Source organism: Abramis brama (genome assembly GCF_963993115.1).
Source record: "Abramis brama genome assembly, chromosome: 24".
In the NCBI taxonomy this organism is placed as follows: Eukaryota; Metazoa; Chordata; class Actinopteri; order Cypriniformes; family Leuciscidae; genus Abramis; species Abramis brama.
Window position 1 is genome coordinate 21,403,836 of NC_139986.1, and position 124,822 is coordinate 21,528,657.

General features: G+C 38.5%; 2 protein-coding genes across 3 annotated transcripts; both read right to left on the minus strand.

The window, feature by feature from the left end:
• Positions 1-61,543: 61,543 nt before the first annotated feature.
• bcl2a (BCL2 apoptosis regulator a) lies at positions 61,544-113,439 on the minus strand. Its single transcript, XM_084103485.1, has 2 exons — positions 112,195-113,439; positions 61,544-66,637 (listed from the first exon to the last, which is right to left on the minus strand). The coding sequence occupies exons 1-2, from the start codon at positions 112,747-112,749 to the stop codon at positions 66,506-66,508; spliced, it is 687 nt and encodes a 228-aa protein (XP_083959611.1). The 5' UTR covers positions 112,750-113,439; the 3' UTR covers positions 61,544-66,505.
• An 824-nt stretch (positions 113,440-114,263) lies between these two features.
• cox4i1l (cytochrome c oxidase subunit 4I1, like) lies at positions 114,264-121,649 on the minus strand. 2 transcript variants are annotated; one of them, XM_084102624.1, is made up of 5 exons: positions 121,515-121,649; positions 119,480-119,573; positions 119,097-119,258; positions 117,478-117,609; positions 114,264-114,522 (listed from the first exon to the last, which is right to left on the minus strand). In XM_084102624.1, the coding sequence occupies exons 2-5, from the start codon at positions 119,571-119,573 to the stop codon at positions 114,389-114,391; spliced, it is 522 nt and encodes a 173-aa protein (XP_083958750.1). In that variant the 5' UTR covers positions 121,515-121,649; the 3' UTR covers positions 114,264-114,388. The 2 variants fall into 2 exon arrangements, with proteins under 2 accessions (XP_083958750.1, XP_083958751.1); XM_084102625.1 differs by lacking the exon at positions 121,515-121,649 and adding an exon at positions 120,654-120,736.
• Positions 121,650-124,822: the final 3,173 nt, after the last annotated feature.

Below are 124,822 nucleotides of genomic sequence, written 5' to 3' on the forward strand. Positions count from 1 at the left end.
ACCATACATTATTACAAGGAAAAATATTAACACATGAGGGAAATCATTGTTGTGTCCATGAAGATGTGAAAAAATAGGCATAAATCTAGCTTACACATTTACCCAAATTATTATACACCTGTTTAACCGAAGCTAATTTGGGTGTGTTTCCCCATCCCCAACGTCACTTCTCTGTGTTTCATCTAACTCCATTTTAGATTTGCGTTGGGCGCAAGAGTCATTTATCCCGCCGGTATAATAGCAACAGCGCCCGAGATCCGCCCACAAAGTTACTTGCGCTTTGCGCTTGACACTTGCGTTTCAGATCGTTAAAATAGGGCCCCGAGACAGTGAAACTTGTGCCCCTTAATCTTCTTCCCTTTAGCTTCCATAAATCCAGCTGGGTCAGAAACGTGAGTTCTGGTCACATTGAGATTAATTACACATGAAATATTCTCCAGATCAAGGCTCATCATCATTTGTATGTCAAATCCCAATGACATGCATATAGGGTAAAAGATTATCAAACAGACTTTTATTGTATTTGTCCTAAGCACTGATGTGGCAGGTCACTAGAGAAAAGAGTTTTCCAGAAGCAGATCACCAGTGCATTTCTGGCTTAAGACATCACCCTTTTCCTGTCAATAGTGTGTGTTCCACTGGCACTGGATTTAAAAAATAAAAAAAAATAAAAAATGCACTGAAAAAAATAAATAAAACCTCAAGCTGCTGAAATGTACAGTAGAGATAGATCAAAGCAGATTGATTCCTAGTTATGGGTTTCTAGATGAAGACACCAACATATAACAGATGCTGAGAAGCATGTTTGTTTGGCTGAGCTGATACAGACTGTCAATCTATCTGTCAGAAATTTAGATCTGTTTGTACAGCTCTTCCCACATGATTGCATGAGAGTCGTCTTGAGGCTCTGCTATCTGTAGGCTTCAGACACTCTTGTCTTCATCTTGTCTCTGTCTCTCTCATTGACTATCTGTCTCTCAGCAACTTACAAAACAGTGCACAAGTCATATTACTGGTAAGAACCAGGCTAGACAGCTGGCAATAGATGACGCCTGCTAAACTAGGCCTCAAACACAGACAGGAAAACATCAGGTTGCTTGTGTCAATGTTTTAAAAATAACCTGATTACCAGAAAATGAATCCAAGTTCACTCAATACATAATGCACCACTGTGCATGGCATACAACCAAGAAGACTATTACTGTCCAATTAGCCAAATCAACATCAATTAGAGTCTTTGAATCATTTTAAATTCGTCTAATGCCTCTGTACAATTCCTTTGTGCTGCTCTGGGTGTGTATTTGCCCATATCCTGTGAATCTGGCATCTTAATCAAAGAATGAATATTTATAGGCATCTAGCTAATGGAAAATCATCTATGCAGCTCAGTAGCCAGCAGTGCAACTCAATTAGAGGATTAGCAAATGAAGACAGATTATTTTGGTAATTATCATTATAGAATCTGAATCCCCTAATGCCTTATTATCAAGTTGCTGTTTGTGTAACCTTGCTCGATATCAACACAGGTTGTAATGTGCTGATAGCAAAAAAATAGCAGCTACTCATCTACAATAAACACTAATGAACACATGTTTTTACTGTATAGCACATTTCCTCAAGGTCGCTCCTCTAATTGTATATTAGTCAAAGAAGAACAGTGTACATTCAAACAGACCCTGTAGGAGGAATAAATGTACTGTCTCCCTCTCTTTCACTCTCACACACCATTAACCTTGAGAAGTCCATTATAACACAAATCCTAATGCTTTATTTATTAAAAATAAGAAAAAAAAAGTTCCATGTATTAAGTCACATATAGGAAGACCATTATGTGTGGGTACTGATGCTTGTACGCTTGAGTGTGTTAAGCGCTAGAGTAGTGGGTGGAGTAACAAGAGCGATATTGCTGATATAAATAAAGTCTTCGTTACATTATTCCTATGCGGTTTGTTTCGCAAAAGGCAGATCCAAAATGCAATAATTTTGTGTGCTCTCACCTCAGTGGAAAATACCTGTCAAAAAGGGACACGGTGGCAGAAGAACGCCAAAAGACACTCTGTTGGGACTTGGAGATGAATAAAACATGATCTACACACCACCTGAGAGAAAACCAAACCACATGCACACACAGAGGCGTATGAAACTAAATGCAAATTTTGAAAAAGCAAGGATGTGACAGCCTGTGCTGCTGGTAAATATTCAGAGCTTTGGGCCTATAATCTACTGCCTAGTTCTGTTAAGGCAGCTGGTACTGAAATGCAGCCTGATATCCAGTTTTTAATGCTCAGTAATTATGAAAACATTAGCTCTAATGGTGTCCAACAGTACGCATAAACCGCAAACCAACAAACCTCATTTAAATTAGATACCACCACCATCCAATTTACATTTGCTGTATATCCAAATGGGCATGCTGAGAAAGGAATCACAATTGATGTCTGTTTTTAATGATCTCCATGTTTATGGCAGAAATAAACAAGAACCTAAACACTATTATGAATGTTCTTGTGCAGATTCTCATATTGTTTTTTTGAAAAATCAATGGTGCTCTGAGCAACACAAGGTCAACAGATGAAAGGAAACAGAACAGTAGCTCTCCTGTGATGATGTTTCCATTGATTTTAGTTGATTTTACATTTGCAACATGAGGATACTGTTAAGTAAATCCAAACAGCATATTGGATATATGGTGAGGTCAGGCCCCCAGGGGCCCACTTACAGTTTTTCTCAGTCGCTTTGGTGCATTTCTCAAAACATCCTTAATATTTCCAAAGAAGTATGTGCATTCTCAAAACAATTCGTACAAACAGCACCACACATTGGATTATCTGCAAAAGCCTGTAACTTACTCAAAATCTTTAGTTCATCTCTCAAAAGTATAAAGTTATGTCAATAAACATATCAGTGACATCAGAATGAAAAGTCCTTGAGTCATTGTTCACAAACAAGATAGTCAAAATGCTTAGTCATGTTGTCAATAAAACACAGCACTCTGTTAGTATCACCTGATGGAAACTATATGGCAACAGTTTGGATGACAGTTACTGTATTGAAATGTACAAAGCTGCGCTTCTTCTCTATGCCATATCCATTTCAAAAGTACAAATTTACACACTACTGTACGTGAGTTATGGTCTTAAAAAAAAAAAAAAAAACCTTACAATATTATTGTGATATAGAAAAGAAAAAAGAAATAGGGGCACAACGGCGAAAATCCAACATTAGAAAGGCAAACACAGGAAAGACAGACCAATTGGCAAGCACTGTATATATGCTTGCCAATTGAAGGTTCATGAGATGCAACTTTGAGCTATTTCAGAGAACTGGTTTCTCATTGGTTGATCTACATTCTCTTCATTGAAAGTCAAGATTCACCTCCACAATTCATCAATTCATGGCACATTTACAAAAAGTCTATTAGAAATGTGTAGAAAAAATGCTTGACAGTTTATGACAACTAGATCAACCATTTTGCATTTAATGACTTATACGATGAACTAATGACTAGATGTTTTGAGGGGTAAGACTATTGCACAGAGAATTATTTAATACATTTTGAGCAACATGGCATTAGCAACTGATAATGTAGGAAACCGCAGACAATTGTACATAATCAATTGCATGAATGTACCAAAGCAATCGCAACTTGTTCAAAAGAATGAGAAACTGCTTTTATGATGTGCACAAGTGACTAGATGATGTGGAGGTTGAACAATAGTTTTGAGAATTTCATTTCTGATCTGAGAAATGCAGCAAAGCGACTGAGAAAAACTGTAAATCAGTTTTCTGAGAAGGAAAGGAAAGGTCTGCAGGCAGCCTAGTGGAGAAAAAGATCTCCCAAAGGAAGTTGAGAAGGGTTGCTTGACCCCTCCGTTTCCTGGCCTCCAAAACACACATGAAGGTAAGTGCAAACATGCATTAGTTCACATGCATGGATATGCACACATTTCAGTGTTTTTCATCAGACGTTTTAATCAAGAAGATTTAGTTTTGCAATATTTCACAGGCCTGACATTTAGATCAATGCCATATTTACTCTTGGATCTCGGGCTGTTTAAGTGAATGAGCTTTGACTGGGTGACATTGGCTCAGACCTGTATGCACTGAAATGCACCTGGTCCAAACCCAGACGAATGTTTTATTGAGCTGTTGGAATCCATTATTCACTGAGTCATCAACAGCTTGGGAAAAAGCTGCCAATGACCGGCATACCAATGAATAAGAATGTTTAGAAAAGCGCATTCAAAAAAATGTCCTCTACAAAATGACGCTCTCTGTTTGTTTCTCTTTCTCCTACGAAGTCACCCTGCTCTGTCATTGCTTTCATTGCAGGTCAGGCTTTCATCCTGCCAAAACATGTTGGCATCATGGATTTTGATCTTGAATTTCCCACGGCGTCCTTAAGATGAGCCGATAGGAACCGTGTTGAGCGGATCTCAGTGTCCTCTTAGATACAGGGCACACCTGCTAGATTCTATTTTTGAATTCATAAAGAAGGTGATAATGAGAATCTGTGGTCATTTCTTCAGGTGTGAGCTGACCGAAGAGCTGCCCTGTAACACGATCTCATCTGCCCACCATGCTACTGAACTGAAGATTGAGTTGATTTTCAGCTAGACAAAGAGCACCTGATGATCAGAGGAGAAGAATATGAAAGGGATCATAAAGAAGACCTGGAAAGGCTTTCATTAGGATCAGCGTATTGTCCAGGCCCTCCGTCTACATCTAGTACCCCCTAATGGGGGAACGGTGGCTTGAGGTTTTGAAATGTTGAAACTGCAGGCAATGACGCAAACAGAAAACCATGCTATTAGTCCCGAGGAGCCAAGAAAGTAGTGAATGAGACAGGCTGAGGTAGAGTAAGTGGTGTACATGCATTTTCCATCCTGAGTGCAGTTGACTATCCAGCCATTGACTGTTTTTGCACTTGGTTCAAATGCTTGGCCTGAACTTTAGTTCAGTTCCATTATGTTGCTCCAATAGGTCTAATTTCACATTATAAACCTTGGCACATTTGCACCATAAACATGAAAAGCTATACCAAGACTTCTACCAGTTTACTAATGCAGCTAGGTAATGACTTACAAAAGGAAAGCTTTGTGCACATGGTCCAAAATTAACAAACATTATAATGCAGTACAAATTGGTATACGCTACCAAACTGATACTTTTTTACAGGATTCAGAAAGTTAAAAGATATCTTTTGTAACATTTTAAAGACCATGTGTTGAATACGTGTTGATTTCTTTAAAACTAACCTCAGACTTTTAAAAAATATTGTATATAGTGAAAAAAAGTAACGAGTTGCCAAAATATCTTTATTTCAACTGCAAAATTATTTTAATCTTTGAACCAACACTAAAGTTTTTACAATTGGACTGAAACTAAGCAAGGCATACAAACCTCTGAGCAAAATTTTATCAGCAAAATTTTATCACTGAACTATTATCAAGTACGTTTTTTATTATTCTTCACATTAACAACAACATCAATATTCTTCACATTACCAAATAAAATGTATATGTAAGGAACAGTAATATATTGTCTTGATGTTTTTGTGACAGGTGCAAATTCATATGATGCTGCTAGTGACTCTATTGGACTCTATAGTGACTCCATTCTCAAAAAGAAATTAAATTATTTTGTTGTCATAGAGACAATAAAAAACAAAAAACAAAGACAAATGCAAAGTCTACCATTTCATGGCCGATAAAAATATTTATAACCAGTAAGATTTCTCAAGTCATCTATTTTGGCAGATATGGCAAGCTAATTGTGGACACAGATTTTACATTTGTCTTATTAAACTCATGTTTTGTCTTTTCAAGTGGACTCAGGAGCAAGGGAAACAACAGTGACCCATGCTCTGACGTCAAATGGACTTTGCACTGAAAGATCTATTGTAAAAAACGCCCTTAATTTCAGGCAATCAATCGACATTCAGAACACTGCACTTCAAATTCCTGTTTAGCAATTGAGAGCAATTTGGCTGTGCATTATGAGCTGGTGGAGTGATAGAATGAGATGCAGTTTTATTACTCACATCTCTCTCTCTCTCATTCTTATTCTCTTTTTCCATCTCAGTCTTTTCTTCAGTACGGCTTTTATACTGCAGTGAGTGACGAAAATAATTTAGCCTGAGTGTCTGACCGACCGGTTTCAATGGCTAGTGTGATTACTGACCCTGCCAGCAGCCAGGCCCAATTTCCAGAAGTCCACAGGCTTTATGGCTCTTCTGTCTAATCCACAGCCATCCACCCTGGCCTAAAATACAGAGAAGGCTAAAATAAACCAACGTCAATCCATGGCTGTTTGTCAGGGCCAGGGTTCTGAATTATACACATCACTGAATCCAATTTCTAAGTTAAGGACTTTTTGGAGGCCAGACGTTGTTGTAGTGCTGCCCGCAAGAAAAATAGAAATTTTGAGTTACTCTCCTAAAATCAAAAGAGGAACAGACAAGCCACTGCAAATAAAAACGTGATCTGTGGCACTTTGTCTGATGAGGCAAGAGGTCCAAAATATTCCGATGAAAGAATATTGAGTACAATGTGTGTGTGTGTGTGTGTGTGTGTGTGGGTGTGTGTGGGTGTGGGTGTGGGTGTGATCTAACAGCATTTAATTCTTCCAACTGTTACTGTTTCAAAATAAGTGTCTCTTTTGCCTCCAGTGCCCTTGTGAATGTGAGAATAAATACAGCGAAATACTGTACAGGTGTAAATTCAGAAGAGGAAAAGCGTTAATACGCTATGATTGGGCCGCCTTTCAGATGCATGTATCTGTCAAACTGGTGGAAATGAGCCGGCTAATCATAACATCCAACAATTCACTCACTTTGACATAACCCATTTTGATCAAATCTAAATGAAAACTAACATTCAGAAGTTTGGTGTCAGTAATAAAAGTTTTTGAAAAAACTCAATGCTACATTTGTTTGATCAAAATACAGTAAAAAGTTCAATGAACAGTGTATATTTGAAATATCATTTGTATAAATATAAATGTCTTTACAGTCACTTTTAGTCAGTTTAATGCATCCTTGCTAAATAAAAGTATTGATTTCTTTTAAAAATCAAATCAAATCACCCTGACCCAAAATTTTGAACGGTTTTGTACATTTACAAACTGACCTGAGAGAAGTGCATTTGAAATGTGCTGGGGACTGAAATATATTAAAGTCCCTGAATTGCAGTTTGAAACTGCGTTTTCAATGACTCATTTGACATTGTTAAGCTAGCCCTCAGTGTGGAGAATCACACGAAACAACCATACCATTATCCTGTTTAGAGCAGGCGACTGCGCACAGAGCCTCAGTCTAGCGGGACGCCCCATCTGGCCCTGTCGAGTGAAAGTGCCACAGTAAGGCCGAAGCATCACAAGCAGGCAGGTGCCCATAGGTGCCACCCTCATTGTCTCACCCGTCCATCTCTCCACCGCTCCCTTCATGGCTCTGGCATCTGACATGACAGCCTGGGGCAAAGAGGCAGACAGCAAAGGGGACAGAGTGACAGAAGGGTAGAACAACACAGCTTCCTCCTCTCAGACCAAACGCAGCTCATGCGTCACCTCCACTCTGAGACTTCTGGAGAGAGAGATTTAAGTGAGCAAAGATCTTCCGGGTGACCTGTCTTCAAAGTACTTTTGACAGAGGGAAAAGCCATGAATCTAGGGGGCCAAGGAGAGAGAGAGAGAGAAATGGCAGCCCACAGGATGGAGGAGGAAATTAAGCAGAAAATGAGAGTGAAATAAGACAACATTTCCTATTCGCAAGGTCTGGAAGAATGCATTTGCACTCATGAGCAGTTAATGAGATAGTTCACCCCCAAAAACTTTTTGTCTGTGTGCCCTCATTCACACAATGAAAGTGAATGAGGACCGATAACTGTCAAGTGCTAAAAAAGGACAAAAAGCATCTTAGGGTGTGTTGTGTTCACAATTGGGAATTTTCGTTCGATTTAAACAAACCCTGGTGCGATTGCTCTGACTTTTAGTGTGGTTCATTTGAATAATTGTGAATGCTGCCATCTGAACCCTGGTGTTCACCGAACAAGCGGACAGAGACCGCTAAAAAGATGGACTCGGTCCACTTCCAAACAAACTCTGGTGCAGTTCGAATAAAATATGAACGCAACACGGACCAAAGACATGTACAGTAAACTAACCAAAAATGCAACGCATTCTCATCCTAGGGCGTCATATACTGACGCTTTTGAAATTTCTTCAATATCCGACACAAAGGGCACCCTTTAGCGTCAATATGAGACGCCGGTTATGGGTAGGTTTAGGTCTGGGGTAGGTTTAGGGTTAGACCGCTAGGAGGTGCCTCCTAGACTCATATTTATCTGCGTCTCATATTGACGCCTAAGGGTGCCCTGTGCGTCGGATATTGAAGAAATTTCAAAAGCGTCAGTATATGACGCCTTGGGATGAGAACGGGCTGAAAAATGGGACATGATGTCACAAGATGCAACCCTAAAAAGGACAGAATGCTCAAGCATACCTGTTTTTTTCTCATTAGTCGTGATTTTGCCCAGCACAGTTAGGTACAGGCGTCAGAACCACGTCTTCGTTTGTGTGTGTGACGGAAGGATTCCTGCCGCAGTTTTGACTTCTTTACATTTTTTATAAGCTCTTCATGAGTTCTCAGCTGGTCAAAGTACCATCCTATGTAAACGAGTGCATTTAGCCCAGCACACGGCATTGTTTTGGATGTACGGTAAGTTCTGTCACAAAATATTCATAATAAAACCGACCAATCAGGTTGTGAACATATCCCTACGCCTTTAGGTTCAGTATTTTAGGTTCTGTGTTAAAATGATAATGTGAACGCTAAGCGGACTTGGACTAAATGTTTGTTTTTGGACCAAATGAATCAAAAGAACCAAACCATTAAGTGTGTTCACCATTAAAATATATGTACACCATTAAAGTATATCGTTTTTTTTAGGCACTGGTGAATTTTGTCTTCTTTCTGACTAAACAAATCATTCAACAAGCATCAAAACATCCAGGCGGATCAGCCGAATTGTGTTACAACATTCAGATCTTATTCAAATGTACCACCACTTGAAAACTACCTGCATAATATACAATTGAAAAACACATTAAATGTGCCATTGGACTTTCCCAAATCTCAACTTTCACCACATCAAACTCCGCGACAGAGTGAGAGGAAGATTAAAACTGAGATTTAAAAAGATCTATGTGCCAATTCCTCTTTTTCCTCAGTTGGACTGTCATTAGAAATGTAATTGTTCTCTGTAATTATGTTCCCTGCTATTCAAGAGGGTGTCTCTTATAATCCACACTTACGAAGCTGAAAGTCCATAATCTGCTCATTAAATTTTTCATTTGTAGATAACACAAAGGACAGACATCTACATTTTCGCTCACTGGAACATTTCCCATCAGTTTGTCCACTGAGCAAACTACTGAATGACTCTGGGAAATATATCTTTAGCACAAAAGGAGTCAAAGTGAATACATGCTGAATTTAATTTTCAAGTTTTAATATCAAACTTGCATACTACATTCAATTTTTTAAATTATTTTCTGGTTTACATTTCAGTTTTGACTAAGAAATGAGCAAATAAACATATTACAGACATGATTTTGACAAGTTGTTTTTTTGAATAAAAGTCTCTTATGCTCATCAAGGCTGCATTTATTTGATGAAAAATATAGTAAGATTGTGACAATATGAATAATTTATTTTAATATTAATGTTTATTATTAATTTAATATTAATATTGTGAGATATTGCAATTCAAAAGAACTGATTTCTATTTGAATATATTTTAAAATGTAATTTATTCTTGTGATGGCAAAGCTGAATTTCCAGCATCATTACTCCAGTGATCAGTGTCACATGATTCTTCAGAAATCATGTAATATGCTGACTGGTGCTCAAGAAACATTTCCTATTATTATCAATGTGTAAACAGTTGGGCTGCTTAATATTTTGTGGAAACCGCGATACAGTTTTTCAGTATTTTTTATACAGTTCAAAAGAATATTTTGTATCATGATAAATGTCATAATTGATCAATTTAATGTCATTGTTGAATAAAAGTAAAATCTTACTGTCCTCAAACTTTTGAACGGTAGACTATTTAAGCATTTATTAAAACAGTTAAAAATGATGAAAATATGTGCATAACCTATAGCTAAAAAAATAAATAAAAAATTATGTTGTTTTAAAAAATGGTGAATAATTTTGGTAGTATGAGCCACATATTTGCACATATTTTCATCATCTTTAACTGTTTTAATAAATGCTTAAATAGTCTACTATTCAAAAGTTTGAGGACAGTAAGTTTATTTAAAGAAATTATTACTTTTATTCAACAATGACATTAAATGTATCAATTGTGACATTTATCATGGTACAAAATATATTTATATCAAATAAATGCTCTTCTTTTGAACTTGCCGTTTTTTTAAAACAACATTTTTTTTAGCCCATTGATAAAATACAGGTAATATTTTCACATTTGGATGTAGTTTTCATTTTTAAATTGGGCCCAGACAAATAAAAGAAACATCCATGCGATTTTCTGTCAGCTTCAGAAGAGCGAAGCAAATAGCCACCGGTCGCCTAAAAGAGGGCTTTTTGTTCATTTCTAATCACACCCTGCTGTTCGCATGTCCTTATCCTGTCTGTTCCTTTAGATCAAACTGTATTCACCCCTGCATTGCCTCTCTGGACTTTATAACTGACAATGAAGCCTTTCAGTCCGTCAATCATCCAGTCCAGGCTAATGATGATCGTGCCTCTGTGTCTGATTTAACGGATTCCATTCACAGTATGTTTCTAAAGAGATATTTTATCAGAACAATTCAAGCAATAAACGACATGGGGTGTGCTATACAACTGAGATGAATCTCAATGTTATTTATAGCACTGTCAGACTCTCTCACAACACTGTCTCACATTCAAAGTACCAAATTTGTACTAAAACATTAAACTGTTTTTACCAGTTATGATTGTTTGAATGAATGCATCACAAATGCAGTTCTTCACAACATTTATAGTGAAACTGCATCCCTTTCATACAGTATGGTCACATGTATAGTTTATAACACAACAAAACCATCAGGTTATTCCCTCATTTCTTCTGTCGAGTACCAGACTACGTCCGCAGACTTTATAGCTGTATTCCAAAACTGAGTGAGCTGCACTTTTAGCTGTCATGGAAATTTAAAACACTCAAATAGAGTTTCACAACTGACAAATTAGCATGTTGCTCAGCTAACAGTGGAAAAATGTTGCCAGCATAGGCAGCTCGCTAGTTTTTGGAACACTGCATTATATGAGAGCAAAACTATCCACCAGGAGATGTGAAGAAAGTATGGGAAGTCGAAATGGACTGAAAGGTAACTGCTGTCACTATGTGTGTTCGTCCTTGATAGATTCTGGCACACACACACAGTACAGGCTGAATGCCCTGTGTTCACTCTCTTCCCTTTAACAAAGGCCTCGTCCACCCCTCTCAGAACAGGACTGAGACATGGGGAGGGCTAATTGAAAGAGCAGAAGATCTTGCATGAGGTCATCTTCCACCACTGCTTTTAACCAGGTCCAATCGTCTCCATGGCAACCCCAGTTGCTTGAATGGTGACCATGGCCTGGAAAAAGGTTGGGGAGAGACAAAAGAAACCCTTGATGGTTTTGCGGCTTGATACGAAATACAGCAAAATCGCTGTTATTTTTAGGGGCTATGAGGATGTATTTGCTACTTTTTTATGTATAGCCTACCATTCAAAATGTTGGGGTCGGGAAGATTTTTTTAAAGGGGTCATATGATGCTGATTACAAAACTAATAGTCTCTCACAAAGAGATTTATTCCATCTAACAGAGAACACTGTTCCAGACCTGACTAAAATGGCTCAATCCAGATATTACTTCCTCAAACGTCTACATCACAATGGGACATATTAGCATAATATCTTACCAAAGGCTTGCGCAAAGATAGAAGAAGAGGTTTCAGTGAATTGTAGTGTTGTCGTCATGTCGTGGAAACGCTGTGTTTTTGGCTGCGAGAGTAAAACAGCTTTGTTTGGCCTTCTGAAAACCGATGAAATTAGGAATCAAAGGTTAAGATGTATTTATAAAGCTGTTTCTGAACAGTACAACCCAAAAGTTTACTTGTCCACAGTGCATTTTACAGAGGACAGCTTCATGAACCTGGGAGAATACAAAGCCAGCTATTTACAAAGACTACTTACCACATTGAAAAGTTCTGCTTAAGTTCAGCCATTTTCAGATGAATCCAACAAAATTAACTTTGTGTTTACAAAGCCTTTAAAACTGAAGCTTGTGCATTCTATTACACCCAATAAACAAAATAATGAACTTTTAAAATAGCATCATATGACCCCTTTAATGTTTTTGAAAGAAGTCTCTTATATTCTTACAGCAACAAAGGAAATACTGTGAAATATTATAATTTAAAATAACTATGTTCCAAGTTAGTATATAATGTAATTATATAATATGCTCTTAAACATATCCTGGCCTGGAGAACTGGGTTAGTGATTTCATGGAGTCTTAATTTCTGAAATATAGGTACATTTATTCATCGTGATTTGGATTGTTATATAAACAGTATATACATGATGGGTTAATACTGTATAATTTTCCTCTTCCCATGCAGCCTGGGTGACATCAGCAGAAGTAAAACCTTATTCCAAAGGCGGAGAAAGTTTTCTGCCTTTGGAACATTGAGTCAAATATATTTTGATGAAATATTGTTAAAAAACAAGTTTTTCATTTCAAATAACCTGCACTGATGAATCATGCACCATAAGACAGGAATCATTTATTATGAAAATAGTCTTTTTTGATTTCACAGCTTTAATTTACAGGTGAAAACCCACCATAATTGTATTTTTTTCTGCTTCACTGTCTCAGAGTCAGTGGCAGGGAGATAATATGCACTGCACAAGGTGTTGAACTATAAATTTAAAACATGATTAACCCTGACAGCGGAGGTAGTGCTACATTCCTTAATGTAATGATTCTTTCCCAAGGGCACCGGAGAACAGGCTGTCCAGAGGTACAGATGCATGACCTGTGGGCTCGAACTAAATCCACTGCCCCAAGCATGACTCTACAGCCTCAGCCTGGCTGACAAAGCATTGGCTTGCCTCTAAAAGCCAACAAAGTTGCTGAGGCAAGGCAAAATAAGTGAACCAAGAAATGCTTATTTTAAGGACAAATCTTTACGAATTTGCGAGGTGCAGAGGTTAGTCTGGAACAGAACCCAAACAGATTTGCTCCCTGCACCCACTGCCAACTTCAGCATTTTTTATCATTTGGAACGTGGCGTAAACCATAGATATATATAGATGCCTCATTAGCGGCTGTTTCTATGGGCCGCTATACGTCCGCCATATTGGAACGGTCAAAGCCGGTCCGTGAACATTCCAGATCAAGTTGACTGAGTGCCTGAAGCCATAATTAGATGCATGTATGAATATCAGATGATTTTGCTAAACTAACAGAATACAACAAGATGAAGATGTCAGATAACACAACATTAAAAAGTTACCATAGTAAAAGTACGATAGTAAAAACCTGTTATATTGAGTAAATAAAAACACAAACCAACACACTCTCACCTGTGAAAGGTTATCCCATTTCTTCGGGAATTAAAATCTCGGCGGTTTCACAACCTGTCCGTAAAACCTCATAACTCCATCCCGCCTCTATCCTGAATGAAGTGCTGCACACATTTTGGATAATCTCTGCTTGTTTGAAATGTAAGGGTAAATTAAGAACTGGTTGTCTGAATAAGTACAGTGTTTTCTAACAAACTCTATGTATATATATAAAGGCTAATGTTTTATGTATTTGCAGGGTGGAGAAGAGTGTCCTAGTCTAACATTTGTCGCCGAGTCATAGCCAATAATTGCCCATGTACAATCATATTATAATAGAAATATAATAATTGCCCAAAATGAGCACTTCTTTAATAAAATGATATATGGGCAAATGACAGAAAAAAAAAACTGTGAAAAAACAATGATATTTATTTTATTCTGTAAGGGGCTAATGATTTTGATGAACTGAGACAAACTGAGCCGAGAAAATCCCCCCCCCCCCCACCCCCTAAAAAGTCTCTTTCTCCAATTGTTTCGACAGATAAATGGACTTTAGAAAAGTCCCCTGGTTTGTGACCCACTTCCTGTCCATTTGATCAGCTCAATTGAGCACTTTCAGGGATTTTCTATGCTGTTCCCAGACAAATTGGACGGTAAACTGCCAGGATTGCTGTGATGGACGACTGTAATATTGTCCTTTCTTTCTCATTGGTGTGTTGGAGATAAGCAAGATCCTCCGAGCGCTTCTCAGTTAAAGCTCTGCCAAAGGCGTATCGTCTAACTGTGAAGCAACAATAACACACGGCAGGAAAGAGGCACAGGGCAGTACAACAAAAGAACATTAAGCTGAACATCACAATCCCTACTACACGGCTCGAACACATCCAAGTATCGTTTAGTAAGCTGGCAATATCCAAAGCTGTGGACTGACATGTCCTGAGACGCTCTATGAGAGAACCAAATATCCCATTACCTGCTGTCATCTAGTCTATTGATTTGATCTATACAACCGTTCAAAAGTTTAAGGTCAGTTCTTTTAAAAAAAAAAAATTTATACTTTTTTCAACAAGGATGCACTAAACAGATCAAATGTGACAGTAAAGACTTTGTTACAAAAGATATCTATTTAAAAACAACAACAGCAACTGAGTCAGATAGTTCCTTTCTGTTTATTTGGGTGATTAACCAGCAATGAGCTTACAGGTACAACATTAATTTCACACTATTTATGATCACTTCGGGCCTTTAGAGCATTTCTGTCCGGTCCATGCTCATTATTAATCTTTTCACATATTCCTTGTGCATAATAGCAGAATCAATACAAAGGTGCATTCTGATAAGACACAAAAAAGCATAAAAAATGTGCAGAATCACCCTCTTTCATTGGGACCAGGCAGCCAGGATGTGGTGATTGCCTTTAAATGCCACAGTCAGGCAAAGATCTGCAATCATTCAGGCAGTATTGATCAGCCCTCAGAGCTCTGAGAATTAATTCAACAGGAATAACAGGAGTTTTATAAACTGACAGCACGCCACAAGCACCAGCCATCTCGCTCATAATAAACAGTGCAAGTGAGCAAAAGGTACGATTTTAATTAGGCCGAAGCTAAAGCACGTGCTTTTCTTTAATGCTCTGGTGGGGAATGTTCATGCTTTGAAAATCTGAAAGAACCGAATGCAATTACAGCATGTAAACACAGGTTGCCCAGTTCAGGGAGTCATAGATTACAGGCTGCAGAGCGCTTCATTTTAACATTCATGAGATATTGACATGCAACCCAAGTCGACATAAAACACGTCACGTCCAATGAAAGTTATTTTGCATGACGTATCTCCTGCTACTGTACGGTACGTGGTCTTTCTCCAAATTATAGTGCAAGTGCAACACTTACCAAACAAAACTCAATATTTCAGCCATATCTGAGCACTCCATCTCGATGGATTATCGATCAATGGGATTTTCCCAGCAGACAGCTGGACACGCACTGAGCCGAAAGGTGCATTAATGGAATAAGCAAGTTATTTGGCATTATTTCTAAGCACCCTTGATGTGATAATCGTCAATCATTGAATGTAGTATGCAGTATCGATCACCAAAAATAAAAATAAAAACACTCGATGTGCAACAGCTCCTGTGTTTCAGGTTTATCTGTCCGTCATCTGCCAGATGTTTAAAACGTATTGAAATGATCAATTGCACTTCATTCCTCAAACATTTTACTTGACATCTCAAATGCAATTACACCTACAAATGCAATGTATACATAAATAAATAAAAATAGATAATGATGAAGCTCATGAAGCTGGTGTCTTGCTATGCATCTCGTTTGCAGCAGGTCATAACAGCAAAAGGGTGTTCTACTAAGTACTAAAGATGCTTGCCATGAAGGGGTTGAATAATTTTGAGACTGCAGAAGTCATTAAAAGTGGCATTTTCAGTTGAACTTTAGGGAAACCACTTGAAACATTTGTTGTGTTGAGCTATTATAATTACTTTGAAAGTCTGTAAATTTTGCCAATAAACCTGATTTGCAATGTGGGTTGAATAATTTCGATTACAACTTTATGTGATATAATATGCTTAAAATAAATAAAATGTTATTGAATAGCTTGGGGGGGAAAGCTGTTGCTTTGATGATGTTGTCTCACACTCAACGTAAAGAGCTATAGGTTTTCACATTAGTTCCACTTCCTGTCTGTTACCATGGAGATCAGCATACATCAAATGCTCTTGAAAGTCACTTGAAGCTACAAGTGGGCAGAAAGAGACAGATTTGACCCACAGACATGACAAGAAATTGTCTGACCATAAAACTCCAAAGAAGAATGTCAAACTTTCACCAGCATCAAAACATGAAAATTGTTGGTGAGTTGGTATCATTAAGGTTTTCTTTCTTTGAGGACTACAGTGGGCTATTTTGCGGTAACCTTGTAGTGGGCGCCTGCTGTGATGGCCACACCATGATGTCGTCTTTCAACTTATAAGGACAAATAAATACAGCAACCTAATTAGACAGGAACACATGAAAGCCACAAATCGAATCCTTCGTTCTGATCCTTGGGCCAGGAATATACGTGCATTCCTCACCTCATTGAATCATCAGCTGCCAACTCGCCTTAATGCAAAAATGTTTTTCAATGGCAATTCATTCGAGTTTTCAAGGTGGTACGTCAAAGAAAAAGAAAGTCATGTCTTCCTGTGAGGGGACCATAGATCTTTTTAACAAGAGCGAGAGCCCGTCTTGCTCTAACGAAGCTGTTTCAGCTAAAAGCGGTTCAAATTTAGCTCTGAAATGCTCCGAGGGCGGTTTTGAAAGCGGCCTCCATGACCGAATTTAATTGCGGCAGTAAAAAGTGTTATCGCATTAATGTGATTGTACATGGGCAATTGGTCATTTTATGAATCATTTCCCTGTGTAATTCGATTTGGAAATGTAATTGCTTAATTGCACGCTTGACATGCAGCCCAGATGTTTTTGTTCTCTGATACTGGGTAGCGATGCAGAGAAACGTAGAAAGATGTTAGCAAATGAGTTTTAGCTATAGACCCGCGGTAACCTGGCACAGAGATATAGAGACGAGCTTTAATCTTCAAGGGTAATTTCAGCCTCAATATAGTCCACCAGAGTGAAGATGTCCTGAGGGGCGATTTAGCCTGGTTTTGGCTGAACATAGATTTTCTCACCTGACAAGGAACTCAGGATGTTCCATATTGCTGAGATAAGCAAAAAGACAAATGAGGCAGTCCAGAGCAAGCCTGAGAAACTGTTGCACTGTATAAATTCTGCTGTGGTTGTTGCTTCTGGAAGAGTTTAAACTGCTAAAAGTAACACAGGTTGTAAAGGACTTATTTTGGTCCAGTTTATTCTGAGTGAAATGGCATGTAATGTAAACATTTAGGTGCAGAATGATGAAAATGTACATCAAAATGACTTATCAAAATGAAATATGACATTCTACAGTGTTATTCATGCTTTCATAAATTTTTCGTGCTCTAGAATCTGTTAGGATATTGCATAGCATAGTGTGTCATTACGACAAAAACGGATTCACTACGCAAGTTACTTGTTCTGACAGCAATTCACCTGTGCTTTCACTTCACTGTCTGTACAAATAATGTAAATTTAAGTTGTAATATAATGTTTATGTTTTGGATATAGCTAGGGTAACAGGATGTAGTCACATGATTTTATTCTCAGAGTTAAGCACAAACCCCTCGTAGGCAATTTTTGGTCAACTCAATCACAGTCACCTTTCAAGAAAAGTTTAGACATCTTAGATTTGGTTCAGAGTTTGGAAAAGTCAGATGGATCAAGGCTACACTTTTAGGTTTGGGGGGGGGGGAGATCATGTGATGCTTTTAGAGTGAGCTAATTAAACTGTTAGCAAACCAGGGCCCGGTTTCCCAAAGCGTTCTTATCTCTAAGTAGTTCTTAACCTGTTCCTTAACCTCTCTCTTAACCTTATGGCACGATTCCCGAAACGTTCGTTCGCTAACTATATCTTCTGTAAGTCACACTTTCGTAAGGTTGGTCTGGACCACTCTTAGCTTTACCTTATCACTGTTGCAGGTCTATATGAATATAATTCTGAAGTTTTAATACACCCAGACAGTATTAAATTAGGCTTATTCAAGTGTTTTCATGCAAAGAATAAAATTGTCATTACACTGATTGTTGTTAGATTTTTAATTATATTATTATACAATATTATTAATTTAATTAAAACGCTCTTTTAAAGGCCACTGAAAGCATAGGCTACTGTCAGTTAAGTCCTATTCGGACGCTAATTTTGTTTCTTTTTAGGGCCTACTGGTGTTCAATATTTTTCAGAGTTAATATTTCACAGTTATATTGCAGAGTTGTGAGATGTTTTAATTTGTTAATGATTACGAAAAACAAAAAGATGCAACACTGTGATAATTAAGTAAAAAAAGCAATCAGTAAACCTTTTTATCTGAAAGTTAATATCTTCTATTTTTCTTGTCAGTTTTTTTCTAGTTATTTTTTTAAATTTGTTTATGAAATGCGAAAAATAAAATCAATAAAACGTGCCAGTTAACTTTTTTCTGTAGTTGTTTCAGATCGTAAAACCCCATTAAATATATTTTACTGAATGGCACTGAATAAAAATGCGTATTATGGTTTTTATTTGTACAAAATTGGCCTTGGGGAAAAAAAAGCGATAATGTTTTCTTGTTTTTCACACATTCACGTTCTCCAATACCGGATCTGTATGGGTATTATGCCAGAATGAGTCTGTTCCCTCTTCACAAATCCAGACATGGTGGTTTCCTAGACAACACGAACAGATTCTTACTCTATAACGTCTGTACAAAGGAAAGAACATTAAAGCAGTTTTTGTCCTGATTCTGGTGAAATACTAAAACACTGCTTCCTCTGGCAGGTTGCTTTTGGTTTCTCATTAAACCATGGAGGAGTGCAGTGGGCTGAGACAGGAACATTAAATGCATGATCGGCACACACCAAAGTTAATGAGGAAGAGCACAGTCACCCTGCAGCGTTCCTTTGGGAGGCAAAAAGAGAACGTCTGCATGCCCACGCTTTACCACAAGCTCCATTCAAGGTCATTACTGTTCTAAATTTGATCACTGATAGGATCCTTTACAGTACCTTTAGGTCACTTTTAGTTTACTTTCAGTGATTAATACTGGTAGCTTTGCTCTGTCCTTACTGCAATCCCACAGTCCAGTACATCAAAGAGTCAACTTATGTAAAGCTAATGACTCATCTGCAGAAAAATAAGTTTCTAACACAATTTTAAAAACATGCCACTGTCGGCTGCAAACCCACTTATTCACCCGGAGAAGTTCGGAGAAGTCTCGGGAGTCTCAACTCTCTGTGTGCTATGGATTTCTTTAGTTCTACTAAGAGCAGTCATTTTTACTGTCTCTGGTATCTCGGGGTTGTTACTGGGCCGTATCGACTGTTATGGAGCGTTAAATCAGTCTAGCCTCAGTCCAATGCAAGGAAGGAACCTATACAGATGTCATGTTAATAGATCACCTAGAAAACTCATGAAGTGTTAATAGAACTGCCAAACAATGTCGATGATGTTCAGTGACAAATAAAACAACAGTGTTGGTGAAGTCTTCCTAACCAAGGGCCTTCTCTCAACAGATTACAGGTGAATCTCACAAAAAAAAAGTTATGAGGTCATATTTCACAAAGAAATAAAAAAATAAAAAAAAATAAAAAATAATTATTTATATATATATATATATATATATTTTTTTTTTTTTTTTTTTTTTTTTTTTTTTCATACAGAAATGTAATCATAATTTAGATTGTGAGCATTGTGAATAGAGCATTGTGATTGTTTTCATGACAACTAAATGTAAGTCCAATTAGCCTAGTATATAATGTAAAAAAAACACACACACCAAAAAACAGATAAAATAATGACTCTACCATTCAACATTTTTGGGTCAGTAATCTTTGAATACTTAAACTAGGACTGCACGATAATGGTTAAACTGATAATCATGATTATCTATATATACATATATAGGATAATATATATATACATGATATTCTATGAGAAGCAATTCAGTTGAGACAAACCACTGATCGCTCCACAAATACAAATTCGTACAGATAGACTGCAAAGAACGATATTGTCATGAGTTGTGTGGTGCAAGACAAACACACAACAAAGAATATGAAGTATACCAGGCTTTAATAATACACAAGGCAAATTCCAATTCAGACAAGCAGTCCAACACAACATACACACAGAGGAGATCCAACAAAGAAACTCAAACAGAATTGAACTTAAGTAGTGGAGATAACGAGACACACACACCTGAACATAACTATGAGTTTCCAATAATTATAAACATAATTGTATGAAATGTGCATAAACATAATTATGATTAAATTGCTAAAAATGTAAAGGAAAGATATTTATATATTTTTTTAATTACCCAAACTCAAGCTACAATCTTTGTTTGAAAATATAAACCAACTTTATTCCAAGAATTCAGTCCATTTTGTATGAAATCCTTGTACTTTATCCCTGGTTTATAGTTTGCTGTGCGCTATTTAAGACACTGGCCAGTTTAACTAGATACAGTATCAATCACAAACCCTTGAGATGAACCATTTAAAATCTTGAAACATGTGGAGCATCTGTCTTGAATTATTTCAGGAGGGGTCTTTGCCCTCAAGTTGCCTGAAATACAGCAGTGGCGATTTTACAGCCAAAAGGAAGAACTGCAGCAAGAAAGAAGATCATTAAATAATGTAGCTATAACACTAGGGTTGAAGTAAATCTCTGAGAAAGGGGATGCAAACAGAAAAAAAGGAGACAGATGGAAGAAAAAGATTAGAAGGACTTTCACACAAGCCTCTATGATTAGCAGCAAAGCAGATACCGAACTCTTTAAAGATTTAAGCTGACTCTCAGACCCATGACAACGATCACGGAGGTCATCCACTTGAAATCTCATGAAAGGCTTTTTGGCAAATGTCAAGAGCTTCATTTCCTGCATCATAATTTAGTGATAGCCTGACTGAACCGTAGAAAGTAAGAGGGCAACTATACGGATGTGATGAAAACAAATACAGATAAAAGGGTATTAATAGAGCAGCTTGAGTATTTGTTTCGGCGATATATGTTCCCCTCACTGACATCAGTGCCTCTACAGTTTATGAAATGTCTAAACAATACGTGTGCAGAGTTTTCTGCAAACTAAGTAACTTCATCTGAAGGTCACCTCTTCATTCTTGTTTGAGGGAGGATTTAAATGAACACTATTATAATCGTTATAATGTTATAATCGCTGTAATTTCTTCCCTTCAAAACAAAATACGACAAGAAATATTTCTAATCCTAATCCATTTTTCTTCACTGTCTAATCCTCTTTATTGCTAAATGGCCCTGGCCCTGGTTATGCTCCCTTAGGCTACAAGTACTTTACATAATGTCACAAAGTGTTCTTTAAGACATTTGAAGGTCTTTTTCCAGCATGGTGACCTAATCAACAGATACAATAGTCAACAATTAGTACTCAGTTGTACTCTTTTGTTTTACTTCTTACTGCAAAAAAACCTCTTTATACTCTTAAAAATGCCGCAGACGCTTGACGCCACAGAAGAACCTTTTAAAGTCCCACAAATTCTCTAGTTAATTAGTTTTCACCAATCTGATGATTTAAAGTCAGCATGCAATGGAAGCTGCGATAGTCTTTTCTTCTCCATTCGGGCATATATCCAAGTTAAACAGCTTCTCATTCAAGATAAAATGTGGGCGGGACTTGATTTTGTCCATTGGGAATTGATTGGATGGTTGTGGTTTGATACTGCTGTGATCTCATGTGACAGGTTATCCTGCCCTCGATCCAAAAGAAGAGAAGAGATGTCGTCACAAGAGTGAGGTGAAGTTATTTTGATTAAAGATTACAAGGGCATTTAAACAAAACTATGTGAACGGATGAATCATTTATAATAAATACTGCAATATTCCATTGAAAACAAGAATTGTCCATTTTGATTTCATGGTGACTTTAAAGAATCTAAAAACCAGTATGCAGATCTAAATAACCTTGATGTAACATCAAGACCTTTTATAATAACTAAAATTACATAGCTCTCACACAGTGCCAATTTTTTCTCCCAGGTAATCAATAAATATGAGAAGAAAAAAAAAATCTGGCCAACTAATGTAGTAGTAAAAAAATATTTAGAAAATGTAATGATTTAAGAATAAAAATATTTTGAAATTGTAATGATTTTAGAATTTAGGAAAAGTCTATGTGTTTTATGTATTTTCTAAACTGTCTGCAGAGCCCTGGTTGAAAATTCTGGAGTTAGCGTGCATGTATAATTTATGAACACACTCAACTGAGGTATTTTGTAGTGTTCTTCTGCATAGAAATACAGTTCTCAAATGAAAAACAGACAAATAATTATGTAGGACGAAATACAGTGAAGTGAGAAAAAGGCTGAAAGATGAAGGGTGTGGTGGAAAACATTCTCAGAGTCCTTCATCAAAGTTGTTCCATTACACAGAAAGGTCAAAAGCTTCCGAGTATACTTGTGCAAACGCTGCCTGAGTACCGGAAACATAGGTTACAAGTTAGCGGTTGACCTTTCTTTGCTTCCTCTAGGGATCAGGAACCTGTGTTCAAACAGAAAGAGCATGTCTAAAGACATGTGCACTGCAGGGGAAGCAGGAGGTCCTCAGTGACATCACAATGAGTGTCCAAGAACTGTCATCGGTACAGGAATTATACTGGTTCTGTCGAACTCATGTGCACACTAAGGAAAAGCTGTTTTTCAAACATGAAATATTTTGTACTAAACATGTTCAAACAGTGTTGGAGTGTTTTTTATCGATTTCCAGAGAGAAAGGATGAGCACTTTTTCTAAAGGAAACAAGTGAGAGATTCAAATCTGAGATGGGCCGCATTACATTTTTCTTATTAAGGTTAAAAAAAACTGCATATTGAAAGAACAGATAGACCTCCAGTGTAGCTAAGGTCAAATCGGTACAAAGAATCCAAGCAAAAGGTCAAATACTTACAGTACAACCCTCAGCGATATTCAATTCATGTATTACCATTATAAATGTCTTTACTGTCACCTTTAATCAAGTTAACGCATCCTTGCTGAGTAAAAATAATAATTTCTTCCAAAAAAATCTTTAATCACCCCAAACTTTTGAACTTTAGGGGCCATTTAAATTACACAATTTTCAAATAAAAACAGACAAATTTGTATAATAATAATGAATTCATAATTATAATTTGTTACATTTATATAGCATTTTTCTGGGTACTCAAAGCGCTTTACATAGAAGGAGGAATCTCCTCAACCATCCACCTGGATGATGCGACGGCAGCCATATTGCTCCAGAACGCCCACCACACAGCAGCTTATTGGTGGAGAGGAGACAGTGATGAAGCCATTTAGTATAAGGGGATGATTAGGAGGCCATCATGGAGAGGCCAAGGGGCAAATTTGGTCAGGATGCCGGGGTTACACCCCTATTCTTTTTCGAAGGACATCCAGGGATTTTTAATGATCACAGAGAGTCAGGACCTCGGTTTAACGTCTCACCCGAAGGATGTATGCGTTTTTGCCGTTCATTTACATGACAATGGCGTTTTGGGGGCCTGAAAACGTTTGTGAAACGGTGACATCCTGCGCATGCGTATTACTTGTTCAGTCTGTAGGGGTGTAGTGTTTCTTTAGAAAGTGACATCGCCAACTACTGGCCTTACATACATACTACAGCGTTTTTAGTCTTTAGTTTAAAAAAAAAACTTCTTAGTTCTTAGTGCATTTACGTTTATTTATACATTGTTTGTACATCAACTATTTCAGACAAACCTGTATCAAAAGGAATGTAAAAAATTCAAAAGTAATTGGGAAAAGTAATTAAAGGAAACTTCAGTATTCATATATTTATCCTTTTGTGTTCCACAGAAGAAAGTCATTCAAGTTTTTACAAATATTGACAGCATTTTACTTTTTAGATGAACTAGCCCTTCAAGTAGAGGTCTGTTATATTCTTATTTTGAGTCCTAATCAAAAACATATTGCAATTGTGATGGATGGAGCGTAAACAGACGAGAACAGAAATGTGTGATCATTTCCTGGCTTTAACAGCCGTGAAAGGAAGTGCACAGAGAGATGATTTATTCATCAAATAAAAACGGAGCTCATCTGAATTGACAGTGACAAACACAGATTTCACATGCATAGCACAGGCACAAACACACACACACAAGGGAACACAAACTCCACACACATACACAAATGCTTCTAATATCAGCCCAAATAATAGGGCTTCAGGGACCTTGTTATCCTGTGCTTTTCTTATCCGCAGCGCATAAGCAGGCGTCTCCATAGCTCAGCTCTGAGGCATCTCCCTGATGAAGAGGATGACACCTGTCTGATGCCACATCAACACAAACACACACTGTTATAAACTGCAGAGATATCCCAGTAATTGGCAGGTGATATAATAAGGCACCATAACTAACATTTCTCCTTCCATAATCACTTTTGCCTGTTGAAACTTTTATTACCTATTGCACAGCACTGTAATGGAGGAAGATCATGTGCTGATCCATCCTGGGTGGACAATTAAGTATATGACAAATATTTATTTATTTATTTATTTTGCCATTTTAAAACTCAAAACACTTTTGTTCTTTGTAGCAGCCTGGTGATTTCTTAACACATACTTATCTGATAATTATTTTAAGCCAATCAGATTGGAGCTTGCTGTTTTCTTGTCATTTGCATGTGCAATATGTATTTGTATAATAACTTCACAAAGGTATACATATTTTCCTCCTCCCTTATGAGGCAGAAGACTATAGACAGGTGCATAGAAAAAGACAGAAGATGAGTTCATGGAGGCAATTTGAAGCGCACAGATCGTTTAAAAGCACATTCTCTTATTTAAAGCTCATTAACCAACTCAGCGTGCCTCTTAAAAAGACACAAATCTTTCAAAGAGCTTCAAGTCAAACTGAATGTTGTCGTCTGCCAGCTTGTGCTGTACATGACGTTTGTGTAACAGAGATGGAATTGCACCACTGAGAACAGACTGAAGGACTTTGGGTGGTAAAAGCTTTTCTGCAGACTGTCAGAGTGACCTTCAAAATCATTTGCCACTGACAACTAAGACAAAGGACTTAAAAAAGGCAAAAGCTTCACTTGTGAACATTTGAGCACATACTGTAAATAATATTACATATATATATATATATATATATATATATATATATATATATATATATATATATATACACACTCACCTAAAGGATTATTAGGAACACCTGTTCAATTTCTCATTAATGCAATTATGTAATCAACCAATCACATGGCAGTTGCTTCAATGCATTTAGGGGTGTGGTCCTGGTCAAGACAATCTCCTGAACTCCAAACTGAATGTCAGAATGGGAAAGAAAGGTGATTTAAGCAATTTTGAGCGTGGCATGGTTGTTGGTGCCAGACGGGCTGGTCTGAGTATTTCACAATCTGCTCAGTTACTGGGATTTTCACGCACAACCATTTCTAGGGTTTACAAAGAATGGTGTGAAAAGGGAAAAACATCCAGTATGCGGCAGTCCTGTGGGCGAAAATGCCTTGTTGATGCTAGAGGTCAGAGGAGAATGGGCCGACTGATTCAAGCTGATAGAAGAGCAACTTTGACTGAAATAACCACTCGTTACAACCAAGGTATGCAGCAAAGCATTTGTGAAGCCACAACACGCACAACCTTGAGGCGGATGGGCTACAACAGCAGAAGACCCCACCGGGTACCACTCATCTCCACTACAAATAGGAAAAAGAGGCTACAATTTGCACAAGCTCACCAAAATTGGACAGTTGAAGACTGGAAAAATGTTGACTGGTCTGATGAGTCTCGATTTCTGTTGAGACATTCAGATGGTAGAGTCAGTATTTGGCGTAAACAGAATGAGAACATGGATCCATCATGCCTTGTTGCCACTGTGCAGGCTGGTGGTGGTGGTGTAATGGTGTGGAGGATGTTTTCTTGGCACACTTTAGGCCCCTTAGTGCCAATTGGGCATCGTTTAAATGCCACGGCCTACCTGAGCATTGTTTCTGACCATGTCCATCCATTTATGACCACCATGTACCCATCCTCTGATGGCTACTTCCAGCCGGATAATGCCCCATGTCACAAAGCTCAAATCATTTCAAATTGGTTTCTTGAACATGACAATGAGTTCACTGTACTAAAATGGCCCCCACAGTCACCAGATCTCAACCCAATAGAGCATCTTTGGGATGTGGTGGAACGGGAGCTTTGTGCCCTGGATGTGCATCCCACAAATCTCCATCAACTGCAAGATGCTATCCTATCAATATGGGCCAACATTTCTAAAGAATGCTTTCAGCACCTTGTTGAATCAATGCCACGTAGAATTAAGGCAGTTCTGAAGGCGAAAGGGGGTCAAACACAGTATTAGTATGGTGTTCCTAATAATCCTTTAGGTGAGTATATATATATATATTATGAAATGTATTAAAATATATTAGTTATTCATTGATAATACTATATTTTTTATTAATGAATTTATAATGTATTTAAGACAATAACATTGAATTTTTATTTATTTATTTTTGTGGGAAAATATGATCCAGCCATTATCTTGACCTGTTTTGTAAGATTCAGCCATAATTTCATATAACATTCCATTAAAAGAACATAAAATGTTGACCAACACAATGAAAAATTAAGATGATCAGAATTCAGGGGCTTTCTGAGTTTAACTCAACATGCAGATTGTCCTAATCTGCCCTTTCACACAGACTAATTAAGAATGCAAATCTAAAATACAATCCAGGACATAAAAGAAATCCTAGATAACCTACAGGCAAGCCCCAAACCATAATCTCACACAAATGTTCTCTTATACAGACATCAACACAACTCTCAGTAATGCCTATGGATGGGGTCTGCATTGCAGTGGTACAAACGCAAACGAAGGTGCTTATTCATGCACAGTGATGTATTTTATAATGTTCTTCTGCTAAGATCACAGTAGGATCACATTACTGTAATTTTGCTCCTTAAACTACCCTTACATAACTAGGCTATGTACTAAATTGGAGCATTTATTAATCTACAATATAATCAGCTTGTTGCTGCTGAACTAATCTTTTTATAGCTAATTTTATTACATTTAATAAAGTTTTCGGATCGTGTGGCTTTAATTGAAGTGCAAACTGAACTTTAATTGACTTTTAGCCATGTTTTTATTACAAAAACAGCCAATTACTTCAAGTTTCTCTCAATTTTCCTCAAACAAAAATGGAGAACTATGTTAATTGAGATTTTCTTTCAGCACACTAAACCATACACCTAATTAATGACCCACTGACTGTACTGGTGTGGAGAGCATAGCCGGTAACAGTAATATCATGCTATTTTAAAAGTTTCTTATTTTGTTTTAGAGGTCTCCTACTCAATTTGCATGCATCAAGGTCAAAAAACCCTTTAATTTTCCCATAATATACACCGCAGCTTCACCTCTTTTCTTACAGAGTCTGAAACTGTTCGATACAGGATTCAGTCTTTCTAAACCCCTCCTTTCTGAGAGCCTACTCTACTCTGATTGGTCAGATGGCCCAGTCTGTGTGATTGTTCAACCGCTTACAGCACATGTTCAGAAACCAAATGGCCATTACAATATCTGAATTTCAGCTCTGGAGACTTCCTCAGCACTTGATACATTACACAGTGATACCAACATTAACGAAGATATCAGTTTTATCTTATCAATTCGAGCCACATCCTTTTGATGTGAATGCAAATTTGATTTTCTTTCACAGGGCAAACAGCGTCTTCTCGACATGTCAACAACACAAACTAAACTCTTCCAGCCCTCAGCTACAACTGCAGTGTTTGAGGGCGGGTCAAAGTAGACGTTGTTCGTGGGCAGCCAATGAAGATCATAGGCTGGCATAATGCAAATTTGTTACAAATCTACGTATGTTCGAGCAGGAAGTAAGACTGAAATTGCTGACGACTCGTTTCAGGCAGTACAGAATCAGTTCTTTCTTTATTGTTCTAACTTTATTTGTTGTGCTTTTTGATCTTTAAAAGTTTGCAGACCTTTTGCATTCACAAACAGCTATATTACACACTACATGATAATATCCAAAAAGGCAAAATAGGGGCACTTTAAATTTTAGTTATTACTGTTGATATATTTCTTTACACCATGAAGGTGTCCACCTCCTAACATAAATGACACTTTAAATGAGGTGTGGTTGCGTAGCCTCCACCCTCTCAGCCTGATTATGGAGATAACTAGGGGGGCTATGACTGGAATTAAGGGATTTCAATCCCCTCTAGCCCCCCAAACACTGGTCAGGATATTAGCTGCGTCTCTGATTGTGGTTTTATCTCTTTCTGCAGCTTTGTCCTCCAAATTTGGATTGGGAAACTGATAACCTGCAGATCAGGCCTCACTGGACCTTCTGGATTGTAAGAACCCTGTATGAAAAGCCACTAATCACAGATCCCCACACCTATACGTATATAACCAGGGCCTAAAATTAATACTCGCCAAGCGCCAAAAGCGAGTGAAAATCAGCGATGGCGAGTATATGAAACAGTGTCAATCTCCAGTTGGCCGCTAACATTTTTATGAATGCTAACAATGCAATGTTGTGAGAACATTAATGTGAACAAACATGAACGGTGCTCGGGACAGTTGACAGGCCACAGCTATATCATCACGAAAGTTAAGCCAATTTAAAGCAGGGCTATGCAGTTTCGGGAATTTCTTCGCTGTATTCTCGCTTTTTGCTCGCTGGTTTCTCTATAGAGCTCCCCCTATAGCTTCGGAATAGATATTTGACAACACTGTCGAAAAACTCGTTGGCGACTCTCAGATACCAGAGGCTATAGATCAATGACATCAAAGCAGATGGGACATTCTTTAAAACGTCTTCTTCATTCGGGTTTGAACAGCGTGAGTGAGCGCAATAATTTTTTTGCCGTAAAGCAATTCGTTACATCGCGAGACCTGATATCACGCGATACTTCCTGACGCTGAGGCCGGCGGCCCGCTGGCCCAAAGTTGAAAGGGTGGTTTTTCGGCTCACAGGCGCTTGGGGGGTGCGAGACGACCACCATTCAACCCGAAAAAAGTCATATAACTATTCCAATGACTCCGAAGCTGTTCGGTTAAGGTAAAAAAGTTACTTAGTTCACCTTTAAATATTCAAGTGCAAGAAGATGACAAAGGGAACTCAATTCATTATATTAGTTTAAACAACCAAAGCATGCGCCCAGAAAGCCGTGTCTCAGACAGAGCACGGATACTAAATTAAGCTATATTTCACATTTTAGGCCCTGTATATAACAGTAAATACAGGTAAATACAGGAATTTTTAATGTAACTTACAGCATCTCATTTTGATTTTACCAAAACAAGTTAAGAAAATAATTGGAGAGGAAGGAGAAAAATGGGCCAAACACGCAGAGATCATTTTCAAGAGACAAACCTCTCCACACTAGAAGCAGATCTGTGCCAGCATAGCTTTAATGGATCAGCTAAACGCAGAGCTCAGAGCATCTGGCCAATTTTAGGCAGCTCATTATTCAGAAATCAATAGCGGAGAAGAGAGAAAAATCTACAAGTTTTATCAGTCAACCTTATATCCGCTTGTTTTCAGAACAAGCAGAATTTACAAAAAGAAAAAAAGAAAACTGCTGAGGCATCACAAAGCATGACATAATTTCCTGAAATTACTGTCCTCTTTTAAAAAATGAGCTTTTTAAAACGGAGCCTAACAGCGTGTGAGTAATGAGCACTTTGATTTCCATTTGCCGAAGAGGAAGTGGGTGCCGTATTTCTCTAATCAGCAGATGATTTTAATTTGTCTCAGCTCTCCTGCCATCTTCAGGACTAATACTTTGTTCCCCTGTCATGCAAGAATAATCACTGCAGATTTAGCCATGGAGGTCTACAATACCTGGTGAAAGCTATCTGTTAGCATTCCCATTCTCAACGGCACTTCCTCGGCGGATGCAGGAGCTCCCAAAAAGTATATTTTTCAATGAGAGATGAGACATTGCTTATTAACATTAAAGCAAACGAGATAAAACAAATTACACAGTACATCATCCATCTGTGGAGAAACCGCACTGTACATTGCTTTGTGACTTTGAAAGAGAAAAGCACAAAAGAAGAGTGTGTTTGCAAGTCAGGCACATCAATGTGAAACATTTCTGACAGTGAGTTGTCTCCTTTGGGACGAACATCCTGAAGAAGATACGTACAACTCATTAAAAACAGCTCACAGGTGTAAGCCATAGTCTTTGCAACATATCTGCTTTGGATGTCATACTTGTTATTTGTGGAAGACTCCACCTCAAATGACTCACAGACCTGAGTTTGAGTGACAGCACGGCTTCCTAAATGGGTAGACACGGATTTTCACAGATGGCTCTTTGGAAGCAGCCAGCATCCGCACATTTCCCCCACTGATGCTCATCTGCTTTAGGAAGACCCTGAGAAAGAGACAGTTAAAGGGATAGTTCACCCAATTTTTTTTTACTTATTTCATTAATTACCCTCATGTTGTTCCAAACCCATCTTCAGAACATAAATTAAGATCTTTTTGATGAAATCTGAGAGCTTTCTTGCCCTCCATTGACAGCCTCCGCAACTACCACTTTAACCCTTCAAAAAGTTCAACAAGAACCAATGAGGTTCCTTCTCGTGTGTTACGCAGCATGTTTTTTGTTCTCGCATGTCAAGCAGGTTCAATTGAGCTTCTGTTTATGTTCGCTGATCAATGTTTATATGCGGATAAAAGCCTACATTTAATCTGTTCATCATTTACAGCATTTGTGTCTCTTCAAAAAATTTGGACTAAACGGCTCAATTCATATGGATTATTTTTACAATCTCTCTTTATGAATTTTTTGAAGCGTCGAAGTAGTAGTTGCGTAGTTGTCTATGGAGGGACAGAAAGCTCTCTGATTTCATACAAAATATCTTCATTTGTGTTCCGAAGATGAACGAAAGTCTTACGGGTTTGGAACGACATTAGAGTGAGTAATTAATGACAGAATTTTAATTTTTGGGTGAACTATCCCTTTAAATAATAAAGGTAGCCTACTGTATAAGCCTAAATAGCTACAGCAAAAATACCGTAGCTGCAAGCAGAAAGCTTCAGCAATTTAGGCAATATTAACAAGACAGTTATCTCAACATTTAATTCTGGGTCATTTATAATACTTTTGGCTGTCATATTAAGATCAGAGAGCACCACAGCAACAAAACACTCTTCACCTAGAATATTATGCAGCCAGCACACTTGGTAGATGTATTTGAGTTGAGAGCCCACTAAATGGCAATGCTTTGTGCTAATGTTGGTAAACAGACTTTAAACTACAGACAGACAGGCTCTACCAATATTGGAAAGTGTACTGGATTTAGGCTGACAGAGAAGCAGAAAGAAAGTAGACAGACGCTAATATGGCTGTCTGCCAAGAATATTTAAGTTAAATACATGTGTGTGTGTATATATATATATATATATATATATATATATATATATATATATATATATAATTACTATATATGTAAAATTACTATTATACAGCAAGAACACATTAAACTGATCACAGGTGACAGTAAATAAATATATTAAAATAGAAAACATTTATTTTAAAATTTAAATATTACTGTTTTTACTGTATTGATTGCAATACTGATCAAAGAAATGCAGTCTTGGTGAGCATAAGTCATTTCAAAATCATTTTACAATTCTTACTGACTCCAAACATTTGAAAAGTATTGTATATGCTCAATAAAAATAACTGAACCAACAATTAGCTGCACACACACACACACACACACACACACACACACACAAATGCAGTTCCATACATTTGCTTTATATATAATCAAAGAATCTCTTTGTGGCCAAGAAACTTTGGAGTTTTGCTTGCAGAAGATTCTTTAAATGGTAGGCTAATGGTTCTACCAGGAACCATTTGTCATCCAGAAAGTGCTAGAAGAACCATTTGTTAAAAGTGTACAACAGCAGGAGTAAAACACCTGGCTTATTTTTTCCACTCAAGCTTCACAGTTAAGCTTATTGAAAAGACAAACACTGATTGTAAATATGCCAAAACCGCATTATACATCTACAATTGCATACATACAGTTAATCACGGCCAATATAAACAGAAATCCAAAGCACTGCTGACATTTTCTCAATTCATGTTTTATTTGACTCCCCAAACACAGTAATGATTTAAAGGTGCAGTAAGCGATTTCTGGGAAACACACCCCTCCCTTCATTGCTCCACCCCAAAATGCACAAGGACAAAATGAGTGGATGTCTCTTTATCATAGCTGAAGCGAAGCAAAATAGTGCTTCACAAAAAATAAAGTGATGACGAAGGAATGACAAGGAAGAACAAAAAATGAACATTTAAGAGTATATACAAGCAAGAATTTTTTTGTTAGCCGCGGGCAGCACACCAGCTGCAGACAAAAAAATGACACTCAAAACTGTACTGTTACTATAGCTAACATTACAACAACAGCATGTCTTGGTTCTGCGAAACATAGCAATGTTTGGAGCAAAAACAACACAATCTCGGCTCTGTTTTCAGGCCTTTCTGCTGAGTTCCTTCCAGCGCTGGAAAGCTTTTCTAATATTAAGCTCTTGCCTGATCGTAAACCTTCTTTTTCCAGTGATACTCCTCTTTCTTTTCTCCTTTTCTCTTTTGTAATATCTCTCAGCCAACTCTCTTTCTACAGTCATTCTTAAAATCTCCCTCTTGCTCACTCTCTCTTCTCCCCCATCATGAGTGTATACACTCCCTAATACTGTGTATTGTGGTGTTCAGTTCGATCCACTTTCAACAGCGTTTCTTAGAAATTGCTTACTGCACCTTTAAGAGCATCCAATTTGAAGTCTTTTCTAGGCATTGTGCTGCCTGCAGAGACAAGAGTCTCAAGAAAGACACTTACTATAATGTTCTCCCATGAAAAGACACACACAAACTTCCTCAATACAGATAGATGCTGAGGATACAGATAGAAATGTTTTTGGCATCAGAACTGGCCTGCATTGCTGGCTGGCTATAGAAACTAATGTTGACTGTGATGTAGGAACAGTAACAAAGCAATCTTAGTTAACGCAATGATAATTTGCTCTGAAGTGGCCTTGGGAATCTCTGATATTGTTATTCTACATAAATGCATTTGGTTCACATTGCAATTGACTTAATGTACACATCAAACCACCAAAACAAACAATGCGATTACAAGAGCGTGTGTGCAGCATCTTCAGCAATGCAAGCAACATTTAATCAAAATTTCATTAATGTCTAACTAATCATATAGAATGCAGCAAGAACATGTCTTGGTAGATTCAATATTAATTATGAGTAAAAACCTTGAAAAAGCATTTCAAGCTGCTTTCCTTGACGTCATCGGGTACTAGAATAAAGTTTAATGGGGTATTAATTTGCCGAATGTAACTATTTATATCCAAACTATGCTTTAATACACAATCAAAAAATAAGTTTAATGACTTTAAAGCAGGAATTCATTTAAAATATGAATCTGCTTTCCTTTTACCACTAATTACCTAACACAGTTTGACTTACCTCCAGCAAAACACTCCACAAACATGGAAAGATGTTGCATTGAACTTCATGATCTCATGCCACTAAACTTTTGAAAGCAATTTATTACAACCCATTCTCTAACACAACATGACCCACTTTCCTCGGTAAACACACGCAGAGAATAATACACAGGGGAATGAGCTGCTTTCATATAATAATTTTGATTACTTCAAGGCCAGGCAGCTCTGTAATTGGTCCCATCTCTCTTCCGTCCTTCGGGGGTTTGACTGCAGTTAACAAAACCGTGTAAAAACTGTCTTGACAATTATCCAAAATCAATCGGGAAGTGATAATGAAACATTTACCAAAATAAAGCAGTCTAGTCTTATTAATTATGTCAAGGAGTGAGTGTGGGGTGTTAGATAGGTTGGGGGGCGTTTGAGTTTCTGTTCTTTTATTGTAACTTTCACAAAACCTCATCATCTCTTTTGTTGTCCCACACACATCTTTGCAGCTTTCAATTTATGCTTGCAAAGGCTTCTCCAACAGAGAGAATGACTAAAAACATCATCTTACTAAAAGAGACAACAATAGAGACACATGCAGAGAGTGAGCATGCAGGTAGAAAAACTCTAGATAATTAGTAACGAAAATATTTTTAAATGTGACCGCTGTACCACCTGACCGCTGCAGATTCATTTAGGAGTTGATAGTGATGCCAAAGAAACGCAGAGACCTTGGCTGAATCCGAAATCACCCCATACCCTCAAATAGAGGGGTGCAGGTATGACATTACTTTGTAGGCCAAAACGTGAGTTAAAGTGAAGTTTGCATTTTAGCACTTCCGGTTCCATCATCCCGAAGTCAATGGTTTTTTAAATGGGGCTTTGGTTAAATGGCTGAAATAAGGTATGTGGTGAACACAAGCTCAAGATACTTTCACATTTTATTCTACGACATAAAATACATCAATAATACCCCACTCGTGATTTTTTGAAGCTTTTCCGTGTCTTGAAAACGGCGGTTGTTAACAAGAGGCTAAATGGGACTAAAGAGGCTGTCAAGATTAAACGTCATCACAGCGAATAGGTAGTCTGCTTTTACAGCCTCGTTATGCTTATAATTGTGCTCTCATAAATGATTTTAATTCAAATGTTCTGGGAAAATATTTTTAGATAAAAACTGAAAGAGTTGTCGGAAGCTTAGTGATGGCGACATTGAATTCGTGGGACCGTGGTGTTGTTAGTTTATAGCCTACCTTTAGCTTTTACTTCTGCCGATTACATTTAGGCTTCAAAATTCAAGAAAGTTGTGTTCATCTGTGTTAATTATCTTGATGGACAAAACGTGCAAGTATCATGAACTTTTGTTGATCACAGAGCTTCTTTTTAGCGATAATCCAAAAGCCTATGGGAAAATCCTATTGGGTTTTTCTCGAGGGAACCAGCATGATGTGACGTCATACCTGCATTAGGGCATTATTTGAGGGGACAGACAAACTATTGTGGATGTTATTGAGTGCACTCATTCTATCTCTGCAATAACGAGTGTCTCCGATGTACACTCAACGGCTGTCTCAATTCGCTCAATCATTTTCAGTCACTCCTTCAAGTGAACTGTAGGCTTATTAGTGGACAGGAGTGTATAGGGAAATAGTGATTAAGGGTTTAGGAGGCGATTTCAGATTCAGCCCTTATTCACAGCAGAGCACATAAACATGTATCTCGAGTTGTACTGTTATTTAATGTTTTTGAATTGTTCTGCTGATGAAACAGAGCAAAAAAATATCTTTCCTATAAAAAAAAGCTTCAGTAGAAAAAAAATCGTTATCAGGGAGCTTTATACAGCCTCACAGCCTCACTTTCATACCTGTCATTGCACTGCTCTGAATAAAGTCTATAATTCCCAGTCTGAGGACAGCTCCGAACATAATGTCACGTGTTGACATTATGAGACTAGGCTACTGTATTTACAACATGGCGTGAATGCAGCATTAATCGGTAAAAAAATAAACAAAAAAACATTGCAGAGTATATTTTCTATTGCGACTATGCCTGTTTCTTGACCTTTTGAGACTCAGCTGCTGAATCTTAGCCTGACAAGCCAGACCCACATCAAGATGTTGGGTCTGGGAACACACCATTGGCAGGGCTCAATCCGAGGGGCGGAATAAACGGTTCCCTCTGCACGCAATAGGATAGCGCTACAACCAGAGCGTTTTCCCACCAGCGGAGCTAGTTGATAGATTAAACTTTTGCTGTATCCGGTCGGCAAAACTCTGAACACATCTTCCTTTTTTAAGAATACTTCAGTGTCGTTCTTTGTTCTTTTCAAAGAAAAGCTTAACTCCAATTCTTCCAGAGTCGCGTCCAAAGCCGATTCGAAAGACAGCTGTTCGCCAGCAGCAGCAGCCATCTCCTTTGTTTTCAAGTAGCAGAGAATTCACGCAGAACTGCCGCAACTCTGCCGTCATTATGTTAAGCCCGCCAAACAACTCTATACACGATGTGATTGGCCTGACTAGAGTTTGGTTTTTCCAGCTCGCAAGCCAACGGAGAGTTGCTAGATGACCCTGGCTGCAAATTACATTTGTTGCCGCTAGGGTGCGTCTAGATTTCTATAGCTGAATCTACGGTGCCACGGTAAAATTAATCATATGACCTACTAATCATTTGTAATCTGAGATAAATGTGATAATATAAAAATGACAGTTTACCGCAAAATAATGGCAAGAATGCATTAACTGTAGCCTACTCGTGAAAAACACATAAAAAATACATAAAAATTAACTTACGTGTTAAGTGTAGCTCTATTCACTAACAAATGAAACATGACTCGGTTCTTTTGATTAAGCGTTCAATAAAAATCATAAACCCAGGTTACTAGTATGAATCTGATTAATTGTTCACTCGATGAACTGACTGTATCAGTCAGAGCGGTAATTGAATCAACATAACTGAATTAAAAGTGCCATATTAAAAGCCTACTTGCTTGCAGTGAAAAACGATGTCAAGCAAATAGATAAAATAGTATTATAACAATTATTTATGATATATTATTGTTTATTGATTTATAAAGCTGTTTGATTGAAATGTCCATAACTGTTCAAATAAAAAAAATATTTGTCATGAAATCCATCCTTATAAGGATCATGCTATTACTTCCACGTGTAGCCTATATATATATATGAAAAAAAAAAGAAGCATGTAATAGTCACTCCAAACTACAAAAATTCCGGTGAATTTTTTTCCTGTGAAAACGGACGTGCAACAAATGCTGTTGAGTTTTAAATATATTGAACCCGGAACATTCCTTTAAAATAAATACCTAGCTTAATTCAGTTTATTTCCACACAATCACACATGCACGCTGAGTTGCAAAAAGTGGCAGGCGAAGAGGTAGGTGAGAGCTGATAGAGATGAATGGATGTCATAATGGCTGCTGGCATGACCACTGCACACTGAACCATGGCATTTTACGAAAAGGAAAGACAACCTGCGCCACACACACACACACAAAATAAAATACCACTTCTACTGAGGAGTGTATGAATCTGTTTGAGATTTGCCTGCATTCACACACCGGATTGTTTGTCCTCTTGCTTTCAGTTCACCACCACAATCAGCAATCATTCTCACAGTTTGATTGTTTTCGGAGATACACAGCCACAAGTGAAACAGTGCGCCCTACAGCGCTTTGAAAGTACTGCATGCCTGTTTCCATCTATCTGTCCGGTCTCTACCCTTTGGCTTAGTGGTCCAGCAGGCATTATAGATCACCCTTCTACACACTATCACACAGAATGGAGGTCACATTCATCATATGAGACCCAGGATGACCCTGAGCACAGGATTTCTGTTCTGGGATTAATCAGCTGTCCTACTGTTCAACAGCGAGGTTTCTGCACATTCCATTGTTTGCTATCTACAGATGAGGACGCTCATCCAGTGAAAAAAAAAGCTCTATGATGCACGGCCAATGACCCCATCCGTTCCCATTTTTCACTCGCTTGGAATTTTACAGAGCCAGGAAGTGGAAGGATAGACGTACACAGGGGAATCCATGCAAATACTGCCACCGTGACATGGAGAGTGTTAGTGTTTTGCTGCAGTGCTGATAACAACAGTTTTCGCCAGAGAGAGATTAATAAATCTGCTGGAAAGCAAAGGAATGTCGCAATGCGAGTTAGATGATTGGGATGAGACTCAGGTTTAGCAGGTGTGCGGCGTTCGCGATAAGGCTTTCCATCTAAATCCGACAGTCCACTACAGGGTCAGCACAGAGTTTGGATAGGAGATGAGTTCAGGTCTGTGGATGGGTGCATTCAGTTCAGCGAATCAGGATTTTTTGGGAGGAAGTCAATCGGAGATGAGACAAACAGACTCATAATGAACAGAACAGGAAAAAATGGATTTGTGGGATATTGAACCCTGGAGAGATAAAAGGTGGTTTGGCCAGAATTGAGGCCTCCTGAACTGAAAGTCTGAAGCAAAGCCATAGGACAAAGGCATTGCCAAATATAAAATTCCTTTTGCTGCAGCTGTTAATCGCTTATTATTTCTGGATCTAGCTGTGATTTGTATACAGTGTATAACCAGAATTAAAGTTGTTGAACAACTAGATTTTAATTTTTTATTTTTAAACAATGGGCATTGTCATGCAGTTGCTAAGGTGTTCTTATTAGTTGCTTAATGGTTGGGGTCAAAAGAGTATAAAGTCTCTATGATGTTTTAATTAGTAGCAACAGGGTTCTCAAGTTTTATCAAAAGCTTGGAGTGAGATCACATGCGGTTAGGGGAGGAGCCATAATGGAGCCCCGCCCCCCAATTTTACCCATTGTTCATAATTAACCAGCACAAATTGAAATTATAACAATTGGTAAATCTGATAAATGACAGAGTAATTCATCACATCAAATATACTATTTAATGTTATATTTCAAATTACAAATATACAAAAATTACAAAAATATAACAAATTGCTCCAAACAGTTTGGAAAAACAAATCTTTTTGCATTTTGAATGTGTCTAGTCGAAATGGTATAATGATTTATTGTGTGGTGGGACATTGTGAACAAATTACATATTAGAGTATTAAGGTGTGTGTTTGTGTTTGTGTGTGTGTGTACACAAGAGCAGGGCTGGACTGGGACAAAAAAATCGGCCCTGGCATTTTGGCCCAGACTGGCCCACTATATGATCATAAACACCACCCATCTTTGCACGCCCTTAAATATATGCATACCAACTCCTATTCCTTAAAACCACTAATGCCATGTAATGAGTGAGTATATGAACGAGTGAGAGTTAACAGATGAAATAAGTAAAAATTTGACATTTATTAATACAGTTGAACTATACTCCACAGTGATGAATCCAAAAAACAAGCTATAATCTGCATTGGCATAGCAATACCAGTGTTTCCCACAGGATTTTTGGTAAAACTGTGGTGGGTGAACCTCTGTCCTTCTTTGTGCATTTTAATGTTAAATTCATCAATCTGGTGCACTTTGAGAGTTCAAAATTAAAAGCTCCAACCCATATTCAGTGTGAAAATTAAACAGAAAAATGTAAACCTCTTTTACAGTGTCTATTTACATTACACCTACTACATAATAATGTTATAATATTAATCCAATGACACTAATAGCCATATTTTGTAAAAACAAATGCACTAAAAACATTAAGGGGGAACGTTCTAAAATAACAGTCGCCTTGAAAAAACACACTATGGGGAGTCAGTTAGAATATTAAAATTAAGCGTGAAAGGGTTAATATATGCATAATAAATGACGCTGGCTTATCTTTTTTACTAAGCAAGTTATCAGTGTGTATTGTTCATTGATGGTATAAAGTTAAGCCCCCTTAACAATTTCACATGCCCCCTCAGTCATTTCATCCTGCAGCCGGGCCTGATGCAGCGACTGTGAAAGACACGGAATATGCTACTCAAGTCGATGTCAGAGTTGCCTGAGGCCCTGGGACCTTGAAAATGGGAACATGGGTGAAAAATAAACGTTAACGACACAGATCATGCTATTTCATATCCTGCACTGATCTGAGTTTTCATCAATATAAAAGTTGTGTATGTGTACGTGCTTTGGAAAGAAAATGCTGTAGAGTTGCATGCCGTGGCCAGAAAACTGCAGGCGTCTGTATAGATTTTAGATGGTCCACAAACTTTCAGCTGATATTAATGCAATATCCATATCTGTCTGTTAGTTAGTAGGGGTCTCCGAACAATTCTGTGCTATTATAATTCATCCAATAAATATTAAAAGTTCCACAACTAATGTGTTCCCCATTGATATTATTGCATTGCATTGAGTTTTTTGTGTATAGTTTGAGGTGAAACACACTGTAGACCAAACTTTGTATGAAAGGAACTGTGTCCTCGCTCTATCAGGGAGAACGAGACGAGTCCTATCTGTCCTTGTAGAAGAAAGCGAGCAGGGAACAAGAGATAGCAGCAGGTGGGAATGGAGAGCAGGAATATTTAAAGAATGAGGGATCAGGCCAGAACAGCAGGAAAGCCTCTGGCGATATGCTATTCCTGAGTTATGGCAGCCACTTTATTGATCATCAAGGGGAAGATACCGACTTTCCAGGGTATCAGCGCTCACTTCCGTCTCCTTTGGTCTGAAATGCAGCACCATGCAGAGCACTGCTCATTTTTTCTTGAGTGATAGGCCTTCATACATACAGTATATGTACTGTTAACACAGTCTGTAGTACCAGCTCATTACCAGCTTATTTAATTTAATTATTTATTCCCTCATTCATTCATTATTTGGTGTTTAATTGAAAATTAAACTTAGTTCTGAAATTTAGTACAAATTGCTTAATTGTTGGATTTATTGTAACACTTTAAGATTACTTTATTTAGTAAATCATAAACATAACAATGCATAAAATTTCCAAATATAAATATTAATGTAGTTATTTATCATAACTGCATATTACTTTTAATAAAAAATATATATACAAGATATTATACCCAATCTTCTATACCGTTCTCAGCTTTTTGTTTTCTTTCTTTAAAAATGATCTTTGGCTACATAATATCAGAGGCTTTTATCTTACTAAGCTTAAATAACAGCAGTCATGTGCGCATTGGGATTCCATCACTGTGCCTTTCTCATCTGTTAGAACCTACAGGCTGAATAAAAAATGGAAACGTTGTGCATTTGCAGGGACAGAGAAGCATTCCATAGCTTTAGGCTAATAGTTTTTGGAGGCAGACAACTGAAGAATCATTTTATTGGTCTCTCGAAATGCTTTAAAAACATATACATTTACTAAAGCACGCCATCAGCGCCTTTATCATCACAATTGTCTTTACAAAGTTGACCTCGTCCTGTGATTAATAAAATGAGTTATTTGCAGCATGCTAAATAAGAGCTGGTCAATAGCTCGCTGTAAACTGACTTCCTGTATGAATTTGACCCATGAGACTGTGAAAAGATTTAAAAAAGCATTGTTTCAATCAGCAGCATGGCAGATGGATGGATTTTTTTTTTTTTTTTTGCAGATTACACATCTACTTTTGTATGGCTGTCAATGGAAAAAAGATTTTTTTGCCACACTAATGGCACATTATCCATATAGTCACATTCATTATGATTTGCAATCATCTTGTGATGATAATTTAATGGTGGATCAAATGTAGTTATTATGCCTAAAGCAACCATGTGCACACACACACATTTTATCTTTCTTTTTCTCTTTTACACATAAACGACATCTGAAGTCACTCAGAGCATTTGCTATGTCTATACTGTTATATGTTATATGTTATATAAATATACTGTGTTCCATAGGAAAGAAAAGAAACTTCAAAAGAGTAAGACATTTGCTTCAAGATGACAGAACTGAACAGGGCAAGTAAGGAAAGAATAAGACTTAAAGTATAACAAATCTGGATGACTCAGAGGCTAAACCTGGTGGTGGTAAGAGAGGGATAGATCAAATATGTATTTGATATACCTGAGGCGATGTATAAACTTCAGGGTAGCATGCGGTGTGAAGTGGAGGATGCATCAACGCAAATAACTCTTCAAATCTGAGCTGTGGTCCGTGGCCTCTCTCTCCCAGGCCCAAAACTGTCTGTTACTGTTAATGCAAACAGCCAAGTCAGTTAAATCTTCCTGTTCTAAAATAAACAGCACTGGCATCACAACACATCTCAAAATGTAGACACAACATCACTCAGCCTGCCCTCATCATTGGGGTATACAGACATACCCACACAAACACATTAAATATTAATGACAAACACACTTAATGGACAATACAGGGCAGTTTGAATTATTCATAAGGTATGTTCTTGCGCACAGGAATACATGCAGACAAACTATTTTTCTACCTCTTTGTCTCTGGTTTTGTAAGTGGACTTGTTACCTGGAGCCGCTAGCACACCCTTGGGCTCATATAAGAAAGTTTGGTGGTGCACTTACAAAGGTTTATCACAAAAAGATCAGTTTCAATATGCAATATGAATGAAATTCAACACGAGTTTGAGAGTCAGAACACATGAAAGTGCTGCCAGCAAGCAGCACCTCTCTATGGGAGCGTTATTCTGAGGTCTCTATCTAAGGGACCTTGAGAAGACCTCCAGAAAAACAGAAGGAGAAGAAAAAGCGAGGTTCTTCTGCATTCTCTTCATGTCCACGGACCAAACCCTAGGGGAGCTGTGCAATCCCGTTGTCTAATGTAGCACATCAAATTCAAGCCATTACTGCAAGCTAAGCAGAAAGCACTGATCCCACAAGTCTGTTCTTTTCCTTTTCAATGTCAATGAGGTAGAATTAAAAATGCACGGGAAAAAAGACAAAAAATGATTTTTTAAAAAAGCAAATGTAATGATTTTATTGAGGCTTTAACTGGTCAACATGTAAATCAGTGAGATGTTTGGATTCAAAACGACAAATTAAGATGCTCAGAATATTTTTTAATTATGCTCTGATCAAGTTCAGGCACTTAAACTTTATGAATTTGAAATTGATAGTTCCGAGATGTAACTAAGTTAGACTTAAAGGAATAGTTCTCCCACTTGGTAGTAGCCATTGACTTCCATAGTAGGGAAAAAAACTATGTAAATCAATGGCTTGTCAACTGTGATTACCAACATTCCTTAAAACATCTTATTTTCGGTTCAACAAAAGAAAGTAACTCATAGAGTTTTGGAACAAATTTAGGGGGAGTAAGTGAAGACAACATTTTCCTTTTTGGGTGAACTATCCCTTTAAGCTTACTTCCATACTATATAATAGGTGAAAAACAGTATGTGAGCTAAGTAGTATACCCAAATTCATAGTATTTATAAAAGTGTAAAACAAAGGGCAAAGTTCATACAGCAGTCTGAGCATATTTAAAATTCACTCTTATATTCATGAGATTGTGATAATAGAAAACATCTGATTTCTATGATTAAAATTGTGAGTTCGATATTTAAGACAACATATTAATATGAAAATAAAGTAATATATAGTAATACAGCATCTAATCTCTCATGTTTTCTGGCAAACCTTGTGTTGGACAGATACATCACTGTATATTACAACTGAATGTTACTGTTAGCCTGTCACTGTCACATGTCTGTCCTGTCTTGTTTTGCACTTGGGTGTTGGTTATGTTAAGTCAGGTGCTCATGTTCATTGTTAGCCCCGCCCGTCTTGTTAGCTAGTTATTGGTTAATTTGCCCCACCTGTTGTGTTCGTTACCCTCCTTTGTTTGCTCCCCTATTTAGTCTCCTTGTGTCTGTAGTCTTGTGTGGTTACGTTGTCTATGTTTCCCCTGTGTTATGTTTTTGATTATGCCTGCCTTGTTTTCCCCCACGGGGAGTTTTTGTTTGTAGTTTTATTTTGTTTATTATTTAATAAATTCCTTACCTGCACTTGGATCCTTGCTTCACTTTTTGACATACCGTGACAGAACGATCGACCATGAAGAGGATTCAGCGGAAGGATTCACTCCAGCCTCTTATTTCCTGCCCTCATTTTGAACGCATCGAGAGATTTTGTGTGTTGAGTTCCCTTCGTCAGAAGGGGACTGACATCCGAGAGTTTTCATTGAGGTTCTGCGCTGCTGCAGAGGGACTGGGGCTTGGGGTTATGGCTATGAAGGATTTGTTTAATTACGCCCTTGATGAACCCATCGACTTTATGGTCATGAGAGCCCTGAGCCATCTGACGTTTGAGGAATTAGTTAATTCCTTGGAGCGTCACTGTAAACCCCCTGCTAAGAAGGTTCCAGTGCCTGAGCCGGTGGTGCCAGTTCCAGTGCCTGAGCCGGTGGTGCCAGTTCCAGTGCCTGAGCCGGTGGTGCCAGTTCCAGTGCCTGAGCCGGTGGTGCCAGTTCCAGTGCCTGAGCCGGTGGTGCCAGTTCCAGTGCCTGAGCCGGTGGTGCCAGTTCCAGTCCCTGAGCCGGTGGTCCCTGTTCCTGAGCCTGAGCCGGTGGTGTCTTTTCCTGAGCCGGTGGTATCTGAGCCGGTGGCGTCTGTTCCTGGGCCGCTGATATCTGTGTCTGAGCCGGTGGTGTCTCTTCCTGAGCCGGTGGTATCTGTTCCTGAGCCGGTGGCGTCTCTTCCTGAGCCGGTGGTATCTGTTCCTGAGCCGGTGGCGTCTGTTCCTGGGCCGCTGGTATCTGTTCCTGAACTGGTGGTGTCTGAGCCGGTGGTGTCTGTTCCTGAGCCGGAGCCAGTGTCTGTTCCTGAGCCCTCAGTGACCGCGACACTGGCCATTATGGCCACAGCCATGTGGTGTGTGTGGGCTACACACACACTTGAGCCGGTGGTGTCTGTTCCTGAGCCGGAGCCAGTGTCTGTTCCTGAGCCGGAGCCAGTGTCTGTTCCTGAGCCGGAGCCGGTGGTGCCAGTTCCAGTGCCTGACCCTGAGCCGGTGGTCCCTGTTCCTGAGCCTGAGCCGGTGGTGTCTTTTCCTGAGCCGGTGGTATCTGAGCCGGTGGCGTCTGTTCCTGGGCCGCTGATATCTGTGTCTGAGCCGGTGGTGTCTCTTCCTGAGCCGGTGGTATCTGTTCCTGAGCCGGTGGCGTCTCTTCCTGAGCCGGTGGTATCTGTTCCTGAGCCGGTGGCGTCTGTTCCTGGGCCGCTGGTATCTGTTCCTGAACTGGTGGTGTCTGAGCCGGTGGTGTCTGTTCCTGAGCCGGAGCCAGTGTCTGTTCCTGAGCCCTCAGTGACCGCGACACTGGCCATTATGGCCACAGCCATGTGGTGTGTGTGGGCTACACACACACTTGAGCCGGAGCCAGTGTCTGTTCCTGAGCCGGAGCCAGGGTCTGTTCCTGAGCCGGAGCCAGGGTCTGTTCCTGAGCCGGAGCCAGGGTCTGTTCCTGAGCCGGAGCCAGGGTCTGTTCCTGAGCCGGAGCCAGGGTCTGTTCCTGAGCCGGAGCCAGGGTCTGTTCCTGAGCCGGAGCCAGGGTCTGTTCCTGAGCCGGAGCCAGGGTCTGTTCCTGAGCCGGAGCCAGGGTCTGTTCCTGAGCCGGAGCCAGGGTCTGTTCCTGAGCCGGAGCCAGGGTCTGTTCCTGAGCCGGAGCCAGGGTCTGTTCCTGAGCCGGAGCCAGGGTCTGTTCCTGAGCCGGAGCCAGGGTCTGTTCCTGAGCCGGAGCCAGGGTCTGTTCCTGAGCCGGAGCCAGGGTCTGTTCCTGAGCCGGAGCCAGGGTCTGTTCCTGAGCCGGAGCCAGGGTCTGTTCCAGATCTAGTGCCTGAGTTGGTGGTGCCAGTTCCAGTGCCTGAGCCGCCGTGGCCGCCCGAGGGGTCTTCGCCGCCGTGGCCGCCCGAGGGGTCTTCGCCGCCGTGGCCGCCCGAGGGGTCTTCGCCGCCGTGGCCGCCCGAAGGGTCTTCGCCGCCCTGGCCGCCCGAGGGAAAGTCTCCACCCTGGCCCTCCCATGGACAGTTTGTTCCTCTTGTCTCACCCTGGTCTGTCCCTCCCGTCCCGCCGCCCTGGTCTGTCCCTCCCGTCCCGCCGCCCTGGTCTGTCCCTCCCGTCCCGCCGCCCTGGTCTGTCCCCCCCGTCCCGCCGCCCTGGTCTGTCCCCCCCGTCCCGCCCTGGTCTGTCCCCCCCGTCCCGCCCTGGTCTGTCCCCCCCGTTCTAGTGGAGTGTCTGGAAGCCACTCCTTAAGGAGGGGGTTATGTCACATGTCTGTCCTGTCTTGTTTTGCACTTGGGTGTTGGTTATGTTAAGTCAGGTGCTCATGTTCATTGTTAGCCCCGCCCGTCTTGTTAGCTAGTTATTGGTTAATTTGCCCCACCTGTTGTGTTCGTTACCCTCCTTTGTTTGCTCCCCTATTTAGTCTCCTTGTGTCTGTAGTCTTGTGTGGTTACGTTGTCTATGTTTCCCCTGTGTTATGTTTTTGATTATGCCTGCCTTGTTTTCCCCCACGGGGAGTTTTTGTTTGTAGTTTTATTTTGTTTATTATTTAATAAATTCCTTACCTGCACTTGGATCCTTGCTTCACTTTTTGACATACCGTGACAGTCACAGCCGCCTGCAGGCACTAAACTCCATTATAACATAGTTATAAACTATAAATAGTTTTGAGCTTTCCATGATTCTTTCTATCCATTTCACAACACAGGCCTCACATACGTAGATCCCTTTCCTTTGACTCTCTCACAAGCAAATAGACAAAGTGATTCATTCAAAAGACTGTTCAATAATGGTTTGGCCTTAAATGAAGCACTGTTCGGTCTCGATGAGATTCCAGTCCTCTATCTAAAACATCCCTTTGACTTGTTATTTGCCAGTTTCGACTGTGGTATTTTCCCACGCAGGTCAGAGACACAGATTTAAGATCAACTTTGATGCTGAAAATATTTCAGGGACTTTGCACTGCATTCATCTGAGGAAAAGTTTTACCAGAAGCCAAACCAGTTCCAATGTCATCTGTACGTTTAGATTGTGGTTCTCAACTGGAGAACGAGCTCAAAATGGGCAACTTTTTCTTTTGCTATTCCATCCTTGTCACTTAATCCTACTTCTGCAATGGTTTGTTTGCACATGAGTCTCATCATCAGCCAGAAGCCTGACGTGGTGGGTGGATAGATGTTACATTAATAGCACTAGTGTACAGGTCAAGTTTATCAAGTCTGTAAAATCACAAAATAAATGCAATCAAATTCGCCCCCGCTGCTTTAATCCAGTCTAATCAGCTGAGAGTTGAACTCGGGTCTGTGTGACCTAAGACACTTGACCATGTGAATATGTAAATGGTAAATATGTAAAATGGCTATTTCAGATACATTAATAAAAAGACTGAACACATATATATTACAGCAAGCATAGTATGTTTATTGCATGTACAAAATGCTACAATATACTTTTAAAAGTGAGGACAAAATGCTTCACATAACTACTCTTGATTTGAGACCATGGGCCCTATTTTAACGATCTAAGCGCATGGTCTAAAGTGCAGGGCGCAATTGCACTTAGGGCGTATCCGAATCCACTTCGCGCCAGGGGGGTGCGAGAAGACCACCATTCAACCTGAAAAAAGTCATATAACCATTCCAATGACTCCGAAGCTGTTCAGTTAAGATAATAAATTAAGCTAAAAAAAAACTGCATAGTTCACCTTTAAAGGTAATGGGAGATTACACTCTGATTGTTTTTTTGCACATTACGCCCAAAACACACCCTTTTAGACCATGCGCTGGCCGCGGCGACCATTTTTCCAGACATTAAACTAGCAAAAGTGGATTCGGACACGCCCTAAGTGCACTTGCGCCGTGCGCTTTAGACCATGCGCTTAGATAGTTAAAATAGGGCCCTTGGTTTCTGTGCCGCTTTCTTCGGTGTAAAGATGCCTTTTTGCCAGCAGACTCCTCTATTCGGCGTACTACAACAACAGGTTACTCCCATTATGTTCAAGATTTTGCATGGACCATGACAACCTTTCTCACTCGTTGTGACAACTAACCGATGATGACACTCCCAAACCATACATGCATCAAAGTAACCGGAACAACGTGTCTCTATATATTCACGGACATGACGAAAAACGCATGGGTGAGTGACATATGTATGCCATTTTCCCAAAACCAACACGACAGGTCTAAAATAATTGGCTTACCATAGTGAATCAGTGTAAGACAAAAACACATTTTGGAAGAAGGATTGATAATGTATTGACTCATCATTTAGATCTGTTAATTTTGAAAAAAAAAAAAAAGTTATAGTGTACTTTCAATGTGACGTGTATTACCTGCAAAATATTATCAAAGAGGCATCCGATCAACGTTCCCAGTGAACAGGGCTTTACAATCATTCCTTTTCCTTTTCCTGGAGGTTTTAGATCATTACACTAGCTAACCCATATCGGCCAAAATTATGTAGGACAGCGAGCGATAGCTGCTATTATGGTTTATAATTGTGAATGCTAATTTATAAGCATCTCTTCCTAACCCCAAACCAGAGGAAACTCAGGACTGTGGAATACTAGAAAGACAGCGCTGACACCGTGATAATGTTGTGCAGTACTGTTGTGCTTTGGGTGACCCGAGTTCAAATCCCAGCTCATGGACTTTTCCTTGTCCTGCCCCCCTCTCTCTCTCCCACTTCGCTTCCTATCATAATAAAAGGAAAACATTTAAACAGGAAATATTTAAACGGATGCTAGTTAAGCTCCATCCATTCGAGTCCAGGCTCATTGACTTTTCTGGATCCCTTACAGTCCTATCATATTAAAAAGCAAAGTAGCCAAAAAGTTATTCTTTCTAATATTTATCAAACTGATGATGGTTAGTTGGAACTTTTCTTGATCCCATACTGTCCTATCCTAATAAAAGCCAAAAAATAAATCTTTAAACTAATCTTTATCTCATGGTTAAAAAATAGCGTATGGAATGCAACCAATCAGAGCAGTGAGCTGAACTCGGCTGTGTGTAAATCTTGTCATTAACTAGACAGCATGTTCTGCCAAACTGATATGTGCCATTAATCAGAATTTCATTACATAGATCATAAAACCAAGCCCCGATACTAAAGAAAGCTTCATAAAAACGAATAATGAGCTCCTTTTTCTCTCTGATAGGTCAATTACCTCCTCTTTCCAGTAGACAGTATAGCATAGCATAAATAAGTGTTAATATTCAGACATGCATCTCAATAATACAACATTTTCATTGCTCTGTAAATGATGTTGCCAAAGTTTCCATTTACACTGTCTGACACTCAATGTTCTGAAAGACACCTTTTTTCTTTCTTTGTCAATTACACTACATTTTTTCAACCTCAGCTCTGTGAACAGAGAAGGCTGAATCAGCCTTCTGTCTTGCATTATAATGCTTTTGATATTTTAGTAGTTATTCTGGCACACAGTTAAAGTATTTTTCCCCCCAATGTGGTAACACTTTACAAAAAGGTTTAAGGTAACACTTTATTTTACAGTGTCCTTGTTAGATGTGTTACATACTTACCATAATAAAAGTAAATTATGCATAATTACATGCAACTAACCCTCAACCAAATCCTAATCCTATCATAACCCTATAGTAAGTACATTAAGTAAGTTGCTTGATATTACTCAGTACTTAAATATATAATTACACTGTAACAATGACACCTTACAATAAAGTGTAACCAGGTTTAATTAGTTAACATTAGCTAATGCATTGGTATTGTGAACCAAAAATGAACTACCATTTTTATAGTGTTTAGTAGGTGTGAAGTAAAACAACCAGTTTTCGGTTCCCCAAAGAACCTTTCAGTAAAAAGTTGCTATAAAGAATGGAATGGTGTTTAAAGTGTTTAAAGAGGTGGTTCAGTGTTTAAAGATTCTTCATGGTACCATAAAAGCAAATAAAGAAACTTTATTTTTTTAAAGAGTAAATGCTGTAAAAGTAGTGTTCATTGTTATTGCAATATACCCAATAGGAATCTATTTTGCAGTTTCTCTCAGCATTAACTGTCTGCTTCGATTGATGAACCAGAAGAGATAAAACAGTGTCATCTACTGACCAAACATTGCAATTACACTTGACAACGTTCCTTCCTGAACTTACAGTAAAACTTGCTATGCTGATTTATTTAGCCACCATATACAGACAGCTGAGCTATCCTACTACTTTTCACTGATGAGGGTTTGTAATGGCCTGAGATCTTTTTTGCTTGTAGTCACCTCAACCTGCTCAGATCATAAACCGTTTCCCCCCTAAGTGGTGGAGCTGAAAGTCTATTCCAAAAAGAATACATTTTCGATTCCTAGCATTAGGCGGTTTCGGATTTAGCCGAAGATTTAAATCATTATTCTAAAATGATTCACTGTTTCGAAAGGGACATTCTAAAACGCTTACTGTGAAAAATGCTTAATGTGGCTTAATGTACTCAGACAGTGGTATTAAAAGACCAAACTCAGTAAACATCATATTAATAAACCATACTATGTACAAAAAATCAGATGAGCCCAGAATATGAACGCAACGCGTTTAATTACACGTTAAGCATTTTCCTACCATAGAAAACCGTTATAAGAAAAGGCTTAACGTGGCTTAATGTACTAAGACAGTGATATTAAAAGACCAAACTCAGTAAACATCATATTAATAAACCATAGGCTACTACAAAAAAAATCATATGAGCCCAGAATATTATGCAGCGTATGCTGTTTGACTTTCATAAACACAACAAACTATCTCTTGCAACTTAAGTGAAACCCTGATAATAAAAAAATTGCTTTCTTTCGTCATGATGATGTTTTGACAAGCCTGAAATTTTATTTTCTGTACACATATTCCATAATTATTTTACTAAAAAGAAAACTTTTCCTTTTCAACTCCCTTTTGTGAACACGCCCCTTTTTAGAGCACATGGTTGCCTACAACCAATCACAAATCTTTGTTTTTGAATCGTCCAATCAACACACAATGTAATCTTTTGAAATGCATGTTACTGTCATCTGTAGGTATATATAAGACCGTCAGTGGCGTCACAAAAAACTGTCATTTGTGCAGTCGCCTTGCTAGAGTCGCTGTAAAGGTCTTGCTGTCATTCAGTTGGATTCAGATTATTGGAATCGAAATTTCTTTATAAAAAGCCTTTTTAAAGGCTACAAATCATTTTCACTGGTGTCATGCTGATTACCAGGGTATTCTTAATATACACTATTATATTATATTTCGTTGCATTACATTGTATTGTCTTTTTTTCCCTTTGTTGTATATTCACATCGACACAGGTGAATATATATATATATATATATATATATATATATATATATATATATATATATATATATATATAAATGACTTTAATGCAAAAACAGTCAGTTTACACTTAAAGAAGCAGAAGCAACTCTAGATGATGTTGAAAAATACATTGAGTTTATTTCAAGCGAACCACCATTACATCCAAAGGGTGATGATGTGTTCCTATACAAAAGTTCACAGTCAGATAAACCTAACATGGACTTTAGATCTGATCAAATGATGTGGAAGCAGAAAGGTTCAAATTATCACAACATTAGAAAGTATGGGGGAAGAGTTTTGAAACGCTACTATCACATTAGAGCTGGTGAATGTGAAAAAGGCTCCTCCTCAGAATTCAGGAAGTGCATTTACTCTCTGGTTAATGATGACAAAAAATTTGGCAACAAATGACTGTTTGATTCATTACCTAGGAAATGAGACCGTATATACCACAAAAGCATGGAAATGCCAAGTGTTTATTCCCTCCAAAAAACAAGTTTTATCTGACATACTTCTAAATGACCACGGTCAAACCCCTTCAAACATCTACAAAACTGTCCTTGCTAAAACATGCAATGGTAATCAGGAGCACATACCAGTAAACACCCTACGAAACCTTAAACAAGTCCAGAACAGTATATGCACAACGATGCAACCACAGAATCTCACGAGGTGAACTGTTTAGTTTGCATGAATTGGCATACCAATTACCCGGTTTCATATGGCATATTACGACATTCCCGGACCTTCTTGTTTATGCCGGCATGTCAGACATTGTTGATTTGGCATGTGAAAACTTAGAGGAATCAGTGAGGTTTGAGTAGCCTACCCACAAATGATTAGTTATGACACAACATTTCAAATGGGGGATTTTTGTGTCTGTGCTGGCTATGAGAAACACTGCACTGGTCAATGACCCAGTGAATCCAGTTGGCTTCATGTTACATGAACATATTCATGCAACACCATGAGAAATTTCTGACTGAGATTTTTGGAAAGCTGGGAATGGACTCAAAAAAATACCAAAAGATGCCAGTGACAGTTGACAGGGAGAAAGGAATTGTAGGTGCTTTGAAAAAAAAAAAAAAAAAGATTTTTATTTGATTCAATATCAACTTTTATTCAAACTTTTATTTGAATTATACTCAGAATAATAAAAAACACGTTGTATAAGGCCTTGCTTTATCCAGCATTATAATGTTCTGCACGGATTATGCAAGTATTTAATCAAACATTAAACAGCATAAGTTTGAAAATGCCTAAAGTTACCAAAAAAAAAAAAGTTGAACCCATGAAGAGGAAACGACTGTGAAGCTTTGGGGTATTGATGGTCGATCTACTCCATCTGTGTTTTGATCGTCGTTCTGAATCCCATCCAGACGTAGACTTTGACAAAAATGCAATTTTATCAGCTTTTTCTTTAAAATGTTGCTTTTTTTTAATGAATGCTTTGCTATATTTCAAGTATAAAAAAATCAATAGTCTAATAGCATAGTATAATTAAAGTTCAAAAATAATATATAAATAGTATGAATGGCTTTATTTCGAACAAATAATACAATAAAAGCTAGTAGACAAAAACAAAGACAAAACAATATTAAGTCCGAAAAGGAGTAGGAATAAGCTAATTTAATTCTCCCCCTTCTCCACTACTCGTTAATAATCATTTAGATTGGCTACATAATTTTATCATCTTAATCGTATATACTATACATTATTTTACAATTTACTATATATATGTAGCCTATATGTTTATCCCCACACATCAAAAAATATAAATAAAACATAGGACTATTTTTACATATGTATATATCCACCATAGAGAATAAATAGTGTAAAAAAACAAACAAACAAATAAATTATCTGTGAGAATACCTATAGTTTTGAAAATCATTTTTGTGTCGCTTTTTGAACTGGGTCATCCGTTCCACAGCTTCACTCCACATATAGAAATACAAAAACATTTGAATGTTAACACAAAGATGTTTTAAGTTGCACTCCCCCATAAAATTATATCTCCCTTCTCTATTAAAAAAATATTTTTGAATAATGTCAGGGAGTATAGGTTGTTTTTTGCTTTATACATTTGTGCTGTTTGAAAATGAACCAAATCAGTGAATTGCAAAAAAAAAAAAGAAAAAAAAAAGATTTTGTGTGATCTCTTGAAGCGTAATAGTAAACTGTAAGTATGATGTTATGCTCACTTAAAGAAAACTTGCAGTATAAAGCTACTGAACTACTGAAGTATAGCTACTTAATAAAATGAACTTTTTTGTAATGGGAACTATCCCTTTATTTCTTCATGTCATAGATTCAACACTGGAACATTCTTCAGAGGTTTTGGTCCATAATGTCATGATAGGATCACGCATTTGCTGCAGAATGCGAATCTCCCATTCAACCACATCCCAAAGCTGCTCTACTGTATTGAGATCTGGTGACTGTGGAGGCCATTTGAGTTTAGTCAACTCATTTTCATGTTCAAGAAACCACGTTGACACGATTTGTGACATGGCGTGTTATCCTGCTGGAAGTAGGCATCAGAAGAAGGTAAACTGTGTTCATAAAGGGATGCATGGTCATCAACAATACTCAGGTAGGCTGTGGCGTTTAAATGATGCTCAAATGGTACTAAGAGGCCCAAAATGTGCCAAGAAAATACCCTCCACACCATTAAACCACCACCAGCCTGAACCATTGGTACAAGGCAGGATGGATCCATGCTTTCATGTTGTTTACACCAAATTCTGACCCTATCTGAATGTTGCAGCAGAAATCAAGACTTATCAGACCAAGCAACATTTTTCCAATCTTCTATCGTCCAATTTTGGTGAGCCTGTGAGAATTGGAGTTCCTGTTCCAAGTTAAACTATTCTGTTTGTCAAAAGACATCTTTTCAGCAGTTAAACAGTGTTAGTCAATTCCAGACTAGCTGTTGTGTAATGCTGACAAAGCAAGCCTGAGATAAAAAAAATACAAAAATAAAAAAGATCTTGCAAAATGCATCCAGGAAGAAATCTTACAGAAGGAATCTCAATCGATGTCTCCAAAATACTCTTCCATGTGCTTATTTACCCACTCAAACACATGTTCACGCTTGTGTCCTTGACTGGGTCATTGCTAAATCTCTTTCTGAGCTGCAGTGCTCAATATGCAAGAGAGAACCAACACCTGCATGTTAATCAGCTCTGCCTGCTTCTTCTTCTTCACACGAGACTTCACACGGCTCAGTACTGATGCCTGTGGACCTCCACTACTGGCTGTCTGAACATGATGGATGAAGCCAGACTGATGTGCTGTCACATGTCCATGCCACTCCACAGATAAATGTTACATGTAGACGAGGTTCCGACAGCTTCTGTTTATTGTTACAGCATTGTTTCAGACATTTAATTATTTGACGCATGTCTTTTCATCTGACACAATCTTTTTCTTGCTTGTGTTTTAGTTCAAGTTTTCTTCATTGGTATCCTCATATAAATATTCAACACATAAAGTAATGAATGAATATGATGCTATGTCTTTCTTTGTTGCTAGCCGTAGGATATAGAACCGGTCCTTGATTGTGGTGTGCTGCTATTGGAGTTTAAATTTGAGCATTGAAAATGTATTTACATAAGCAAGTAAAGTTTATATGTTTTATAAATCTATAGGACCTAATTTCAAAACAGATATATAAAGGTTGCTTCCATTTCGTTTTGTTTCTCAACAAATGTTAAAGAATAAGGTGTTTTAATGACTGCCCACCAGAGGGCAGTAGGTGAACGTCCAAAAAATAGGAATTTGCTTTATTTGGAATTTTTCAATGATACAATGATATATCATATATTGTTATATTATATTGTATTATGCTTTGAAATAGCATTTTATTAATGTGTTTAAGGATCTTTTTTTAGATCTTTCAATTTTATTTCAGCCAGTTGCATGAAAGCAAGAGCTAAATGATATTTAAGTCACTTAAAGGGATAGTTCACTCTGTCATTAATTACTCACCCTCAAGTCGTTCCAAACCCGTAAGACTTTCGTTCATCTTCGGGACCCAAATGAAGATCTTTTTGATGAAATCTGAGAGCTTTCTGTCCCTCAATAGACAGCCTACGCAACTACCACTTTGAGGTACCACTACCACCAATGAGGTTAATTCTTTCGCAAGAACAAATGAGGTTTGTTCCCACGTCAAGCAGGTTCGGTTGAGCTTCTGTTTATGTTCGGAAATCCCAGAAATCCCACCCTGCAGCTAATTTCATTGGTTAAGGTTACAGTGACGGGTTTAGGGATCAGTGTTTGCTGTAGACCAGGGGTGTCCAAACTCAGTCCTGGAGGGCCACTGTCCTGCAGAGTTTAGCTCCAACCCCAATTAAACACACCTGAACCAGATAATCAAGGTCTGATTATCTGGTTCAGGTGTGTTTAATTGGGGTTGGAGCTAAACTCTGCAGGACAGTGGCCCTCCAGGACTGAGTTTGGACACCCCTGCTGTAGACAATCAGTACTGTGATTCTTGACATGACCAATAAGAATTGGCTGCAGAATCGGTATTTCTCCTGAACTGGTTTGGGGCGGGAAAAAGTGTGGGAAAAAGTGTCATGCGCTGATCAATACTTGTTTATATGTGAATAAAAGCCTTAATTAAATATGTTCATCATTTAAAGCAATCATGTCTCTTCAGAAAATTTGGACTAAACCGCTCAATTCATATGGATTAGTTTTATGATCTCTTTATGAACTTTTTAAAGTGCCAAAGTGGTAGTTGCGTAGCTGTCAGTGGAGGGACAGAAAGCTCATTCGTGCATTTTATTCATTTGTTTTCTGAAGATTAATGAAAATCTTACAGGTTTGGAACGACATGAGGGTGAGTAATTAATCACAGAATTTTCATTTTTGGGTGAACTATACCTTTGAGGATTTTTGTGTGTGTGTGTGTGATCAAAAGTTTACAAAGAGCAGACATTTCAGGGTCATATCGGTGGCCGTGACAGATTTAAATAGGTTTACTTCTCCTGACTGTCTCCTTTGAGTCTCTTCACATCAAGTGTGTTTGATTAGCAACACCAGTCATCCAAAGTCCCAAACTATTCCTTCAGCCAGGGTCGTTTCGCTGTGGCAGCAGGTTTGTGGAAGTGCACAGACAGCCTTTGTAAACATTTTGTGAGGCTCCGTAGATTCCCACGACATGTCTAACGTTTCTGGTTCTCCGGTCAAACACCATGCATTTTTTTCCAGCTCTGCGCTGACAAGATCACCATTGTTTTTGCCCTCTCCGGAGCACTTCAAGGATAAATGTGTCTGTTGGTGACCTAGTAAAACTAACAGCCGGCCAGGCTTGTGCTCATTGTGTCAGAGTGGCAAAAAGGGACCCACAGCTACTGCTGGTCTCTCTACACACATTCATTAAATTTAGTAGTTATTTTCATTGCACACCAAGATAATTCGTCTTTGTCTTCAGCTGTAATAACCCTCCATACCACCATCTCTCTAGCTAACATGTTGAAGTCACCATGAAATCAAAATTATATTTTTTTTTATGGAATATTGCAGTATTTATCATTCATTTATCCATGCTCATAATTTTTTTTATTCTTGTACCCTCATAATCTTTAATCAAAATAATTTCCCAACCCTCTTGCAGCGACATCTCTTCTCTAATGACCTGTTTCCTGGCGTGAGGGCGGGACAACCTGTCAATCACACGAGATCAAAGAAATAACAAACCACAATCGTCCAACGATCCAATCAATTCCCAATAGACAAAATGAACGTTCACCCTAAATTTTTTCTTGTTCAAGAAGCCATTTCACTCGGATATATAGGGGAAGATAGGGAAGAAAATACTATTGCAACTTACGTTTCATGCCGACGTTGGTGAGGTCACATTAGCGAAGTTTTGTTTGCAATAAAGTAGAGTAGACTGTGTACAGTTGAGACATAGGTACAGTTGAGACACCTTAAATAACTTGCGTTCGCAGCAAGCACAAGTTGTGATTTTTGCTGTGCACATGCGTATTAGTGTTCTCTTTGATCGTGTGGAATTTGAACAACGGACGCATCCGAAGATATCGGGAAAAGTTTTTTTTTTTTTTCTAAGGTAGGACGTTCACTTCACCATGCACTCTCCACAATGAATAGCTTATTATCCTTATGTGACTGTTAAACGTAACTGGTATCACCACAAACGTTATTCTGTGCCCTAAAAACTGGTATATTTCATGGTATTGTGTCATGCAAGGTAATTGCAAAATAATTAGAAATGGGTGTCTCAACTGTACCATGCACTGTCTCAACTGTCTGTACCACATATGGGTACAGTTGAGACAAGGTTGAGACAAAAAGCACCTTATTTTTATGAGCTAATTGTGGAAAATATAAACTACTTGTGGGTATTATTGATTGATAATATCTTAGTCTATAATCTAATGAAATTCACTTCTTTTCAGTATCTATTTTTGTGTGAAAAATCAAAACGCAAAAAGTGTCTCAACTGTACTCAGTCTACTATTGTCTATTGTCAATAATTTAGTGATTTTATGAAGCACAACCAACACAGAATTCACTTTCAAACCAAGCAGATTTCCGTAGAGCCCATTGCAAAATTTGCATGGAGAAATATTTCACCCTTACTTGAAATTCTAGATCGTGGGAGTTCCTAGGGAAATGACAGGATTTCACCCGCAAAAATTAGCTGTAAAATTTGATTAAAGCAATGCAAACTAATTTATAACTATTTTAACATACAGTTTCCTTATTCCGTAGTTCCCAACTGAAATAGCCTATCTATGACCAGACTCTTGTCATATGGTGACAAGATTTGCATAAGCACCAGTAATAAACTTAAATGAATACAAACACTTCTAATTGGTTGGATATGCCTTCTTGGTAAAGAAGCCTAATTACTATCCAGTCTGGTTCCGAATAAGAACTGTATGAGATGTGTGTTGCAGCGTATAAAAATTCAGTTTGAGAGACTAAACTTTCATGTCAAGAATTTCAGTCCGAAGCTCAGAAAAGCAGAGCCAGTGGAGGATAGAAAGAGGTGAGTGATGTGTGTCAGGGATCAGAGAAATGAGAGAAGCCAGACCAACCTAAAAAAGGAAGGCAGAGGATTTGAGTTATTTTATTTTATGCTTTTATGGAATTCAAACATTATTCAAAAATTCCCCAAAGTTTTTATTTGGAATTTTGCTTTTGGCCAAGTGAAGCACTAAATATGTTCTCTAAAACATATATTGTCAGTTTGGTAAAATTCAATTCTTAAAGAAGTATAATGCTTATAAAATACTGACACAAAATATCTTTGAAAATCAAAATAAATCAGCCATTTACTGTACATAAATTTGGTCAGTCCAATCAAGTTGCACCTTTCTCAGATTATTTGCATAAACTTTTACCATGTGGAACAATTCATATGTCAATGGTGTTAATTTTCATATAATGAAAATGCATTACTGACTGCATTACTGAATAACTAACTTACTAGCTAAATTAATTAATTACCATTTGATTAAAATATTTAGCAATTTAGTAAAGACTTTAAAGAATTTAAATCATTATTTATTTATTTACCTACAAAAAGTTAATGTGGGAATTTTCCATATAGAGTTTCACAGGTGTTTTACCTGTATTATAAAATACACATATGTATATATAAAATCACATGAACAAACAGGAAAACAGGTCTCATTGCATCCGCTTTGACAGAGAAAGTGTTAACGCCAATACAACTGACGGCGATATATGGACTTTTAAGGTAATCAGCTAACATAAGTAGTTCTTTTTATTGTTGCTGTTTTATTCATTTTAAATATCTAAATGTTAGTGATGCTTATCTTTGTTCATTCCTTGTATCTTGAGTAAAACTGCTATATTTAACAAAGCACATACTAAATTCCTGAACCGGAAGTGATGCAACCTGTTTTACAGAATACAGAAGTTTGCTGTGCACAACCCCCATTTTTGTCATGACAACTCTCAGAGTGTTTGGCATGGTAATGGATATGAAAAGGTATAATATGTTTGGTCTTGGCAGAATAGATCTGCTACGCTGCTGCTGCTGTTATTGCTGCTGTTGCAGAGAAAGTATGGGACTTTATTCATACACAGACATGCTACTGTACAATATAGCATACATTAATTACCCGTAGAAGATCCATACAGGTGGAGCTGGGGAAGGTGGAGGGTTTCTGAAAGCGCGCTGCAACAGTTACAGCAAATGCTGACCAAGTATTTGAAGGTTGAGCAACTGATACATCAGGAACCAATCAGCTGTGTCCTATAGAGAATGTCATGATTGCAAACAGATTGAGTTAAGAACCTTTCAGCCAGCGCCATCTAGAGTTTCATGGCAGAACTTTGTATTTAACGGATAATATCCTGGCAGAAAATAACCAGCACCTTTCCCTTTTTCTACTGATTTTTTTATGCTGCCTTATCTCACACAAAGTGAGCAAGGACAAAAAATGTGTTGTCATTTCCTATTAAAAACAAAAATAGATAAATCTATAGGCAACCATTGTTATGCACTTACGATATTAAAGATTTAGTTCCATTACTTTAGCCTCAGATGTTAATATGCATCCCTTTGGACGCAGTGCGTTTGCTTTGATCTTGGACATATCATGCATACTTTCCGCTGTTCTGCACTTAGAAATCTGAAGCTGGTGTAATTTTTGCCATCATCATCAGGTTCATATCCCCAAGAAGTTACAAGAACACCCTCAATTGCCAGCAATTATGAGAACTCTGAGCATGTACGAGCTCTACTAACTAAAACTGATATAATTTAAAATTCTCCTTCTTCCACATATGTGGAATATTTCATCCGCTGAGAGAGTAGTTTTTGCACAGAGAACTCTAGGCTCAAGTTAATTTAACCTTCCTCTTCCCCCGGGTGCGTCCCTCTGAGGCTCAGCTCTCTTTCTCTCCGACGTCTCGTAGTTTTGTGCGGGTGGAGGCTTGAGATTGTGATTGTAGGGCTTTAGATGCTGTAGGAAGTTAATCTAATATCACATGAGTGAAATCTCAGAGGAAATGGCGTTATGTTTACACCCGGCGGCACACAACACGCAAAATAAGTCCCAGATTACAGCTCATGGTGCTCATCATTCATCATCGGCATCATCATCATTGTCATCAAGGTTTACTCCATCAATCAAATCCCCCTGGCCAAAAGTAGAGGTTAGCGTTTGAACCACAGATCAATGGCGGCCTCTTGTGGCTGACGGATCCATACAGCTTTACTTTCTTTCTCGTTCTTGGTGTGTGTTCTTTTTCATAGGCAGCTTTTGCAATGTAACATGCACCCTTGAGAATCATACGGTGGAGCTACTGTTTTAGAGTGTATGCACGTGTGCCCTTGCATTTGAGGTTCAAGACCTGACAGATGGTTCAGTACATCTAGGTTACAAAAGACACTTTTAGAAGAAGGAGATGGACATCTTGTTGAAGAAAACTGAACTGGAGAAATTGTAGAAAAACACTGAGGGGGCGTTTTTCAACTAAAAACTTTTTATGCGCTTTAGCCATTCATTTACACAACAACGCCGTTTTGGGGGTCTGAAAATGCAAACATTTGAAAACGGGTTTCAAATTGCACGTTTTTGAATACAACACCGTTGTCGTCTCCATGTAAACTACAAAATCTTAATTTGTGAAAACAGTGACATAATGCGCATGTGTGTTATGTGTTCAGTCGGCACGTAGTTTTTCTTTACAAAGTGACATCGGCAGATTTGAGTCGTTCAAACGCGGGAACATTTTGACAAACTTGTCGCCTGTACGCAAATAGCGCAAAGGAAAAACGTTTTCATTTTTAAGTACATCGTTGTCGTATAAACGTACCCTAAGTCAAGTCAAATTCATTTCACAATGTGAATCGTGCTGCACTGGTCGCGCTGTATGTTATTAATCCATCAAAATCATTAGCTAATAAGAGTCATCAGGCTACACCGGTCGAGTTGTATGTTTATTTTTGCCATGCAACCCATTGAAATGAAGATGTCGATTAATCGCAAAATTCGTGTTTTTACTCAAGGTGGCCATCGATTGAATTGACATGCGAGTTTATTTGGGTATACTACATGGCATGACTTAAAAGACTTAGTTTTTTTTACTTGTTACTATGATTGTGCTTTTCAGCTATCAAAAAGACTATGAGCCCCGTTTAACATAATTTTACCATGTAAAAATGCATAAGTCCACATATTTTTCCCCCCAAATCAGTGCAGAAAATGTAAACAATTCCCCAAATTCCATTTGTTCAATTACCACCTGATACGATCATGGTATGTTTTTGTGAGAGATGGTGAAATTTGCAAATGACTGCTATAAACGGTAAACATGCGTATTCCTTTATTCTGAGCATATGTAAAACTACAATGTCTCAAGAAAGACCCCCAGGTTAAACAGAAGGTTGTACACATGGCTCATTTTGATTGGTTAAATCCTCATCTCCCGTGAGACACCGTTGCCAACCTTCTCCTTTTCTTGCTTTAAACACTCCTGATATACAGCTGGCCTGTTAAAACGATTCCCTAGCTGCCTTCAATTTAGAGTACAGCAAAACATGACAGAATCCAAAGCGGCATATTGGAGTTTCTGACTCAGTGATGCAAACCATGACAGCTCTTCTCAGATGATAAGGCAAGGTTTATTTAATTAGGACACATAACTGTTAGCTTATGACATGGATACGTACACAAAATGATATTGACATATTTAAAACTCACAAGTGCTAAGGGGATAAATTAAACAAACAAAAAAGAAAAAAAACATGAACAATTGCTTTTGAATGCTACATGCTGAGAGGGCATACAAGACAAGAAGACAAACAGGATAATGGTGGAAAAATGAGATTTTTGGAAATCAAATATAAACTCCTGTCTCTATATTAAAATCCTCCAGATATTTTGCTACATTTTAATGGATATGTGATATATGAGGGAAGGTATGGCAGCAAAGTCATTAAAAAAGAAAGAAAGCAAAGAAATCAAAGTAGAAAATCAGTTTCTTTTTTCCTCAAAGGAAAGTATTGTAAAATGAATGCATTATAGTAGCTGCCGAAGGAAAAAAAACAAAAAAACATTTTTATAATCTTTTCCATTTGATCTGATAGGGCGTGGGGGGTTATTTCAGAATAGACACACAAAATGAGTCATTTATATTGAACACAATATGAAAATCGCTCCGAAACTCGAGTAAAATGAAGCTGTATAGCTGGAGATGAAAGAATGCACAATGTAACTAACATAGTTAAACACCAAACCAGTGCAACCATGGAGAATGTAATTGAAATTTTACTCTTAACAGATCACCGGCAGTTTAAATCTCACTTCCATATTTGTCAGACAGGACGTGAGCTAAAACAAAAGCCCATCCTCTTTCCATCTGTATGACGAGAATGAAAGAATGTATGAAAGAATGAGGAATGAACTGACAGATGGAGATTTTTTTGCAGAAGTATAAGCCACACAACTTTGAAAGCGAGTGCTTTAGCTGATCAGAGCTGATCCTATTTTTACATTCAGAATTCAGATTTTTTTCTGTAAAGGGGTAAAAGATAATTTACATTGTAAAAAAAAGAGATACAGAATATTTTAAATAAAATATAATATTCACCCTGGAGATGAACCAAGTTACACCTTTCCATGGCCACTCTCACAGGGTGTCTAACCAAGTGTAGTCTCCGAGCATCATTTTACTTGTCTCTTAACAGAGAAAGGAACAATTTTGTGTAATGAGACAGCCAATCAGAACATATTTCATGTTTAAACCTGAAATGTCATTTTTATGTTAAAACTTGTTAGTACAACGGTTATATGTTGAGTGCACTAAAAATGAAACACTGCAGCTCTGTGGTGTTTTCAAAATATTGATCTGTTTGTTTGAACATCCTAACCTGCCCGACAACAGCAACACTGGTTCAGCCAATGCGGTGCGTTTTGGGGCGGGGCTGTTGATTTTGTCTCCGGGCGGAGTTTTTGGGAAACCTGTTTAAAAACAGTCAAATTCAGTCTAGTGATGCAGAAATTACACACTTAAGCTTCAATATGCAGCTATATGGAGTGGGATTTTGCTTCATCATGGTTAGGACACATGGTTTTAGGGGCCGTTCACATAAAACATGCTTTTGCAGTCCACTGCGCTGCTTTTCCATTGTGCATTAGATGGTTGCAGTTGCGTCTAACGCCTTTTGCAGTGTCTCACACATGATATGGTGTTATAATTTTTTTTAGAGCTTGTGTTTTTTCCCTCATTGCCCTGCATCTGACGTTTTTAAAGGCAAAAAAAGTCATTCTGTGTGTATGGCCCCTTACAATGCAAATGATTTTGATGTATACACACATGCTACATAAGAACGTTATGATTTATACATTTACCTACACACCTTTACCAACTAGACTGCACATTTCCTGCATCCTTCATCCTATCTTTTCATCTAAGTCTCTTTTTTGTCAAAGTCAAATTTCCAAACAAATTTCCTTTACAATCACTGCTTGATTACACTTGAGGCATTGCTTTATAAAAGGTGCAGAGGAATTTGACAAACTGTATTTGAAAATCGCTTGTGAATAGAAATTGATGCTAATTAATCAAACACTCAAGTCCTCTTAGACTCGAATAGGTGCATCAAGAGTCTTGATTGTAATAGACTTCTCAGCTTCTCCTAACCAGAGGGTAAGTGAGACTTAAGGAGTGGATGGACTAGTTCCGCTCCAGCAGTGGCAGTTATACGCTGGTTCATCCACGAGCAGCTTCATATGGTGCAGCAACAGGGAGAAGCTCAACTCCACACCCTGTTGTCTTACATTGCTAGATCTTTAGCAGCTAAAGTAAAATGATCTTACAGTGTGAGTCCTAAAAACTCGCTTTAACATATTCTGATACAGTCCTGCACCATCCGATAAAGGGTGCATCAATATAGTACACTATAAGATAGCGAATGTTTAATCTGTACCATTACACACTCGAGAGAGCTGTGTTGATAGACTAGATAAAGTCGATCCTGACATGGATCCTTAGAGTATTGACTAGAATGAAAATGAGACTGTGAAGGAAAGAAGTACAGTTTGTTTATGTTGCATACTAAGGGCTGTTAAGCCAACAAAATACTGAAATGTCTTTCTGAAAATTTCAAGTAAACAAAAAAAAAAAAAAAACGGTCCCACTTTATATTAAGTGGCTTTAAGTACTATGTACTTACATTGAAATTAATAATTTGATACAATGTACTTATTGTGTAACTACATGTTTTTACATTGTACTTACATTTTAACAATTCCTGCATGTAATTACAGCTGTAATTCATTTATGTAATTACATTTGTAATTACACAGTTGCCCCTTCCCTTACACCTTAAACCTACCCAATCCACCACACCTGTCCCTAACCTTACCCATATCACATTCTCAATAGCAGCAAAAGTGTTTTACAATACAACATGGACACAATAAGTATATTGTACTTATGTTTTGCTGTAAGTACATAGTACTTAACGCCACTTAATATAAAGTGGGACCAAAAATACTTCCAGAAAACTTAAATTAGATATACTATAACCATTTACGTTCATCCTTCACAGCCTCTTTTTCGTTCACGCCACATTAACTGTTCACTCTGACTGAAGTCTGTAGACACAGTATCAAAGTTGTGCTCCATTTGGAATTGAATTTAGAAAGCTTTTAAATTTAATTTCTGAATTTGAATAGAATAAAGTAAGAATTTAATGAATTTTAAATCAAAATTCTTAAGTTTAATCAACTAAGAAAAGTTTGTTGGGACAAACCTTGAATGTTGGCTTGACAGCATTGTTTGAAAGTAATGCCTTATTTGCTGAATTTCTTTGAATTGCAATTTAGTAAATTCATCTTCCTGTTATTCTAAGTAAAATTCCAATTCCGTGGGGCATGGCTAACTCAATTCAAATTCAAATTCAAACTTATGAATTGACAGGATGCCCATCCAGAATTTTTGCTCAACCTTGTGCTTTATATGTAAATAATTCTCTCCCTGACACAGAGACAAAGAGCGCTAAATCTACACCAGTGACTTTAATGGACATCTGAGGGGGAAAAGACATTAGGAAAAGCTGGTGTCTCAGTATCTTCCTGTGAATGAGAAATCAACCCTCCCAGTGGAACACACTCGGGACTTGTGGTATATCACTAGATGAGATTCTCTCTGGGGCGGAAGTTACAGAAGACGGATCGGATTTCTTTGGTTGTTGGGGCATCCAAAAATCTACAGCTCACAAGGTGCCTGTAATCTACTATGCAAGAAAGATAACATTGGAGGGGCGGCGAGGAGGGAAAAGTGATACACCTGAGCCGTGAATTACATAGTCCGTTGTGTTCAGAGTCTTTTCAAAGCTCCGCTGGCCTGCATGCCTATCATGCCAGCCTGAATGAACTTCTGTTCCCAGCTGCCACCTGTCCGTTTCATCTGCAGACGCACATACACACCTGGTTGGGCTGGACACAACTGGCGGGTCGCCCGCGTTCTCCACCAGAACAGAGCCAAGTCCAGCTCTCTCAACACAATCTATTTACAGACGTACACACACACTTACACTACATGTATACAGACTTTACACATACACAATACCCTCGAAAATGGAATTTACCATCAGAATTGCTCTTTTAACGCATTTTGCACCAATCAAACCAAAACAAAAAAATAAAAAGGAAACCCAACAGAAGTATAACTTCCAGTCTTTACATTCAAAAAGGGGTGATTTGGGTCAGACCACTCCGCGAACCATGCTGGGTGAGATTACATCATGATATCCGCTTCGGTTTGATTGTTGGCATGTTCTTTGTGCTCACCAAACAGTAAGACACGGAGCAAATCAAAGAGGAACTTTTTAATGAGGAATACTCAACATCTGTTGGTTTGACGGGAGATCTCAAGAGGTCCATCCAATGGAGTGAGAGACAGAAATAAACAAAAACATAAAAAAAACACCTCGAATCAACAAAGTAGAGGTGGGTGGCCAAGTTCAAAATGCCATCATGCAACAAAGTAGCTGAAAGAGTCTCTTTCTCCACACATGCAAAAAGTGGAGAAGTTATTTACATTCACGCCGGCAAACTTTCTTATTTTCCTCTCTTTTTTTTGATTCATGCTACAAAATGCCAAAAAACCTGATATCAAAATGTCAAAAAAGCACAATCTTAAGTTTAAAAATCTCTTTGTACTTGTTTCATACATAAGAAACCAACTTTAAAGATAAAACGTCCATATGAAGTACGTGAGCATGTGTTTGTGTGTGCACGTGTTTTGTGTGTCAATCTCTGTGTGAGCGCAACTGTACATGGCAGTGACGAGCATCATAGTTAAAGTGTGGGAGCGTTCCTGCGAGTCCTCATTCTGTATTCTTTTTCTTTGTGTTTTCTTCACTCCAGAGAGGGTGAAATAGCGTGAGCGCTGTAGCTCCCGTGGCTGGAGGGGCATCGGATCAGCGGCGGCCTTTGAAGGGCACTGGTGCCGGGCTTAGCGGGGCAGTGTGGCGCTGAGAGATGCTTTGATAAGCTGAAGAGGAGAGACAGGCAGAGAAAGTGAGATGGATAGGCGGAGAGACCCGCAGGGCTGTCACTTCTGAGCGAAAAAGGCAATGGTCACTCCTGCCAAGCCCAGCGCTGCCAATCCAAGCACTTTCGTTAGGTACGACAATGGATGGAACATAGAGTCTCTCTGCTGACCGTACAACTCCACAAAGGCATCCTGAAAGAAAAAGAAAGCAGAACATTAGGAACAGACATAGGGCTGAAATTATTATAAACATACTAATTTAAAAGTCACAGTGTCCATTGCTCCACTGCAAAAGGGAAAATGCAAAAAACATGGACAATAAATGCCAACAGCTAGACTGTAAAGATTGGAAACACTTGACTTTGGAATATTTGGACTCTGGTTGGTCAATTGCAGCATTTTGCAGTCTAATATTTTTGTGGAATGACCTCTAAACTGTATTTTCACTGTATTAATAACTATAATAATTAAAAAAGAGCATTCATCTGAAATAGGTTTTTGTAACAATGTAAATGGTCACTCTTGATCAACCTAATGCATCCTGAATAAAAATAAATAAAATATAGCCTACACATAAAACCTAGATGTTTTATGCATGTGTATATATTTAAATAGAATTACTGGGTAATCATTGGATTATCAGTTAGCAAATTAATCATTAGTTCCAGCCCTAATTCTGGCAAAAGACAATGTGGCAACAAATCTAAAGCACACAACATAATATCACACATTCAGTGTCTGATAGAAGGTCTGTAATGTGTAACGTGTCTAATTGCCATGTATAGGGAAATTATGTGTTTTCGCAGGGGGGTTTGAAACAAGCGCAACCCTCCTCTTTAACAGACACTCCACATCTGTGTAGCCAAATTCCTCCGGGACACCGTCCAGCCCGGAGAGAGAAACCCGTTGAAAGATAGAGAGAAAGAGGGGGCAGGCACAAAGAAGACAGCTCAAATCCATAACATTGAGCCCGGCTCCCTGTGAGCCCACTCACAGACGAAGAGAAGGAGGAAATAGGGAAATAAGGGAAGAAGAGCGTATAAGACAGGGTCTCTGTGCCAGGGCTTCCACTGTCTCATCACTCCTACGCACAACTGCGTTTCCTTCTCCAGCCAGACTCGCTGCAGACTAGCTAAAGCGTCTTTCACGCATTTGGAGAGCTGAAATCCTACACTCAAACATAAATACTTATCTGCATTTGGCACAAGGAAATGACAGAGTTCATCCCCCTCCTGTTTATAAGGAAATAATTAGGTTATTTCCCCCAGAGCAGGCGGTGTAAATGAATAGTGTACAGACAAAATGAGGGACAGCCCCTTTTCGAAATAAACTTCCAGGAGAATTCAAAGCCGTAGGTTATGAACGCGACAAAACATTGCTGATGCAATCGAATGATACCATTGATTTCTCTCGATCTTCAGGCTGTTGGCGAAGCTGTGTGAGCTATTGGCCCCCTGCGTAAACAAGAAGGTGTTTGTGAACGTGTGAATGTGTGTTTGCATTTACGTGTACTTAGGTGTGAGTGTGTCTCAGTTGGTGTTTTTTGGGTTTAATCACAAGACCCCCAGCAGCATCCACCCATGCACTCCTGTTTGAAACCCTCTGCGTGTGTTTGTGAGGAATGTGAGCAAGAAAATGTGTGCTAAAATTGCGTCTGGGAACAGAGTTTACCAGACAGTCCACAGTTAATAACAAAAATAACTTTCATCGTGTTTACTGCACTACTGTTCACTGAATCTAATAAATCCTACTGAAACATACTGTGTGGTCGCTTATGAACCAGTTTGTTTTAGTGAATCAAACGCATAGCTTGACCGATGTAGCCTGATTCCCAAACAGTTGTCTCTCATAAGATGGTCATGTTAATGAATTACCTATAGTTTCCCGAATGAATGACTCTTAGCCAGTTCTTTTTAGTTAATCAAGTTTTGTTACATATCCGGTCCATTGAAGTCTGAAATTATTTGGCAACAGACTGCTGAGTGCAGTCAATACAATAAGAATTGCATGCCTATTTCCAAATATTTCTTCTCCAAAAATCAGTAATGGAACTGTTAAGGATCCGGAATCGCTAAGAGGAATCGGATCCAGAATCGTAAAAATTCCTTTTGATTTCCATCCTCAGCTGAAACATGAGTGTGTATATCTCTTCTCATTCTTGATCTCCAGATCCCCATGCAGCGCGCAGTTCCCTACTCAATAAGTAAAGCTGTGGTTTTATTGTGGCTGACAGTGGTGCATGATCATCCTGCAGGCGCTGCTTGGGTCCGGGCTGGCCCAGCGAGGGGGCCGCCCCATGCCCAACTGTTTGAATTACATTATTCTGTTTCACGGGCAAGAGAACTGCAGTTGAAAAGAGAGTGAGAAAGCAGTGCAACACAGCCTATTGTGAATTACCAGCACATGCTGAGACACAGAGCATTTGAATCCAGAAACATCAGATAAAACTAACCGTGACTTGACAGGTATACAGGGATAGAGAAAGACATGGTGAGCAGCTTTCTCTCAGGCATTTCAAATTAAAATATGCTGATGCAACACAAAGCACTAACTCTGTAAAAGTCCATTGATTTGAGTTATGAAACAAAACGTCTTAATTTGTCCAATTTCATTTTCCCCCAATTGTTTTTAAATTACCAGTGATGTTCTGTTTCTAAATGAATCCGTGTTTTTAAAAGAATCAGGTGAAATAATAATTCAATGACTCTCTCTCAAAATTGATTGTAAATGTTTTAATGACTCACCCATAGAGACACCCACTTGTTGCCACCTACTGGCATAAGATGTAGCCTAGGCTAGCCTGCAGAAAGAGTCACTGAAAAATTAACATTATTAAAGTTAGAGCTTATTTAGAGATATCAGCCGAATGGCTTAGTGCAGGCGCTAATGGATCCAAGGTATATCTCGTAAATTACCCCACTAATAATGCCCGGAATGGTACCAAACTTCTACAGTAGTACAAATAGGTTCTGTACTCATAAAACGAGGCACTGAAAAGTTTCTAAGTACATCAGGAATTTATTTAAATAACACTTGCCTGATGGCTTATGCTACCGCCAACCCGGACGTCGAGGTCACTTCCGTTATTTGGGAAAAGCCCGTAAAAGTCCTGGCAGGAAGCAATGCATAAGGATATAGTGTAACGACGCCCAGTTCCAGGAATGCACTAATATTTTGTTGGTAGTACCAGTTAACACTAAGTTGTCAACACTTCGGAAAAAAGAATAATTCGTCATTACACTACATCCTTATGCATCGCTTTCTGCCAGGACTTTTACGGGCTTTTCCCAAATCACGGAAGTGACCTCGACGTCCGGGTTAGCAGTAGCATAAGCCATCAGGCAAGCATCAGCTTGAGGTCATGGTGTAAACGACCCTAGGTTGATTTTACTCCGAACCATCCCTTTAACTATTGTATAAAAGTGAAATGCACAATGCTTTCTATTTCTAGTGCTTTAAAAAAAAGTATATATATATATATATATATATATTCAAAAAAGATAGTAAAAAGTATAATATGACAAAAAAGATTACTATTTTAAATAAATGCTGTATTTTTGATCTTTCTATTTATGAAATAATCCTCAATTTTTTTTAACTCGGTTACCACTAAAATATTAAGTGGTAACAATATTTTTTTTTTACTTGAGCACCAAATCAACATATTAAAATTATTTCTAATGATTTCTATGAATTCTAATGATTCATAAAAAAATATATAAAAATAGAAAAAAGTTATAATATTTGTAAAAATGTAATAATATTTTACGAACCCCAAACTTTTGAACTGTACAATGACAAGAGACATGAGGAGGAGAAAAAGGTGGAATCAAACTTGGGTTTGGACCAAGCAATCAAACCTGATGCCATCTGCGTCTACAAGGGAGGTACAGAACTGCAGGTGTGCACATCCTCTTAACAACAAGCAATCTGAGCACAAATCACATTCCAAAAATTATCAATCTGCTATGATCCATTGACTGGTGGAGAAGTGACTTTTTTATTTTTTTTCTTGCTTCACTGATGTCACGGTTTATTCCCCTTTTGTAGCGAGTATATTTATATTTTCATAAGTATATTTAACCATGACACAAAACCAGGCTCAACATTTGTTTGCACCACTAACAATGGCTGCCAGCCTTATTATCAGGAGGAAAACTCCTCACTATCTCTTAAGACATTTCCGCTGCTCTCGTTCTCTCTCTCTCTCTCTCTCTGTATTTATCTATTATACGCCTCTCTCGCTTTTTTTCTGTTTCTGGCTGTCTGTCTGTGCAGGCTATAAGAGCACCTGGCACAGAGCAACGATGAGAGGAAAGGAGGGAGGGAGGGAGGAATGGAGGTGACAGATATGACTAAAAGAGGGCTGTAACAATAGCACAAAATGAGCTCACAATACATCCTAATAGGAGCCACAGGAATTAGTGCCAGTGGAGATGTCAAACCCGGGCAGCCTGCTCAGGATGAGATGTCATCTTGGGGCATGTCTGACTGCTGCCGATGTGATGAGGGCATAAACGAAAGCCCTGGCTGCCCCATCAGCGGCGGAGGTGACAGGACCAGGCTGGAAGGTGTTGACGGCCACGTGTACACATCCCTGTTTGCTCTCGTTTTTTCTCCCGCATTGGTAAACATCCTCATTAGGGGAGCTTCCGCCCTGTGTTTGAACAGACTCTTTCTGTTTGCCTAAGGCCTTTGTTAATGGCCTCCAAAAAGCAGCCCCTTATATACACAGGTACTGGCAGGCGCGAGCAGATGCAAGGTGATTATCGCTGTTGTATTCTAACTCGGTAATCATACGATCAAAGTGCAGCAAATGCACAAACGATATCCAACGGCTCACAGCTACAAACGGCTGTGAAATGAAGTCTTTTCTCTGAGTCCGCCTCTTCCTCCATCTCTATTTCTGTCCTTCCTGTGGAGTGTCGGTCAGATGCAACAGTGTCTTGGCACTCTGTTTAAACCAAAGCACCTTTGTGGCCCCTAATGCCCACGGAAAGGCACCAAGCATTGGGTGCCAACGGTCTAACAGAACCCTGCAGGACTTCCTGTGGTGGAGGAGGTTTGGAGTAGTGTGTTGCAATTGTAGGATGGAAATGAAAGTTGGTTAAAGGGATACTCCACTTTTTTTGGAAATAGGCTCATTTTACAACTCCCCCAGAGTTAAACAGTTGAGTTTTACCGTTTTCAAATCCATTCAGCCGATCTCCGGGTCTGGCGGTACCACTTTTAGCATAGCTTAATTGGACAGGACCATTAGCATCTCTCTCAAAAAAATGACCAAAGAGTTTAAATATTTTTCCTATTTAAAACTTGACTCTTCTGTAGTTACATCGTGTACTAAGACCGACGGAAAATGAAAAGTTGCGATTTTCTAGGCTGATGAGGCTCTCTAGGCTAGGAACTATACTCTCATTCCTGCGTAATAATCAAGAAACTTTGCTGCCGTACCATGAGTCCAGCAGGCGTAATGATATGACGCAGCGCCTGAAAATAGTCCCCAGCTCAGTAACTTCCAACGTGACCGGGACTAAGTTTGTCTAACCTATTAGACCTATTTTCAGGCGCTGCGTCATATCATTACGCCTGCTGGACTCATTGTACGGCAGCAAAGTTTCTTGATTATTACGCAGGAATGAGAGTATAGTTCCTAGCCATATCAGCCTAGAAAACAGCCTCGCAACTTTTCATTTTCCGTCATTTGAGAGAAATGGTCCTGTCCGATTCAATGATCTATGCTAAGCTATGCTAAAAGTGGTACCGCCAGACCCGGAGATCGGCTGAATGGATTCGAAAACGGTAAAACTCAACTGTTTAACTCTGGGGGAGTTGTAAAATGAGCCTATTTCCAAAAAAAGTGGAGTATCCCTTTAATGATATCAAATTCAAATCTGAAAAACATGGACCAAGAGGCCTGGCAGGAATCGACAGTGCGAGCGCTTCACTCGGATTTGCCACTTAAAAAGATGTGTGCAAACTGTAAAGATGTGTATGACTACGAACTGTAAAATGTATTTGGGAGCATGTGTGCGAACAAAAAAAGTCCACGCGGGTCATAATTTTTTAATGAAATTTAAGGTAATAAAAAGTCTTAAATATCTTAAAATGGTATAACAAACATTATAATTATCATTTTAAGATGTCTACAATTTAGGGATGGGAAAACATTAAATAGCAATACAGCCTAATGTCATTATTAAACTTCGAAAGTCTATGATTAAAATTAAATAATTATGAGTGCCGCATGTTTCAAAGGAGCAATGCAGCACGTGCATTTTAGCAGTCCACTCATATTCCTTTATTAAGGAAAAACACATTATTTGATCAATTTTCATTGCGCCCCTAAAGTTTTTTAATGTGTTACTTGGGGAAAAAAAGTAGGTGTCAAGAAGACTTCCTAGCTGAATGCATGAATGGAGGTTTGCAGACGGGCAGCATTTACAGCCATGTAAGGCAATCACCAGTTGCTCAGGACTAAGTTCCGCGTCAAGTGAGCCAGTGTCATCACATCCTCAGATTGAGCATGAGGCAAAGAGATGAGCTAATGCAGAAACAGCTGACCCTCTTCACCTTAAAGAAGGAAGAGATAGTTACATTACTTCTCCTTTTAAGACAGCATGCGTGCATATAGAGTTATTCCGCCAAGTGTCTTATCGCTAAGGAACTTCGCCATGACTTCTGTGATCACAATAAACATCCGATCTCATGAATTTTCAAATGGAGCTTCTTCATTCAGCAAAGCACCAATGCTTCCTTCCTCATACTTCATTCAGTGACACAAGTGTCTGCGGCTGTCGTGCTGGTAATGCCATAAACCACAGGACAAATGAGATCATTAGAGGGATCCCTCCAGCAACTTTCCATGATGGAAAGCAGAATGACAACTGAATTTAAACATATCTTTTTATTCAAGAAATAATTCATAAAGAGTATGTATAGTTCAGTTTAAAACCAAATTATATAGTTAAGTAATACAACTTTTGCGGATTAAACTGTAAATATTTTAGTAGGAATTTTAGCAGATATTAAACTTTAGCAGGGGTCAAATAGGGTCAAACTGAAGTTTTGTGGCTTTTAGGTTTGACAAAAATATCTTTAAAATTAAAAATATATATATTTTCTTTACTATACGCAACCATTTGAAAGTTTGGTGTTGGTAGGATTTATTGCCACTTCTGAAAGACATAACTTATGCTCACCAAGGCAACATCTATTTGGTCAAAACTACAGCAAAAACAGTAATGTTTAAAATAGCTGTCATTTCTTCCTGTTATGGCAAAACTGATATTTCAGCAGCGAGGAATATTTTTGCCTTTTTCGCTCACACATACACGCACACACACATGAAACACAACAGGGATTCGTTTAATTTAAATGCATATTAAACACGCACAGCGGAACTGACCCGTGAATGTGAATCAGCCATGTTTGTCAGACTTTTCAATCAGAACACCACCGACTTAATAAATCATCAGACTAGAAAAACAAATCCTGCATAACTAGAGGGAAGAACCTGCCGTCTGCCACAGATTGTGAACAGACCCACACATTTTTATATTCATTATAAATGAGACCGTGGTTATGATCAACAGCAACGCCCAAAGAGCATCTCATCCCTCACGAACAGAGCGTGGCTGTTTCGTGTTCAATAGCATAACAGGATCAAGAAGTCATAAGCGGCTGAAATTGCAAAGCTTAGCAGTAAGAGAAGGAAACATTTTTAACACAAAACCTAGTTGAGACACAGATAAGATGCTGATGGGACTCTCTGCCAGCTCAGTTCCTTACTAGACATGGCGGTCAGTGCTGAAATGGCATCTAACCCTGACCAAAGCCCAGATGCCAGTGTGTGGCCATCCTCCAGTGCTCAGCAAATGAAAACCATCAGGTCTGAGAAATGGTGCTAATGTGGAACCGAAGAGGAAGATTGCACCTTGACCTTGTAATCTGATGCATCCGAAAAAAGGTAAAGCTCTCCATTAAACTGACATTGCACTGAAAGAGACAAGGCTATGTCTCCAGGCTCTGGGCCTCCTATATTTAACAGCATTATTCATGCCCCCCTCTTTCATGCATATTTCTCCCTCTCTCTCTCGTTTACACATTCTCTCTCTACCAGACATTTGCTATCAAATTATTTTATATACAGTGCCTGGAGCAGGTTTCATCATTCACTTTTTAAATCTTATCTGATTAAATCTATTGCCACCAAAAAGAGAATATTGATTTTTGGTAGAACAATGGCATAGTAAACAGCCAGACAAAGAAGGGTATAAAAATCCCTGAAACTGATATATAATAATAAATACACCTGATAAATGTAAGTATTGTAAATATAAAATGTAGACAACTATGGTTATTTTAAAGAAAATGTTGCAATAACTGTACAATGTAATGTGCTCAGGATTAGTTCACCCAAAACTGAAAATTATGTCATTATTTACACACCCTCATGTCAAACCCGTTTAACTTAACTTTAATTCTTCTGTGGAACACAAATGGAGATTTTTTTTAAGACTTGAACTGGTACCTCCTTTTAGAATTAACAAAGACAGACGGAGCTCAGACTCAAACTGAGAATGAATAAAAAATTTCAAATGATTCATTGAAAAGATTAGACTCAAAATTTTTTTTGATCAATTGGATATCACTCTTCCTCTCATGAATGTGCCAATGAAATGTGTGTGTGTGTGTGTGTGTGTGTGTGTGAATAATGGTCTAAATTCTGGTCTGTACCTAAAACAGCTATAATAGACTTGGAAATTGGAATATATCTCAAAAAACATATGGACCACTTGTATGTGTTTAGAAGCTTTTATTGTAAATGAAAAGAGTGCACAAATGTTAAAAATCCACATTTGTCTTCCACAGAAGTCACCGACTGAACTATCTCTTTACTCAAACACATGCACATCTGTTATTCACTTCACAGATATTCTGGTTAGTTGCTGTTCATAAATACATTTGCCAGCAGCAGTAAAAGTGCTGCCTTTATTGATTTACAGATCTACTGTACTTTTTGCATTCGTTGGGGGGAAAAAATGGGTTGCTAGTTCCTCCCAGCATAGATGCTTTCCAAATGTTGATGAAAACCTGTTCCGTTGCGACAAAACACAAGTGAATACGCTCTATCCGTTTCAAACTGCTTATCCAGGACGAAACATTTCCTCTTTTTTCCCAGTACTCTTCAGGGCCAGCGGGGGGTTTATGAAGAGTGAGGTACGCTGGGATTCAGATCACAGGCCCCATGGCTTCCACATCAAAGTGAAGCCTCTGGTCTACACAAACGTAAGCTAGTGGTTCTGCGTTCCCTAATTCACTGTCTGATTCTGTCTGTGTGATGTGGCACCCTGAGGACTCGACCGCTGAATAGGACCATAGGGGCCCCTGCAGTCACTGCTAGTCCAACCCAGCTGTGTCAAGTGGTGATACTCACCTACTCTCTGTTCGCCTAATGACTGCATACTACTTTCTAAAAACAGCCCTATCGTAACTAATTAGATAGAATCCATGTCTCTTTTTAGCTCAGGTTGGATGGAAAATTGGGGGGCCCTGTTCTGTTTTAGTGGTACAGTATTGTACGTAATGTAATATCGTACATTAGGCAAAGCAAAGCAAGTTTATTTATATAGCACATTTCATACACTATGGCAATTCAAAGTGCTATACAGAAAGGAATTAAAATGATCACAAAATAAAAGCAAGGAAAATTAAAACAGTTAGAAATTAAAAAAGATATATGATACAGTTATAAAATGAATTAAAAGAGTAAAAAGATGATACATAGGTAGACAGAAAAACATCGGTGTATCATATTTTTCACAACTCCCACTTTTACTGTGAGATTTTCCCATGGTGATTACACTGTGTCTGTGGTGTTCTTTTGGCGCGCCTAGAAAATCTATTGGACGTCTCCAATAGACCAATAAATCGGACAGGAGGAGCTCTAGGACTGACTCACAGGGTAACCTCGGGTTCACTGCCCCATCTGTCCGCACCCCAAAAACCCATTTGTTCGGAAGCTCTAGGAATGAAATCAATCCAGTCCGCACCCCACAGAACCTCGAGTTTAATCACGTCAAACTCACTACTCCAACACAGACCCAGGCCATCAGCATGGTTTCATCTCTCTTACCCAATTCTCAGTGCCATTTGAGTTCAGTTTAGAATAAAAAGCGGATGCAAAATAAAATACAGTGTAATCAGTCGGACGTACAGTGGCACAGTACTCATTCAGTAAATGCACAGCTAAACAGATGTGTTTTGAGTCTGGATTTGAATGTGACTACTGTAGGAGCACATCTGATTTCTTCTGGAAGGTGGTTCCAGGTGCGGCTGGCATAGTAGCTAAAAGCGGACTCACCAAGCTTAGAGTGAACCCTTGGTATTTCTAGCTGATATGATCCTAAAGATCTGAGTGATCTGTTAGGTTTATATTCAGTGAGCATATCTGTAATGTATTGAGGTCCTAGGCCATTGAGTGATTTATATGCCAGTATTAATACTTTAAAAATCAATCCTAAATGTAACTGGGAGCCATTGTAAAGACCAGAGGACTGGTGTGATGTGTTCATATTTTCTGGTTCTGCTCAGAATCCTGGCGGCAGCGTTCTCTATGAGCTGCAACTGTCTTATGGTCTTTTTGGGAAGGCCAGTGAGGAGTCCATTACAATAATCCACCCTGCTGGTGATGAAAGCATGCATCCATGTTTGTTTCGAAACGCAATGACTTCAGTTTTGTCTTCAGTTTGTTTAACTGAAGAAAGTTTTGGCACATCCAACTGTTGACTTCATCAATGCATTGGCACAGGGAGTCAAGGGGGCTGTAGTCGTTAGGCGATAGGGCTAAGTAGATCTGTGTGTCGTCTGCATAGCTGTGGTAAGCAATTTGGTTATTTTTCATTATTTGGCTCAGTGGGGGAGCATATACAGGTTGAACAGGAGTGGCGCAAGAATTGGGCCTTGAGGGACTCCGCATGTCATGGATGTCTATTCAGACTTATGGTCACCTATACTCACATAATAACCTCTCCCTCCTAAGTATGACCTGAACCAATTTAGGACTATCCAAGAAAGCCCGACCCAGTTTTCCAGCCTGTCAAGAAGTATGTTATGATCGACAGTGTCAAATGCAGCACTGAGATCGAGTAGTACCAGAATCGATCCCCTTCTGATATTATTGATTTTCTCAAAAAAGAAGGAAGCAAACTCACTGCATTTGCTGTCTGAGAGCATTTCACTGGGAATCTGGCTTGGGGGTTTGTTAGACTCTCTAAAGTAGCAAAAAGAGTGCGTGTGTTATTTATGTTTCTGTTTATAATATTTGAGAAGAAAGTCAGTCTAGCTTTGCCTAGTTCCACACTGAAAGCATGAAGGCTGTCTTTATAGATGTTATAATGGACTACAAGTTTTGTCTTCCGCCACATGCACTCAGCTTTTGTGCATTTTCTTTTCATATTTTTCACTGCTGTTGAGTTTCTCCAAGGTGCTTTTTGTGTGCCACTCTTCTTCCTGACTTTCACAGGAGGAATATCATCAATTACACTTGAGTTAAAGGACTCAAGGAGAGAATCAACAGAGTCTGCAGATATGCTTGGTGTTAAAGAAATGGCCTTCATAAATAGCACACTAGTGTTCTCATTTAAGCATCTCTTCTTGACAGACACAGATCTAGCTTCAATAGTAGGAGAGATCAATTTATAAAAGAAAATACAGAAATGATCAGACATTATCATCCACATTATCACTAAAGAAATGTCTAAGAAAGTCCCTGAAAACTACAGATTAGGGTATGAACAAGATCTCATATTAGTATGAGCAATTTCATAGTCATGGTAATATAACCTAGTTATTTTGCCGAAATGGAACAAAAATGGTTAATATTTTAAAATACTTCAGAATACTTCAAATATTTTAAAATACAAATGTACTTTATAACATTTAATTATCCTCTTTTTATTTGGAACTTACACCAAAAGATAAGATAGCGCCTCCTCTAAATGATCATTGGATGAGCCACATTCAAAGCTCTTTAAAATATTTTTTTACTGCATGTGTTTGTGTCCATGTAAAAATGACATAAGACTGAAGCGGTCCACTGATAGCCCCACAAGTATACAGTATCTATTGTAATATAAACGGTAAGGCAAAATTACTACAGATGAAATTAAACAATGAACTTGAAAGATTAAGGATTTCTAAATTACAATGATATATATGATCTGACGCATTATATCAACTTGATTCTAGGAGTGACGTTCAATTCGGTCCAGTTGCTGTATATCATTTCTTATCTCTTCAGATAAAAGTGTAATGTAGCATCTAGCAAACGCAAGTCATCTGTGATCCCTCAGAAGGGTTTGTTTCACTTGCCTTATTTAGCTGTGTGGTGTTTTCTGGCATTCTCCTATCATAAACAGCCACTCTTGTGTGAACGGAGTGATCTTCATTTTCCCAGGCTGTTTTCATATCTAAAGCCTGCTAATTCATCCACTCTCATGCTTCATGAGGAAAAAAAGAAAAGAAAATTATCTTATGAGAGGATAGAACATGATGTTGCATAATGGTAATTGTAATTGTGCCACATCAAGAATATTTGGCAACAGAAGATCAGTAACAGATGTCCCATTGCAAAAAATCTTTATTTTTATTTTGGTGCAATGTTGTAAGTAAGCGGTCAGTTTTACAGAAGTATTCAATGAGAACATGTTTTTCTCATGGGTAGAAATACTAAAGACCGCTCATCAAGCGCTGACACAATGATCATGTTTCTGAAATTACTCAACATATGCAAAATAGCTTTTACATGCTATGATAAATCTGACAAACGCAGCATTTCATTAACATATTACATGTTAGAGCTATGACCTTGTGCTTTGTGCAAGTATGCATCAAAATTGAGTAGTAGTGCTCATGTGAGCCATGATAGTTTGAATCTTGCTTACAACTAGGGATGGGGCCGATCCGATCCAGTATCGGTATCGGGACCGATACCAGCGTAATTTACGTATCGGATTTTCCCGATCCAACCTGCGGAGATATCCGATATCCATGAGTCATGTCTGCGCTTTATAGTTGTCTGCTGAAATGACTCCAAAAGTGATTCCCGCCGGCGAGTCTGCTAGCTGGTTTCAAACTGCGGAATGGATTTCCTAAACAGAGGCGCGGCTCAATGAGACACAGAGTTATGAGAGAAATCCGTTCCGCAGTTTGAAACCAGCTAGCCAACATGTCCGCTTTGTGTAAATACTTCACACTGGAAACACCGCAGAGCAAGACAGCTAAATGCAATGTTTGCAAAGCCGTAATTCAGAGCTCTTTAAAGCTCCCTCGCGTCGTACAACACAACGAACGCAATCAAACATTTAAAAAAGCACCACGTTACTGTGCGTTCACACCAAACGCGAATAGCGCGTCAAATTCGCGTCTACCGCGTCTAGGAGACGCTTGAATATTTTGAATCCATTCGCGCGTCTGAGGTGAAATCCTGTTCGCAGTCTGTTTGCAAGATGCTGATGTTGATCGAGCATTCATCGAGAGAGTAACTGCATAGGAGCGAGGATCACCCTTCAGATAGTGTTGGTAAGATGTTTACACTTGCACTTTTCTTATATTTCAAGACTCAAGTATTTGACATTTTGGGAATGTAATAAATATTGACATGACAATCAATTTGAAACCCTTACAGTTGCATATTTGTTTTCAGAATGGGATTTTTCCTGTTAACAGGATTTCCTGTTTTTTTTTACTTCCTTTTCTGACCTTATACTTACCTCAAGTTTCATTTTGGGACATACATGCATACGTATATCATACTTGCCTGAGAGAAGTTTATTTCAGCATCATATAAAATAAACAATAATGATAACAAAAATATTAAAGCAAACACAGCTCTGGTATCGGAATAGTATCGGTATCGGCCGATATCCAAATTCAGGTATCGGGATCGGATCGGAAGTGAAAAAATGTGGATCGGTGCATCCCTACTTACAACCTTAAAGGGTTAGTTAGTTCACCCAAAAATGAAAATTCTGTAATTAATTACTCACCCTCATGTCACTCAAAACCCGTAAGACCTTCGTTAATCTTCGGAAAACAAATTAAGATATATTTCATTAAATCCGAGTGCTTTCTGACCCCAGAGAGACTGCAATGTAATCACCACTTTCAAGGCCCAGAAAGAAAGTAAAGATATCATTAAAATAGTCCATGTGACTATAGTAGGCATGTGCCGGTATCAAATTTTCATGCTGCGATTAATTGATTGAGCTTTTATCACGGTATACGGTATTATCACAATATTTTAATTACTATAATTATTAAAGGTTAAAAATTAACAAATTAAATTAAATACAATTTAGTTTTCATTATAATAAATTATGACACAAGTAAAAATATAATACAAATACAAATAATATAGTGCACATATTTAGCAAAATACTCCTAGCTATTTTATCTAGTCAACTAATGTGTTGGTCATTAAATGGCTTTCCTGAGGTAAATGTAACGTTCAGTGACATAATTGTTCACCTGCAGTTTTATTGACCTCTTTGGTTGAAAAACACTGATCGATGTTATGTATGAGGCATAAATACCTTTTGGTAAGTTGTACTGTATCTTTAAATAAAAAGTAAGAGGATCGGTTTGCTTGAACCGAGGCGTTACAGCGATCGGTCACGTCACATTTACAAGCGCCAAAACGGTATTTATTGTCTGAATTTCGTAATAAAATGGACAGAACATGAGAGCTTTTTTTCATATCAAAAGTAACCTGCTCTGTCCAGTCTGTCGGTGTCAGTGTCCTCTTTGCTCCGTGATTTTTCTCTGCGTGAGAAAATGGATGTGTGGCGCGAGAGCGTGTGAAAAGTGTCGATGGCGTGAGTCTCACGCTGAATGCTGAGTTGACAGCCCTGCTTTTAGAAGGGGGATAAATCGTCGGCAGCGTTCCTCCTTCCGCCATGCTTCTTCTCCATGTGAGGATTACATTAGACTAGAGCGCGCACTGCGCCGCATGCACACAGTGCTTCATGTGGGGATTGTTTACATCAGAGTGCGCACGTGTTTCGCGCAGCATATACGCAGTGTTTGTTTAAGCGGTTGATGGAAAATAAGCTAATGCGCGTTCTATAAATATAAATTCTTATCTATTATTTTTCACGGTATTTTGAAGTGCCCACGATAACAATATCGTGCATATTCATTACCGCGATTTATCGCATTACCGAATACCGGCACATGTCTAGACTATAGTGGTTCAATCTTAATTTTTTTACTTTCTTTTCTAATCTAAATGTACATGTAACACTTCCTCATTCTGCCTTCAATTTCTCCTCCACTATTCCTTCTATCCCTACAAATAAAAGTGCCAAAAAGGCTTTTGAAGCAATTTTCAAGCAAAACTCATCAATGAAAAGAAAATCCAAAGAACTGAGTTAGCTCAGACATTGTCCTACAGTGTGGGTAGCCAACACAGAAGAAAAAGTGCGGGATCCCCACACTCTTATATTCTATTGCCAAACACCTTACTCGCGCAGAAAGAAAATGTTCAGCAACAAAGAAGTCATTGTGTTTCCATGTTCAGTTGAAAAACATGCGGGGTAGTGGGCGTTGGGGGATGTGGAAACAGACCACCAATTAGGATGGGCACCAAACGTTGCCAACATATGACAGGTGTGCGCCCCTTTCCTCGCCCACTCCATAGCTTCCTCCTCCTTACACCCACCCAAACTCAACAGTGGGTCATTTCCTTCTTTAACGTACAATGTTGGCAGTTGGCAATCATAACACATGATTCCACTGGAGGTAGAGGTCAGCTGCTTCTCACTGTAAAACATATTACATTTCTTCTCCCATCCATATCGGTATAATGTCTTACTCTACACACACAAAGAAATATTACACAGCAGGGCTATTCACAGACTCCAGTGGACTAGAACATTGATCAAATGTCATCTATGACGGTACGGAAAAAACATCAGGTGATGTAAGGGTGAAGTCTTGAGAAAGCCGGGTATGATGTACCAAATACATAAACACTGGAAAGCAAACATGTTTAGCTTATAATTAAAACTTTTACCCTCACCACTGAAAAAACTCGATGACACCCGGCAGTTATGGAGGGGGATTTCCAAGTGTTTTGCAAACACAAAGAAGCAGGTACTAAATCAAATTATGGTGCTGGGTAGGTCGTGATAGAGATATGGCATTTTAATGTACAAACAAATCAACAGGAAAACCAATAGTCTCCAACAGGGAAATGATATGACTACTGGAGGATCATGCATGAAAGAGCACAAAGAAAGGAGGAGAATCACATCTGTGATGTTTTGTTTCAAATGAGAAAGGGAGAATAGGTGATAAAGAACAACAGAGGTGTGTTTATAGAGACATTCAGTCTGGGTTATTGTGCTGACCCAAGGCTGAAAATTCCCTGATGAATTCTTTTTCCCGCTTAGAAGTAATCAGAATCCTATGCAAATTAATTAAATCCCATCCATTTGGTAAATCCGTTTGGATTAACGATCTGATCGAGCCATTACTAGTTAATGTGGTGGGAGTCAGAGCTTGTTATGCATCAGCATCCATGTGCTTGTGGAAATCAGTACAAATACATGGTAAACCCAAAGCATGCTCATGATTCAGCCAAGTAGAACATGTTTGTCCTGGATTAACAGTCGTGGTTGGTCCTGGAACAATATTTCTATTAAACAAGCCCTATGCTTAACCCTAACCCAGACATCTAAAATCTGACTGGTTGACAGGAATGTTGTTCCTGGACCAACAACGATGTTGATCCGAGAACATGTAAATCACTCTAAGTATAACCTGGAAGAAGAGCTGCACAAATAATCATAATAAAATCAAAATTGCGATATGGATTGTTAAATTAAATAAGTATAGCCTACATGTGCTGTGTGCTTGAGAGTGGAGCTTTAAAAACAGTTGTGAGCTAAACAAACTTAAAGGCCTTCCTTCAGTTTACTGACAAAATAAAAGCCTAGTGTTTAATGTGTAAATGTGATGAAAGTGGAGAAATAAAGACAAAATTGAAAAATGACTAAAGTTATTTTGCTTGGATATCGAAGCTGCAGCAATATGAGAAGTTAAATGCAGTTCAAATGTCAATGGCACAATTATCATCAAAATAAATAATTATTAATTAAATAAATATTTCTATAAATTAATTAATAGCATTATGATTTTCTCTGACCAAATTGTTTGTCATATTGCAGTTCAAAATGCAACTAGAAAAAATTAATAATTTTATAAAAAATAAATAATTTGTTTTTTGCTTAAACATCTAAACAGCAGCACTATGAGAAATTAAATGTTTATCCTATAGCAGTTCAAACTGCAATTGCACAAAAATAATAAACAAATAAATACATATTTATGTATGTGTAATTGCAATTTGAACTGCAATATGATAAACAATGTGGCCACACAAAATCATATTGCTATTAATTAATTAAAAATATTTATTTATAAAAATATGAGTTGTTTTTTTTTTGGCCAAATTGTGCAACCCTACCCAGAAAGCATTAAATACTGTTAAGCAAAAAAAAAAAAAAACAGTGCACAATAAAATGACTTTTAAAAAAGTATAACGCCTGGTAATTACATTCAACTGGACAGAAACAATAACGGTAACTCAAAATGACTTCTTAACCCTTCACTCATAAATAATTTATAAGAAATCGTAGGGGAAATCTCAAATGGTAAAATACTTTCCCCCATATATATATATATATTTTTTACCAGCCATGTGAAAAGCTTAACTGTAACTATCAAAGCATGGCATCATACAAGCGGCAGTGGAGTTTACATAAGCGGGTATGCCGGTGGTTTGAAGTGTGCGAGTCAGTGCTTTCAGTAGAGGTTTATTTGTGTGTGTTTGGGTGTGGGGGTTTAAGTGGAGACTCTGAGTCATTCGATGGACGGGCTGTTCATTTGCATGAGGTGAAATCCCTGAGCAGGCAGTGATATGCTGACAGATGCAGCAGAACGGGGAGAACATTCAGACTACTCCTCACCAGCAGCACCCAGCAAGCGAGCAGACGGGCTGATAGTGCTCATCTGGGCGAGGTGTTAAACGCTGACAGCCGAAGCGCAGTTCTGAACCGTCTGCTCATCCTAATGAAGCAAGCCAATGTTCGCCCTCATCTGTCGGGTGCAGCTGATGGAGGTGAAAAATTGTCAGATGCATGAATCATATTTCTTCTCCAGCTACCCGATCTTTCAAATTTTACTTCACAAACAAATCAATGAAGAATCTCCTAACAACGCATCTTCTCCTCGCTTTGTCTTGCCGCCTGTCTCTCTCAAACAGTCTCTCGCTGTATAGAGTTTATGCAGTGCAATATCCATGAGCCTCTCTTCATCAGCCCTTTTCTCACACTACCTCTTATGTCAGTCGCATGCAGCTGGGCTTTGAAAAGGAGGAGTATTTGGTGTCATATTTCGGTGAAATGGGAACACAGAAGGGAGGGTTGCCTGGTTAGATGTAGAAAGGGATAGATAGACACAATAGCGCAGAGTCTTGTTTGAAGTCTGAACCACAGATTCTGTGTCTTGGCTTTACACCACATTGGAGTTACCGGCACCCCTCAGGTTCCAAACTTAAGAAATTGGCAACTCAATCCCTCCCCCAAGGCAGAAAGAGTTGGAAAGAAAGGGCAAAAGTAAATGAACGGGATAGAAATATTTTCAGTATGCTGTCAGAAAGCAGACACACACAATGGCTGGTCAAATAGCTGAGGCTCAACGTCACTGTAAAGTCAGAAGGGGAATTTTGGAGTTTCGTGAGCCTACGCCCCGCTGGTTTCATTCCCAGCAGCAGTGGAGCCTAACTTGGGTTCCTTAAACCTCAGGGAGAGAAACTAAGAAAGGGTTCAGAACTTATGCATTCATTGAACAATTATAGAATATCTGTTAAAATATCTGCGCAAACAATCAAAACTAAAATTTCACAAGCCATCTATGCCTAGTCCAACTTACTGGTTACTTCTCTATAAGCATAGTTGGTAGTTAGTTGTATGAATGGGTGAGGGATCAGCAGTGCTGACTTCCTAACACAGCCATAATGGACCCTTTGAAATTGAATACCCATTCAGTCTTTTGTACTGAGGCCTTTATAGCATGATTGAACGATTCAATTATTCAATATCCTGCTTTGTGCAATTTATTGATTCTTCTTTTTTCCAGTTTCCATTATCCTGTTACCCTTACCAACAGGATTCATTAACTGGCAGTCTAGAGAGCAGTTCCACTGCAGCAACAACATCTAATAGGAAGCTTTAAGAGGGGACTCATGAGGCGTATTCACAAAGTAATATACATAACTACAAATGAAGGACTTTAAATTTCTATCTGCATTCTAAGAGTCTAGTTCACTTGCTCTCTGAATGCTAAAATAGCTTAGTTAAAATGAATTGAAGCTGCTTGAAATTTCCTGCTCTTTTGGACCATGAAATGAGATGATGGCCCATTCATGTAACAAAAACTGATGTTTATCAGTGCCGATTATGCATAATTTAATAGCTCCATGGCTGTTGTAAATACATCCTCCCTTACTGATAAAACCAGGGCATTAAATATTTATCTAGCCAGGGATTAAGATGGTGTTACATACAATACATCAAATGTGTCTAAGTTGACCACCTCAGGGCCAAGCTTCCTGTAAACAGAGTATTCACTTCCTGAATTTAGGATGCTTCAGAACATGAGAAGTCTCAAAATGCCACTCTGAGCTGGACATATTTTTCATGGACATCTCAAAACTCCCTTGGTTATCTCTATGGAGTACTGCCTGGATGGTTGGAGCTAGTTAGGAATTCTTTATATATCACAGAGGATGAGAGTATACAGACGGGCACACGAGGAAGAGAACAACAAGCAATCTCACAAAGTCATCAGTTCCAGAAAGAACTAGGTACTAAACACAGAGACCTGGCCGGACCAACCTGCTCAAGGCAAAGGGCCAATTGCATCAGGGTGCCATTAGCAAATGTCAGCTTAATAGTCTAGGCACGTAATGATCAGGTGGATACCCTGAGTGTGGAGATAAGGGCTTGCGTATGCTTCCATAAATTTATCGTCAAAACATTTGCTTATATGCATCACACGTCACGGTTGATGACAGAGATGTTGCCTCAAAACTGATGTGGCCTTAGCATTTCCTCTTAATATTTTAATGTACAGTCTAAACATGTAAAATGATCACAAAATGAGACAAGAAGGGATTGCCCAATAAAAGTCTTTTCAGACTATTGATTTAGTTGTGTAAAATGTAAAAGTCAAATTTCTTCTTTGTCATTTCTAACTATTTAAATATACATTGACTAATGTATATTGTATAAATACTTGTAAGTACTGTAATATTGTAATACAAGAGTGCCTTGTCTTTATAGGATATGATGACATTAATTAATAATTTGATTAATTAAATTAATTTAGACAATCTTCTTAAATGAAAATAAAAATCATTTATTTAATTAGAAACACCTATATTGACTGATTTTATAAATCTTGAATATTGACTTAAACTTTTCCATCATCATTAATAGCTATATGACTCTAATATGTTTGCTTTTGGAATAATTTAGAAGCTTGTAATAAGGTTTGCTTGTCCTCACTGCCAAGGAAATATGTATTTGGTTGTCCATCATTCGCAGATTATGGTACAATGTATTCAGGGTCCAAACTGATGACTCAGTGTAATGATGATCATGACAGCATTTTGTGGACTACCCAGAAATGGGAGGTGGATAAGGGGTTCAGAGTGTGTATTACTGGAAAAACAAGCTGACCGTAAACACACACACACACACACACACACACACACACACTGATCACTTCACAGTGGCCTGTTGCCCATGATTGACCTCTCTCTCTCTCTCTCGTACACACTAAACGGACAAGAACACACACTGAAAAACAGCAGCAGCTGGTGTACATGACACACAATCCTGGAACAGACCCGCAGAGCTGGTGCTGTTTTTCAGGAAAATAATGTAATATGTGTATATTTCATGTTGTTTTCCCAGTCTACTGTTGTGCAATCCATGCTCAAGTTCAATCGTTCTCAAAGTTGATATCACACTGTGCTTTTGGTAGTCTAAATCATCTATGTACAAAGGGAAACAGCACTCCTCCCAGATCCATTTTGTATCTCATCTTACGTGACACCAACAGTCGCCTGGTGATTGATGTATGCTGCTCCGCTGATTTTTGTTTGTCTTATCCTCTGCTTATGTTTCTCGTTACACATCTTACATTTCAACCGGGTACATAATCTAACAAATGGCCTCAGTTGAATTCTGACATGCCATCAAAAAGGAATCCAACAGCAACAGAGTATTTACAGCATTGGCGAACCATGGCTCAATTCCTGGGTTTGTGGAAAACAGCGGGACACCTCAAGAATGCCATTCGCAGTGTATGTGTTTTTGGAGAGGAGTGTGTGGTGGGAGAGAATTTGATGCTCTAGACGACTGTGGGAAGAGAGAGGGGGCGAACTTGGCTTAGGTGCTACAGGGACGGAGAATAGGATTGGCCCCCTTACAGATCTTGTACATTGAGGCATCAAAGAGCTTACGCCGCTGCTTCCCACGATAGACACCACGCACCCTGTCAAACACATCCCTCCCCCCAACAGTATCACAGATAAGTCACCATGTCTGCGCTCATTCTTTCTTGTTTAATGAAATTCCAAACTATTCCTACGCTTCTGTAAGGAAAAAGGTCTTTGTGCATGTAGCTTCTGAAGACTTGTCTTGCAATGATGGGAGAAAATGAGACAGTCTAACTAAATCGATTTACAAAGCTTTTTGATCAACTCACCAGCAAGGTCATAAACTGTCTGATAACTAAAAGTGTCATGTAATGGCTAATTAGAGTGAAGCCACTGATCTCATATTTCAGGTCAAGTAAATTGTGCCAAATAGTGGCAAAGTAGACCAAATCCAAACGAACTGAGGTTTGAAAAAGAACAGCAAAATTATTGCATATTTCTAAAGGGAGTCAGCAATTGCACCATGGTTGCAAAGTGTTGCTGTGGGTTGAGCAAATTGCCAAGTATCACAAGCCCTAAGGATAATGGTGAAGAGAAACAAGAGAACAACTGTTTTACAAAGCGCTATTGGTCTTCATTCAAAAATGTACTCTGAAGGAAATCTTCAGACTTTGTTTGGAGGGATTCGATTAGGTGCTTTTCACCTGAAAGAACACAAGAGGCCTGGTTGGCGTCCCTTTTCTGGGCCTCTTTGTTGAGATGTTCTTGCAGCTCTGGAAACAGCAAATGGAGCTTGCCCTGTGGCCATGTTGGGATTGGGTGGGGATCTGACCTCTGAATCATCTGCAGTCTAAAACTGATTTTCAACATTGTAAGCTAGTAACTGTATATCCACATTTGGTCTAAAATATTCAACCATCTTTACTGAAAAACAGTTTCCATTTGAAAAACGTTCAAATCAAAGTGTCTTCAACACAAGTCAAACTGTCTAATGGCTTCATGGTTAATATCCAATACACTGATCTCATGCGCCATTCCTTTTGGTTCCACATTAAAGATGTCATGGGCAGAATAAGGCACAGGCCCCCACATAGACACAGATCAAAACATTTCCATCTGAGCCATGTCTTCAGAAAGAGCTCATTAGATTCCAGCCACTTGCTGTGTGGGTCAGCACCATGTGCACCAGTTATCGCTGGCTTTAGTTAGCCGTTTTCCACCATTCATGTGATCTGGAGTGCAATTTATCATCTTTTCCAGTCTATTCCACTGAATCAGTATAATGATTCTTAGTGCAATGGCAAGCATCTAAGAGCTGTTTAGTCTCAGTGGGGTAAGACCTAGAAAAGACCTGAAACTTATAAATATGTAGATACATAGTTTTCCCCTGCCCTATTTAGAGTTTGCCTTTTCATGTTAACCTGCGTTAAGCACTATTTCATCTCCATAAACACTACAAATGAGTCGGTGCAGGTTTCTGTTGTGTTTTTCGGCATTTCTGAAAGACTGAGGTGTTGGAAAGTTTATATCACACAGTGGTAATTGCAGTATTGTCAGGATGTTTTTAGGTGGTTCCCCATGTTTAAGTCCCCAGACTAACTGTAACTCAAAAACACCCTACAAAAAGCATGGAAAAATAAATGAACGTTGTTATTCATGCACAAATGATTACAGATGTCATTTTTTACAAAAAAAAAACTATGTAACAACAATATAATATGAAAGCAGAGGTGGATCTGTGCATGGAGACTCTGCAATACTGCTATTACCTGACGCTTCCTGTCTGTTCTCTTAGACCTAAGAGTTTTTGACCTGTTGGCCCAGACGGAATCTGCAGACATTTTCTTCATTGATTTTGAGGAGAATATCTGTGGAACATATTTTGAACATGTTAAATCGGAGCTGAGAGCAGACTTTTATTAGTAACTAATAAAAGTTTGCACAAGGAAATTATGCTTTTATTATGCTAAATTACTCGGAAAATAAGTAGAACTTCTGAATTATGGGCGTTCCAATTTGAGAGAATCTGCAGTGCTTTCTGTGGAATTCTAAAGGTGCAGATTCCGTGTGGGTTTATACTCATAATTCTGTGGAAGAAAAAGAGAATGTATCAAATTACAACGAAAAGACTGGAGACTTTTGAACACAAATATTGTGACAAAACATTCTTACATCTGATAAGAAAGCTGTGAAGACTTAAGAAAGAATGTGATATTTGTGCTATGATTAAACGTTATCAGAAACTAGTCAGGCTGCATTATTTATGTAAACTCAATGCTTACTACTGTAAAGAAAGCTGTGAGGCATCAGCATCCCTGTGGACCTGCATTGCGACACAATTATTGCAAAACTGTAGAGCTTAGTAATATAGTCCTGCACATAATTCTAAGCAGAGGGAAACAAGGTCACATGTGGGCATGCAGAAGCACCCATTCTCCGCTCAGCGGTTTAGTCCCAAAGACGAATGCCGTACATTTCCAAGCACACACACTGCACACCTGAAAAATGACAACCAAACTCAAGCAGAGCCTAAGCTTTCAAAAGATATTCAAAACACTTTAACTTGGCTATTGATAATAACAATTCTGCATTGTTGAGTTTTCAATAATGAACAATAATGCACAAGCCCTTTCTTTAAGGCTCCTGGGTTTGTTTTAGAGTCTGAGGTTGATTTTACATTGGCTTTTCCTTTCCTCCACTATGACAACATGCTCTCCGAGTTTGCTTTTGACTTCTTTTTAATGTACTGAATGTTGTATCACTGGAAACTTCAGCCTAGTTCTTAGAATGTGTCTCACCACAACCGGTATTCTTAGAGTCAAGGACTTGTCAGGGTTGTTTAAAATATTCTCTCTAAAAAGACCAAGTGCAAACTGACATTTCAAGACCTTTCACACTTTCCTTTCCACTATATATCAGTTTAATTTAGATTTGAGAACACGCATTAAGCTAAAACCTGATAAAAAACTTTGTTTAAAACACAAATCCACATTTTAAATCATTACATCTCTCAGTTAACCTCCAGTGTCGAGTTCCATTTTTTAAATCTGTGCATGATGTCATATGTGAGTTTGCGCTTGTGCACACACCCCCTCACGCACACCCCCACCCCGAACTTCCCTATGTCCCAAATTTCCGTTTTCACTAAGCTGACACAGGCATTCTTACTTCTGCATGCTCAAACTTCATCAATGGAGAGTAGTTTCATTCAAATGACCTTTCAATAAACAACAATTAGACCTCTGATGCAAAACGCATGTTGTCTTAGTCATTGGGCAAAACCGAATTGCACAGCTGAGGTAATGATTTCCTGTTGAACGAAATAAGTTTATATTTGAGCTTCTCGAGAACTGTTACACTGTGGCTTGAAAGAAAAGTGATCGAAGGTTTAAAGAGACACATCTCGAATCAGCTGACTTGGGCAGGAAGCGACCTCAGCTAGTACTTGGAAAGGCTTTTCTTCGTACAACAGCCTACAGTTCTAATTAAATGCCAGATAAAAGGGATGCTGAACCGCTAAACCCAAAAAAAGAATGAAAGCAAAAGTTGCCTGACATGCATATATCTATAGAGTACAGAGCGTGTATATTTAGATACATGCCATATATGACTTTACTGATTCATTCTATGTAATATAAAGCAGCACAGTACACAATATGAGATCATGAGATCAAGGAAATATCATACAGATTAAATGAATTTTTCTATTTTATTTAACTGCTTTGATAGAACAACAGAGCTAAATCAATGCAGTACACTTCGTCAGCTCAGCAACAAAACTTTCACAGATATATTTTTTTAAATTAGTTTCCAAAGCTCAGGAGGAATAAACGTTAACTGAAATAAAATTAAATATAAACATTTTAAACTTTTATTTTCAAATTTTATTTGATTTCAGCTAGTTGCCAAGGAATCAATTCTCAAATAATACAAATATAAAAATAATAAAGCTTCATGTTTGAACCCCTAATAATAATAAATGATAAAAGTCTCTATTTGCTCTCCATTTAATCGCATTGAGTAAAGTAGCTGAATGCAAAAATGTTTTGAGTTCAATGTAAATAATTATATCATAATTTAATGATTTGAAAATTCAGTTTTGATTAGGCTGCATTATAGATCATTACCTCACCTCTTAATTATGTAAATTACATTTTATGCATAATGTATAAAAAGCATCCTAAAAACCCATGTATTGGATCATAAATAAATTGTTATTATTAGATGTGCATGTCCCAGTCACAATGATAAAACAATAGATTTCCAAGCAAGAATGTATTTAGCTACAGAAGTTGTACATATTTCCATTAATAAAAACGTTATCCAACAGGGACAAAACCAGGAAGAAGAAAAAAGTGGTTTCAGGACTGAAACAAAATCATGTGCTCTCTTAACGACCATCACTCTGTGATGACATCAAACTCACGTCTTTGTATTTCCAGAGGCAGAGCATTGTCTGCACTTCTGCTTTTTGATATCATCAGAACAGCCTTTGAATGCATCATTTCATATTTAAATAACACCCAGCAAGGGGAAACTGATCAAACATCAGCATTTTGGCATGTAGACCACAGAACAGAACCATCACATTGACAGTGAGTAATTCGGATACCTGTGTGCACACGACCGCACAGAACAAAACAGTGGCTCGTGCTGAAAACAAAACATCTGTTTTTTTCTGTCCTCATTTAAACAATGCTTCAAACAGGACCAACAGCGCCCATGGTTTGGCCCCATACATCCTTATGAGTCAGCCTGTGCAAATGAGGGAAACGTCCCTTCGTAGCCTCAGTGCAGAGGGAAACATTTTTTTTTGAAAGGCTTGTGTTATTTTTGTATGACAAATGAATCATCGGCCATGCATTTTAAATATGTTAACCCTTTCTGCTTTTTTCTCGAAAACCCTGCTGATTAGGTCATACACGCTTAAAAATAAAGGACCCAAATCGTTTTTGTTGTTTTTTCAGTGATACTATAGAAAAAAAATTTTTGGTTCCAAAAAGAACCTTTCACTGAACAGTTCTTTAGAACCATGTTTTTCCTGATGTGAAGAACATTAATAACCTAAAGAACATTTTGTTTCTTGGATGGTTCTTCAAGGAATCATAGAGGTCAATAAAGAGCCTTTATTTTTAAGAGTGCATGTGAGCAGTGAATCAAAAACAGCTTTTTTGTGCAGTTGTCATGATGCAAACAAGTGTGTGCAGAAATACATCCTTTACGCACACAGATTCTCCAAGAGCATTACATAATTTGTGTCCTAGACAGCTTAGTATGTTTTAACCGTGCCATTTTCATTTCCTAGAGATTTATATAAGTGCAATGACCTCCATGAACTCTGATTAACCAATGCAATTCAGCCTACTTTTGTCTGGAAAAGGGGATTATACAAATGGGTTGGATATGATCTGACGAGTAGACATGCAGCTGAGTAAAGCGTGTAAGCTGAGGCCATTTATCTTCAACAGGAAGGTACGAAGACCTTAACAAGTCTGCCACATGTTTGCATCTGGCTGGTGCATTAGTGTATGGGCATGATTTGAATTCTGCTCAGCAACAGCAGTGTCAATCATTGTTTGTACAAGAACCAGTGTGAGAGATGAAATGAAGGTGCTAAAACTGTGGGCCCAGGAATACAAATTGATGCTCAGCATCACAAAGGACAGTGGCATGAAAATAGAGGGAAAGTTCAGAGAAAGTGCAGGCCTCTGCTGTAGTCGAAGGGAGACTCCCCCCCCCCCCCCAACCGCCAACCCCGGCAGGGTTACATTCTTTCATCTGAGCTCACCGACACACTTCCAGAAAGGAGCGTACAGGAAAAAGGCCATCTGACTGTTCCACAGGCATAATCTCTGTAAGTACAGAATACAAAATACAGAAACTTTCCGTATGCAAGAAAATAAAAAAGGATCTCAGTTTAATAGAGATTGTTTGTCATAGACCGCAATGAGGTTAAATCAAGACAAATGGAGACTTCTTCTTAGGTCTACTGTTTCTCAGACTGTTCTCCTAAAAAAAGACCCCAGTAATCTTGTGTGTCTATTCTAGAGTTTCAGAAGAGATCTTAATGCCACAAACTGCCCTCATGTCTGATATCTGCATAAGTTAAGAGATTTCAATAAAAACAATATGAACATTACTCGTCAAATTCTTCCAGGATCTGGTTAGCCAGAAATTGTCTAATTGATATCTAATTTATTCCTTCTTTATTCAAAAGAAGTTTAGGAGAAACACCTGACACAATGGTATTACTAAAATAAGAAATACATTCAGCAGGGCACAACAATTTTATATATTAAACTTTTTTTATTTCACTTGCCAGATAGATACAATTATATAATTGGCTAAAACAGATGACATTTTGTTGAAAATTGCAAGAATGACTTGTTATAGTCTTGGCAGCATCAGTTAGAATGGGTTAAAATTTACAACAAAAAAATATTAGAAAATTTGTATTTATTTTGGAGATGTTCACTATTGTTCATGTCGTGGAAAAATTCTTCTCATTTTTGTAAGAAATCACTCAAATAACGGAGTTCCAGATGCCAAAAAATGTGACTTTATTGGTGGAGACAATAAAGCCACGATGCCTGCAGAACATCTAACAACCTCAATCAAGACTCACTTTTATACAGTTTCTTTTGCTCAGCCAATGAGCGTTCATTAGATCACAATTAAATTTTTGTACACTCATTTTCCCCAATACATCATCTCGTCTCCATAGTGGAGAGCCGTCACCTGGTTTATCATCAAAGCAACATATAAAAAAAACTGTAATTTGCATCATTGTGCTTGATATGGATATTCATATTAAAACATCTGATGTTCCACAGTGGTTGGTACAGCTGTGCTGGGTGTCTGCTGAAGTGAGACATAGTGAACTACGTGACCTGAGGCCTTCTCTGAGGCGTTATCTGAGGCTGTAAAACATATTTTAATGAAAAAACTTTTCAAGAAATACATTAAAGTAAAAAATGTAGGGTCGGTAAGATTTTTAAATGTTTCTGAACGTCTCTTATGCTCACCAGGGCTGCTTTAATTTGATCAACAACACATTAAAAATTTGTTTTATTTTGATATACTTTCAAATATAATTTATTTCTGTGATGGCAAAGCTGAATTTTCAGCATCATTACTCCAGTCTTCAGTGTCACATGATCCTTAAGATCATTCTAAATCATTCTAAATATGCTGATTTGGTGCTTAAGAAACATTTCTTATTCTTATGAATGTTGAAAACAGTCTTTACTGTCACTTTTGATCAATTTAATGCATCCATGCTGAACAAAAGCATTAATCTCTTTAAAAAGAATAAAAAATTGACCCGAATCTTTTGGAGAGTAACTTATGCCACTATTTGCATTAAAATAGTTTCCAGCTATTACAAAATGTCTTTGTTAAGAAACTGTAAAAAAAATTGAATAATTATTTGAGTTTGTTGCTAGTGAAAACATTGGCAGAAAAGAAAAAAACCCTATTGCGATGACGGAGCAGCCTTATTAACCAATACAATGTTCTTCTGGGATAGACAGTCAGTAAATGAGAAATATTGTTAAAGAATGAGAAGCAATACAGCAGAGAAAGTCAAACATCTGCCCACAGAGACAGTGTGGGTGATGACCGTGGGAGGTTCAGATGCAAAGACAGCCCCCAACCTCAGTCCTACAAACAGCAGAAGAAAAGGAAAGATTTTTACAGCATTAGCTCATGGGCTGGAGGCCTTCTGGAAGTGCTTTTCCGTCTCCCCCTTTCTTCCACCCCAGTTGCTCTCTAATCAGCTCTCTCTTCCTCTGCCACCCGCTTCCCTCGACACCCACACCCCCTCCAACACAGATCTACCACCCACGTGTACGCCTCCCACCCCTTTTTCCCCTAGTCCTCTGTTGGAAAGGTTCAACGACCTCTCTTTTTCTCTCGTTCACTTTCCGTCTATCAGCTGATCTTAGCCTGGCCTCCAAGAGAAGAATGACAGGAATGCATTGATGTGGGTGTAAAGACAATCTGGCTTTGTTATTGTGGGAACCACGTAGGGGAACATTTTAGGGGCAGAGGAGCTTGAAAATCCTCATGAGAAACAGAATGAGACATTTAGACTGCACAACTTTAAAACAAAGTTAAAGTCACTTTAAGGTCAATACATTGACACTGTTCTGCCCCTGGCAGAATCAGGCCACCATGGCCCACCTGTGGACTGTATCAAAACATTGGCAAAATTGTGTCACCCTAACTTTGATACAATTATCTAGAGGTCTCTCTCTGGAGATATCCAGGTGCCAGAAAGGCTAATTAGCAAGTAAGGTCTCAGTTCAAACCTAAGAAGGAGGTGTTTACTTACACTTTCCTACACAAAGTCCCTGTTTCAGGGTGTTGTGCGGATAGAGATGGTGAGTGTGATCCTTGATAAAGATGTTTTACGCCAACACAAAGAGACTGGTGACCACATCAAAGATAAAGGTACGGAACAAACTATTTTCTTTTAACAAGCTGGGTCGTATTTACACAGGCAAATTTTCCACATTCCTAAGATCTGAGAAAACATTACTCTTACAGTCATAACATAACACTCTTTACTGACTGTTTTTTGGTGAAACTGTGTTGTTAATTTAACATTTATTAGTCATTTAAAACCATATATAAAAAAAAAGTGAATCTTTATTTTTATCGCAAGTCAAAACATGATCATTCAGTGGATATGTTAAGATTAAAAGCATTACTTTTCCTCCAACACAAAAGAACGTGACTGAAGTCGTTCATTTACTGTCAATCTGTAGAAAGGAGCGTTTTTTAGTGCTCGAATCTGCCCCGCTGAGACCCTGACAGTTAGTTTGGATTTCTGATTTTGTTCTCTTTTTGCAGGGGAATACCAAAAGGGGACTTTCAATCTTTCAATGTTCAGCTAGTTGGTAAACAGAACAGAGAGAGCTCAGCATAAAGGGGGATTTTGTACTTTTGCATTAATTTGCATTCGCGTCAAAACAGTATGTTGGTCCTTTTCATTTGGCTAAAAATCGAGTTTTGAAACCATTGAAATTGCCAAAAAGACGCTGTGGGAGTTTGCTCTTGCTTTCATAATGAGTGATGAGCACAGCAGAAATTTCGAAAGGAAAAAAGGGTAAAACTTTGATCACAACAACTTCTTGTGGTTAATGATAAAAAAGCTTTTCCATCATTAAACAGGACAGGCGTTACATTCAGGTTAACCTTAACAAAGTGTCACTTTAAAATAGCATACCGTTAATCATTACATTAGCCGAAGTGACTTCCTTTCCCACCACCAACACATCTCAGCCCTGCTGCATGCATTACATCATACAAGACCTATTCAGAACAGGAACTGGAGTGGGTCTCGGATATGTCCAGGGCATTGTGCTTAAGAACGTGACAGAGGCCAAACTGAATCAGCTGGCAAAATCCCACAGTCGGCGACAACGATCCCACTATTGAGTTGAATGGAAGGAAATACGGCATCGGTCAGGCGGGTGTGTGAATCCTGTCTAAAAATGGAAGCCACATGATGGAGGTCAAGATTCCATGGCAGTGTGGTTTCCTCTTTCAGCATCACAAGCGCCCGCTTTAGAAGCCTCGTGTCTTGTCATGGATCCCTAGTTTGTGAGCGAGCATCGTTCTTTTGTCTAGTCAGCCTGCAGGACATCACTGTTTACAGGACACAAGATCATTAGTCATAGGCAGATAAACACACTGAGAAACACTGAACTTCAGTCATCAATTAGCCATCTCTGTTAACACATTGTAACTGTCTCAAGAGAATGAAAACCACGCTGGAGTTATGCACAGCGCCACGACAGATCGGGCCCGCAGGGTCTCATCCCTAAATATCAAACAGCTGTGTGAGAAAGCAAACAACAGCACGAGCCTCCGAGAAGACTGAAGGAAGAAAGGAGCTAGTAGGCAAACAGTCATATGGGGCAGTCGAGCCTTTGAGTGTGTTGCTATGCGTCTCTCTCTCTGTTCCCAAGTCTTCGCCCTCCTGCTCCTCCTCCTGATCAGCATGCAGAAGAAGGGGAGATGGAGGGTCCCCCTGCAGGCTGCCTGCATGCTAAATCACCCATCTGCCACCTCTGTCCCTGGTGCCAACCCCCATTCTTCCATCGGAGTGCTGTTTGTGCGTGTGTGAATGACTTTACTGCTCTGTGTATCTGTGTGGTCTTCTAGACAGCTCTTTGATATGATGCTTTACTATGTTGTCTTTAACAAAGAACAAACAATGTTTTAGTGAAGAAGAAAAATCTATATAGAATATCAATGTTTCAAATGATCCAATCAATAATGTTGGGGACTGACCCACTGGAGCTACGAGAGCTAAAGCTGAACAGTGAGTGAACACCGGTAAACTGAATCCCTTTGCAAGGAGGTAATTACAGCATCTTATTTAATTCATCATATACACATGCGAGTAATCAGATATTTACACAACATAAACATATTACAACTTCAATTTAAAAAAAAAAAAAAAAGATTGCAGAAGTAAACATGAATTAAGTCACATGCTGATCATCATAATGTACAAGTTACGTTGTGAATACACACTAAACTTTGAAATCAAACTAAAAGTTTGAATTCAGTTTCACTTTGCACTCTCAACTAAAATATTATTTTTATAGACTGAAATTAGATACCATTTTAATCAGTAAAATTGACTAAAATGTATGAAAGACTAAATTTAAAACATATATTCATCAAAAGACAAAAACTATGATTAAAGTCACAATGTAATGGAAGAACTGACAGATCATTTCTTCCATATTGTGACGTAGGCATACATCCGAGTGCAACAGATTATTGAAAAAGAAAAAATGTTTTACTGAAAGATTTATGACCTTTTTATATAACAATTAAGAGGTAAAAAAAAATTGTAACATTGAAACATGCATGGATGAATTGTTCATAAGACGATTAATAACATGCATTAAAAATAGATAATGTGAATTTCTATTTCACACGGTATTTAAAGTACTGTTCGCACTCACCATTGAACCAGTAAGGCAGACAGTTCTGCCTTCGGGCCAACAGTGGAAGAACCAAAGAAGTCCACACAACTGCTAGAAATAAATCTACCATACACGTTGCAGTCAATGATGTTATGTTACCTAGCAACCAACAACATGCTTGTCTTTTCTTCTTTTTCAAGCAGATTTGAATAACCCTAAAAAATTTCAGAAATTGCACAAGCATGAGAACCATTCAGTTTCAGCAGACGGTAACTAGATGTAGCCGCTTGGTGGTTTCTCTGTACTGTTTGCTCAAGTTGATTATTGCAGCCATGAACCATGTCTAGACATCTAATTTCTCCCATCAGTGAGTGAAATGGGGAAAATTGCTTCAGTATTGACTGTGCGCCGCCACCGAACACCCTTTCGAAACACACTGGTGCCAATAAATCTGGCACAGTTGAGCTCAGGAGCCTTCACCTACATGTATTTGGCATACTTGATACCTAATGCCTGTGCAGATCCAATGCATTCAACCCTAGTTAAATGGTACACACGTGCACATGTTCCCATTTGGACAAAACATGAGGAGAGTATGCGAGCCACGTGAGAGTCTGCATAGCGAGTGTGAGAGTTTTCCACATGACTTCCCACCACACCCCATTACACTGGAAAGTGACAGAGCTCCTTGCTTTCATCTACGCCATCAGAAAGGTGCTTCAGTCCTCATCTGCCATCATCAAAGGACCGAGTCAACCCATGAGAGAAGGTAGAATCACCCTCCGCCCCAAAACCAAACCATCTAACATTAACATTGTCACCTATTCTAAATGTTTATCTGGCAAGATTGTGATGTACCTTTTCTACATAAATTTCAACAAGATTTTTTTAACTCTACATCTACAAAATGATTAATAAAGAATGAGCATCGGGTGTGTTTTTGCATTATGTTTTTATTTCATGTATGAAGGTGCTGTAAATTGTAATTGTACAACACAATGGTTTATTGTGCATGCAACTTAGATATGTTTCCATTCATTTTAACAAATTTACCATTAATGAGTTTCCCACTCAATTATGACTAATTATGACTTTGTTATGACGATTATGTGCATTCAACTCATAAATACGATCTTTCCAACGAAACTTGTACGCACCATTAGGCTTGCTTCATTCATTCAGCAAGACCTGACCATACTCTGATACTTCCACCTGAGAATAGCTTGAGTAAAAAAGTAAAGCATCCTTTCTCATCTCAGAACTCTAACAGTCAGATTTAGATGTTCTTGCTACTCGTTTTATTTTGACTTCATGGGTCTTCTTCCCTACCTTAGCCACAGAAAGATAATTTTAAACTTGTAGATTCATTTGTGCACTGTTGCTGACAATAAACCCACACAGACTTTGGAATCAATTCCAGTAATCGTTAAGGTGATGTAACTCATATTGAAATGTAGCCACATGTGGTCAACGTGCAGGGAAATCACAAGGCTGGAATTACAACAGTATGATGGCTGGTTGGCTCTCAAAGCTCTGCTGTTCAAGCATTCAGCTCCCCAGCTGTGTTCAGCCTGCTGGGAATGTGCTTTTGGCTTCCTCATAACTAACCCACGCACCTAATCCTCATCCAAGCCAGAGGGTTGTATCCCACACTTCCTGTTCTGATCTTTGTCACTAACAGTAGAGTTTTTGAATGGCTGGACTGATGTTGTGTGCAAGACAAAGAGGAAAACTGATGTCTTTTTGTATCGGTTCTATCTCTAATCCTAATGAACACCACTCTGTCAGCAAGGAAATTCCCCCAGCATCAGGCTGAGTCAATGGAACAGATGGGACAGTAAAAAGAGTGTGAAAGCAAAGAGGATGTATCAGTGTTGTTATTCACAATAGTGTATTAAATTACCATTGACTACTCGCAGTGTAATTTTCACTACTGCAATACAACTATGCTGATACTACTGATCAAAAGTGCAGTACTGTTTAAAAGTTTGGGGTTATATATATATCATATTACCCTGTGGCCATTAGAAATTTAAACAAAATGGGCCTGAAACAACATTAAAAAAAAGAACAATCCAAAACTTAGTTTCTGAATAGTTTCTGACTTCACAGTTCATAAGTTAATATTTCATTTTAGTTATCAGCATCAAATAATGGCTAGATGGCTAGATAAATCATGCAGGCCAGCAGAACAACAATGTTAGGAAGCAAGTCTTTCTATGTGTAAATTTCTGCATATGTATTCCCAGCAAGTCTGTTCTGTCATTGCATGACTAAGGAGGATACCTCATGTCTTGCCTGACATCTGATTGGACCGTAATTCATTTATGTTAGGGTGTGTTGTTAGGGGGGAACATTTAGTGCTGAGGTTACCCGTCCTATCAAAAATGAATTAATGCAGCTTCTCTGCTGACAAGTGTGGAGAGAGGCAATGCTAATGCCTTTCAGAGCAGCAGCTCACAGTCACATTTTCAAGCAATAACAGGGATGCACTACATGTGGACCTCACTTCCATTCTGCTGAAGGAGATAGGAAAGGGGTTTTCAAACCAGGTTCACAGAAAGTCAAACTCAGGGGAAAAAGTCTCACTGGACAAGGAATTCTCTGCATTTACCAAGCTATATCTAGTTCAACATGCCTTAATGAGAGTCTTAAACTTAAAGGCAGGCTATGTATAACGTTAACAGGCAGAGACTGCCTCTTTCCCATTGTACATGAATAATTCAAGCTGCGTCGGATGAACCTAAAATACATAATTACTGTTTGACTTATCTTAGCTTTGATTTTTCCATATCTGGACCCAGCACTGCTCAAACTTTGGGCTATCTTGAAATAACATCTTATTAGCATTCAGCAGGGGTTTCCTTAGAAATCATTGTGCGAATGGCTCCCAATTCTGTAAACCAGAAATATAAGGACATTAATGAAAAAAGTCACAATGAAACAGAAGTGGCAACAGATACTTTCTTACACATTGTGTAAGTGTGTCTTTCATACAACCAGAGAGAAGCCTGGCTTTTCTCTGGAAGATCGAGTTATGACATTGTGTTACACGTACAGGGACCATGTTTTCATTCTAATGTCATTCAGCTGACAACTTTTGTGTGGGAGAGCAGTTTTTTTGAGGACACAAGAAGCTATACAAGAAAAGCATTTTGCAAACTTACGATGGCTCGTGCTGGATGAATGGTAGGAATGGTTTTCGGGGGATAAGGAGGAGATCAACAGGGTCTGCGATGCCTGGAGCAAACCGAGAAGCAGATGGCAAGCGACGGACAGGGCTGACCCCGAGGTACCAAGAGGGGGAAATACTTGGCTTCAACCCTGAACAGCTTAAAAGCCACCAAGAATCTTGTTCTCTCCAGACAAAAGAGGAGACAAGAGCAGTGCATTGTTGGACATGCTGAGCCACGCTTATGCCAAACAAGCACAGAGCAGCGCCCCAACAAAGTATTTAGTCCAACATTGAGTCCTTGAGTTAAAAAAAACTCCTGCAGTTCAGTGAGGAAGATCAGGGAAAATTCTTCAAAACTGCAGCCCGAGGAGAGGGTGAATCTAACAAAATGGATAAATAAATAAATAAAGGTTTTGTTCTAACGATGGAGAACCTCTAAAGTCAACTCGAAAAACAAATTACAGAAAACCGAAATCACAAGAGGCATAACAGAACGAATGAAAGAAACCCTTAACATACTCTGCGCTTGCTATAATTCCATTAAAAAAACTCTAACCTGCATACAGTACATAAACTCTTAAGTCCCCAGCAGCAAAAGCTCAGTAAACGAGCCTGTCTCATCGCTAAGATTCCAATCTGAGTTTGCAGCATCTACAACTCATTGCGAGCGGTCCATTTTGTTAATCATTCTTGATCCTTTGTCAGTGTTTTATTGCACAGCGTATGTCACATGTTTGTGAGAGTGTATGGCTTCTTTCAGGGGGCAGACCCACACAGATGTGGATTTACTGCAAAGGGCTTCTATGAGCCAACTGTCATAGCTGACAACTTTTGTGTGGGAGGTGGCGATCAGTTGCGATCAAGAGGGCAATGAGTTGTTTTCCTCTGAAGAATAAATTCGGTTTGCGTGCCTAGTAGATGATTCCAAATCTACAGAAGAAAGAAAGCTTTTGGTAGGCAAGCAAGTGACAATGTTTACCCCCGATCTGATAGCAAGAGGAGGAACCACAGGTCCTGAACTCACAAATACATTTTCACCAATCAATGAGTGCAACCCGCACACCAAACAGTGAGTATTTGTTGATGTACATGAACGATGTACATATAGAACTCTGAGGAGATAATGATCCTGTCATTCATCTAATGTATTGGAGATGAGGGTGCATTAAGTCCACTAGGCTAGAAAGATGCCCTAACCCAGGAATTAGGACCATATATGCTGGCAAAAATTCATGAGCTTTTGTTGCCTTCTTCCTTTGTCTTTGTTTCTATATTCCACAGTGCCCAGGTGCAAAGAAAAAAGGTCTGTGGAAAGAAAAGAAATTCTTAAATCACAAGGAACATATCAAAGGGTGAGGGAAAGTCAAAATCAAAATTGCAGCATCAAAGGCAGACAAAACTCAAAACCAATACAAAGCCTGTCTGATCAGCAAGAACCGTCACTTTGATCAATCACAAGTCAACTTATCCAAATAACTACACGTCCACAAACACAAACAGTCGTCGTCCAAGTGCATCCAAAACTAGGAAGAAAGGAAGCCAGTTACAGACAAGGAAATCAATTAGGCCTATCTCTGATTTATAATCCAGCGTTAATAATGGATAAATGTGATCTATGTATTGTGCTATTCAATAAACAGAATCTCTTTAAAGTCACAATGAAACGGAAGTAGCAACAGACCGTTTCTTCTGTACTGTGGACAAATGTACATCTGAGTATAACAAATTATCTGAAAAGAAAAAAAAAATTGTGAAGGGACTTGGTTCTATCCATCGGTTGTTGATTGGATTTTGAGATGTGGTCATTGCACTTAAAAATGTATGTTTGTGGAGGGGAAAAATTTAAGCAGATGAAATGATTGGAGGAGTCTGACATACATCCACAGAGAGTCTGACGTTTCGCCGGAAGATCAAGCAAAATTTTAAAAATGAATAGGCCTACATGGATGAATCATTCACATAGATCTACAACATGCATTTATAAAAAAGAAAAAGTACATTGTGTATATGAAGGGAATGTCCCTATAACTTTCTCTGCAAGTCTCTCACCTCCTCAAGGAAACCAATAACTAAAAACATAAATGCGGCTGAGACATTTCAGCTTCGCCAAAGTTTTCTTCTAATGACTCACTGCGAGTTTCAGTGAATAAAAATGAGAAATAGATGAGGGACAACAAATAATGTTTTGGCTTTCTTCAAACATAAAGATTATCTCGGTGCTTACCCCTTGCTGAACTCACCTTTCACATCCAGTTTGTTCTATTATCTGTAATCCTCAGAAGTTAGAAATATGCTTAGGGGGAAAAAAAAGAGAAAAAGTGGTTTTATGATGAATAATTTTGTCCGCAGACTCTCTTTAATCATTTGAACGTTTACCCTTGTCTCACTTATTGACTTTTGTTCGTCTTTATGTAGGCTATAGAATCTAGTTTCTCAAACCAAGGAGACCACACCTGCTAGGGAACCCTTATTTTCCCGCAACTGCCAGCCCTATAATAAAACCCTGCATCTCCACCAAACATCAGACTTCTTTTCCAGACACACCCAGCAGAGGGTTTCGCCTTGAGGTCAAAGGCACCATGCAGCACTCCGGCAGCCAATCAGAAAAACCCTTGGAGCCATAATTTGCCCCCCAGGAGCAGGAGCCACAACCTTTCCCACCTGATAGCAGCTGGGCAGGAAGGTACAATAACAAAACATACTCTTTTACACAGTCACCTATTCTACAGTTCTTCATCCGTCCTGATTTCTTTTATTGCTCTTATTCATCCGCCTCCTTCATTTCCTCTTTTTTAATCTCACGTTTCTTTTCTTCCGCAGCCTTTCTTGGCACCTTCACAGGCACAGATGTACGCTGCAACGGTAAAATACACAGCAGGTTTGTTTGAAGCCATTATCACTGAATGTCACTCTATTATTTCCTCTGCACTCATTTGTTGACTGTTTTTTTCCTATGGTCTGTCTTTCTTGTCAATATCACTTTCATAAACAGTGTCACTTGAAAGGGCTGTAGGAGGCACATGTTCGGGAAAAATGAATACAAGAGCGATGCTAGAGCTTTTGAAGTTCTTTGACTCAAACTGTAAAACGCCCCAAAACGCAACACCCACTAACAAAAGACCCAGGTGGGGTCAAACATGCCTCTAAGGTATCAGAATCAGCAGTGTACTGTACACAGCAAGAAACCTGTAATGAACCGCAGGTATGTGGTGTGTGGGTGAGCACCTGCGCAATTGTAGTCTGTCTAAACAAACTTACACGCAGACTGATTTCATTATCTGAATCGGGGCTGGAGTTAAATGCCATACGCTTGGCTGCCTCCGGAAGTCACAAGGATAGTAAAACTATAGTAAAATATAAAGGTTTAAGCTGAACCTAACATAAACTGCTGATTGACTTAGCTTCCCTCAATCTCAGCAATAAGTGGGAGATTATTAAGCAAATGTTGTGCATTGGGATAACTAGTGTGCCTATGTGCAAACGCCCCACATAAGCAATGCACTTGATCTCAGTTCACCAAACCAACAAAGCTCCCATCTTTACCTACACCTCAACAGTAACATGGCAATTATGACAATAGTAAACATCAATTTGTTGAGAGAGGGGGTGGGGAAAAAAGAGCATGCTAAATGAGCTAGCTCAAAGCGGTTACACAGTAATGAGAAAGCTCATTAAGCATTTTGCAAACCAGAAGTCCTAAATGTCTGAGCATCTGCTCTATTTTGCCATGTGCAGTGCTGTCAAATATTGGGAGGCAACAGACCTACTCTACTCCTACAGCTTCTGTTAAACACATTAAAAAAAAGCAATTAAACCATTTTAAAAAGTTATTTTAATGCATGAGATGACATAACAGAGCGTTTTCCCCTTGTGGGGCAATATTATTCTAGTATAAATTTACATGCAAAACAAAATACTAAAAGAAATCTGATTTTCTCGACTCAAAAAAAGGAAAGAAATGACGGTTGTTTCTCTGGTTTTGACATAAAAGCTAACAGACATGTGTGCACTTTGAATAAGCCTCCAATGTTATGGTAAATGTGTTTACATACAAAAGGAAACCTGAGTAACACGTATAGGATGTTCTTTTCTTCTTTTCTGAAAAAAGAAAGGCAGGTAAAGTGGTTGAGAGTCTATTTTTTGCAGTCACCTATAAAACACTTCTACAGGCAAGGGTTAAGAGAAAGGCCAAAATGGATGGAAAACTTTCCAAGCAGCATAAAACTACGTTGATTCAGTTTCCAGACTCATGCAAGCCGTTTCTAAAATAGCGGCAACAATAATTATTTTACACCCATTACGACGCACGGCATGTTTTACTTCCATCATTAAGAAGAACTACATTAAAATGGCTAACAGAACCAAATTAATTATGTCTAGTATAATTGTATCATTGTGAACCAAAGACCATCTACATGGACAGAACATGCATTTAAAAGTCTTTTGAGTCCATTTCAACCTGTGATAGTGGCTGAAGTAAGACAATGGTCTCCAAGGCATGCTGGGTAAACGGGGTATCCCTGCAGGGGTCCTGGAAAAAGAGTAATAAGACAGAGCGCTGTGGTACAGCTGAATCATATATTCTTCACAGACAGGCTTTTTCCTAGGATTAATGAATCACATTAATTCAAAAGGAGGATAATAAGTCGGGATTAACCATGGGTGGAGAGAACATTTTTTTCAGCCAGAGAAGTGAAGCCATCTTACCAATTTAGGGCAAATGGGAAGCCCTTCTTACACATTGAGGACCTTCTATGGGGGAAATGAATATTGGCACAGCACTTGACGTTCTTAATTGTGTTACGCTTAGCAAAGGCAGAATTGTTCTTCTTCCAGTACCTGAGTCGCTTGAACTTTATACAGAGTAACAGATCAAAACTACATTAAAGCAAAGCTTATAGTAGTGTTTTAACTGGCTGCATCCCCACTGATTCTTCTGATCTTGAGATAAAAGTCCTTATAAATCTCCAAACAGCAAGTTTTTAAATGCATTCTTTATATGAGCAAATGAACAGGCCTAAACAGCACCAGCGCTCTGATGGTAAGCTATTGGGACATTATCAGTAACTTAATAAAGATTCCCCTAAAATAACTAACTACAGAGGAAATCAAGCGGGAAGCATCCCCTGTGCAAGTATATATCAACGTCAAATGCTCTCAGCACTTCAAAACAATTCCTACATTTAAAGAAGCTGTTAATGACAGACTCAGTGTAATATATAACTCTCATGAGCGAGCCAATTCTCTCAGCAATAACAGTCTTAATGCAAACTCTAGATGTGCTTTTCATGACAAAATGAAATAAATAAATCATTCATTGCCTCTGGACAAAAGTGCTGAGCTTTGTGAATAATGCAGGGACATGTAAAGGCTTATTAAAATGCTTCTCTGCTAATTGTATCCTAATTGCACCGCATCTCTTCACTAAAGGAATGACAGAGTTGATACAGTCATACATCACTAGATATAATAAAATAGTTCAACATCTATTCATTACAACTGACCTTTAAAATAACAGACAGAGAATGAAATAATGAGAATGCTGGTTTGCGTCTTGAAGAGTGTTTGTGTGCGGTGGTCGCTCTGAAAAGCTCTCCCCATACCTCCCTTTATCACAGGCCATTTGAGTCAGTCTAACCTGCAGCAGATGTGCTGAGTAATGACCATCATTAATTCAGCCCCAGCACACCTTTCATCCAGACAGGAATAATAGCTCTGGCTCCGCTGGGCCACCTGCACAGCTGTACCAGACAGTGGAGAAACTAGGCTATCCTCTAGTCTGCAGTCAGATGAAGACTGTAGGAATGCACCGAATTTTCAATTCTGGGCCGAAACCGAAACCGAAAATTCTGGATGCACTTGGACGAAAACCGAAACTGAAAATGCTATTTAAAAATAGTTTATTTCTAATTTTAAATTAGCTTTATTTTGCATTAATTGTATTAATAATAGACTTTTTTAATGAAATTCAATCATTCTAATGATTCTAAATTAAAACAAATAATAATACAAGCAATAAAATAACCACACTTTTATTGAAAGTAACACTAAATTTGGACAGAAAATATATTAAATTATTAATATATTGTTCTGTATTCAGTTCTATGCAGCAGAATCAGATTTAACAAATGTATTTTTGACCAATTATACAAATAATGTATAGTCGTACAAAGCTATATCAGAACATGTGAGCAGAGCGTAGCGGGGAGCGGATCAGTGAACGAGAGGGTATAGCGTCATTTTACCAGCGTTGCCCAGCACGGTTATTATACTACATCATGTTGCAGCACAGTATAGGGCTATTGCAAACAGAAACAAGTATACTACTACATAGAAATTTCGGCGCATTATTTGAGTGTACTTTGCTTTTCCAATGAGCATGAGCGGTACATGAGTGGAGCGTTCGCATGGGCTGTGACCAACTGAGCGTTGCACGTGCATAGAGCGGAATATTGAGCGGAGCGTCACACCGCGAAGTGATAACAACTAGAGTGAGAGTGAAACGTGCGCTGAACACTGAGGGGCGGAGCGGCATTTATTTTTCTGCCGTATTTCTCTTTCGACCAAAAAACGAAAATGCTATTTTCAGTGGCCGAAAATTCAGTGCATCCCTAGACTGTTCCATCTCACATAATACCATGCTCAAATGGTTGATTATTTGAAGGAAAAGAGAAAAGATTCCCAAACTGCAATTTAACACCATTTAACCATTTTTATATAAGATTATAACACGCATAATGTAGTTCAGTTCATGATTTGGAGGACAGTCCTTGTCTACAGCCCTCATCTTAGACTGGGGTTCTGAGATAAATAGGGTGGAGTCAGTCCAACCATAAAGGATCAACACAACCATGATGGGCTGCACCAATTTATACCGTAAATAATTCAGCACAGAAGCACTGCAGTCAGAGTGAAGGATAGTGTAAAAGCAAGGGCTCTTTAGGAAAAAATAAGGAATAAAAATGTAGGGAGTTGGACGTTCATGCATATAGGCTACTCGGTTTTTACAAGTGCCAGATTTCCTTTCTTTTCAGAGACAAGCCACCAGGGGCCAGTTGCGCCAGCCATGTGTAAGTAACAATTTAGTTATTTTATAGTGTAGTGGTAGCATTAAAGAAACATGCACTATACAGTATCTGAGTGTTGCACCATTAACCTTGAATGACTCGTGAATTTACATATAAACAAATTATTTTTTCAAAGTCCCCAACCAGGAATGATTATTATTTATATTATTATAATGATCATTTTTTATATTTTTGATAGTAAAAATCTATTTTATTATAATAATAAATTTGTAATATATATAATTATTATAATAATTATAATACAATTTAATTGTCATCATAAATACATTTAATTTAATAAGTCTTCAAAACAAATAGTGGATGAGGCTAATAAAGATATGGCGAAATCTGTTAGTGAGCATTTGCGGGAAGCTGCCGCAGCATTAGAACATGGAAACAACCAGCCTGACCATGTTAGTTATGATGTTAGACTCAGACTAGACCATAATCGACGATGAGGTTCATTCATGTATTAGGCTGTTTTGGAAATTCAACTATTTGGGTGTACAAAGGTCTTAGTAACACAATTTCTACAACAATTATAGCCAGACATTAATACCCACTAGCTTTAACCGAGGACCTCGGCCAATGTTTCATATTCGCGTCGTGCCTAACAACGCCCTTCAGCCGTGACTTATTCAGATACAGCACTAGCCTGTATCTGTCATCTGTTTAACTGTTAGGCTACGTGTCTTTTGGTTATTTTAAGTTTGTGTACAAAAATAATCACAATGCTGATTTTCATTTCCAGTAACAACTTCTGGATGAGATCGAGAAAGCGAGTGTACCTGCATTTACAGTAGGCTAGATATTTCCTTCAGGTCAGTCCTATATTCATAATAAAAAATCCGTTTGAATACCCGGTGTGATATCTTGTACTTTTAACAGTTAATAGGGGTTGTCCGTGCCTATAGTCATGTCAGTTGCGTCTTTCTTCTCCGTGATCACAAGTTTGAGTCATTTCAAAAGTCTTCTCTACTGACTGACTGACTCACTCATTAAGACAGTCTTTGTCCCCATCTAATGGAGAAATAATGTAACTTCTTCTGTTGCAAATGGTCAGGGACTATTTTTTTTTCTCCAGCGGAAGGAATTGGCTTTTAGTGATTCATTTTACTTCATGAAAGTTGCATATACATATGTTCGGGATTCATATTTGTATTGCGTGGTAACCGTTTTATAAAAGCAATAAGGTAGGCTACTCTAGGCTAGTGCTGTATCTGAATAAGTCACGGCTGAAGGGCGTTGTTAGGCACGACGCGAATGAAACATTGGCCGAGGTTCTCGGTTAAAGCCAGTGGGTATTAATGTCTGGCTATAATTGTTGTAGAAATTGTGTTACTAAGACTTCTGTAGGCCTACACCCAAATAGTTGAATTTCCAAAACAGCCTAATACATGAATGAACCTCATCGTCGATTATGGTCTAGCCTGAGTCTAACATCACATCAGGCTGGTTGTTTCCATGTTCTAATGCTGCGGCAGCTTCCCGCAAAAGCTCACTAACAGATTTCGCCATATCTCGTCGTCTCGATTACAATATAATCACATTTAAATAATTTTGTTTCACACATTAAACTCATGCGGGACGTCGATGACTTAGCTTTACAGAAGGCGTGTCTCAGCGCCGTTACTAGAATAAGCCACACCCACTCATTAACATAGAATTTGCATGCAGGTTGTCTTTGAAAATGAAAACGAAAATGAATACTGTGAAATAAAAGAGGAATTAAAATGAAAACGAAAATTTACATTTGTATTTGAATTGTGTCACTATTATTGCGTGAGCGTTACTAAAGAGCATTGTAAAAACTGCATTTGTAGTTTCTTTTTCACGTTTGGCTTTTCATTTTAATATTGGCAGTCTTGCCTCGAGACTGTAGTGAAAATGAAATGTGAAATCACCAATTGCATTTTATTTTTCAATTTGACAGGGATAATGCTGTGAAAATGAAATCATTTAATTTCATTCTCAATTTTGTCACATATTTTGCGTACTGTTTTCTGTAATGAAATCGTTAATCTGGTTTTAATTTTCATTTTAATCATTTAATTTATTTATTTAAATTTGGCAGAAAATGCCCTCCATACACCTCGAGCAAAAATATCTTTATTTATCTCTTAAAAAAATCGTCTTTCTACCTTACAGTGTTTCATTTGACCATACTTTTTTTTTTTTACATTTGCTGGAATTATTTACAATTACAACCAAACAATCATTAAGAATTCATATGACCTAGCATGCAACAAAGTCATATGTCCTAGAGAAAAAGGATGCCTCTTTCACTCTGCAAAAAACTACTCTCTTACAGGACATAAGAGGGGCGTGGCTTACAATGACTTAAGTGTCACTTTCACCTTGATTGAACTGTCAAAAACCAAGCTGACTCAACTCAAACCAGACCAGTACCACTCAAACAACTAACCCATTCTACTAAATAGCACTGCAGACACAATCATTGCCAGACTAGAGCCTGAAACTATGTAAAACGCCATAAAGACCTCATGAATCACTTTACGGTTGTGTAGTTTTTTCCCTAGTGACAACATACTTTCTACTGAAACAGGAAGTTTGGACAAAACATATTTTAAATATCCAATAGCCTTTAGCTAGATCACAGCCCTAAACATGAATTGCAGGGTGATATGGAGGAAGGACTTTCTCTTACTAGAGAGAATTTGATTGGACACAAATCTGTAGTAGCCTACATGATAAATCATCAATATTTTAGTCCCTTTCCCAGTATATTTCCCAATTTTGTCAGTGTTTAGGAGTGCACTTGGATAAAGAAGCCACAAAGCTAAAAGGCACAAAAACTTGAATTTTGCTGTCATGGGGTTTTTAACAATCTGCTGTGACCCTCCTTAGTAGAATCAAACCTTACTAAGAAAGTAATAATTTGATTAGTAAAAGGTGATAGTAAACAACATTGCATGGGTCTTCGGTGTGTAATAAGACTGTGTTGTTATGATGTTAAGCTTCAGCTGCAGGGATGAAGTAATGAATGACTGGGCAAAGGTCACGCGATCATTTGACCATAAACTTACCCAACCTCCATTTTCCTCGATCCAGTTTTCCAGTGGCCCGTTCAGATAGTCTGTCATCCAGTGTGCAATACTATCTACCTGGGACGCCATCTCCCGGTTGACGCTCTCCACGCACATGGTCCCGCCAAACTCGAAGAAAGCCACGATCCGCCCCCAGTTCACTTCGTCTCTAAAGAGCTCTTCAGCCACGGTTAAGAAGCTGCGTTGCGCTGCATTGGGACTAAATACCATCTGGTGGGACATCTCCTCAAATTCACGCTGGTATATCCTTTCTATCTCGTCTCCAGCCTCGCGTAACACCCGGTAGAGCCTCAAATGAGGGTCTGAACGGGTGAGCCGGTGGGCTATCAGGCATTCAGAGTTGTTACCCCCGCCGGCCGAGGGAGCCTGAAGCCTCCTCCTGTCAGAGTTTGGAGAGGAGCCCTCTCCTCTATTGAAGGTGTCATCTTCTTCCCCAGAAGATGGAAGTTTCCAAACATATCCCCTCTTTAAAAGTTTGTGATTGAGGTATTTCTCCACAATATTCCGATTGTCATAGCGAATTTCGTTAGCCATCGTTATTAAACAGGGTAAAAACGAGCGCGAGCGGTAAAGAGTCGGTTATTCGAAGTACATCGTAACGGAAAAGTCTCCCACAGAGAAGGGCTCAGAGTAAAATTCAAATTCACATCACGCTGACGTGATTTCTCTCATTGAAATGGAATTTTTGAGGAAAATAATATGACTGAGTATCACATTCATTGGTTATAACTTTATAGCCATAACTGTCTGCAAACCTGCATGTCCAGCGCGCGCCGATGATGGATAGAGTGGCCGTTGCTGCGGCGCGAGGAATGCCCCTTCACAGCTCAGACTCACTGCGCTTATATTCCAGTGAACCACCAGCCAATAGCGAGAAGAAAGAAAAAACCTTGCGACGTCGTTGACGTTACGAGCCCGAAGAAGAGAGTTAAAGCTAGCGCTGTGTTTCTAATTATTCCACTGACATTCGAAGTCCCAGAAAGACGGAAGAGAAAATAGCAACCAAGTCAGCGCACGAAGAAGCACTTTTTCTGTATGTAAAATGTACAAGTATATCTCCACGCTTTTTGGCAAGATTCAGTTTTTCCAACGCGCGGCACGGATCGTGCAGAAATTAAGCGTGCTCTGTCACCGTCAACGAATGACATCGAGACAGGCGCGTTCATTGAAGCAACGCTAGGACTGTTGTTGAAACTGAATACTGTTTGAAGATAGTCTCTCTTCGGGGGCGGCACTTCCTACGTCACACCATTCATTTCTTTTGCCGTAGTACTATGCCTCTACAGATGCAGTGTTTATGGTGTCTGGGTTAGTGTTTGAAGTGCAATTCTTTTCATTCCTTTCAGCTTTGTCAAAGCTTCTTTTCATTAATCCCTCAGGACTCCATACTTCAGGCATGTCTTTAAGTACAAGCTTCGCTCATTTTGACAAATACATTTTCAATAGGGGAACTAGGAAGCGTTGTAACACATTTTATCTGGGGAACTCAGTATTTTTGTGTTTTTGTTCAGTGCAATCAATGTGGGTCAAACCTTGGGATAGATAGATAGATAGATAGATAGATAGATAGATAGATAGATAGATAGATAGTGTTTGGCTAAAAGAAGAAAGTCATACACCTAGGATGGGTTGAGGGTGAGTAAATTATGGGGTAATTTTCATTTTTGGGTGAACTAACCCTTTAAATTGCCCAGTGGTTAATGGATCTACTTGTTGAACGCAATTAGCAGTGTGTCTATTGGGTAGTAAACATGACATTTCAAGCAGTGACAGCAGTGTGACTTCATCTAAAACTATTTGAAGCACTGCGGAACTACATTTAATATTTGTACTTCTATAATTAACTTGTCAAACAAGTCATTTTAGGCACTTGAAAAGAGATTGGATTAACTCCTCAGCCAATAACACACTCTCTCACTCCACCTGCCCCAGCCAATCATGTTAATGCATATTCAATTCTACGGTAGTCAGGTATCAGGTTAAATGTACCAACACACATGCTTTGTTCAAAGTACAAACAGTACAAAGCCAGAATACTGAAGCAGCTCTGAGTTTAATTCAGTGCATTTATTTGGATTCACACAGGTATACATTTTAAGGCTGTCGGTTGCACAGCATTATTGAGTTTGGAACGTCTCATTAATGCAAACATCATTAGTACATCAGAATGCATTTATTTCCACTGTTTCTTTTCATAGTCCCACTTATTAGAGAATCCGTGGACGGGGTTCACTCTCATATCTATCATCCTCTGCGTCTGCTTGTCGATCCACTCTTGAGAGAAAGTGTGCGGAACATCACCATACACTGCCAAACAGAGAATTTAGAGAAATTCTAGATTAAATACATTGTTCATCATTGTCATGCATTGTCATCATTTGATCACCCCCAAATCTGTGAGTATAAAATTAGTTTCTTTGTTCTGTTGAACACAGAAGAAGATATTTTGAAGAATGTTGATAACCAGTTGACGGTAGCCATTGACTTCCACTGTGTTTTTTTTCCTACTATGGAAGTCAATGGCTGCCATCAACTGTCTGGTTACCAGCATTCTTCGAAATATCTTCTTCTGTGTTCAACAGAACAAATTGAGGGTGAGTAAATGATAAGGGACAACAAACTATTCCGAAATGCCCTTAATGTATTAACGGTATATATATTAATATAGCCCATTTCACAGAATAACCAAACAAACTCTGATAAAACTCTGGTAAATCGTTAAATTAAAAAAGCGGGAAAGATGTCGCTGTGGAAGACACAGTTATTGTGCAAAATCCCCTCAGTGGAACGGTAGACCTGTCAGCAGAAAAAACCCCAGATAGTCAGCAGTTAAGTGTCCTAACAGAGGGCAGCACCTGCCAGCTCAGACTCTTCTGCTGGGGTTTTATCCTCCAGGCGAAGAGCAGGCGACAGAGAAATAAACAAATTAGAGAAAACTATTGTGTCTGCACAACATGCACAAACACGTCTGCTAATATCACAAACCTGGTTCATGTAAAAATGGAGCAAATAAATATGCAAATCCACTCGGCCAAAAAAAGGTTGCAGTGGTGGAGCCTATATTATTTTATAACTAAATCATAAGAATGATGCATTGAAAATTGGTATACAGTAGAGTTCAAAAGTCCAAAAAATGCATCTATTGTTAATTTTTATAATATTAACAGCATATCAAAATAAATTTGAATTCAAAACATATATATATATATATATATATATATATATATATATATATGTACATACATACACATATATTTCTATTTTTAGATATTTCTATTTTAGATATAAAATTTTTATGACATTTTCATAATTTTCTCTGAAATGTCACTTTGGTTTTTTTATTGTAATTTTACATTAAACATGCAAAAGTTCTGATGTAGTTTATCTTTCTTTCATTCTTACATCACAAAAATCATCTGTTTTAACAGGGGTGTGTATGTACAGGCAAATTTCTTACATTGCTATAATAATACTTCTTTGTTGTACAGTTTTTAAAATCGTAAAACTTTCTGTTTGTCTCCAGGTTTAAATTTTGAATCCCAGTATTTCGATGTGGACTCTGTATATCTGGTTAATATAATGTCATTTTTCCAAGGGCATCCCCCCACCTCCCCTCAAGGCAGACGGTATAGTTTCTACCACATGAACACATCAAAAAGATTATGGAAAACAGTTCATTTTTTTTTGCCAGGTGGAGTCTGTGCACCTGCCCCGAGGAATGTGAAGGAAATTCTTTTCGGTTTTTGTGCAGTCGTGGGTTGCAGAGATGCCTGCAAGAACCTGCGACATGACTGTATCTCAGGTGGCTCTCCTGAAAAATAAATGAATCCCGACAATTGCCGAAGTCAACCTCAAATGAGTCTTAATGAGTTAGAAGAACAGCGCCCAAGAGCAGAGTTATTCAAGTCACAACATGAGCCAGACAATGTGGGAAATACCCAGAGCTCAACCGACAACTGACTTTTGGACTTCTGTATACCTTTTTCACTTTGACTACTTCCCCCCCACCCCCACCCCCACCCCCCGGATCCTCACCAAACTCCTGTTCTCACAGTTTCTCTGTTTTCTTCCCTCATTGCATTATTTTCCTCTACTGTGTCTCTCCTGAGGTGATGTAGCATTGACTTCCTTCCTCAAAGACCTGGGGCTTCTGAGACTGAGATTGAGGAGACTCGTCTGCTTCCGACAAGAACTCACTCACACACTTAAGCAAACACACACACACACAACCACACAATGCACACTCATTCTGTTTTAAACATGTCAACTGTTTCCCATCTGTCTTATACACACAGCCTTGGAATTCTTCCTATCATTTGTTAAGAAGTTCAGCTGGGTCTAAAGGGATTCCTGAACTGAAGCCGAGGCTCAAACACGTAAATCTTTCCCCTCTTTTCTGCTCCTTTAAACTGCTGACTGCAAAACACAACCAAGTCCAATTATTTCAGCCGAGGGAATGCAGTGGGAGTGTGTGCTGCAGGTAAAAAGGCAGAACTGATTCCTCCATCTGACACGTTCAAATCAGAGCGATCTGTACTCTGAGAGCTATCTGATGGTCACATTAGAGGAAAGGGATCCAAATGAAAAGGCAAAAAGAACAAAATCCAAGTGGAAATGCTATGCTAAGCGAGGTTTTGAGCCTTAATTTAGCAGAAGCCAATACGTTATGTTGATTTTGGATTCAATGACTGTTTCTGACTCTGATTGGATGAATAAATAAATCATCAACACAATAAGATCCACCCGGATCTCACATCAAAGTGTATCCAGAACGTATCAGTAATGATGAAATGCCTGAAATTCAAGCATTTAAAGCTTTCCCGCCATATTCTGGCATTCAAAAACCATTAAAGTCCGCATAAAACGGAAGTTGCGATAGTCTTTTCTTCCCTATTGTGATGTATATTGAGTGAAACAGCTTTTCAAACAAGAAAAAATGTAGGGCGGGACTTGATTTTGTCCATTGGGAATTTATTGGTTGTTGCTTCGTTTTGTCGTTTGCTAATGCTGTGATCTCATGTGATTGACAGGTTGTCTCGCCCTCACGCCAGTAAACACGTCATCAGAGAATAGATGTTGTTGCAAGAGGGAAGGGAAGTTATTTTGATTAAAGATTATGAGGGCACATAGACTTTGAAAAGAAGTGCATACTGCAATATAAAAAAATAAAAAAAATAAAACAAAAGAATTGTTAATTTTGATTTCATGGTGACTTTAAGCATCATTTAGACTAGAGGATGTATATGTATAAATATAACCCACCATAGACACGCTGCCACCAGACCAGCAGCCCTGTGAAGCCAAGGAAGAAGAAAATGCCCCCGAAGACAGTCATCCACTCTTTGGAGCCTTTCTTCATCTCTGGAAACGACAGCTCATGTGTGAGTCTGTATACTGCAAAGAAAGAGACACCACACACAGACTGAATCTTAATAGTTGGATTTAGTAGTTTGCCCTGCTTGCATCCACACTTGGAGGGCAAGGTTTGCCACTATTCAACTCAAACAGCTGGACAACGCTGCCATCTGGTGGTAAAGAACTTTATATATACCTGAGGCTAAATGAGCAGCATTAGCATATCCAGCATTAGCATTATAATTCCCAAGACCCATGACCCATTTACTATATTAATAATTTAGCCTTGAGGGATCTTACCCAGGTAAAAATAATCTATTATACACCACAAAGGAATATAAAACTGCAAATAAATATTATATGAATTAAATGAATAGATATATTTCTTATATAGATTTAAAATCTAATATAAAAAATATGAAATATATAAAAAAAAAATAATAAGAATATTTGAAAAAAGAAATATCACTATATTTATGCCAGACAGACTGATATGGGGTGGCGTGTTGCTCCATCTGAAATTCCTTCTGAATCCTCGTAACATTAAAAGCAAGTAACTCTAATACCTACTCAAGAAAACTGATCAGTTTCCGCCATGTGTTCGATCAGCATTCAAAGGATCCTAAAGGATCTGAATCAGTTCTATTGGTAGCTAGTGAGCGTGTGTGTGTGTGTGTGTGTGTGTGTAAAAGTAATACAAAAGGTAATAGAAGAGAATATAATATATAATAAAATAGGATATAATACTTTTAAAAATAGATAATATAATGTGATAATATGATAATATCCTCTATTGTTCAAAAGTTTGGGGTCTGTAAGATTTTTTAAATATTTTTGAAAGAAGTATCTTATGCTCAACAAGGCTGAATTTAGTTGATTACAAATATGCAGTAATATTGTAATATATTTTAAAATGTACTTTACTCGTGTGCTAGCTCCAGGATTTTCAGCATCATTACTCCAGTCTTCAGTGTCACACGATCCTTCAGAAAGTACTGTATATGCTGGTTTGATGTCTAAAATACCATTCATATTGTATAATAATAATAATATAAGTATGAATATAAGTATAGTCAATGTTGAAAACAGTTGTGGTGCTTAATATTTTTGTGAAAACTGCCATTCTTGGATTAATTCTCTGATGAGCACTTATTTGAATTTTTTTTTTTTTATATATATATATATATATATATATATATATATATAACAATGTGAAATATGTTTTTTAATTATTTAATGTGTCTTTGTGGGGGGAAAAAAATATTTCTTAAAAAAAAACAAAAAAACATATTGACCCCAAACATTTGAATGGTTCTGTATATCATATTTTCCTTACAGTACCTACTTCTACTTAGAGTAAAAATGATATATGAGTATGTTTATACAGCTACTGTGAAGACAAATGTGGTCTTTCAGGTGAGTAACAGTTTCCTCCACACCCAAGTTCAAAGTCTAGCCTCCACTTGTTTAAGATTTTTGGTAGATTAAAAAAAAAAAAAAAGTTAGCCTTAGCCCTGCAGATTTACTGGCTAGTTTCTCCTCCTTGGTGAGCTGGGTCCACGGTCCCTTCTCTTTTTCTTTGAGTTTCTTCTGTTCAGCACTCAGATTTCTGACAAATGGAACATCTGGCAATGGAGTGTCCAGACGGTTGTTGTACTGAGGAGCGGAGCAATCAAGCACATCGACATCTGAGGACAAATACACAAGAACAAGAACAGTCAAAGGACGATGGATGGATGGATGGATGGATGGATGGATGGATGGATGGATGGATGGATGGATGGATGGATGGATGGATGGATGGATGGATGGATGGATGGATGGATGGATGGATGGATAGATAGATAGATAGATAGATAGATAGATAGATAGATAGATAGATAGATAGATAGATAGATAGATAGATCACCGTGAGTATGTGCAGCCCAGGCACCAGATGAAGTTGACACCCTCCTCCAGAATCCAGACTGCAGTCCCCGCACCAGTGCACGTGAAGCCAGCATCTAAAAACAATGGGGAAACAATTGGCCGGACTCATGGACAACTCATTAAGTTTTCAGGAAAGTTACACAGGGATCGGCTTGACAATGGTTGAGTCTCAAAACCTACTGTTATAGGAGCTAACTTTCTGCTCTTTTACCACAGTTTCCACCAAGTCCAAAAGTACTGATGCAACACACTGATTATATCAGATATGATCACAATTCATTGTGTTCTAATTTAGAATGAACTTAATGATGATATTAGTAACTGAATGTATGTATGTATATATATATATATATATATATATATATATATATATATATATAGGTAAGGTTACACATAGAGATTGTACTCAGAAATAGCTGTTTTGATGAAATGCTATCATTAAAAAGTTTGGGGCTGGTAAGACTTATTTTTGTCTCGCTCACTCAGCTGCATTTATTTGATCATAATGCAGTAAAACAGTAATATTATTACAATTTATAATAATTATTTTCTATTTTAATATATTTTAAAATTTAATCTATTCATGTGATGGCAAAGCTGAATTTTCAGCATCTTCAGTGTCACGTGATCCTTCAGAAATCATAATTTCTAATATGCATATTTGGTATAACATTTCTTATTATTATCACAGCTGAAAATACTTTTGTGGAAATCATGATAGGCTACATTTTTATTCTGATTTAAAAAAAAAAAAATTATGTAGCTATAGAAAGTTCAAAAGAACATCAAGTCTTTATTGCTTCTAATAAAAAGTGATCATACTAAATAATGTAGGCCTACTGTTTGTTTGTTAAAAGTTAGGGGTCAGTAAGATTAAAAAAAAAAAAAAAAAAAAAAAAAAAAAACCAGATGGATTACATTCTATCTTACTGACCCAAAACCTTTGAAATGTGATATAAGTGTCAATGGCATTTCCTTGTCTTTTTAAGATTTTAGTTTGATTCATTTCCGTGATATACCAAAATCAAAATTTTTAAAAGTCCAATTTTTCAAGATTTGCCATGACAGTGAACCCTGTTCACAGAATGCCACAGTATTATTGTAGCCGTAATATTGGAGTTAGGGATGACCACATATGTGACTGACAGCTCAACCTTCACTTGTGATGCCTATGCAGTCAAGGCAGCCAGTTCACTGGAGAAACAGCCAATGATCTTGAATGGAGCTTTTGCGAGAGCGCGTCTGCAAGGTTAATAAATGCAAATGTAAATGTGAAATGCCGTTGCTCATGACATTGGTGTCCGTGTCCGACACCTTAAAAGGGGCAGAGAAATGCTTATGATTGAAAATGATCACATTTCATATCAATGCACCTGCCACATAAATATAAACGAGCAGGTTTCCAGCTAGAGTCAGAGATATTGGCTATGTGCTGCCTGTCACGTAGTGTGGAATATTCTGCAGCCGCTAAAATTACTTCACGGGGGCCGCGTGACATCAATATCGAGCAAAGTGAAACAATACAAATCTAAATATAAAATCATCACGCGCGCATTCTTTCAATATCTGCAAACGACAAAAAAAATGTTGTAGTGATCTACTGCTCATGCAAACATTCTGAGATAGGTATTTATATAATATAAATAGGCCTAGTATTAAATGCGATGACATTAATTATTCGTCAACACACAACAGGTTATTTCAAGTTCAAAATTCTGTAAATAGACCTAGGCTATTTCAGGAAGTTTACACATTATCCAAAAACGAGGATTATCATTTAGCATTAGCCTATCATTTTTAAATTAAATAGGCTGTAGCCTATATGTAAACATTGCGTAGCGTATAGTTCCAGTTAAGGACATAATTTGCATGTTTTACTCTCATTCGAGAGGAACTTTTTAACTCTAATTTTGTAGTTAATCTCACATGCACATCTGGAATAAAGCGTTTGCAGCATCAGTGAGTATTTATATTTACTCTGTTTAATACTAAAAAGTAAATGCATATGAATTTACCTTGAGAAATGATGGTCTGAGCTTGTCGACAAGAAGTTGCCTACGTGCTCTGTCTTTATGGTTTCATGGATCAGTTAGAAACGGGTGGATTGCGAGTCAGGTGCTATCAGCCAAATGAACCAATGAGCGCGAGTCAGGAACAGGCTCGCCAGAAGCGCATATGAGCGCGCGCACCAAGCCATTGCTACAGGTTGATTCTGACTGACACGATTTATTTTGTTGGGGTTTTTTTTCGTAGACTTGTATTTCATCTAGCACTAGGATTTCCTTCAAGGAAGGTGGCACATCATTTTGTCCAGCATGTTGTAGTCTCGACATAATGTTTTTGACTTCTGTTTATATGTTGCGTTAACAGCAGAGCCAGCACTTCCTATCCGCGAACTAAGCGACTGCTAAGGGCCCCGCCGCCACTAGGGGGCCCCCAAACTATGGTCCGACGTACATTCGCATCACATGGTAACTCAGCGCTAGAGTTACTCATGGGACACTGCACTTATTTGCAATCACAAAAGTTTATTATTTGCATTTGCTTTAAAGCCGTGCCGGTTAAACATTTAATTCGCGTGCTGTTCTGACATGCGTTTTTTTTCCCATGAGCGCGTACACACCGAGCGCGTGCATACTAAACCCGTCAAACAGCGCCCGATTATAGTCGGGTTCATTATATTCAGATTTTAACCTTTGTGGGAATTTTGGGGGGATTTGCTAAACTATACATTTTTGGAAAGGTTAAGGAGTCAGAAAATCAAAGACATGCACATTGCAAACCTAGTATGGGTGCTGACTGAGAGTGATCCACACACAAAGTAGTTCCTGTTGAAAGATTTTATTTGTCGTGATGTTTCGAGCAAATGCCTCTTCCTCAGACTTGCTATATCAGAAGTGTCATCCCTTAATAACATTGTTTTACAGAGCATCTAACACATGTATAGTAGCCTATTATCTTAATTTTACCTCAGAAAATATGTTATAGATTTCAACAACATATTTATACATATATGACTACAGCTAACTAAGCTAGCTAATATTACTGTACAGTGTGTGTCATATATGACTTCTGATATACTGGGCTAGTTGTTGTGGAACACACAACATATTATATTAGCTGTGTAATCCCTCAAGAACATTGTTTTACAGAGCATCTGGTACATGTATAGTAAGTAGCCTATTATCTTAATTTTTACCTCAGAATGTTATATTTCAACAACATATACATGTATGACTGCTGCTAACAGGTCGCTAACATTACTGTATAGTATGTGTCAGTGTCATAAATGATGATTGTTTGAAAGAGTATTTCCCCCCCCCTACAAATTAGCCTACGTTATAGTTAGCTAACTACCTAGCTAACATTAGGCTACTGTATGTAGCCTACATTCATAGTTATTATGTCGAGAGCATGTGTTATCATGCATCATCAAATTACCCTTTGTAGTTAGATAACAACACTAGCTAGCTTGATAATATTTTATGTCTTTGCAGGTGCCAAGCATGAGTGACAAGTCACAAGGTAAAGAAGGGGTATGTTAAGCTGAGGAGTCCATTAACTGGAAGCAGTGCATTTTATGCCAGTCTGATGATAAAAAGAAAGGTCCAACACCCTAGATTAGAGTCCTATGGGCTCATTCTTCAGGTAGTTCAAGAGAGGGCCAGTTTGAATGATGGGGACTATGTCCAAGTACAAAGGCAACTGCAGAACTGCATACCAGAAACAATGTGCAAAGAGAATGCAGTCTGGCATCGCTCCTGTCACTCAAGTGCAACTAATAATATTGAAATACAACGTGCAAGAGACCGCAATGCACATGCTTTAGCTAGAGGACACTACACTGCCAAAAAGCGTGGACAGAAAAGAACAAGCACAGAAACGGCTGAGCCAGACCCCTCAACATCTGGTTCTTCATTGCATTCACACGATCCCATACAAATCCACTGGATAAGTGATGGCATCTCTTCTGCAAACATAGGGCAGAAAGTGTCAAGCTCCCTCCAACACTTGGAGCTCTGAAGCAGCACATCTTGAGAGTCCATGTCCAAACAAGAGTATGGGCACAGGCAGCCATTGCTCTGCAGGATCCACAGCTGGATCCTCTACAAAACAGATACTGCAAACACTCGGATGGCATGCTCAAACCAGTGACCACAGAGGTCCTCCCAGCCCCAAAGGCCATCCTTGAGTTCAATGCAAGTGTAAATCTGACTGCTCGTAAATCTGACTGCTCTTCTGGGAGGTGCTCCTGCAGAGCTAAGGACAGCCTGTACTGATGTGTCAGTGCAGCAGCCAGTGCCAGAACGATGACAATTCCCAAGCCGTGATGAAAGCGATGATGATAAGATGATGTATATAAACTGTCTAATTAAAAAGGTTGCTTAATCATACTGTGGTCTAAATGTGCATGTCGATAGTTCCAGAACATCCATGTTTTACATGAGCTAATTTTTAACTCTTCAATAAAAGGAACTCTGACCAACTGCTTGTGATGTGTAGTTTTTTTTTACCCATATTGTGGATGTATTTCAATGGGATGGTAAAAAAACATGTTTTTTGAGGAACATGGAATATTAAATGCGAACAACTTTTCATTACAATGATATTGCAAGAAAACAACCAGACCGGGTCATTTTTGACCCGCTTATGCATCTATGGGTTAATGTGGTAAAGTCTTGTAGCTTTGTAACTAGCACCATTGGATTCACTGACCCTGAAAATGGGGCTTTAACAGTTAAAATAAAATCAACAGTCCAGCTTATTCAGAAACCGAGATATTACAAATTAAAGTTTTACAGCAGGCATTTAAAAAAAATTAAATATGGCCACCACATAGACATCTGGGCAAATGCAAACATTGATTTTCTGACTCCTTATACAATAACCTTTCCAAAAATGTATAGTTTAGCAAATCCCACAAAAATTCCCACAAAAATATATAGTGAACCTGACTATTACTGGACTTTATCTAAATTGCGTCTGATTGTGCAAATCCTGTCAAATACACACAGGGTTTACATAAACACAGTTGGTTATGTCTAAAGTGAAAGTAATCAGTTGCGTCTTCTTGTTAGAAGGTCTTAAAGGGACAGCAGATAGTGGGCTATAGGCTACATGGATAGTTAAAGGGATAGTTCACCCAAAAATGAAAATTTTGTGTTCAGATACTGTTTATCTAAAGTTTAGTTAATTGTTCTGCACATTTGCACGTATTATTTTTATTTTTACCAAAAGCAATTAAAGTGGTTAACTACTTGTCTGCTGGTTTGTTTAGTACACTACACTGAGTATATGTACTGTAAACTTTGAATATTAAAGT

What these genes read in the sequence shown, in the direction of transcription:
- bcl2a (XM_084103485.1), bottom strand. Translation starts at nt 112,749, where the DNA reads ATGGCTAACGAAATTCGCTATGACAATCGGAATATTGTGGAGAAATAC. An exon ending in TCGAGGAAAATGGAGGTTGG is followed by an intron (nt 66,638 to 112,194) that starts GTAAGTTTATGG and finishes TTTTTCTTTCAG; the next exon opens with GATGCCTTTGTGGAGTTGTA.
- cox4i1l (XM_084102624.1), bottom strand. Translation starts at nt 119,573, where the DNA reads ATGCTGGCTTCACGTGCACTGGTGCGGGGACTGCAGTCTGGATTCTGG. An exon ending in CTGGGCTGCACATACTCACG is followed by an intron (nt 119,259 to 119,479) that starts GTGATCTATCTA and finishes ATTTGTCCTCAG; the next exon opens with ATGTCGATGTGCTTGATTGC. An exon ending in CTGGTGGCAGCGTGTCTATG is followed by an intron (nt 114,523 to 117,477) that starts GTGGGTTATATT and finishes TCTGTTTGGCAG; the next exon opens with TGTATGGTGATGTTCCGCAC.